This window comes from Micromys minutus (assembly GCF_963924665.1).
Source record: "Micromys minutus genome assembly, chromosome: 17".
Classification (NCBI taxonomy): Eukaryota; Metazoa; Chordata; class Mammalia; order Rodentia; family Muridae; genus Micromys; species Micromys minutus.
In genome coordinates this window covers 39,152,074-39,271,585 of record NC_137952.1, presented here as the reverse complement: position 1 = coordinate 39,271,585, position 119,512 = coordinate 39,152,074, and the positions used below count along the sequence as shown (strand labels likewise).

Here is a 119,512-nt window from a genome sequence, read left to right as displayed (position 1 = left end):
GCTGAGTTTTCACAGTATCATCCCTGCCCCTGCCACAAGCATAAGCTCTTGACAGTTGCCTGAATGTCACATTCTGGTTTGCTCGGTAGGAGGGGAGGAGTGAGTTTTGAGTAGGTGGGCTGCAGCCTCGAAGCTACAGGGAGGTGTTTTCTTTTGTTCATACACAGCCTTCTCCTTCCACACTGCACAGACTGCGCAGATAGAACAAGAGCTTTCCTGAACTCTGCCATTCTCCTAGGCTGTGTGTTTCGGGGTTTATGGATGAAGCCCAGAAAGCTTCTGGCTTCAGCTGTTGCTTTGTTTCCCAACAAAGCCACGTGCGAAGGGGGAGTTCTGCAATTCCAGGAGTCAAGAGACAGTCCTGGCCTGAGACCTGAGGCAGAAGAACCTTCTGGAGGTTTCTTGTAGCCTCTCTCTAGAGGTGTGTACTCATGAACCTTTCTAGGTACCCACTGAATTTCTGGGGTTCAACTTCGCTCGGAAGTACTTTAAGCATTTGGAAGATCTGGGTTCCATCATAAAGAACTTAATTTGGGGTGTTTTTATGCTGACAAGTATGTTAAGTGCATTCTTTCCTCTGCTGCCCTGGGCTCTACTGTTTTGGGCCTAGACAGGGTGCAGTAAACTCCTAGGGTTACTGCACTAGGCTGGGTGTAGTGTACACCCAGTGTGTACACCTTTAATCTCAGAACTCAGAAGGCACACACAGGCAGACCGCCGTGAGTCTGAGGCCAGCCGGGGCTCCATCATTATTTTTCTCAGATGAAAAATATCTGCATGCTAGAGCCTAGACAAATCTTTCAAATCCTGGTCACAATGACCATGTCACCTTGATTACATGTTGCCCATAAGAGCTGTGCTTCCCTGGTTTACCCAGACCAGGCCTTCAGATCGGCCCCTCCTTAGCTTTTCATGGTTGGCTGACAGTTCCAGGAAATGCTTGGAAGAGTTGGTTGCAGACATTATGCGGTTTTGGGTAGCATTTTGCCCATAGTTACACAGCTACACCTTGAAGGAATAAATTGGTATAAGAAGAAAATGCTCAGTGTCACAGTTCTAAAGAGAAGTTTGGTCCTTTTTTTTAAGGGGGGAAGGAGGTTAATATTTGGACACAAATGGTTAGGTGATTTGTCCTTGGTGAAATCTTAATTTGTTTGTCACACACCCCGCATACCATTTGCTGTGCCATCTGCCACGGATGCTGAGCTCTGCGCTGTATTATTTATATGACTTTAAATCTGATTTTTATATGTGTTTGAATGCAGTCCGGTTGTGTCCTATTCTGCCTGCTGACTGTTTAAAGGCGATCGACCATTCTCTCAGCTACGAAGGAAGAGCCACTCTGGCCTGTCATGTGCCTCTGCACACCAAGGTCCCAGCACCTTCTCCAGGCCTTGAGTTCTAAGAGCCTTTCTTAATCTTTGCTTAATCTTAATCTCTTCTCTCCTTGATGGGTCCTATCCTCACCGTGGCCTGTCCTGACCCTTTCCAGATCTTGAGAAACTACCCAAAAAGCAAATAACTGTATATCCAGAGAGAAAGGAAGAGCCAAGGCCCCAGCGTCTGAGAGCTGGATGCTGAGGGCACCTCTTTATTTAATGGTTTAATGTGGTTCATAGGAATCTCTCCATGCAATTCTCACATCAGCCCATAGGGGGCGAAAAGCACTTATAGACTCATTCCACTGAAGAGCCTAAACCACCCTGAGGTTGTAATAGCTGAAAAACTGGTGGAAAAAAGGACCCAAAGCCAAGATTGTCAACCTTCTCCAGCCTTGCTCAGCCTTGAGGCACTAACCACCTCCCACTAAACGAGGCTCGGTGTCCCCCACTCCCAGGTTCAGTGTGACCCAGTGGCTACCATTCCCAGACACCAGCAACATTCCCACATCTGGGTCATACTGGTAGGAAAGTATCACCACCTTGGAAACTGGCTACACCAGAGATAGATGGTGGACCAAAGAAGTCTGGGAGGCAGAAAAATACCTCACTGACGGGTTTTTGTTGTTCTTTTCAATTTGGATTTTGAATACTAAACAGTAAGGAAATAAAGAGTCTTTTTTTTTTTTTTTTTTGAAAGCTAATCCTTTAGTCAGCAGACTTAGAAGACAAGGTGCTATGCAGTAATTATTTCCTGAAGTAATTTTGAAAAATCATTTTAGTTGGTCTGAGGATGTACCTGAGTTGGTAAAGTATATGCCAAGCATTGCATGAAGCATAATTTCAAAGCATAAAACTGTAAACCTAAGAGTCTATGGCAACTTCTCAGGCGCCTTTGCATAGGAAACCCTCTTGCTAAGTAAAGAATAGGATCCTGATAATAGAACCTGAGTCCACAGTCACATGGAACCCAGTCTTTAGTGCCACCAAATCAAAGGGTATAGAAAAAGCTTCCAGGAGTGCCCCCAACATGATCACATGACATGAAAAAGTGGGCCCTAAGGAGGAGGCAGGGCTCTTTGTGAGGGAGCAGAAGACATCTGGAATTCGAGGCACCAAAGCCTGTGTGGTATGATCCAAATAATACATCATCCTGAACGGCCTTGGGGCCTTCCATGGGTTCTGTAACAGGGAAGGCGATATGCTGGCAGCAAGACAGCTAGTTTGAATACAGCACCTAGGTGGATCCCCAGTGGGCCATATGTCTGTTAGGAGAGAGCAAGGACTCTGTTCGTGGCAGCCTGGCATTACGACGGTAAAGTATTCTGGGGACTGGAGGTGGCTGGGGCACTGCGTTGTCACTCACCCTTCTGCCTGTCCTCAAAGAACCAGGACCGGACGACAAGCCAACCTGTAAGAACCACTACTACCTTTTGTTGTGTTTTGTTTGTTTGTAAAACCAGTGTTTCTTTCCCCAAAGATACAAACATCAAATGTCAATTTCCTCATTGCCGTTGAAGGCCAGATGCCAAATAGTAAACCCACACTGATTTCAACTTGAGTCCTTGCTACAAAGTGTAGACCTCAGCCAGCCCATATGTCAGGAACACAAGACCCAAACCAGCATGGAGTCTGCAAGGCTCTGTAAGGCACATGGAAAGAGGCCAGGGACAAACGCCAACCCAAACCTTGTCATCTCCAGCTCCTCTGGCTATGTCATTTACATTCTTTGCTAAAGAGACGGGGCTGCACCACTGTCACAAATGCCCCAGAGGGAGAGATCCTGGGAGGTGAAACAGCTATGCAAAAGTAGGAGGCAGTGAGTGAAACCAGCTGCTACCTCCCCAAAAGGGCAGTTTCAGCCATATTGCTCGCTAGTAGGTCATGGGAGAAAGAGATGGTTTTTTGAGACATGGAGTGGTGCTGACTTTTGCCTGTGCTTCATGACTCCCACAAGCCCTCTCCTCGATCAGGCACGAGCTATAAGCTTCTCCGCACAAATTTAGAAACGAAGTGCTTGCTGGTAAATGTTTAGAAACTCTCTGTCCATGGGGAATGCCAGTGTGCCAAGTCCTCTGATGTAAAGACTCATGCCGCAGCCAGTGTGACAGCTGTGGGCACATGGCTTGGAAAGAGAGGTGGACCTCAGGTGACCCAGCTGAGATAATCCAGCTCCAGCCCACAGTGGAACTGTGCACAGAAGTCACAAAGCTTGTCAAGGTCACAAGCTAGCACGCCGGAAGTGAGGCTTTGAGTCCAGATCTTCTGAACTCTTCAGCACTGCTCTTGATTTTTTTTCAGTGTGAATTCAAAGCTTCTATGGCCAGGAATTCTGTGCTTATTCATGATAGCACCCTTTGTGAGGCACGGAAGTGTAGAGAACAGTTTGGTTTCCCAAACCTCCCCCTCCCTCACTCCCTCTGTCTGTCTTTGTCTCTCTGTCTCTGTCTGTCTCTGTCTCTGTCTGTCTGTCTGTCTGTCTCTCTCTCTCTCTCTCTCTCTCTCTCTCTCTCACACACACACACACACACACACACACAGAAGAGAGAAACAGACAGACAGACAGACAGATGGACAGACAGACAGACAGCCTGTTCACAACCTATAGACCCAAACCTGTGTTGAACTGTATACACAGCCTTCTCCAAATAAGTTTCTCTTCCCCCATTGACCATCAAGTTTGGACAGGTTTATTCAAACGTATTGCCCATTATGGCTGGGTACAGAAGGCAGAGCTCAGTCTGGGTTGGGGTATATGAACAATTATCAAAACAATGTCCCCAAATGAACTTTTAGAGAGAATCCTTCCTTTTTACCACCTTATGCATAAGTTGGAGACATATGACTTACAGCAGATGCATTCAGTAAAGGGGCACACATAACATGCAAAGCCTTACATAATCCAAATCTACTAATTAAAGCAGGGAACTGCTCATGCTATGTCCCTTGGTAACCAACTCCTCCCTGTCTTAAACTCCACAGAAGGAAACTCCAAACAATAGTCAGGGCCTCTGAGTGTCTTCATTCATTGTGGCTGTCAACCTTAACAGTGGATTCATTTCTGCTCTGCCTTCCCTTCCTGATGAACTACATCTGTAAGATGAAATTCCTCCCAAGTAGCTTTTGGTCATTGTGCTGGATAGTTTTATGTCCACAAGCTAGAATCATCTGAGAAGAGGGAACCTCATCTGAGAAAAAGCCTCCATAAGATCAACTGTTGTGGGTGGCGCCATCCCTGGAGTGGTGGTCCTGGGTTCTATAAGAAAGCAGGCTGAGCAAGCCATGAGGAGCAAGCCAGTAAACAGCATCCCTCCATGGTCTCTGCATTACCTCCTGCGTCAGGGTTCCTGCCCTATTTGAGCTCCTGCCCTGACTTCCTTCAGTGATGAACAGTGATGTGGAAGCATAAGCCAAATCAACCCTTTCCTCTCAAGTTGCTTTTGGCATCACAGCAACCACAGCCCTAACTAGGACAGTCATGTTCTTTATCACAGCAATAGTCACCTAAAAACACCTGGCTCAGGCCCCAACAACCAGCCAGTAGGTAAGACCTGAGTTGATTTTTTTTCCCCCGAAGAGGATATTTAGATGAAATTCATAAAATCATGGAATTTCCCCCTCCAATTACTTTATATTAGATTCCAAATGCCACATTTTCTACTAAACAACTCCTCGAATTCTAAGTATCACTATTCTTTTCCAATGGGTCCCTCATTTGCAAGTCTGGGTCAGCAGTGGGCTCAAGGGGGAAAAAAAAGAATATCTCAACCCCAACCACAGATTTGCAACAAACGCTTGGCCCAAGCCTGGCTGTTGCTCCCAAGTGGTTGATGCCAAACCATGCCAGAGAGCGCCACATGACACTCCCTTGGGAACCAAGGCCCACTTGGGGAAGTCGAGTGAGATATTGTCCTGACCTTTTCCTCCCTTTGTAGCTGACTCTGGAAGCCAAGTGCTCATTAGGAGAGCAAATGACCAGCAAAGGTTTGGAAAACAGTTGCTAAATAGCTCCCTCCTTGTAACCTGAAGAACAGAGTGTCACAAGCACAAAATCACTCTGAGGCAGGAAATGAACAGGCGTGTGGTATAAGGTCATTTGCAAGACATACATACCCTGTCTCCTATTTGTAGAGGAGAAAAGAGACTAAAGGTGACACATTTGTACTCTGTGTGATAGTATCTGCAGATACTCTTACACTGCACATCATAGAAAAGATTGGCATGTGACAATTAACACATGCTTAGCACATACCCACTGTTGATGGTACATGTCTTTTGAGCTAACAGCCACCCCTAGTCCAGACGACCCTGGAAGAGTACAAAATGGATACCAGCAGACATTAAATTAACCAGAATCATCATTTTGAGAAGCGCCTGGGTCAAAATGTCAACAGGAGGAGGAGAGATGACTCAGTGGTTAAGAGCACTGACTGATGCTCTTCCAGAGGTTCTGAGTTCAAATCCCAGCAACCACATGGTGGTTCACAGCCATCTGTAATGAGATCTGATGCCCTCTTCTGGTGTGTCTGAAGACAGTCACAGTGGACTTATATATAATAAATAAATACTTTAAAAAAAAAAAAAAGAGAGAGAGAGAGAGAAAGCTAGACATCAAAACTCTCAAGACCTGGGCCAACAACCTGACCAGAGGGGCAAACCTAAGTTTCAGGATGACTGCTTTTATCCTCTTCCTGGTTCCTACATACAATCTGCCTTCTGGTGACGCAATACAAGACAGATCTCTAGATGTTAACCCATCATCTCCTCAGATTGTTAGCTCTCTGAACACAATGCAGCATTAAAGACTCAATTCCTGTCTCTGCTCTTTGGCATCTTCAGGTGACAGGCAGCAGTGAGCATGGGTGTTCTGGTTTCGGTGTTCCCACAGGACACAGCTGGTCAGCTGGCTCAGTGGCGAAGGACCCAAGTCCTCTTCCCAACAACCTACGTCAGATAACTCACAGATGCTTGTAGCTCCAGCCCTAGGACAACCCAGTGCCTCGAATCTGAGCTCATATGTGCATAACCACATACAGGGACACATACGAATACATAATTAGAAATAAAAGTTAATGACTATTTTTTAAATACCACATGGCTTAATATATTTCAGAACCTAACAGACCTAACCGCCAATCATTTCCAGTCTGTAGTAAGGCTCAGCTGTTATAAATCAACCAAATCAATTTTCCCCCCTTGTGGCGCTGGAGATAGTCCTGGGCTTTGCATTGAAGAGCGGAGGTACCCAAGCTGGCCCTAAACTCAAGATTCTTCTGCCTTAGCCTCCTGAATGCCTGAGTAACTGGCATGTGACACCGCATCTGATCGAAATCAATTTCTTTTAATGCATACATATATTTTTTTGCTATCAAAAATTTTTCTCTGTTGAGTCACCGCTTGGGGAAGTTTTCTCCTCTTCCACCTACACCTCCTCCTGTAGGCAATGCGAGCCTGTCGATCAGTACACAAGCCATCCACCACGTACAGTTTGTCCTCCCGAGTCATCCCTGGATCCAACCAGCCACCTATGGTTCCAGATGTGTCACATGGCATCAACTCTCCTCAAAGGCATTAAGATGTTTGCTCTTTATTCAAAGTAGCCACAGACTCAGCTAGAAGTCAGGGTTATTTTACTGAATAAAAATAAGGAGAATGGGTTTCTGGAGACAAGTGACTGCCTCTTCCATGGGCATGTACAATGTGCCAGGGACAAAGTTCACGGACATGTGAAGGACAGGGTTGGAGTTAAGATCAGGATCAAAATTAGAGGGTTAAAAGGGTTAGAGCTATGGTTAGAGTTAGGGTTAGGGTTAGAATTAGGGTTAGGGTTAGAATTAGGGTTAGGGTTAGAGTTAGGGTTAGGGTTAGGGTTAGAGTTAGGGTTAGGGTTAGAGTTAAGAGTTAGGGTTAGAGGGTTAGGGTTAGAGTTAGGGTTAGGAGATTAGAGTTAGAGTTAAAGTTAAGAGTTATGGTTAGAGGCTTAGGGTTAGGGCTAGAGGGTTAGAGTTAGGGTTAAAGTTAAGAGTTAGGGTTACAGGTAGGGTTAGAGTTAGGGTTAGAGGATTATAATTAGGGTTAGAGCTAGTAGTTAGGGTTTGTGTTGGAGGGTTAAAGGGTTAGGCTTAGGGTTAGAGGGTTTGTGTTAGAAAGTTAGAATTAGGGTTAGGGTTATGGCAGAGAAAACACAATAAATAAACACAGGAAATGAAGAAGCTGAGGATTGTTTGTGATAGTAGAGTCAAGGGCACGTTGGGAAAGATTTCTCAGAGGGAAGATTTTGACTCAACCTTGAAGCTCAACAACAGATCGCCAAATAGAGGGAGGGGCAAGGAGTTCAGTCAAGCTTGGCAGATGTCATCAGTGGAGAAAACCAGGCATTTCTCTTCTCCACAATGGCCTGCAGTCAGCTTGGCATGCAGAATCACAAGTGTGGCAGCTGATAGTAGAACACAGGAAGACAGGCCACCATTCAAGGTTCAGGAGCAGCTCAAAGGCTATTGTCATCTAAACTTGGCCAGAGACCTGGCCAGAGGCAGCAGATGGGCAAGAGAACACTAGAAAGCCATCTCAGAGCCAAAAAGAGTTTGCTGCCATGGCCAAGACTATTATCTACATGAAAAAAAATTTTCCTTTACTCTTCCATAACAGAACTTGATTTTTGATGGAGTCAGTGTGTCTGGCCCCAGTGCTGAATGTGAATTACTCTATGCCAATCATGAGAGTCCCATTGCCCAAGCTCTCATTGTCCTTTTCAGATAAGAGTGCACATAGGACCTAGTCCTGGCCAGTGGGGTCTGCCGTATGCTGTGGAGATTTATAGAAACATAAAGTATATTGTATACAGTAAGAAGGGCATGAAAGGGAGAGTCCATGAGCCCCAACATGTGCCTAGGGAGCGACCAGCCATGCTGAATATGTTGTAACTCTAATTTTTCTCAAATTCTATTTTTAATGCTGGTTCTTAAATGTTTTAACCTTTCCTGTAGCCCAACACCCACCAGAGGTAGTGGGACAGAAAGGATACAGAGGAAGCGGACCTGTTTAGAAAGGTTCTTTGGGGGCAACTCCCATCTGTGTTGTCTAGAAATCTGCAGTTCAGTTCACAGGTTGACAGGCAACAGCAGCTGGATCTACTCACAAACACCTCTCGGATACCAGCAGCCAGCTGAGTAGAGTCGGGTTAGCAATAGTGTTGACATGACCTAGCAGACAGACAGACAGCTCCAGTCAGCAGGAGGGGCCAGCAGGAACACCAGAAGTTCTCAGCTGGGTCTCTCTCAGGGAAACAAGGATCAGCGAAGACTTGAGACACGCACGTGTCTCACACAGCTAGCTGTGCCAGCAAGCCAAGCTCTATCACTCCATGGAGTCCTATTACACCTTCCAAATATTGCGTGTCCTCCATGTGCCTTGCCTCAGCATGGCTTTTGTCACAACTTGTGTCTTGTGCATCCAATCAGCCCAACTCCTCAGAAGTAGCAACAAACTGCAGACCAACACCACAAGTGTTTTGGTGCGTTTCTCTCCATAGCATCCCAGCAAATGCAGCTCAACTACACAATGTGAGGAGGACCAATACATGCGTGTCACTAGCAAAGAATTCTTCATCATGTGTTCTTCCACACCTTCTCTCCTGTGTCTGCTTCAGCGAAACGTTTCTTCACGTTTGCCCCAGCAAAACACCATCCAACTGACTTTCCACAGAACCCTTAGGTTTCTACTTCAGGTGAGAGTCTATGAACCCTGCGAACTTTTATACCTGTGTTGCCCAAAACAGTCATGTAAGTCCCCTTTGGAAATCCTCAGCAAGGTTTCATCTACATTAGAATGTCCTCACTGTCAACAAAACAGTATTAGTCCCATGGTGATCCAGTCTTGGGAAATATCCAAGACTAAGGTGAGATTATGATAAAGTAATTTTAGTGATTTTGATTTTAAAAAACCAAAACTCTGTCTGATGACGATGACGATGACAATGATGTGCGTGCGTGTGTGCGTGCGTGTGGGTGTGTGGGTGTGTGTGCCAGCCATAAATTCCTGAAAGAAATTTCAGAACAACAATTATAAATATATGTAAGTCATGAGGATGTGCCCGGGTACATGCCACTAAGCCTAATGACCTGAGTTTGATTCCCAAAAACTGTTCTCTGACTCCCACATACCTGCACAGCATGTTCTCCACTCCCCACTTCACATAAATAAACGTATTAAAAGAATTGAAAACTGGTTTCATTTACCAAAAAAAACTTGCCTATCGAGTACATTTCTGAGGACTAATTTCTGCCATATTTTTTAAAGAGTTTTTATTGCATCCAGAGGGATGTCTTGGTGGTTAAGAGCATTTGACGGTGTTGCAGACCTGAGTTTGGTTCCTGGCACCCACATGTTGATTCACAACCGTCTGTAATTCCAGTTTCAGGAGATCTGACACCCAGTTGTAACCTACATACACACCAGCCATACATATGGCACATATACATACATCAGGTAAAATTCTCATAACACATGTAAATACACACAAAACAAATATTTAAAATGTTAAGATTTTTCATTTTAAAAATGTGTATGTGTATATGTCTTTGTGTGCGTGTGCCACAGTCCAGACTAATGGAGTCAACTCCTCCTCTAGATTGTATTAAGAGAACAAAACCAACTGGCATAGCCAACAACAGGGACTTGGTTAAAGCCACTAAAGCTTGGGCTCTGTTAGAGAGCCAGAACTATCCATAGTAGTTTTCATTTCAAATGGTTTCAAGACTGTCTGCTGTCCCTCCTCTTCTTTTGCACCTAACAGCAAAACTTCCCCTGGGGCTGGGGAGTTGGCTCAGTGGCTTATTAAGGGCACTGGCTGTTTTTCTAAAGGACTTGGGTTTGAGTCCCAGCACCTACATTGTGGCTAATATCCATAGATAAATCCAGTCACAAAAGACCCAACATCCTCGTCTGGCCTCTGAAGACACTAAGTATACATGTGGTGCATAGACATACATGTAGGAAAAACACACATACACATAAAATTTGGAAACTATTTAAAGCTTGTCCCAGTGTTTTCCCTCCCAGGCACTAGGAAGAAGCACTGAGAAAGCTAACACAGATTGTATCCTGTCTTTAGCCCACACCTCCCTTGCTTATGTCCATGTAGCACACCCCTCTTATTCAAATCCTAAGTAGCTCTCCCTTGCCTGTTTGCTTGGAACCCGACTGGCCATGCTTTTCTAGGAAAAACCATTCTCAGTCTCCTAAGCCAAGTTTCCCTGAGTTTTCTGCCAATCCTCTGCCTGCTCCTGCCCAGCTGCCCTGGCTTCCTCTGCTTCACCTTTCCATGCTGGTTTGACCCTGCCTCGTCTTCCTTGTGTACACACATTCCTTGGGTGAGCACAACCCATCAGTTTTCTTTTGGAATCATCTATGTGCTGATGCCTTCCAAAGGCTGCAACTCCCCAGCACTTGGGGGGAATTCCAGAGGAATGTAGTCAATGACTCCTCCGCATGTCCTCTGGAGGCAGAACAACCATCTCCCACTTAACATGGCCCAGAACAGAGCCCACACCTAATCTGTTGCATTTGTAGATTCTTGTCTTGGTTCACCCAACTCTCAGCCAAACACTCAGGAGTCACCTTGACATCTTTTTTCCTCTCATCACATAAATTAATTTCCCATGGCAACTGTAGCAAATTACACAAATTTGGTTGCTTAAAATAACAAGCAATGCTATTCCACTCACAAAAGGGAATGAAACTTAATACATAATATAATGTGGGTGGGTCTTGAAAATATGTTTAATGAAATAACCCAGGAACAAAGGACAAATGTATTTGGTTCTATTTACATGAAGTACTTAAGTAGGCAAATGAAGGAAAAGAAAATACAGATCTTACCAGGAGCTAAGGAGGCGGGCAGAGGGAGCTGTGGTTCAATGGTTCAGTTTGTTGGAATTGATGAAAGTGCTGTAGGTGTTTACTGTGTTGGTTAGTTTTATGGCAGCTGAACACAATATAGAGTTATCTGGGAAGAGGGACTCTTAGCTGAGAGTCCATAATACCTCCATAAGACCTGCTAGTAGACCGGTAGTGCATTGTCTTGAGTAGCAATTGGTGTGAGTAGGCTCAGCTAACTGAGTATGGTACCATTCCTGGGCTGGTGGTGCCATGTTCCCTTTGCTAAATAAGGTAACGTTTAGCCCTTTGGAAATTAAACAATGAACATCTCTGTTATTCATCCTACCACATTTATTTCCAATCTATCAATAAATTGTGTTGCTTCTGATTGCCAAGCGCTTCAAGATTGAATATTTGTCTTCACCCTTGCTATCACTCCTCTTGGGCCAGCAATAGAGCATTTTGCCCGGGACATCTACAACATGTCTTCAGTGGAAAATAATTCAACTTTTTCCTTCAACCACCACAGCAACCTTTGACCTCCGGACACCTGATACATGTCCTCCATCTTACTCACATGATAGCACGGCTGCCTACCTCCCTTCCCATGCACTAGCTACTAGACAAAAAGATCTGCTTCTGTGACTCAGACACAAAAGGATCTTTCCTACCATCCCATGGAACACACTGTCTGTGACCTTGTGTGACAAGCTCTTTCTCCTCCAGGGTTCCAAAGAAGCACTTCCTTCTGATGACTGTTCCCTGTAGGTTGATGTCTATATGCAAGTGAGGGCTGGCACTAGTTAGGTCGAGGTAATACATGATTGGATGGTAGAGAGTGGGACAGGGAGAAAGTTTTGGTAAGGCGGGAGAGAAGAAGAAGAATCAAGATAAAAGGTGAAGATGAACCATCTTCATCTGAGAGGCTCTGAGTAGCCTTAGGTAGATATGATTATTTCCGAGGGTTTCTATGAGTCAATTTGTTTTATCTAGGTGAGCAGTTTCCATCTTTGTCAAATGGTTGTAAACTTATTGTGTGGTTATATTGTGGATTGAGAAATTAACATATAAATCTGTTTGATAAGTTATTGATTGTTGAGTCATGTTTTTACTGGGCTGTGAAGGACAGTGTGTGAAAGCAACAGCTGAATGGCAGAAACAGCTCTGTTACTCATGCAGGGTGAGAACACATGGGTTTGAAGAGTGAGGTGTTTGTGCCAGGCGTGGTAACCACCTGCCTAGGGGACCATGTGGCAGAGTAGCAGCCGGGTCTGCACATGCTATGTGGCCCTAATGGTGCTGGCACTAGCACTGGATAAATGGTTACCCCATTCTTTTTTATTTGCCTCAACAATTCTGACTTTCCTTCCTCGTCCCTTCTGATGACGCCTGCACTGCCAATGGCTACTCCAAATTGGGTAAAGGCTTGAGGATTTGAAAGAAAGACATAACTTGGGTCATTCGTGTTACCAGAATGCTGTTTGCTCAAGACATCAGGTACCAAACCAGTATGCAAATCCCCTAGCTGCCTAGTGGAAGAGAACACACCCTGGGTCGAACCTGTAACCTAGGGCAGCATAAGCAGGAACAAAGGTATGAGTCATTAACTTGTGACTAGGCCAATCTAAAACTCAAAGCAGGATGTGTTGGTTTTATAATGTCTAGGCATACAAGCAGGCAGTTTGGCTACTCCCTGGGGGGGCATCGTTCCCAACACCCTTCATAATGCTCACTGAAATTGGTTAACACAGCAAATAAAAACAAAAAGTTGTTTATTTGCTTACTGTCAGTAGAGAAAGGACTATGTTGGTTCCAGTTTATTTAGAACAGCTGTTGAGTATAAAACAGACATTCTCTGTCTTAAATGAACCTGAAACCATACCCAAGCCCTGCAACTGTCTAAATATCAGATTCATGATAAGTCACTTATGTCTCATACTAGTTATCTGAGTGTTCACTTCAGAGAGAGTTTCTAGAGATCCAGGCTGATGGAGCAGCCACCATCACAAATAGGTAGGAGATAGATAGATGCATAGATACATAGATAGATACAGATACATGCATACATACATACTTACATACATACATACATACATACATACACACATACATACATACATAGGTAGACCAATAGTTATGTAAAAAGGAAGACACCCACTCACTCCAGGATCTCATAGCAACATTGAATATAATTCCTGGATGTGACACATGCCACTTTCTACAATCATTGATGAAGCAAAGTTTGGAAACATGTCCTTACCCAACTATGTAAGTGTTAGAAGGCACCTTCCTACCACACAGTCAGAAGAAAGGGAATATGAGACTTGAAACTGCACCAAAGACTAATACAAAGACTTTCAGAAAACAACCCCATATAACCTTTGCAGAATCTTCTCCCTACATTCCTCTTCCAATCCTTACTCTCTTCCTACTACACTGAATTCCCTTCCCAGCATGCCTATCAGACCTCTAGTCTTTGGCACATACTGGTTCCTCCTCCTCAGAGGCTCTTCAGAGATAACTACATCTCTAATCATCAGTTACTTTTTTAAAAAAATTGATTTAGAGTCTCACTGTGTAACCCAACTTGTCTGAAGCTCACTTTATAGGCCAGGCTGACATTGAACTTTGAGATTCACCTGACTTTGTCTCTGAGCGCTAGGGATGAAGGCATGACACAACCTGTACTTTGTGTGCCTGACTTCTGTCAAATGAAACATCATGGAGATTCGTCTGTGCTTTTGGATGTAGCATTTTTTCTCTTTTGTGACTATGCAGTAGCTTATTGTATGCCTACACTATATTTTATGGATTCATTTTTTTTAATTTAAAAATCTTCTGGGTTGTTTCCAGTTGCAGGCATATATAAATAAAGCTGTTTTTTAACATTTCTTCTCTTGAGTATAAGCTTGGGGTATAATTTCTGGATAATAGGGTACATGTATGATATTATATGACATTCCTATGAACTGTTCATAAGGATTCTTTTTGCTCCATATTCTTGTTTATACTTGGTATTGGTTTTCCATAGCTTTTGCTTTACATTTTTTTCTTCAATTTTTGCCATTGTGATGGTACATAGTACTGTCCCCCTATGGTATAACTGTGTATTTCCATGGTGAGGAATGACTTTAAGGACATACTTACCTGCCCACTGAACAATATGCATTTCCTTATTGTGGGAGCAGATGAAGTCCTGAGAGAATGTCTATTTTGGGATGGCCAAACCATGTCCAGGACCCCAATGTCTAAGACCCATTAATGGCAAAGCCTTCCCCTATCCCAGTGCAAATGTTGATGAGCAACAAACTGACCTTTAGCTGAAACAAGTGTGTGCAGAAACTATCAACTGTAGCATCCTCATCCTCCCGGAACGGTGAAATTGTGTCAGAAATTAGCAAACACATCATCTTCCTCCTCCCAGAGTTCATCCTCATTAGAACACACAGCCCACCCCATCCCAGCTTTTCTGAATGTATGTCCTTCCTTCATTTTCCTGTCGCCTCAGTTAAGCCAGTTCCTAAACCATGTAAGCTACTGCTCCTTATCCAACAAAACACGGTTTAACATACACATTGCACACACAAGTTGCTGTAAAAAAATGGTAACAAGTAATACCCAAGTTTCTTAGGATTACAAATCATTGTTAGGATCGTGTAACCTGAATACTTTTAGTTTGTAAGGATTTTCCTAAATATATTAGAAATCTAAATACACTTAAACCTGATTGTCCATCTCCAAAATATTCCAGATTTAAAAAAAAAAAAACATAACCAATCAGAAATAGAAAGTCACAGAATAATTAATAAATACACATTAAGCAAATTTCAGCTAAACAAGTGTGTTGTTAGCTTTCTGTTACTGCAAAACCCAAAGTAGTCAACCACCCTACAAGGAGGAAAGATTTGTTTTAGCACACAGGTTCAGAGGTTTCAGTCCACGGTAGAGTGCCCATTATTTGGGGTGCAACATGGTGGTAGAAGGTAGTGGGACAACCCTGCTCACTTCCTGGTAGGCAGGAAGCAAAGAAAGATGAAGAACTGGGTCTTAATATCTCCTTCAAGAGCACATTTCTGAGAAGACAGTTTCCTACCAGTGATCCCTACTCTCTTAAAGTTTCCAAATACCTCCCAGCAGTGCCAAGGACGAGAAACCAAGCCTTTTGGGGGCCTTTGAGGCCATTTCATGACCAACGCCAAGCACATGTGTCGTGGACGAGTATCGCCAAATACAGGGATGAGCAAAGAATATGCCGAAAACAGCTCATGGCTCAGCTCGTGATCTGGCAGTGTGCTCACACTTGTGTGTAAGTGGTATCTTCTGCTGGAGCCCAGGCCAAGTCTTTATTCAGCTTTGGGACTTCATTTCATATGTGAGCACCCAACACATGTGCCAGCATGCACACACTGAGTAGCTAATCCAGATGATCTACGCGACAGATGCCATATGTAATACGTAGCCACTGTCCTCGGAAAGGTCAAGCAGCTCTGAAGTGACAATCCACATCCTGTGTCCCTCTGTAAGGCTTTCTGGTGCTTCCCCGGCTGTGGAGAACTCCAGAATCCGTTTGTGAGCACGGCCTATGCCTGCTTCATCTCACCTCCTGCATCTACGTGCAAAAGAAAAGTGACAAATCTGTGCCTGGCTCCTCGGCTCAGTTTGTATCTTTCCAATGACAAATTTCTTTTCTTTTCTTTTTTTTTGACGTGGTGTGCTCTTACAGTCTATAAACATCCCACAAGCCCCTGTGGTAAACATTCCACAGATACCTATGTTGATGCCTTACTGACACCGAGAGGTAAAGCCTGTGTCTCAGCTGTCACCATCTTAAGACCCCTTCCCCACTGGCAGGTCATCGGTGAGACCACACGAATGCCGTGAGCTCTTGAAGCCTTTGTGCCGCATACCACTCCACGAGAGCCGGCCTTTGCGGAGACTTGCCCACCTGGTACCGTGCCCTCCTGGGATCGCCCTCCCATTTCACCAGCCTATCTCAAGTGTCAGAGAAGAATGAAGCTTTTACTCACGCACATTCCATCTCCAGCGACTGCAGAGGGAAGCCTTCTCCAGAGCCAGCTGCCATCTGAAAAGCCAGGCTGATGATGCATTGGCTGGGCAGTCACCTGACCAGCCCCTGTCACCTTATTCCATGTAAACACAGCCAGACAAGACCCCCTTGAAAGATCTCTGGGGCAACTTATATCTAGGGTGTACATATTCTGACAGTCCTAGGGAGGGACAGAACAGAACAGGTCAAAAGTCCTCGAGTTCTTATCCATGCTTACCCTTCAGGAAGTGAGTGACTTAGCGATTCATGTAGGTCAGCCTCCCCACTCCTACACCAGGGCAGGAGAGACCCGAGACTGTGAAGAAATGACCTGGAAGGATTTATGAGGATGAGGTCAGCCTTTTCCTCACTTGCTAGAAACTCACAACTATGTGACATCAGGCAAACCGTCCTCTCTGGAACTCAGTTTTCTCTCTCCGGAATGGGCAGTGTGTCAGGGTAGGACCAGATCAGTGGTCAAGACCTTTCTAAGAGCAAGGATTTTTTTTTTTTTGACCCTGATTTTTACACCTTCCCAGAGAAGAAATGTAATTACTGATTGTTTCCTGGGTGGGTGTGTGGGAGGCATGTATTTTCAGCATTCTAACCATGTGATCTTCCAGGAGAAATGCCCTTCTGGAACCTGGGATTGCTAAATCCTTGATGACCTGCATTTTCTTTAAAGTATTTACTTTATTTATGTGTATATGTGTGCCTAAGTGTTTTTATGTGCTCCCTGTGCATACTGGGACCCATAAAAGGTCAGAAGGAGACACTGAATCCCTAGAGTTATAGGTTTGAGGCATCCTGTGGGTGCTAGAAACCGAACCCAGATATCCTATGGAGGTAAGTGCTCCTAACCACTGAGCAAGCTCTCCAGACCCACAGCGATTCAATCTGCTCTTTCTGCCTCAGTCACCTCCCTCCCCAGTCTCCACTCTCTCTTTCACCATCTCAGCACTAGGGCCCCGCCATGATCCCATCACGCCTTTCTCCATTTGTTTGTCACACATTTTCCCAGGTGCCAGACTCTGCACCCTGGAGCTAGTGAGATGATGTGACTAGCTCTCAGTCTTACACATGGAGGGACTCTACCAATCATCTGTGCCATGCAGCCAGCACCATCCAGGAAAGAACCCGGGATGGGCACTTAATGCAACTTAGAGCCAAGAAGTCTTGATAGGAGCTATACCGGGCACACTCAGCACCACCCATAGCCTGTGGGCTTCATTAGAGTGACTCATTCCATGTCAAAGGAAGCCAGATGTGTCTGGGAGCTGCAGTACTGAGAAAAACCCTGGGACAAGCAGAATACAGAAGCTGGGGGGGGGGGTGAATGCTATACTCCTCAACACTTGATAAATACATCTCCCCAGAGTGTCTCCAGCACAGCTGAGCCTTTCTTTTACACAGCAGTGCCAGCCCTTTACTATCAGACTTCTCTGACCTTTCTTGAGTCACCTTCCCACCCCAATAAACTCCCTGCACTTGAGCCCTTGGTTAAATGTCTCCTTCTGAGGGAAACATTGAGTAAAGGGGCGGTTAAGAGACTCAGTTGATCACAGGGGAGACACTCCAGCAGGGGAATAGTTCAGACAGCACATCAGGGGAAGGATGTGGTAGATATTAGGAAAACACATACTTCATGGTCCCAGGACAATAGAATTTTAGCATCCTCCTATGGTGAAACACGTAGGTCATATTTTCCTGTGCTCCTGAAGTGCTAACAGAGGAGAAAGGACTGCAACAGAAAAGTGCCCAAGTGCCACATAGTGAGTGGTACTTCCTCATTCCTACTCTGCCCAAAAAGCCATCTCATAGACAAGAGGAAATGCCCTACATATTTTAGTGTCTTAAGTGGTATGGATTTATCTAAATAGCTAAGAACGGTTATCTTACAAGGGAATACACTGAACCCACTTAAAGCAACTTAACCGGTTCTGGGTTAGAATACCCAGATGTCTCACCCACCTATCTGCTCAGAGCCCAGTCAACCTTGGGGACCTCAGTTTCCTTAGCATGGGATAATAGGCAGTACCTTGAGAGGACCCAATGGGAGAATGTATGTGAACCTGAGATTTAGCAGCGACAAGTACTTTCACTGTAACATGGTGATGAACAGCAGACTATATACAAAGGCGAGACTAACCCAATGCATAAAAAAGGGATCCTAAAACGAACCCATACACGGACTGACATCAGTTTCCCCAGCATAGGGACCCAACTGGATAGCAGGAGGAATCTATGGAGAAACCCAGAGAACCCTGCTTAAACAGCACATCAGCAATAGATGGGCCAGCTCTACTCAGCACAGACACAGCAGGCAGAGAGCAACAATGGGGAGCTGATTAAGAGGGTCTGAGCTCCAGGAGCGTACTAGGTGATTCTTGCAGGACCAGGAGCTCTCTCTACCTCCTCCCTACTAGGACACAGAGGTGTGTCCCCAACATGGATTCTCAAGGTCTTATTTTATAGACCTTCCAGGTTTATGAACCTTTCCTTCTTGTGGTCTATCTGAACAGGGTATACTTATATTTCAGTGGGTCTGGTCCTTCTCATCTTGTGCCTCCAACTGAACTCAGTACACCCCTGCTGGCTTTAGAGGAGGTAATGGTTTGACCAGGGTGGACAGAGCATATTTACTATTGGGAGAAGTCTAAGGCTTTGATTCTTTGGTATGCAACTCGGGTCGCTCATCCCTCCCACTCTGACCAATCAGTGGTATATTGTTTCTACCACCAGGGCCAGGACTCAGACCTCTTGGCTAGTGGAGAGCACTGAGGGGACATCCCTTAACACGGCTCAGGCAAAGGAGGAATGCTTCTGAACAAGGCCTCAGCTGGCCCAGACTGAAACACTCAGCTTTGAGACACTGCATGAAGTCGACTTCAAAGGAAACCACCAGGGACCTAGTAATCTCATCAGACCAGTTTGCAAGGTTCCTGGGACTTCTCAGAGATGCCCAGATAAGGGCTGGCGGGTGGGGTGGGGGAGTGGGGGTGGGGGCGTACTCTCAGTCTTCCTGGTGGAGTTTGAAGAAGCAGGGAAGTGCCCCAGAGCTCTATGGGAGAACAGCATCATCTGCTCTGAGCAGGTGCTGCAGGCAAAGCCGTGTCACCATGTCCTCTATGGGACCTGCAGGTTTTGATAATTGGGACCTATCATCTCAGTCTCGGGACAGGAATGTCCTCTCTGCATTTTTGGTCTCTATTTATTCTCACCACCTTTCAGAAGCAAACACGATGTTGTCACTGAACTGGTTCTCAGAACAATCACTCTTCTTGGGGACTCTTGGCATGTGTTTTGAACTAGACCCAGCCTGAAGACTTCTCCGCAGGTCTGTGGTCATGAGTTCTGCCAGCCTCTCTGGGGGAAACTACCCTTCCCTCGGGAAAGGCAGATTCTTTCTCTCCGGGTTCATCAGCCTCCACTCATCCCAGGATGACTGGAATCTCCTAGAAGACAGAGTAAGATTCCTGTGAGGTGACCAGCACTGCCTTACTGGGCACCAGGCCTTGGTGCTGGCTTCTTTTCTTCAGCTTGGGAAAAGTAGTCGTAAGGAAAGAAGAGAGTGGGGGAGGTGTGGGGCTGGGGCTGGGGCTGGGGCTGGGGCTGGGGCTGGGGCTGGGGCAGGGGCTGGGGCGGAGAATGCCAGGTCTATGAAAAGAACGGCCTGAGGCGGGAGGCTAAGAAGAGGGATGTAAAACAACAAAAGTGGAGAAGGAGGGGCTTCAGGGCTGAAGTATCTGAAGCTCCTCCTGGATGGAGCTGGAGGAGGGGCGGCCGGGACCCAGGCTTCTTCCCTCTGGCGTTCAGAGCTGACCCCGGAGCAGTCACTGGTTCCTGCTGTATTCAAAAGATTGAGGCCCTAAAGGGGTGCCACATGCCACTGAGACAGCTTCCTGGTAAGTATGGCAGGCCACATGAGCACCTGGCTCCAACTGCCAGCAACTTTCTCACCACTTTAACTCCACCCTGAGAAGGGAGCCCTTTCTGTCCCTAGGAACCTTAATGGTGGCTTGGAGATTGGTGTTCAGCAAGGAGCCAGGGCGGGAATCTTCAGTAACATGGGCTAGCAGGTAGTAACTTCATGACCTGCTTAGAAGCCACGTTGTCATTCCCAAGCCAGCCCGTGGCCACCAGAGCTACTCTCCTGACTATTGCAGAAGCCCAGCTATCAGAGCTGGACAATCCTTCCTGTGGAGGGCTGACACCCAGTGCTGTGGCTTCTGTTGGATCCTATATGGGACCAGGAAATGCTTGATTGGAGGATCCTAAGTCTTGCGATTGTCTAGGGTTCCTACCTTCTTCTGAAGGCAACCCCGAGCTTCCGCTTAAGAAAAGGGACCCCAGAACTTACTTTATGCAAACTAGGAAGAGGCAGGGCCCTTGTATTATGAAGTTAGCCAGGTGAGTGCTTTTAACTGGGAGGTGTTTTACGATTAGAACGAAGTTGCTTAACCCGGGGTGAGGGGAGTGGAGGGTTACAGAGGAACAGAAAACAACCTTCCCTCAAAAACTCATAGAGGGGGGACCCGGAAGCATGAGGGCGGGGGTCCTGGGAGAGTCAGGTCAGGCATGGAAGACAAAGGAAGACTCCTGCTAGAAAAGCAAGGACAAGCCGGTGTGGTGGATCCTGCACCAGAGATGAGGAAAAAGCTAGTCTCCACCTGCTCACTGACAAGCGCGAGGTGGGGGTGGGGATGAGGGTGGGGATGAAGATGCTGGTGTTCCCCCCCACCTCCACCCCCCCCCAGACAAACACACACACAGGAACTTTGTGTTCCTTTGGTCTTTTGTTCCGGGCTTCCTCTGAAATCATGGGCCCTCTGTAGTCTTTCCCTAGAGATTTGACATGCGGCGGACACTGATGCTGCAGCTCCTGCTACAACTGCTGATGGTGCAGAGCCAGAGCCTGGAGGGACTTCCCCAGGACCCTATCCCCCTCTTCCGACTCACTCAGCAGGGAGTCTGGGACCGCTCGGACCGCCGCGCCACCGACTCTCCCTGCGAGGGGCTCCCCATCGCGGGAGCCACCGCCCTGAACCTAGCGAACCGCAGCCTGGAGCGCCTGCCCAGCTGCCTGCCGAGCACGCTGCGCGGCCTCGACGGCAGCCACAACCTGCTGCGCGCCCTTGGCGAGCCTGTGCTCGGCCGCCTACCCCAGCTGCGCGTGCTCACGCTGCACCACAACCGCATCTCCGTGCTGCACTGGGACCCCCGCACACTGGCCGGGCTGCGTGAGCTCGACCTCAGCCACAATCTGCTGGCCGAGCTGCCGCCCTGCGCGGGGCCCTCCGGGAGCAGCCTGCGCTCGCTGGCGCTGGCCGGGAACCCACTGCGGGCGCTGCAGCCACGGACCTTCGCATGCTTCCCAGCACTGCAGTTTCTCAACCTCTCCTGCAGCGAGCTGGACCACATCGCCCAGGAGGCGTTCGCGGGCGTGGATGGTGGGCCGCTGGCAGCGTTGGAGCTCTTGGACCTGAGCGGCACCGGCCTGGAAAGAGGTGAGCGCAGTGTGAAGGCTACACACGTTATCTCTGGGGAGGTTGGAGGTTAGGGTTGCGTCCCTCCAGAGGTGGTCCCAGAAACCAGCCTCGTGTGCCCAAAGTGCCCCACAATCACAGAACTGCTGAGCATCTCCGGATTACATATGAGGAAATTAAGGCACAGAATGGAGGTGTGACTTTACCAAAGTCTCACAGGGCTAGTGCCTAAGGTCCCCAGGTCTAAGTCCAAGCATTCCACAGGCAGAACTCAACATCTTAGCCACGGCATTCTCGCTAGATGAACGCTATGCGATGGCATGGCGAGGTGAAGTTATCATTGTGGCCGAAGGCAGGCAAACTTAGCCTCAAGCATGCTGATTAGAAATTCATTGATATCCCACTTCTTCATTGTTTCTATGGATGTTGGATCCTTTAGACACAACGTAGGAGGGCGGTGCCTTTGATTCAAGAGCATGATTTTATTGTTCTTTAAAGGCACATCATGTGTGGATAACTACTGTTCCTCATCGCCCGCCAGTGTGAGGAAGGGTAGCAGGGGGCTAGAGAGAACAAGAAAATCAGAAAGGGGAGTGTTCTCCATATATTGGGAGATTACAAAACTGAGTTCCTGGCGCTTCTTCCAGCCGCGTGTCTTCTTGTCCTTTCTTATGTTCCTCGAAAGCCTCGAAAGCTCTCCACTCTTGGGAGGCATTGGAGCTAAGTCTGGGCATTCTTTTTTTTTTTTTTTTTTTAAGATTTATTTATTTATTTTATATGAGTACACTGTAGCTCTTCAGACACACCAGAAGAGGGCATCAAATCCCGTTACAGATGGCTGTGAGTCACCATGCGGTTGCTGGGAATTGAACTCTGGAAGAACAGTCAGTTCTCTTAACTGCTGAGCCATCTCTCCAGGTCCCAAGTTTGGGTATTTTGTATGTGGAGTTTAATCAGCAGGCTTGGAGATAATATCCTGGGTACAGACACAACACCCTTTGGGCTGCGGGTTGTCTGTTGCTTCTCTATGGTCTTAACCAACTTGGGATGTTGGAAGGCTTAGGTATAGCCGAGAAAGCCATTTCAGCTAGCTGCTCTACCAGTGACCTCACCCTGTCACTCCTTTCTTTATTGTTGGTTCTGGTCCCCTGGGGTTCTGTTCCTTGCTGTAATGGATAATTCCTTTTGACTTCAGTTGAGTCTGGGTGGATCAGAAACCTGCCAAAGCTCAAATCCCTCTACCTGAGAAAGATGCGCAGGCTGAAGACACTGGAGGGAGACATTTTCAAGATGACTCCCAACCTGCAGCAGCTGGATTGTCAAGACTCCCCAGCACTCACTTCTGTCCACACAGAGATCTTCCAAGACACACCCTACCTACGGGTCCTTCAGTTCCAGAAGTAAGTGATTCCAAGCCCAGCTTTTATCACAGGACTGATTTTGCCCGTTAAACTATATTGAATTGTATACGACACAGGCCTTTCTCCACTGGAACCCCCTCTTTTCCCCAGATGATGCTTCCTCAGTTTATCCCAGGGTAAGAGTGCAGTTCTGAGGGAAGGAGAGGGGGTAGGAAGGTTTACAATCCAGTGGGTCCTTTTATTCTAGTAGCAGCCTCTGGCTTGACTTCTCAGAGTAGTAGGATGCTGAATATGACCCCAGGCCACCTCCTGTCAGTGGGGCCTACCTCTGGGACTTGTCATTGGACATAGAAGCATCCTCTTTTCTCCCTTGCATTTTGGCATGGATGTGAATTAGAGGAGCTTCCAAGGGACTGTCCAGTCTTGTCACTCCTCATTGAGCTTATAGGTGGGTAAGGGGCTGATAAACCCCATCTCTCAGTCTTCACTAGTCTCGAACAGTGTGTGGAGAAACTCTCTTTGGGATCTGGGTCCCTCAGCCAGCCCCTTACTCAATGCTCTCAGCCTTTATGGTTTCTGTTGAATCTAAGCCTAAAACAGTTCTGTGTGAAATAGCCAGTATTCAACAGTCTGTTCTGGGTCACTGACCGTTTGTAAAGACTAAAAGTAGCAGCACCAAACCTTAGTTCTACTGTGAGGTCTATGTTCCCTGACGCACTTGGGTCTCCTGCTTTTCAGGGGTGGAAGGCCTGCCTCCCAGAGTCCAGTGAGAAGGCCTCCCAGAGGCACTAAAGGGCTTACCATATTGTGGATAAGGGTGGTGTCATGGCTAGCAATCCCAGAGAAGCCTAGAAATGGGTCTTCTTAGCTCTCTTTTACCCCATGTGGGTGCCCGAAGATGGAACTATGTTTCCTTAGGTTTAAACAGTTGTTCTTCAGCCAGGAACCAGATACAGAGCTCCCGTGGTGGAAGGGAAAACACTTTGTGGCTCTGACCCCCTTCGAGCCTGATAAAAATACAAAGAGTCAAAGGAGAAGGAATTAAGCATCGGAAAATGATACAAATGTGAAACAGAAATGTAACAGTGGTGCTCTCTCTGGGGCTTTTCACATGGGAGTGGCAAATGGAGTCAGGTTCTGGGCTATAGTGGGTGTCCGCAGAATTGGTAAAGGTGGGACTAGAGCAGAGGACCTGGGCTCCGATCTCTCGTGCTGCAGACATGGTGGTGCGCACATGCAACACCGGCAGAGGGATGCAGAGGCAGATCCCTGGAATTTGCTGACTGGCCAGCCTCGGCTAAATGGCAAGTTTCAGGTACAGTGCAGAGACCTTACTTCAAAAAATAAGGTGGAAGGTGATTGAGGAGAACATACTGTTGTCAGCCTCTGACCTCCACAGGCACATGCATGGATACACGTTCCCACATATACATCAACATGCCTATCTCCCCCACCCCCACATTCCTTTTTAAAATACATCTAAAGCCACGTTCAGTGGTGTGTGCCTTTAATCCCAGCAGAGGCAGAGATATCTTTGTGAGTTCAAGCTCAGCCTGGTCTTTTACATAGCAACTTCAGGCCAGCCAGGACCACATAGTAAGAGCCTGTCTCAAGATAGATAGATAGACAGACAGACAGACAGATAGACAGGCAGGGAGACAGATAGACAGGCAGGGAGACAGACAGACAGACACTGAGCTACGTAATTTAGAGTTCCAAATGGCAGCTCATATCAGTTAGCCGATGGAGATGGCCATGGTTTGAATTGCTCTAGAAACGCTCAAGGATGCTGCTGCCATCTGCCATCTCCTTTGCTCTTCATGTTCAGTCAGTGCTGTTCCACAAGGGCTAACAGTAAACAGGCTGGGCCCTGACAGCAGACAGGCTGCGGGGCACTTCACTGCAGAGGAAAGAGGACCGTGGCCATCTTTACAAATAGTCCACCATAGCCACCGACAGCAGGCCCACTTCAGGTTCTCTCCTTTGTCTTCCAGGGAGTCCAACAGAATCTTTGTTCTCGACTCTCTCTCTCTCTGCTCACTGGCTCTCATGGCTTAGCCAAGTGGTATTTTCATTAAGAGTTTTGGATTGAGGGTGTGTATAGCTCAGTGGTAATATGCTTACCTAGTGTGTGAGGCTCTGGGTTCAATCCCCGGCACTGGTATTTAACATTTAGAATCTGCTATCTACTCTTTGTGTAGATATTTGTGCTTACTCATACATTCATCATCACAGACCCTTGATGAAAAGCACTTGGCATGGGATATTTTCTTTATAGCATATAAAATAATAATGACAGAGTTTGGTTGGCGATATAGGGCACCTAAGCTCAAGTTGGGATCAAAGTACTATCACATACATAAAATACATAAATAACGATTTTTTAAAAAAGATTTAATTATTTGTTTTTATGTCGGTGTACCACAGAAGCCAGAAGATGTGAGATTCTCTGGAGCTGGAGTTACAGATGGTTGTGAGCCACCGTGTAGGTGCTGAGAACTGAGCCCAGGTCCTGTAGAAAAGCAGCCAGTGCTCTTAGCCACAGAGCCACCTCTCCAGCTCTCGTGGGAACATTGTGAACCCAATGGTTCAAATTGAACCCAAAAGCGTGACTTTGGTGACTTGTGTGTGTGACTTAACTGACTTGTGTGCACATCTATGTGTCATTTCAGCTGCAACTTGAGTTCCTTTGGTCCCTGGACTGTGAATTCCTCCCGGGTCTTGTCTGTCAGCCTCTTTGGCAACCCTCTTGTTTGCAGCTGTGAGCTGGCTTGGCTTCTCGTGGATTCAAACAAAACTGTCTTACACAGGTAACATATTTACCAAGTAGATGGCTGTGAGGTGGGCATCAACCCTCTAGAGCTGGAGCTGGCCTAGTTTGTGTCTTGACCATCCAACCGTACGAGCACTCACCCCAGTGTAGTCATTTTGGGGGGATGGAGACTCTGCTTCTATTGCAGCTAGCCAGAGAGGGCAAAGAACATGGGGAAATGGACTTAGCAGATTTTCAAAGGAAAGGGTTGCCAGATGATGCTCACCATTTCCACTCATTCATTGGCCAACACTTTATGGGCAGGCCACACTTAACTGCAGAGGAGGCTGGGAAATGTAGTCTGTACGCCCTGTGGGCAAAGCAAGAACAGTTGTACCAGTTTTCCATTTTGCAGACAAGGGAATGGAGTCAAAACAAATGAAGCACTTGATATATCAACTAGTGTAGCTGTTGAATGTTGGAGGAAGTATTCATCTCTGTCTACATCTGTGCTCTTAACCACGAGGCCTTTTGCTCACCTAAGAGAGAGCCTAGCTCGTGGCTATTCAGCCTAAGTCTGGCATGATTACAGAATTTGCTCCTGGCAGGAAACACATTCTCGTGATATCTTGTGGCTCAGAAGAGCCTTTCTCTAAGACACACCAGGGGGACCATACCCAAGCAGGCATGAGAAGATGGGTCCTGAGGACATAAGGCCTATCACCCATCGTGAGCGCTCCTAGACCACCCCCACCAGCTAATTGCTCCATTTTGGAGTCAACCGTCCTCAAAAGTCCAGCTGAGGTGTGGGGTTTCTCACTTCCATTCTCTACTTTGATTCCAGTTGCTATCACTAAATCCCTTAACGGAAAGGGGCTCACCATGACATCAAAAAAAAAAAAAAAAAAAAAGAAAGAAAAAAAAGAAAGATGTTGAGAATACAGGCTAAAGCCAGAAAGTCTGGCTTTATTCCACTTCCTACTGTAGATAGGACTGTGCTCTACCATTTGCTAGCTATGGTATCTCTGGCAGTTAACACCTCCTTCCTATTTCCTTCTCTGACCAGAAGGGATGACAGGACTTCCTTTAAAACTTTTCCCAGGTCAATAAAATGGTGTTTCTAGGTGATGTCTGGTAGAGATATGTTGGCAGAGAAGACACTCCACACTGAGGATTCCAAGTATCTCCTAATGGTTGGTTTCCCTTACAGGGCAGCAGATACCATGTGTGAGCCTGCTTTAGGATCCAACGGCCCCTTCTCAGGCCCTCTCTCCCTCCCCGACCTGTCTAATGTGTGCAGGTCAGACCAAAGCACTACCCTCCTGGCTTCAAACCCACCCCATTTCGATCACTCCATTTCTGCACCACGGACACAAGGGCCTTCCATTGGACAGAGCATGGTCCAGTCTGCTCAGCCTGGAGGAAGCCAACAAAATATCACCAAAGTCCCCTCCGTCACCATTGCTTCACCCTCACAAGGATCACAGATGTTTAGAGAGTCTTCAGAGGAAACTGCCCAGTACACCGTTAACTCTGAGTTAGTTTACAGTCCTTCCAGGGCTCTGCCTGGCACTGCCCATGTCCTCATCTCATCTGCCTCTACCTCATTAATCAGCAAATACCTTGAACCTTTGCCTACTTCACCGAATCCCAGGAGCATATTTCAGACCAACCAGAGGACACCAGCCACCCTGAAGGCTCTCGGCACAGACCCTCCGCAGGATGAGATCCCAGTTTTGCTGTTGGACGATGAGAGCGAGGAGGAGGAGGAGACTCAGAAGCAGATGGTCTCGCCTCACCAGGCCATCTCCTGTGATTACCATCCCTGTAAGCATCTGCAGACCCCATGCGCAGAGCTGCAGAGGCGCTTCAGATGCCGCTGCCCTGGTCTCAGTGGGCAGAATACTATCCCAGACCCTCCTAAGCTGCAGGGGGTGTCAGAAATGACTGACACATCAGCGCTCATCCACTGGTGTGCCCCCAACTCAGTGGTGCTCTGGTATCAGATCCACTACTCGGCAGAAGGAGGGTCTGGGAACCAGTCAATAGTGGACATCTATGCTACCGCCAGACAGCACCCCCTGTACAAGTTGTCACCAGGCACCACCTACCATGTGTGTGTACTGGCAGCTAACAGGGCCGGCCTGAGCCAGCCACAGACCTCAGGCTGGAGGAGGTCATGTGCCACCTTCACAACCAAGCTCAGCTCAGTGGTCATCTTCTGGGGACTGAGTACCACCAGCGGTCTGTTACTGGTAAGCACCCTTGTGCTGTCAGTGTGTCTCTGGAGGCATTGCTGGAAGCCACAGAGGCAGTTCTATGACACACACTTGGTGGCCTTCAAAAACCCAGCCAGGGCTGAGGAAGTAACTCAGTGGTAATGACTTCCTGGCCTTGGGTTTATCCCCAACATTCAAATCAGACACATCTGAGGCCTTGAGTTTATTTCCAGCAATCAGATTAAACAAACCAGCCTTTGACTACTGCCCAGGTTCTGGAACTTCAATTACCCCAGCGTCTCACTGAAAACACATCTGTGTGCAGAAATGTTAAGATGCCTAAAGACAACATGAGCTCCAAATTCTCAGGCTCACACAGAACTACACTGCCTCCTCCCCGTGAAGAAATGAGTGTCCCATCTTATCCTTCGCCCAGCGAGTGGCTTCTTGCCGTCTTTATTGACCAGAAGGTTCACATGAAATCAGAGAATGTGATTCACTCCTTGTCTTGGGGCAGCCCCTCTTGAGGAAGCAGAATCAGCACCAAAATACAAATAGCACCAGGGCAATCCTCAACACGTCACCCTTCCTCCTGTCATTGTCCTGATGTCCTGATGTCAGTCTTACTGGTTCCTGTCATTCTGTGACATCCTTCAGGGTTGTCAGCACTCGGTATATCCTCAGTACCAAGTGGGATACTGCACGGAATAAGATGGGATAAGACAAAGAAAGCAATTGTAACAAGCACTCCAGCTTCTTTTGGAAATGCCATCTTACTAAAAGTTGTTTCTTTGTGGCCTGATTTTAGCACAATGAGTTCTGTGGCTAAGGGAAGAGCTATTGTTGGTTTTCTAAAGCTGTCTGGATTATTACTTGCATTTTAGGGTGTGTCAAAACACGTATTTCCAGCTTTACAGTTAAAATTGGCCTTCTGGTAACATTTGTGAGACACAGGGAAAGGCTATTTGCTTCCAGGGCTTTCTGTATTCCATTCAACAGACAAAAATAATATGACCTTCATTGCTTAGACAGGCCTTCCTGTCTGTGCCACCCATGCTGGCCTCAAACTTGGACCCTTCTGCCTGCCTTTTCAGATGCATTTGAAGAGCAGGCACAATTGAACTCACACCAGCGCCGATTTCTATTGTAAGGAAAAGCTGTTTGAATCCATCTCTCATCTTCAGAACAGGCTGTAGCACTAACTCCATGCTGCAGACAGCAGGCACATCCAAGCTGGGCCTCAGTATGAATCCCACATTTCTAAGTAGGAAAGTATCAAAGCATGTGTTCAACACTCTAAACTGTATCTTTAGTCTTAACAAATATATGCCCAAGAGAATTTGAAAGACACCTCTAGATCCTGCTTAAAAAAGCCAAAATGTGAACTAGTGTGAAGTCCTAAAACATGTAATTAAATGGCTGCAGTGTTTTTTAGCCTACTCTCAAGAATGAGTCTTCTGTGGAGAAAATAAATTTGCCAATTTGTACACATAAATATATACTCTAATGTTCTCATTTAAATACAATTCCAGTATGCTTAATGGACAGAATGTATTTTGTAACAATTTAATATAGAAAATCCTGAGGGCATTTGGATTGTAAGAATAGATACGGAAAAAGTGTGTCGGCCAGAGCTGCATCGAAAACCCTCATACTAAAGGTTAACAGTACCCACAATAAGCAAATATAATAAAGCAAACACCCGATCTCCTCCATAAGCACGCTGGCACCTTTGTATCTGACATTTCTATGAGCTCACCATCCTAGATGCTGCAGCAGAGGCATGGCCAGCTTTGCCCCATCCTTCTCTTGCCCCTGTGACTCAGTGGTAGGGTTTAGTGTGCTCCAAGCCCAGGGTGGCTACATTACTTTTCTACTGCCGTGACAAGACACTGTGACCGAAGCAACTTGCTCAGGTTACTGGGGTCCCAGAGGGTGAGAAGCTGGCAGCAGGTAGGAACCAGCAGTTGGGGCTGAAAGATGATAGTTCAAATCTTGAATCACAAGCAAAAGCAGAGGCTCTTGGCAAACCTGGAATGGCATGTGACCTTGAAACCTCAGAGCTCATCCCCAGTGACACACTTTTCTCCTAAACCAAATATTCAAACACCTGAGACTGGGGGGATTCTCATCCAAACCACCACAGTGGCTAAGCGGATGCTCTGGGATGAGAAGCCAGGACCAGCAACAGCTGCACAATGCAATAAAGCCTGAGTGAGTTTCCAACTTCCTTTTTAACACAGTTCAATAAAATGACTAGTTTTACTGTATAGCTCCACTTATTGGGGGAATGATTTTGTGCAGTGTACTTGAATGCTGATTTCTGTACCCAGAGATCATCTGGGTGCAGTCCAGAGTTTTGGTATTGTCACCATTACAAATCATTTCCTGACTCAGTACTTTCTAAGACATTGTTCTCCTTTACCTCTAATTGGTTAAAGAGCTCATCAGCCTATAGCTGGGGAAGAGAGTTAAGGCTATACTTCCAATCCCAGTGAGGAGGTCCTAGGTGGAGAGTGTTGAGTGACCATGTGGGAGTTACCATGAAAACACAGGTGAGGAGGAGCAGCCAGGGAGACTAGGCAGGTTCAAAGCAAGGGTGGGCACAGAAAAGCCCTGAACCTTTATATCTACATTATACTTAGGTCAAGCTAAGGACAACCAAAGGCCTCTAGTATGTGGAAGAGCTCCCAGATCCTGACCCTACCTGACCCCATTACTCTAAACACACAAGGGTAGAGCAGGTCTTTAAGGTCAGATGGTCTGGAACCAGTAAGTTTTACAATGTAAGGGGAAAAGCTGCATCTAAGTGCACTTCATAGATTGGGAAACCTATGCAGTCACATAAACACACACCACAGAACAACCCAAGTGGAAGGCACATTTTTTTTTCTGGCTCTTTTATTTATTTTTTTATTATGTTAACAATAGAAGATTCCCCAAAGTTTAAAAAAAAAACTTTGAAAAATAGAAAGTTTCATACTATTTACATGACATATGAGTACAGGTTCCAGTATCATACAAACATCTCATTAGAAACAATGAGAAGGCATGATGTAATTCTCTGCCGTTCAGATGCAAAGCCTAATACACCTGTTCTCCCTTTTGATGTCTGTGTTACGTTATCCTGATAACTACCTGGTACCTGAGAGGCTGGAAGACTACTGGTGAACTTCAGTGCCTTCTGCTTTGTTCGTTCTTTTTTATTTTCAGAACTTACGCCACCCCCGGCTAGGTCTATTCTCACTTTTCAAATGATCAAGTAGTAATCACACAAACTGTTAATGTGTTTATAGATGTAAAATTCAAGCATTCAAATGTATAGCCATGCTGTGTATGGTATGTACTGAATCCAGGAAATTCCCTCCTGCTTTCCTTTGTTTCCATGTTACCAACTGTTTTTCAAAAACATTAAAAAAAAAAAAAAAAACTAGAATAATTCATCTCACAAATTAATCAAAAACCTAAGATTAAAAATTCTACATTATATTTTTATTTGTATTTAAAAATACACTGGAAATTCTGTATAGGCCCATGATTGAGCTTATTTTTGACGTATATTTCTTCGCTTTTGAAGACATGGTTTGTCTGACAAGACCTTCCGCAAGCTGAACACCAAGATCGGGAAGTCCTGTAGCTTTCGCTGGCGCTGCTGCCGATGACGCAAGTCGCTTCCTTGCTGCTGGATCTGGGTGCCTCTCATTTGCCCTTGATCACCTGAACAGTTTTCCGACCATAGTGATAGTAACTGTACGCTGACGCAGCTGTAGTGAGTGCTGTACAACACCTAGAAAGGAGAGAAATGGAGTCAGCTGTCAAACCCAAAAGCACCACCAGCAGAAGCCATGACGTGCACATGTAGAGGTGAGCTAAGAAAAGAGCACTCACTGTGTGAAGTTGTCCAACTACAAAAGCTAAGCTCACGGCTCCCTTCAAGGCCTCATTTAAACTGGTAATGCCAAATAAAAGCCATCTATTGCCGAGGCCTAAAGACTAGTAGAACGACAACCGTCCTTCCTACACACAGCCCTAGGTGTCTGATGTTCTCATTTTTCTCCAACAAAAATATAGACACGACTGTAAAAAGCTGGAGAGGGATGCTCAAACCAGACAGTTCCTACTGAACACTGCTCGGTGCCTTCCTTACCTAAAGCCATACAATACCCTGAAGCGAAAACAGGAGACCAGGTTATATCTGGATGCAGTTTATTTGAGAGAAAGAGATCCTCCATTGATAACCCAAAATACAAACAGGAAAAAAGTCTTTATTTTATGTAAGAAAATACAGTTTAGGCTGTATCATTTAGTATCATTTACTCTGATTAACCAAGCAACTCTGTTCAGAGCTCTAAAGAGAGTTTTAATTATAATTAAATGTTTACCAACTATCACTAAATGTCAACATGGCAGCCTATTTAAAGCACTTGAAAGTTTCAGTTTGACACATTTCAAGATATTTACAACTGAAAAATTAGCACACAGACAAATTTCAAAGTGCTGGCACAGGGTGTCCGCCCACTGCGCCCCTCTACTAGGCTGGATCTGCTGGACATCCAGCTCACCCACCATTATGGCACAAGTGAAACTTCCTTCCTGCATGTATCCCTCTCCTTGCTTTCTCTTCCTCTAAAACTCTTAACCCATCAGCAGTCCTTCTCATCCCTCTAAGTTGTGGCCACTAACTTCTGTGCTCCACGCCTTACAGAAAGACTCGAATGACAGTGCACATTGGTGAGTCGTGTCAATCACTACCTACTGTAAAACGATGCTCTAATGAGTGTCGAGAGATGCACTAATGTATGAATATACAAAACCAGGAACTTAGGGAGCCAACTCATTACTATATCCACTTAGCAGAATGATAAGTTCTCTCTTAGGGCCTATGCCTTAGCCAGTCAATGGTTTGGGGGTCCTGTTAATGGAACCTGGCTTTAGGTCCATTTTGTGGAGCAGGTTTTAGATATAATCAGAAAGTGGTTCATTACTTCCATAGCATTTATGCCACTAATGCAAACGTGGGTACATCTTCCACTTGCTACTGTAGCTCTCAGGGTTTACAGCTGGGTAATAACTGTTGCTTATGAGAGACTATGGAATATACAATGCAAATAAAAGAGCTAGAACACTGCCTCCCTGCAAGGCTTAGGGATTAACATGCAAGAAGCAGAGGAAAACTAGAAAAGCCAAAGGTAGTGGGCATTTGCCACAAGACAGTATCTATTGGACACGACAAAGACATCGCACACATGAAATTATATCATGGCTGAATGTACGCATCCACAAGCCAGTTAAAAACTGCATGGATACTGTACGGACTCGCTACCCATGCTTCAGTGTACCTGTGTACACAGTCAGGAAAAGGAGTGGAGGAGAGAATAGGAAGGGAGGGAGAGATGGTGGCCACAGCTTGTCTACCCCATGTTCATTACACACTACAAGAGTAAAGTCTTTCCAGACTTATCACAATAAGCCACTGTATCAGTAAGGATAATTCTAAATTTAACTTACCATAGTATCTGAAGATAAATGCTGTCAGCATAATTGAAAACTGGAGCTGCCAAAGAAGCTGCCACCAAAATTAACTGGACTGCTGTATTTACCTTAAAAATAAAGACATTATAAATCAACAGTACCAAATGGACCTCATTTTAAGCTTTTGAGGCAAAGCATTCTGGATATTGAATAGCATTATCCAGGCCAAAGTTGTCATTCCCAGGTGAGAGTAAGTACCAGATCAGAGTACTAACTGACCCATCTGCCCACTCAGGTACCCTTCATTTATAACAAGGGCAATGACCACCCCTTGAATCCCATAGCAGCTCAGTGATGCTATACAATTCTGTCCTGTCCCTTAGCTGTCCTCACGCAGCTGTCAACAGGGACACTGAAGCGGCTTCTCCTTGGGTGAGAGGACACAGTAAACACTAGAGTGAAGCCTAGAAGCAGACTTTCAAGGCCACTTGACTCACTCACTGCCTGCGAGAAAACTGAAATTCATTTATTGCAGTGAAATCTTCTAGGGAAACAAGCACTGTTTACCCTCAACAGCACAAAACAACCAGTCAAAGATGACACTCTCTGAAACAACCTAAGCACGAGGGCAGTTGAGGAAGGTGTGCAGAGACACTCCCTGGTCCTGTAATTTATTCTCCAGTCACATGACAGTGACCACACTTGGACTTTAAATAAATAACGTGTTTTCAGAACGAGTGCTTGCTGGTGCATTTGTCCCAGCACTTCAAGTGACTTTCTATAGAGTGCTACATCCAAACTGCTACACTTGACACACAGTCACATGAAGCCAAAAGCTCCCTCTACAGTGGTAATATTCTGTGCCAGGGAGCCAAATACAAAAACAATGGTCCCTCTGTCTCAAAGATGCCTAATCTGTTACACCTCTGTTAAAGAAATGGGATTGAAGGGTGGCTTCTGTGAACTTATTAGGGCATTAAAACCTTTATGTGCAAAGACTGATGTACATTTATGATCCTGAAAAAGACTTAGCAAAACACAACAGCCAACTTAGACTGTCTATCAGTGACTGCAACTGTCTATTCCCTTTTCATCTAACACTTAAAAACAGAAGAGTTAGAGCTAGATATGGCTCAGCAGGGTAGAGACAGGAAATCCCTGAGGCCCAATGAGGAGACTTTGTCTTTAATAATTGTGGAAATTGAGAGGAAGACTACCAATATCAGCCTACACACACACACACACACACACACACACACACACACTACTATACAACACACAGGCATCTGCAATTAAAATGAATGAATGAATGAAAGATAGGAAAAGTACAAGAAACTTCATAATTTTGCATCTCAATCAAAGAGTACTTACATCTCACATCTGACCCACCCTATGATCTTATTCAAGGTATAATTCTTAAGACCATTAACAAACACACTGTACATACTAACAATGTAAAAAAATTCAGAAGACAGACATGACCCATTTTCTATCCCCTCTAATCAAATTAAATTTATCTCATTCTCAGTTGGTGAGATGGCTCAGCAACTTTGCTGTGGGCCAAACATAATGACCTGAGCTCAATTCCCAGGATCTCCCAAGGTGGAAAGAGGGAACTGACCCCCCACAAAATGTCTCTGCCCTCTACCCATGTGCAGGGACACACGGATAGCAAACTTTTAAGAATGTTTTCATTCTAAGCAGCTCGTGACTGAGCTCTATTCATTTCATTATACTAAAAGTTCATAAAGGACTGACTTCTTTAAAAGGTGGCTATGCGTCTCTTACCTTGCTGATGAATGTTGGTTTTAATCTAGCAGTGGCATAGCAAGGATTGAAGTACTTAGCTAGTGTTCGCTGGCAAAAGAAAAAGCAAGTTGCAATTCATCATTCAGGTTTCTAACAAAAGTTACTAGTGCTTACCCTATGCCTAGACCCAAATATATACCTATCTTGCTGCTTATTGGGTAAAATGAGCACTGTTTACACACTTTGTTATGTTATAATGAGACTATTAAAAATAAAATTCTTCAAAATGTAAATTTGACAAGTGCTACAAAGTTGTAAACAGTCACTCCCACACAATTTGCTTTATTACATAGTCACTAAAGAAATTTATATTACTCTCTTTTAGAGGTTAAAAAGCAAAAGAAATAAAATATATCTCTATTTTTCCTGAGAACCAAAAAGGTAATGCTATACTTATGTGCTCAGACATTTACAGAGCCAATGAACAGTACGTAAGCAAGCTATTCCATTCTTCTATTACTGATTTTAAAAACGATTTCTAGACTATCCATGGTGAATAAGTGAAGCATTAGACAGCTTGGAGACAGGAAACAGCTCAACAGTCTGCCCAGCTGCCCTGGGCTTCATATAACATCATTTAAGAGTTGGACTTAAAATAGGAATTAGGCTTTTTTTGTTGTTTGTGTTTGACTAGGCTCTCACTGTAGCCTCATGACCCCTAGAGCAGCCCCAGACTCAGTGATCCGCCTGCTTCTGCCTCTGGAATGCTGAGATTAAACGCATGTGTCAGCACACCCAGCTGACACATCTAGTTTTTAAAATGGACTATTCATGTGTTCAAATTGCAGGGCATTTTTTTTTTCTAATTCCTGGTAAATAAATTAAAAAATAACTGCCATAAACTACTCTCCTACAGTGAAACTGCATTCAGTAATTATATTAGAAGCAATGCTAAAGGAATGTTCTGAAACTTACCGGTGTTGGCAGAGTTCGGTATCTGACATAAAACACAGCAGCAATCAACATTACATCTCTTGAAATTATCATGTAAGTGAGTGGGACTGAAAACCAAATATAAAATAATTTTAATGAGCTTAAAAATTACTAATAGATATTATGACTGCAGTAAAGACTCATTCAGCCTCACACTGTTCAATGTTTTCTTTAAGTAAGATTTTGTAGTAAATATTTACTAATGATTCAGGCCCCTACAGTGAAGCCCTTCCTTCCTGTAATCAGAATGAGCTGCAGACTCTGGCTGTGATTGAAAATATATATATATATATGCCTCTAGAATTCTAATCTGCTCACCCCATGTTCTCTCATGTGTCTGTCTATAAATTGCAAGTCTATATGTAATAGTGTGAGCTATACCCAGCCTTCCCACACCCGACTCTTCTCAGCTTTATGTTTCTGAAAAAAGACCTCATGCTCACAAAAGCAACAATAAGTGGTTAAAGGGACATGTCAGAGAAGCTGAAATATCCTAGAAGTCTCAGGATTTGTCTCTGAATTTTAGCCTAGAATAGAGACCACAGTTTCCTGAAATAAAAAAATATTCCACTCTTGCTGACCTAGTTCCGACCTAGACATCTGTTCTTATTCTCCCTGCCCAACCTGTCAATCACTTTTATCACAGGCTGAGTCTCCCTTATCCAAAATGCTTGGACAAGAGACACTCCAGATTTCAGTTTCTTGAGTTCTGGAATATTTGCATATTGTCAACTGGGCATCACCAATCCCTAAACAATCCGAACCCCCAAACTGTTTGTCATTGGTTATAGTCAACTCATATTCCTCAGATTTCCCAGCATGGTCCCAGAGCCATAGCCATCAGGAGGGTATTTTAGACAGGAGGTCAGAGAACATACTTACTTTAGAGCCTTGCTGTACCATACAAAGTTACAAGCACAATCTTTTTCAAAATAAATGTAATGGGAAAAATCTGAATTCAAATCACAAATATTCCTTTCATGGTATTTTCAAACAGCTCAGAGGTAATCCAAGCCTGTGTTTAGGGGCCCTCTCCAGTTCTGATATTCTACTGGCTCTGCACCTGCAACTGCAGATCAAACTTAGTTTTCCTTAGCTTCATCCTCTATTACAGTTCTGTTTCGAAGAGAAAATGTGTCAGGCAGAGCATGTGCCAGGCTACTATAAATCATGTAAGCCATGATTTATAGATGTATTTTTAAAAATCATTAAACAAACGTTTCTACAGTAAACACTGGCTGATAAACTAGCAACAATCACAATTTAAAATGCAGCCAACCTCTGCAAATCAAAACCTGTGACTGTCAGGAGCTGTGCAGGGATAGAGGATGGAGCGCAGACTTGAGCAGTCAATCCAGCACTGGTCCTGGCAGTGTCTTTGAGTCATTTTACTACATGCAACTATCTGGTGAATCACGTCCAAATAAAATACTCCATTTGTCACAAGTAATTTCAACTTATGTGCTGTCACTAGCATGATTCAAAAAATAACAAGACAAAATTAGAATTGTGGAAATGTGGGGGGTGGGGTTGAGTAAACAAAACACAAAGAAGGAAACTTCAGCCTAATCTCTTTGTAACTGAAGCAGACCAAAGATTTTAACAAAACTGAAAATTAGTTACTGAGCTTATACATAGAGCGTTACAACATAGCACTGCAGAATATTCATTCACCGAAGCACATGTTTGTCAAATCTGACTGCGCACAGGCTGGAAGACTAAAGTCACAAAGCATAGTCTCTGACAACACAGTTAAGCTTGAAATCATTAACAAAAGACACCTCCAAGGCTTTGTGCACACTAGGGTTCTGACCCTCAGTCACATTCCCAACCTAAGAAATAATTATTAACCAGATAGACAAAACACGTCATGAAATCAAGAAGATATTCCACATGGACAATGACAAGAGCACTAACACACAATAGGGGATGCTGATACAGAAGCAGGAAATGCAGTGCAAACCAACTTCAGAGAAGCTAGACAGCCACCAACAAGGGCCCATCTTAAAAGGCTGTGCTGTCAAAGAGGTGGCTCTTCAGAATGGAAAAATTTGGTAAATGCAAATAAACACTCAATTTTGATGTCTTAAAATTCAATTTGGTAATCTTTTTATTGAGTGTATACTAGAATCACTTTGTGCAAGCCTGTGTGGTGGGGGCCCATTGCACGGCAGGTCAGAGACCTGCTCTGTGACTTTTCTCTTTCCACCATGTGCGTCCAGGACTGAACCCAGGTCTTCAGGCTTGAAGGCGCCTTTACCCAATAAGTCATCTCACCAGCCCAGCACAATGACATTAACACAGTGGGGTAAATAAGCTATTATTAAAAATTTAATCTATTATTTTTTGATAAAGTTACTAATGTTTCACTACATGTGATTTCTTTTGAAGAACTGGTATATGAAAAAAGAGACAAGGAAAACCCAGAGAAGGAAAGTGGGGAGAGTGACAGCTAAAGAAGCAAACAATCCATGACTCTTCAAACCAAACCAATCAGGACAAAGACAGAAGGAAGTAGACTCACAGCGAAATCAGGGCGTCACTACACACTATGTCTTATGGTAGCAACAGAAACTTGCTACAAATGAGAAACTTCTTAATAATATAAATAAAATGGATGAGTATCTAGGAAAAAGGAATCACAACTTGCAAAATATACACAGAATAAATTATTAAACTGTAACATTTACCTTAATGTTAACTGTAACTTAACATTAATTGTAATAATTACTCTGTAACAAAAAAAAAAATAATCACATTTCAAAACTCTCTTTGATAGCTTCAACAAATTCTATCAAACATCAAAATACAAAAACTGTAATGTCACATGAACACCATACAAGAACAGAAAAAAAAGTCATTCACCTGTCTGATGAGGTTTCTAGAAACAGGGACCCAGAGAGGATGGCTATCACCAAGAAAAACCATAGCCCATTCTGGTGGTGGGAATACAATCAACATAGAAATCTGTAGGAGCTTCCTTAAGAGACAGAACAGAACGACCCTGTAACCCAGCCAGGCCACTCTTGCCCACAGCAGGACTCTGGTCAGCATACAGAGACATGTATGTTTACTGCTGCACTATTCACAAAAGCCAGGAAACAGAACCAGTCGAGATGCTCATGAATGAATAAACAAAAATTGTATGCAGTTAATCGAAAAAGAAATTTATGACATTTGCAGCAACATATTAGGCCAAAAACATGGATTTTTTTCTTTTATCAAACTTAAATTTAAGGCTTTACATATGCAATGCATGTTTAGGCATGTGTATGGGTATTTACAGTTTTTTATGTCATAAAGCAGGTAATAGCATGCATGTGTGACAGGAAGCAGAGGGAAGGCTAACCTGAAAATGAAAAGGTTCACGGGCAGCAACGGAATGGGAATGACTGAGAACAATGTGTAACGAAGCCACCATGATGAAACCCATTCTGTCATAACTTAAAATGTTAATTTAAAAACCAACAGACTTTGCTTGGAGATTTAGCTCAGTGTCAGAACATACCTAGCAAGTATAAGGCTGCTGGTGAGGCAAAAATCACAAAGAATACCTCCACACACAAAAAATATACCAGGCTAATCTCATGAATCAAATGAGAAAACTCAACAAAATACAATCCATCCAAATCCACCAGTACCTCCAGAATGAATCCTGGCCCAGCTAGATTTCCACCAGGAACCACAGATTGTTTTAACCCTAAAAAAATAGCAACACAACTCACCTCATTAACAGCAGCTTGATGGGGGGAGGGGGCGTTAGACCAATAATATGCCAAGAAAGAGTTCTCAGTGTTCTATCATAATAGACACTTGGCAGAAATTTCCAAGAAAAAATATTAAACTTGAAAAGAGGATCCCTATGACTCGATCCCTACAGGAATCACCCCACAAAGTAGCTGTGAGCCTTGTCTGAGCTGGGGTGAGTCAGCTTCCTCTTGCTCAGCATGAGAAACACAGGGCAGTAAAGAAGTCAGATAGACAAAAGAAAGTCATTAACTACTGACAAGGCAGACGAATTTAACAGAGGGAGAACATTGACCTAGACACGCTAACATTAGAAAAGAGCTGACCATCAATATATCAACTAACACACAACAGAGCTTAAAGCTTCCACTGGTGAGAACATTAAGAACTATCAAATACTTGAGAATAAATCTATCAAAACTATTATTATTGTCTTGGAGAAAATAATAAGACATCATTACACTGTTTACCAGATGCCAATAATGGACCAGTTTCTGTTCTCAAATCCCACTTCTAACTCTTGGGAGGGATGAGGAAGAAAAACTGTTTGAGAAATACATTCAGCCTACACACAAAACGAAGAACCAAAGAAGCATGTACAATGAATCCTCAGAGCAAGAGACTATGAAGTTTCAGAGTATTCAGATAATGCATTATATATGGATATGATTTAAAACCACACAATAATGTACATTTTTACAGAAATCTTCATAGTATCAGAGTTCCCATCATGAATAAACTGTACTTAATAAAGATAACCATGGGGGCTGGAGAGATGGCTCAGAAGTTAAGAACCCTGGCTGCTCTTCCAGAGAACCTGTGCTTGATTTCAAGACCCACTTGGCAATTTACAACTGTCTCTATCGCTAACTCTTCTAGAAGAGGGGATGTGATAACCCCTTCTATCTTCCATGAGCACCAAGCGGGCACAGACATACATGCAAAGCACTCACACATACCATATATATTAAATAAAAAGTGGGAAGAAATCTGTGACTTACAAAGATTTTAAGTTACTTTCAAATATCTAGGCGCTAAAACACAAAAATTTTAGAGTATTATGAATCAGCACTATGGACTACTATCCCAATTAATTTTAAACAAAGTTATCCAGTAACAAGGACACAAATTCTGTAATAAACAGCGATAAGCAAAACAGCTGATTTAAAATTGAGGAAACAGTTTAAAGTTGAAAATCTATTTTGGAAGAAAAGGCCTAAGCTCACTACCATTGATCTTCCTTGTAATTTAAAGGACAGGACAGCGTTCTTACCTGGAATAAGATCTGCATAGGTCAAGCTAATATATAAGATGCTGATAAGAACTTTATCAGCAAGTGGATCAAGAGCACTTCCCAAAGCTGATTTTTGATTGGCCCAGTTTCGAGCAATAAATCCATCCAACTGAAAATAGAAGTGTTTTTTAAATAAACGTCATAATTCAAACAGAATAGATGATTTGAAGCTTTAAAGATACCAGAAAAACAACTGTACTTTCAGAAAATGTCAGTAAGGTCTCATTTATTATCCCAAACATTCTTACTCCTTCTGTTTTTAAAACAGCAATTAGTCTGAAATGAATCTCACATTTATACCGTTGTTCTTCTCCTTCACGGTGTCCTACTGACTTCTCACTGTTTTTACAACATACCCATGTGGGATGAACCCAAACATAAATATAGAAATAAAGAGTCCCCACAGAACCCACACAAAGCGGACTGACAGAGGGACTGGGAAACTACTCTCTGAGCCAAAGTGGATACCTTTCAGGACTACTTTTTAATTGTGACACTCAGCTTTCACATCCCTATCTGTTTTACTACAGTATCTGACTCCTGTAGGTTCTTTATTTCAGTGTGTGTGTGTGTGTGTGTGTGTGTGTGTGTGTGTGTGTGTGTGTAAGCCATCCAAATGTGTGTGGTGTCCACAGAGGCCAGAGGAGACCATGAGAGCCTCTGGACTGGAGCAGCTACAGGAAGCTGACAGCTGTCTGCTGTGGGTACTGAATTCAATCTCGGGTCTGCTGAGCTGGTTCAGGTCCTGGCAGAACCATCTTTCCTATCTAACAGTGTAAGATTATTTCTCACTTTAAAAATTTATTGGGTTCAAAGGATTAGTTCAATGAAGAGTGCTGAGTACCTAGCTTCTATGAGGCTCCGGGTTTGATCCTGCACATCGCACACGCACACACAATTTTAGTACCACTATTAAGTCAATGTTCTGGCTGTGGTTGTATTACCTATAATTGAGTAAAAAACATTCCTCTGTACCTATCCTAGTTAAAATGCTAATACTTAAATATTTTTTGTTCATTTGTTTGTTTTGCTTCTCTAGAGTTTTTCTGTGTAGTCCTGCCTGTCCTAGAATTTGTTCCATAGATACAGTTTGGCCTTGAACTCAGTGCTCACCACTGCCTGGCTTTTTTCTCTTTTCTTTCTTTCCTTCCTTCCCCCCTCCCTCCCTTTCTTTTCTTGAAATAGGATCTTACTACTATGTAGACCAGGCTGGCCTTTGAACTCACAGAAATTCTCCTGTTTTTGTCCCCCAAGAGCTGGAATTAAAAGCCTCACCATCATGCCTGGCAAATTCTTTTTTTAATTACTTATTTTGATTAAAAATAATATTTTAAAGCACAGATTACACTTGGTTGACAAGCTTTTTACTAAATCAACAACCTAGTTTGATAAAGGGCCAGACTTAGGTCATTGGGACCAAAGTACCAAAACTAGGTACCGCCTAGTTACATGGCACAGACAAAAATGTCCTGTTTAGCCAAGGCATTGATGTATGGTACTCATTCTGTTTAACTTTATACCTCAACAAATGTCTGACATTCCTACGAAAACAATAAAAACTAACTTGTTTGCAGTTAGGCATGATACCTTTTAAAGACAGTAAGTCCTCCTTGTTACAAGTATTTTACTAGGTTCAAGGACACAAGCGTACAGGAAATTGGTCTAGGCCTGAGAATGATTCCTAGCCAAGAACAGCAAAAGAAAACCCATCTGCAACAACACAAACACAACAGCAGAGAGAACAACCTGGTTCAAGGCCTGGCTTTGCATTTCCTGCGGGCATTGACCTTGAGCAAGGCAGATTACCTGGCCTCCCTCTGTTTAAAACAGATACCGTTCACCTACACAAGCCTTGCCTGCCTTCAGCAAGTATGATTAATACTAGTTCAATCTCTTAGCAAGTCCTCAGAAAGGCAATTACTACTCCATTCACAATGAGAACCATCTATTGGCTTTCTTCCTCTTCCCTTCCCCTCGCCTTCTAGGGTTTTTTGTTTGTCAGGTTCTTTGAGACAGGTTCTCTTACTCTGCAGCCCAGAACCCACTATGTTCAACACTCACAACTGTCAGCCTGCCTTTGACGTTAGGATTTCCGGGCTGCAGCACCATGCTCAGCTATTTTCTTAAGTGAATTAGACAGACAACTGCAGTGAGGAGCTGTGGTTTGTTCCTCACAGCCCGCTCTCGCTATCACCTCCCGCATTCACTGCTCCTCTAACTCGCATTGCTCCTTTGCAAATACGTACAAGTCCTTCACTGCACCTCACTCCTCCCACAACACCACTGCCATGCACCCAGGCCCACACGCAAATGGATAAACAGTGCTCAAGAAAAATACATAAATGGGTCAATCTCACAAATTTATGACCATAAACCAGGCACACTCAATTCCTGTCCACCCTACATCTATCTTTTCATACCATGCTTAAGGTCACCCATGACCTACATCATTCCTACTGAATGTTCTCGTGCTAGCCCATGGCCACATTTAATTCTCGCCTAGAAGAAAACAGTAAAAGACAACCAGTCCTCCCCCATGTTGCACCTAACACACGGCCCAGCGCACCCATCCTGTCTGGCCCACTTGACTCCCATCCCTACGGTTTGTTTCCCTCCTTCCTTCCATCTCCTTTGCACCATAAGTCTTTTATCACTTGGCTAATGCAAAATATTTCCCAGTCTATCTTTAAAACACCATTCCTTGGCCCTCTTTTTCTATTCTCCTACAGAGCAAGATTTCCTTAAAAGCAGGCCAGTCATTACCAATCCTCATTTGCTTCTCAGCTTAGGCCAATCTTTCTCAGGCCTCTAGAAAGTTCTCCTGCAGATAGATCACCCAGGTACTATCAACTGACCTCTCACAATAGCAGCACTCTGGTCACCATCTCCGGGACACCACCCTGCCCAAGCTTCCCTTTCTTTCCTACTGCCTACCTGTCCCTCACTTCACCTCACCTCTCTTGGGTACCGCCAGTTCCCCATCCCATGCCCTCCGCTCTGCATTACCATCTGAGATCGAGCAACAGGCATTAGAAGCTTGGGGTGTTTCCCATCCCCAGTGTGCTCCTTCCATGTACCCTGGAAAACCGTCTCACTCCCATCCCCCTGTCCAGTACATCAGCATGAGTACTTAGCTTACTCCTCACCCAATCAGATCCTGCCATTCCAGTTTAAAGCTGGTGAGTGAGAAAAGAATCAAAATCTCACAGGAAAACTGCAGTACGGTGCCAGTTAGTTCTGGTTTCCATACGCATGTCATACTTGTTAACCGGCTCTTCATTCAATGAGGCCATTTCATGTGCCAGTTGATTCCCTACCCCACAAACCCCTCATAAACTAGCAAATTTAAAAAGTGAACCCAATATCTGAAAACAAAAAACGTACAACCTAAAACATTTTGATCAGTCTAAAATTCTAGGACAGTCTTTCAGCCCACACCAATAACAAGTGGAGACCTTCAGTGGAAAAGTAGGCACTGAAGAAGCAGGGAGAAGGGGTGACAAAGAAAAGCTAACATGTGCCGGGAAAGGACAAGAGCTCATGTGAAAGGCTGTACCTGGTGCACACTTAGAAGCGCCGTAAGACAATGCCAATGCTCACCTACGTCCCTTCAAAACCTTCAGTTCATTCTACACTGAGCATATGCTACTGCTACTAGGCAAGTATTGTCTCCATGGGACACAAAGGAAACGCAGACAGTTTAAAGTGCCACACAGCCTTTACTTGTGGAAAATGAATTTTCTAGTATCATCAAACAAACACTGAGAAAAAATGTTAAAAAACCAAAAAACAAAACAACAAAAAAAAACAAACAAACAAAAACCCCAAAAAACAAAAGAATCCAATGGGGCTGAAGTGTCTCCTACCCAGGCGCTCCCTGTAAGATACTGTTTCCAGTTCCACATGCTCACACTGCCCAGATCTCTAGGTTTTCCTCTGTCCTCTTCACCTCTCCCAATTGTGTATGTAGGCTTGGACTTTTAGGAATCATTTCAAATAGTTTGTAAAAAGATAGATAACAGCCACAGATGACAGAAATGGTCAGTCAGCAAAGGTAATAGCCTCCTATCATAAAATTACTTCTCCCAATTCTGTTTTGATCTCACACTTTCCAACTGACAAGACTGATATGAAAAAGCTCCTCTCCTGTGCACATGCTGAGGAAGTAGAAGAAAGCATGTTCCATGTCGTTTCACACCAAGGCCTTCGCTGCACAGCAGTCATAGGTGAGCAGCAGAGCGACAGCGGCCATACTGGCCCGCAGCAGCTCACAGGGCACCTGGTCCCCTGGGGCCGTCCACAGCGAGCGCTCAGCCAGGAGCATTTCTAAAGAAGTTTCTTTTTTGAAGTTATAACTCCAAAGGTAAAGATTATCTTTTCCTAGGGCTCTATGACCTCTACACTCTCCCTTAAATCTTCTAGAAGCAGTTCCACATGGATGCTGAAGACACGTCCTCACAGAGTCCTAGATCATACTTATGCCGAGGACATCCTTCCAGAAAAAGTGAAGGCTAGGCTACAGCGGGAGTTACAGACAGTGTGGGATTTCAAAGGGAGCAAAAAGCAAATATATTCATAACTTACCAAATCCGTTAGCCCGGCTAAAGCAAAGACACCTAGTGCAACATTAAAATCTTCTTCAAGAATCAGATAGCCCAACACCGGGGCCAGGCCAATTCTCGTCATTGACAACAAATTTGGGATTGTCCATGGATTTTCATACTGAAAGACAAAGACAACACAATTTGAATAAAATACTATAATTCAGACTTTTGAATATATACTTTATTAACTGAAGGGTAAGAAGATAAACTTTAATACTTGTAAGCACATTTATATACATATACACATACACAGAGAAAATTTTAACATAAAAAATGAACATGCTTTATTCATCATATAAACTAGCTTTTAATAATTTCATTAAAGCAAAAGATCTGAAAGATCTTCTAAGTAGCCAAATAGACTACAATTTTGTCAGAAAAAAAAGAAACCCACAAATGATCAATTCTAGGTACTCTCATCAAAAGCTGTTAAATCCAAGATAGAGATACATGGAAATGGGGAGTTATACAAATCTGTCCAAAGCAGCTATGGAGATGTTCAGACGACTCCTCCCTCAAGTAAAAACCTGAGGGCATTCACAGCTCCCGATCGGGACTTTTGATTCCTTGAAACTTCATAAGGAGCAAAGCTGTCAGACACTGGCACCACCAAAAAGCCTCCTTGGCCACCATGCTGAAGGACAACACTTCTGAGGAAATTCATGAGTGTACTCCAACTTTTAAACTCTTCAGCCTAGCAAAGCTGAAATACCCTGTGTGTGCCACATACATGGTACAGAAACAAGAAAATGTCTTTCCCTAGAGCCTGAACTATTTTCTCCATTAGTCAAGACAGCTGATCCCACCCCCTTGAACACCAGTCTTCAAAGAACCAGTCTAACATCCCTTTAAATCAGTAACCAACTTGCTTAAAACTTAACCTTTTTAGGGAAAAAAAAGGACCAGGTTGGTGAGCTCACTGGGTCTGGGTTTCTGCTGACCACCTCAGTTCCCAGACCACATGTGGAAAGTGAAGACAACCCAGGGAAGCTGCCGAGATCATTGTGTGTGTTCGGTAGCAAGTGTGTGTGCTGAACCAAAGGGAAAAAGTGGCAATGCTCATTTCCCAAGATTCTCTTTTAAAATCTCATGAGAAAAGGCATTTTATAATAAGAACCCAACAGAAGGTATATATATAGGTGTAGAGGGATAATACATGGTTGTTAGAATCAGGTGGTGAATACTGTCATTGAAAATTCTACAAGGACAGTGGCCAAATCAGAAGTAATACAACTCTCTACTCTGGAATCTTCTATTCAAGTAGGACCAAACTGTATAGTTGAATGAAAACATGTTCATTTACACCCAGGTTCAAAGGTTAGAATATTCCTGAAATTTAGAGAAAGTGTCAAGCCGCTGAGACAGCTCGGGGGATTTGCCCTGACCCCTGTGTGTGTGAGGAAAAGAGTTCGGCTATTAACCACACTGTGGGACAAAGTCAAACGCTGATCCAGTACCACAGCGACTCAGGCTGGGAAGAGAAAGGTAGTTAGCTCAGGGTTGTACTAGAAAGTAAAAGCCGTGGACTGTGGTTGTACACACCTTTAATACCTGCCCTCAGGGGGCAGAGGCAGGTGGATCTGAGTCAGAGGCCAGCCTGGTTTATAGAGAGAGTTTGAGGACAGCCAGGGATACACACAGAAACCCTGTCTCAAAACTAAAACAGGCAAGCAAAAGAATGAGCTCCAGTTAGCCTAACATACCCATGGAGCAAGACTAAAGGGAAGGCTGCAGGCAGCCTCAACACTTCCCTTGGTAAAGACACAACACAACTACAGCTGGCTATTGGGCAGTGAGCACATCTGTGCCCTACATAAAATGTTCACCGGTGTGGTCATGGTGGTGGCAGGCCTTTGATCTCAGCACTAGGGAGGCTGGGGCAGGTGGGTGAGTTCGAGGCCAGCCAATCAAGTTCCAGGACAGCTAGGGCTGTTAACACAGAGAAGAGCTGTCTCGAAAAACAAAACTACAAGAAGTTCATTAATATCTAGTTATTACATTTGTACATTTGTAAAAGTCGACAAAGCTTTATCTCAAATTACCCAACCAGATAACCTGTGGCATACTCGGCCAACTGTGCTGGGAAGGGCTTCAGCCAGGTTGAGGGCAACTTCAAAGCATCCAGCTTTCGAGCTCCAAGAGTTTTAAAGCTATTCCTGAAGTTGTGACCCCTGCCGGGGTGTGGCCACCTCAGCCCATGCTGTGTAACTGATAAAAGCAGAGCAGTACCGTGGCCTCTGCAGACCTAACAATTGAAGATGTAATAATTGCACGGGCTTGCTAACATGACATCAAAAGCTGTGCCACACTCGTGCCCTGGTGTCATCTGCCAGGGGATTTATCATATCAGGTAAAGTGGGCAGATACCGCTGTTACGTCAAGAACAGTCAACTTTTCTACAACACAAAGTTGAAAGATCTTCTCGTTACAACCTAAGCCAAATAATTATCCTCCGTGCCACTGTGTAAGATTACAAAAGACCAAAGGATGATGTAAATCTGCACAAACGAACAGAAGGGCCGTTCTGATGATTCCGCCGAACTTAACCTATACACAGAAGATTCACTTCAAAACATTAATAGATGTTTAACTAGACGAGCGATATTTGTTTTTACCAATGCAACGTGCAAACATACCTCCCAGCAACGGGTGTGGACAGAAGGGGATTACAGTGGGTTCTAACTTGGCGGGGAGGAGGGGGGCTGAAGTTCACAGGGGATCGAACGTCCTGGCTGCTCGTAACTTCCCAGAACACGGGGTGAGTGTCGCGACAGAGCGCCGAGCCCGTCACCCGCGTCCCGGCCGACCCTCGTACTTACCGAGTTGGTGGCGCTCGCCGGGACCCACCGGGTGCTGGGGGGCTGCGCGGCGGCACCTCCTCCGGCGGCAGGCTCCGGGGCTGCCTTCCCCACGCCCGAGCAGTGGGTCCGCGGGCTGACGCCCGGCAGCCGCAAGGCGAACGCGGTCGGACGAAGCCGCCAGCGCTCGGCCAGGCAGCCCAGGCAGCAGGCCGCCGGCGGCAGCAGGGCCCTGCGGGAGCCGCCCCTGCCGAGCCGCGCCCCCGGAGGCCGGACGGCCGCGCGAAGGGGCCCCCATGCCCCGCGTGCCACGCGCCAAGCCAGCATGGCCTCGCGGCCTCCTCGGAGTCCGAGAGTCGAGAACTCAGAAGCCCCTGGCACCGGCCGCCAGCTTCTCTAGAGAAATCGAACGGTTTCGAGGCTGCACGGACAGCTCCATACTAATTTCCACACACTGGCACTTTCCGCTTATACAGGTGGCCTGAACCGCCAAGGAAGGCGGCTTTCACGACGTTTTCACGACACCCAGCCGCTCGGCTCACCGGCGCCCCCGGGCGGCAGCGGCGGGCACGTGCCGCCAGCGCTGCTGGTGCCTGCAGGCTAAGAATGACTGGTAGGGAAGACCCATGAGCGGGTGCCACGTGGCCACAGGAAGCCAAGTGGCCCGCTGGTGTGCGTGGCCGTTTTACCACGGAGGAGATTTAAAGCTTTAGTTTTGGCATCAGAGTAGTAAGTAGCTACTCTGCTTTTTGAACACTAAATGCATATGAATAGGTTCAAAGTAGCAAATAATAGCAGTCACTAATTGTTTACTTGGGAAAGTGCTTACTGGATACAGTGCCATTATTTATCCTCTCAGCAACTCTGACATACGTTCTGTATTTGCCTTTACTTTTACAGGTATAGAAACCCGTGTGCAGAAGAAACTTGCTTATTCTAAGAAGTCTGAACTAGTAACAAATCAGATCACTGTTCTAACAATGAGCCTGTTATTATAAATTACACAATACTGGTGCATTGTCTTCCTAACCTTACAAACAGCCTTACAGATGTCCCTACCATTTGTTATATCGTTGAGCTTGAACCCAGGGCCTTCCCAGGTTGGGCCAAGACCATACCAGTGGAAGAACACCACGTGGCAATGTCTTGCAGTCTTTCCATTACCCTTGAGCCCAATCTTTGGTGGTATATAACCACCTGAAAGTTGTTCGTAAAGCCCAAATTACATTTGAGGATTAAAGACTTAAGAAGCATTTTATCAAGATCATTTGTATTTTTGTTTTTTGAGAGAGGATCTTTTGTGTGGCCCTGACTGGCCTGGACCTTGCTTTGTAGACCACGTTGGGCCTGCACTCTGAGATCTGCCTAATTGCCTCCCAAGTGCTGGGAGGCCCAGCTGTCTTTAATTTCTTGTACACATATTTAAAGACTGCTACTAAGAGAAAATCTGGAGAAATGGTTCCGTGGTTAAAAGCCCTGGGTGCTCTTCCAGAGGACCCAGATTAGATTTCTAGTACTCACATGGTGGTTCCCAGCCTAACTCCAGTTCCAAGGACTTTTAAATCCTCTTCGGTCCTTCCGGCACAGGGAGGGACCCAGGCACACATGGTGCACAGATACAGATTCAGGCAAAACATTAAAAAATAATGAAATCTTTAAAAATCCATACATGCTAAAAATTCCATATAAATTACAGTTTTTGAGTGGTAACACGTTTTTAATCCCAGCATTTGGGAGGCCAAGGTAAATGGATCTCTATGACTTTGAGTCCAACCTGGTCTACAGAGAGAGTTCCAGGACAGCCAGAAGCAACACGGAGAACCCTGTCTGCAAAAACAAACAAACAAACAAACAAATAAAAATTTTAAAAATCTATATACATTAAAAGAAAATGTAAAAATGTTATGCTAGCAATGTGAGACACTTTTTTAAGATTTTTAAATTACCATTAGAACTATTCATGTATTTCTCAGACATAGGCACAAACTTTGGAACGTCCTGGTGGGAAATGGGCAATAGGAAGGAAAAGCAGAACCCAAACCCTTATTGGAGAGATGCCGGTAGGCAGTAAGCAAATGAAACACAAATGGGGCTTAGGCTGGAGAGTTTGTAATTTCTTTGGAGTTAAAAATGCTGGCTGTCAGGAAGAAAACAGCTTTAGCTGTCGTTTTAGTCCTGTGACAGCAGATACCAAATCAAACAAAATGTGGCTCTTTTGGCAGAGTTCTTATCTAGCATACACAAAACCCTGGGTGCAAATCCCAGCACCAGGTGTGTAAGTCTAGAACTCTGGAGGTGGAGGGCTTGGCTGAATAGGAAGTTAAAGCCAGCCTAGGATTTTAATAAAAAGCGGGGAGGGGGTAGAAAGGAAGAGAAACAAGAGGAAAAAACAAAACAAAAACAAACCTAGGCAGTGGTAGAAAGAAAAAGAAGAAAAAGAATCCAGACGGTGGTGGTGCACACCTCTAATTCCTGCACATAGAAGCCAGAGGCAGGAGGGTTTATGTGAATTCAAGGCCAGTCTGGCCTCCACAGTGAGATCTTGTTCCAAAAGAAAAGGAAAGAAGAAAAATCCAGGAAGTGAAGGTATACACCTTTAATCCCAGCTCTGCAGATAGATCTCTGTAAATCCCAGGCCAGCCAGGGCTACGTAGAGATCTTGTTTCAAAAACAAAGCCAGTTTCTGTACATAATTAGGGTTCCATCCCCTTGTTTACAGTCTTAGCCTTTAATAGAGTGACCTAATAGGCCCATCTTTCTCTCATCACGGACTAATGGGACAGAGAGGTCAACTGATGGAGCTGTTTGAAGCTAATCTGACCAACTGACTTTGATCATATTTACAATAACAGCTTCCATTTCCTTCCTTCAAGTCAGGCTTTAATATTTCTATGGTGTATTGTCCCACATTTCATTTTCATTCTGGATTTATTATCAGTCACATAGTCATTGTAAAATATTAGTGTTTATTTTGGTTACTCAGTGCACACTGCTTTTTGTATGTGTGTAGGTGTCGGGGCGCAGGCTGTTGCTGAATGACTTCACCAGTGCAGGCTGGCCAGCGAGCTTCAGGGCTCTCGGCTACCCACACCCAGCATTAGGAGTAAAATGAAGCATCCTTGGCTTTTTATAAGACAATCTGAGTTTAGGTCCTCAGACTTCACCAACTGAGCCATCTCCCCAACTCAGTTTTTGAGTATTTTGGTTTTTTAGCTTTTCATCTACTGGTTTCCTGGAAGTCAAGTAATTTCCAATCAGTGGCTCTTAAATGCTAAAGTGTTTGTGGGCTATATATACAAAGAATGCTTTGGCTAGAGGTCCAGTTCCATTTGAAGACTCACAAAAATATGGTGCATTCTGATTTAATTGGTCCCGCCTCCTTGAAGCAGACCACAGGAAACTCCGCAGCATGCAATCCAGCCTTTCAAACCCGTGTTTCTCTATGTGCTTTCACTTTAGAACTTGGCAGCATGAGGCCCCACGAAGACTGCTTCTCGCTGCTGCTCTGCTGCAGGTGAGCCTCTGCCAGGTACCGCAATGGCATCCATGAGGCACAGAGGCAGGAATGCCTTAAACACTCTGGCAGTAGGCTTGCTTTATTTTACAAACTACTCCTGGAACATTTTTTTTTTAAATCTTCAGTATTTGTACAATTCCGTAAACAACACTTGTTGCAGTAAATATTAAAGATGGCTTAATTCTTTATCAGCCCCCTCGGTCTCACTCCGCAAATGCTGCTGTACTGCAGAGCCGAGCGCACGGACTGTCACTCAGTCCGAAAGCTGTACTCTCCACGAGGTTCCCTTCCCAGGCTGTTCACTCTGCCCGCCTGCCCTGCTGCTTCTGTCCCAGGTGGATACTACGCCCCATTGTGTCCTTTGCACTACTGCCCAACACAACCATTACTCTAAAGCCAGACAGATTCTCATGGTAGGTTTATATATTAAATTCTCAATCCACAAATCCCCTACACAATAAGATGAAATCCAGTGCCCTTCTGTAAGAGATAAAAAGACCTATAGAAACCCTTAAGAATATTTATACCTACCTATCGAAAATCACAGCCATCAGGATCTAGGTCTGCTTTCTCTAGCTTCATCTTGATTTCTCCCCCAATCTCTGCTCCTCTTCCATTTTCCTACCTTTTATCTACCTGTCCCTCCACTGTCCAACCCTAACATCAATCTAGAAATACTTCTCAGAAAAAATTTTAATTAAGCCAATAAATTTCTGCTACTTTCAAATGAGAAGCCAAGTCAGACCCACTGCCTATAACCATAAAGTTAAAAACAATTGAAAGGCTGGAGAGATGGCTCAGAGGTCAAGGGTACTGTCTGCTCTTCCAGAGGTCCTGAGTTCAATTCCCAGCAACCACATGGTGGCTCACAGCCATCTGTAATGGGATCTGATGCCCTCTTCTGGCCTGCAGGCATACAGGCACACAGAATGCTGTATACATAAATAAATGAATCTTTTAAAACAAGATATTTAAAAACAAATAAAGAGTTTTTGTGACTGTAACAATTCGTGAGATTCAAAGTTTAATGTTTTATATATAAATAGTGCTTATGTTACTCAGATAAAATAATGGAAATCATTTACTCTTCTTATTCCTCTGGCAAATTATGGATACACCTTTTTCTGTTATAGGAGTTATGTCATTTTCCTGAACTTTTATTTTCAGCTTTGTAATTAAGATGATTCTGAAATATTTTAAACCACAGGAGGCCCTGACGTGGTAAAGTCTTTCACATAGTTTGAAGTTGATAAATCTTTGGGCCTTTTTTCAAAAGATAACCCTGGTCGTTCAGTGATCCAATGAAGTTTTCAAAATCAGCAATCTAAAAGCAAACATTAAGAGTCAGTGCATTCAGTAATATGCCAGATAAGACTTTCACATCAATCTCCAAGCTGACATATACCCAACAAGCTTCCCAGGCAAACAAACAAAACTGTGCGCTTCGTAGAGTACTTGATTAAATAAAGAAACCTTTGTCTTAAGTAAAAGCTCAACTTAGATTAGCTCTTAAAATTGCATGCTCTTACATCTAAACTACCTGCCACATTTAAAGTACAATTACACCGGTTTCCACTAGACCTCCAGAGCAGGAGCAGCACGGATCATGTTGATTCACCACACGAGAAACCAGAGCCATCACCGTGAGTAGCCACAGGACTCTCCAGAATAGACAGAGCCCAAGTCCCTCGACCGAAATGCCAAAACCTTTGAGAAGAGGTAACAAAATCTTAAAACTAAAAGGCAATTTTGTTCTCAGGAATGGATATGCTTGCCTTTACTCCTAGCACTTAGGAGACAGGCAGACAGATCTCTAGTTCAAGGCCGGCCTGGTCTGCAGAGTTCAGGACAGCCAGGGCTGTACATAGAGAAAATGGTAGAAAACAAAACAAAACAGAAAAACAGCAGTTTTGTTGTATGACTAAGAGCCCTCTGACACTGACTTCAGTTTTAGGTCATCATACCTGAATGTTTAGTTCTTTAGCAATCTGACGAAGTTGATGAAATTGAAATATGTTGTTATAAGTTCTTTCAGCAATGCTGTTGAGAGCAGAAATAAATCTTTTTGCTGTTGACCTGTTGCTCATCCCAGAGCCATGCTGGGATCGCTCAAAGTCCAGGTTTCCAAATTCATCTGAGTAAGTTCCTAGCATGCTTAAAGATGGAGAAGAAAGGATTACCCAACTATCTCATGTGGTACGGCTATAGAAATTTTTTGGGGCTGTATTTCCAATTCATAATAGAAGCCTGGGAGTAGCTACGAGACCTAGCTACTTTGAAATTCATTATTATATAGATTGACATAAAAGTATTCTGTACACAATTACTGATTTTTTTAAAGAACAAAACCACAACCAAAAACTTTTGCCAAGAGTAGCAGTAAATGCCTGTGATCTCAGCACTCAGGAGCTAATGCATAAGAACCCCCTGAGTTTAGAGACAGCCTGAAATACATTAACCAGTACCAGGCCAGCGAGGAATATGGGAGGGATCCAATCTCAAAACACCAAAACAAATCTGTAAACATGAAATGCAAAAAAATGTAGAGCTGAAAAGCAGTATTATAATACCATTCTGAACACAGTATTTTAGGCTTTCCTAGATAAAGACCTGCTAATATTTCCTACCACAGCATCTGCAAAGAAAAGATGTTCAAAAGTCAGGGGGGCTGGAGAAATGGCTCCTGGTTTAGATCACAGACTGCTCTTGCAGAGGACTGGGGTTTAAGAGCACCGAGTGGCAGCACAAGGCACCTCCAACTCCATTCTCTATTCTGGCCTCTTGAGGGCACTGTGCAGCTGCACAAAGTTATGTGCAGGAGAAATACTCACCCAGAGAAATCTTAAAACAAACACTCTTGAAAGGAACCCAGCTCATGCTGACTTGCAGAGGTGACAGTCAGACACTAACCTCACTTCTGTTCTATTTTTACAGAATCACCGAGAACAGGAAATAGGCATTTAACAGTGAGTTTTGACTCGAGTCTGCAACACCCATCACAGCTCTACAGATCTACTGTAATCCAGCTCAACTGCTGATTCCCAGCTGTACAATGGGACATAAAATCCCATAGGCAGTTTAACAGGCAAAGTGTTTCTCAGGAATTAGCAAATATGTATTGGTCACCCATTAGGACATGCAGGGCAGTGAAGAGAACAGATTTTAGCCCTGTCCTTAAGATCTTGATAGTACTAGCCCTGTCCTTAAGGAGTCCTTAAGTATGACCTTGATAGCCATGATCTGTACCTTACATAGATGAGAAACTGTAAGACAGAAATGTGACATATAAAGGAAGACAGGAGCACATGACAGAAGAGGGAGTTACCCATCTCCTGTACAGTGCACATCATTCACTACCTCCACGCTTAGTCCACCTGAACTATGCAATAAATTCATGTTCCTTTATTGCTGGAAATGCTCTGAGTTACTGACAGATGGTGACCATATTTATTTACCACTGGCATCCTCCCAGCCACCCTATGCCTGGGGAATTATAATTATTCCATTTTACAGATGAAGACTTGCTTTGGCAAGTAAGGATGGATGACTTCCAAATGTTACACCACTAATGACTGACACCTGGGATTTTAATCCATGCTATGTGGAGAGCTTTTGGGGCTGCTTGGTAGGAATTTGACATTGGGCCCCGACAGGGAAGTAAGCTCAGGCAGGAATCTGATTTTAGGCTAGAACAAAGAAGTAGGCTTCAGGCAAGGAATGTGACTTTGGGTTAGGACGGGGAATCTTTGCCATTCGGATAAGCCCCTAGAAACTGATCACAGGACTGTTTATTGTTTCGCTCATTCTTTGACTATTTGTGTTTATTGTCTGGCTTGTTCCCTTAATCTAGAACTGACCTTATTACTTAAATGTAATTAAAATAGTATAAAAGCAGACTAGCAAAAAATAAACCTGCCTCAGCCTCAGAACCAGCTGGGGTCATGCTACAATGTTGTCTAATTGTCTTTTTTTTTTTTTTTAACCTCACTCCTGAGCTGGAGAACCTGTTGACTGACTAAACTGACTTGGTCAATGCTACCTTGCTTCCATTTGAAAAAAAAAATTGTAAAATATCTGACATACTTCCCAAAGTGGAAAATCTCAGGAGGTAGCTCTATTCTTTCTACAATTATTTTCAAGTTTGTAAGCATTAGTTAGTAAACATAAACTATTTACGAAATAAAAACATTTACTTTTCAAAAAAAGTACAAGTATGTACTATGCTAACCCGGATGAACTATGTCATGGTTTAGATTTTTGCTGCTCAGGCTTCTGCTTCCCAGTTACAAATGTAATTTTACAGGTATAACACATTAACCATGGTTTCAATGAGGCAGAAGAGATAGGAACTGCAAAAAGGCAAACATTTTTGAGTAATGAAGGACATTTAATACCATGTGCCAGTCAGGATTCTGGCCCTAGAAGACACTGTTAAAGGAGCTGAGGTCCTTGTTCTCATAGACTGAGAAAGCTGTGTTTATCTGGTAACTTTAACAGATCTGAATGTGGTGTGTTTAGCTGGCTCTCCATCTCTGAAAATGCCAGATAATCCTCGCCACTTAGAATAAAACTATACTCTTTGCTTGTTGCTGACATACTGAATTAAAGAGAAAATTCTCCTGCAGACTTCCTATAAAGGCAGGAAACAAGCTGCAGGTGTTGCTCAAGCCTTTGGGGGCAGCAGGGAGCCCTTCTACCCACAAGTGTGCCGGACCAGGGGGAGCATAAGCAGAGTGAGGTGATGTCTCCCTACTGGAAAAGGGAGAAAATGATCGTCAGCTGCACCCCCTACTGATTAGGGGGACAGCAATGACTGCTGGACCTGAAACTTCTCAGTTTGTGGTCTGAGTCAGAGGAGGCTCTGTGCAGTCTCACTTTCACAGGGCCAAATCTGGCACAGACAGTAGTGTCCACTAACATGCACTACACTAGCACGGCAGAACACTGTAACTGTGTGTACAGTGCCCCAACACAAGTACAGAAGTCGGAGAGCAACTCTGTGGAGTTAGTTCTCTCCTTCCACATTTACTTTGTTTCTAGGAATCAAATCATGTGATTTGTATGCCAGGTACTTTTACTGCACTGAGCCACCTTGTAACCCCTGTGGTAAAACCTGCCACAGCAGCCTCATGCTGGACTGTAAAACCCTTGTTCTTCAACTGTATAAAACTGTTATTCAGGAGCAGAGAGGAACTAGCACAGAGCCCTGAGTCTGACATGAAGCAAATTCATATCTATGCATCCGCCTTTGAAGAAACAGACATTACCTAACGAAAACACCAAACGGAAGAAAGGACAGAGAGAAAGAGAGGAGAGAGAGAAAAAGGAGAAGGGGAGGGAAGGAAGGAGTAAGGATTGGGGAGGTAAGAAAGAAAAAGAGAAAGGGAAAATACAGATTCCTACAAAAATTAAGTAAGGACAACAAGATGGCTGAGCAGGTAAAGAAAGGTCTTTGTCAAGACTGACATTAGTTCAATCCCTGGGACCCACAGAGGAAGGAAAGAACTGACCTGCAGAAGTTGTCCTCAGATGACCACACGTGTAGACGCACTAACCCCCATGTAGAAACATTAGTGCCAATCTTACCTATGCTTCATAACTTCAATTATATCTTCAGCATCTTCTTTAGTTGCTTCCTCTCTCAATTCTAACCTCGCTCGTGCCTGGGAAAGAAAACAGCTGTTTTAAATAAAAGACAAGCACTTCACCATCTGTGCAGATGCTTGGACCAAGGACTAGGCACTGACTATGATTAAAACACATTGTATGCAAGCAGGCAGTTCTCAAGGAATAAAAAAAGTTTTTAAAAGTTAGAAAAATGTACAAATGGCTTAAAGTATAGCCAAAATTTGTTTTTACCTACGAATATTTTTTGAGTGCTCATTTCAGGAGGTTTGGTTATGAAAATGTGTTTTCCCTTGCCTTTTACTATCAGGAAATCAGTTAATATGAACTGAAATAACAAAGGACTCAACCATATCTTAGGATCAAAAGGCCCTTAACGTCCGACACAGCTAACCTGGTGCTCAGAGCACTGTGCCAAACAATACTGCTCTTAGAAAGGCTGCCTACGCCTACAGATCTGTCACATAAGCAAACAGTCCAGACACGAGGCAGATTCCACGTTCCCATATGCTCAAACTGGAAGCCCAGGATTCTAGGTAACCTCACCACTTTTCAGACACTTTAGAAATCTACAGTGCCATTAAAAAAAAAAAAAAAAAAAGTTGCTTGGTTTAACTAGAAAGAAATCTGTAGCTTCGATATGTTACAAAAGTGACTAAATCTTCTAAAATACTTTTATTCATCCACTTTTGGTGTCTCCTAGAAGGATGATAGTGAAGAAAACCGATCAAAGGAGAAATCATAATGTCATACAAACACACACCCCCTAAACCTCCCTTACAGTGCTGGAGACTGAACTTAGGGCCTTGCACACACTGAGCGAGCACTCAAGACCACCAAAGTACATCACATCTTTTTCTCTTTTTCTGTGAGACAGGTCTCACACAAAGTCAGCATCCTTAGTAACTGAGCTTATAGGTTTGTATCATCAGGCTGAGCTTCTCCCCTCTTCCTCCAGCCACAAAAAGCATGAATGCAGAAAATGCAGACCTCTGTCAGACGGATCAAAGATTCCAGCTGCCGAGTGGTGATGGGTGAGCTGCCCATGCGCTGGCTCTGCTTGCGGAGCTCCAGGTAGAAATCCTGAAGTGCCTGAGCAGCTTCTGTGGATAACTTTGGGTGGACATACTGCCGTGCATAACCAATGTACTTCCTCAACAGCTGATGTGGGATCGGATCTATCTTTTCTCCAGGAGCCACCTAAGGTAGGATGAAAAATAATGGCTTCAAATAAACCAAGCACTGTGGTTGTAGCTCTGATCACCTTAGATCAGTGCTTCTCAACCTTACTAATGCCATGACCCTTTAACACAGTTCTTTATGTTGGAGTGACCCCTTTCCCCATAAATTTATTTTACTGTTACTTCATAACTCTAAGTTTGCTATTGTTAGACACTGTAATGTAAATATCTGAAATGCAGGCTATCTAATATGTGACTCCCAAAGGAGATGCAACCCCTTAGATAATTCCTAGGTATGCTGTAAACGTCTAGGCACAAGAAGAAAGGCAAATTTGGAGGGGCGGGGGGATGCTAAATGCTGAGGTTTAAATCCAGAGTGGTGTATGTGATAAACACATTACTAAGACATGCTTGTAGCCCCATCACACACTGAACTTGCACACTTAAGTAGAATGAAACTATTTAAGAAAGATGTATACCTTTAGTCTTTCTGATAACGGCCTCTCAGAAAGCACTTCAAGTACAGAAGTATTGGAGTCCTGACTGAGCACACGAGAGACTGTGGCACTGCTAACCACGCTCTGCTTCCCAGCTCTTATAGCGATCACATGTTCGGAAAGCAAGTGGTCCTGCTGCTCATTTGGCGTATCCAACAAGATAAAGACCAAATCGAATCTGGACAATAGCGCACTCCCCATCCTGGAAAGCAGGAAAAAAGCAATATCTGGAATTAGCATTTTAAACAGTTTCCGATTTTTGATGGTTATAAACAATGCAATACACTTCATAAAAGCAATGGAGGGGGAGGAGGGCGGGACTGGGGGGTAAGGGGATAACATCTGAAATGTAAATACAGAGAATATCCAATAAAAAAAGAATCTCAGTGCATTTCAAGTGTATTTAAGCATACATATATATAAAGATTGACTTATTTAAAATCAATGCAATACACTCTACAAGCGTGTCTATAGAGGTGCTGACTACAGTGAGGGTTTCCTAAGCAAGGGGCTGGAACACACAGAATGCACACAATACAAGGTGGTATTCCACACACTGAGCATGTGTAGATTCTTTCCCACGCCCTTAAACACCGACAACTGATCTAAAACCTCAGCCAGCTCCATGTAGGCTATTAGGGCCCCCTCACTGTCTTCAGGACTTAAGCACATTTCTGTGCATTACTGGAGACCTCTGACTTCTGAGAGCCATCCACCGATGCGCTCGATTATCCTTTCCACTGACTCACATACACATTTGAAGAGACTTACTTTAAATTCTCAGACACTGTTCTGGCTTTGTTGTAGTGTCCCCCGACTGGATTAGCGGCAGCAACAATGGAAGTCCTTGCAGGGAGGCTGCAGACCACACCGGCCTTAGCAAGGCTAATGCTCTGCTGCTCCATGGCTTCTAACAAGGCTTGATGCTGATTCCCCATTTTATCAAATTCATCTATTCCACAAATGCCTAAAACACAGTAGAAAAGCAGACAAAAACCACATTTCTCTGGTCAGGTTCCAATTTTGTAAGAAGTTACCATATTACGATTCTTTCCATTTGATTCCAAAATTTAAAATAATCAAATGTCAACGAGAACTTACACAAAGATATCCAAGCCTTAAATGAATTAAAACTTAGCCAGTTAGGTAAGATACAAACACCTAAGAAGTGTATTCCCCAAACGTCTAGGTAGTGGGAAAGGCAGATGGACCTCTTGAGTTTGAGGCCAGCTAGCACTCCACAAAAACCCTGCCCCCAGAGGGAAAAAGAAAAGAAAGGAGGGTTGTGTGGCAGCTTTCTCAAGGTGCTCCTTGAGCTGACCTCAGGCAGCTGCATGTGTGCACCATGATGTGGGTGGACGAGCACACACTGCCCTCACTCAGAACACTCAAACACAGCTCAGCTACAGGAGGCACCGAGACACACGTGGGGACAACATACAGAGCCACCGCTATGGCCACCAAATCCTTGCCAGCTAAGCACACAGGAGAAATAACTGCTCATTAGCTTGTTTACATTTCAAGACCTATAGGTCTATCACACCCTTGAGGCTAATCCTAGCGCTCGCTCGGAGACCCCAGTTACCCACAGAGCTGTTTCCTTTGTCACCTCTGCAGCTGTACTCCTTCCGCTGCAGTCACTGGAGTCACTGAAAGCCTTTCCTCCAGATCTACCTCTCATTTGGCAGGATCAGTTTTGTGTATTGATCAATTTTGTTTGTGTAGCCCTGGCTGTCCTGGACCAGCTCTGTAGAGCAGACCACGTGCTGGGATTAAAGGCTGACACCACCGCCGGGCAATCCATGTTTTATCTAGTAGCCTCATCTCATTTTATTTCATGAAATTCGTGTACTCATTAAACATTTCATGGACAATTCTCATTTTTTGCTTAGATTTCAGTTTTGCTCAGACAGGAAACTTCAACTGCGTTTTTTTAAAGATTTATTTTTATTTTGTGTGTATGAGTGTTTTGCCTGTATGTATATTTATGGATGATGTGTGACTAGTGGGTACCGAGTCTCAGACCTCCTGGGCCTGCAGTTAAGAGATAGTTTACGTTACCATGTGGGTGCTGGGAATTGAACTTGAGTCATTTGAAAGACCAGTGTTCTTAACTGCTAAGCCATCTCTTCAGCACCTGACCCATGGTCATAAGGCACAAACGTCAAACAACTACAACAATCCTCAACTCTTTTGCCTGTCTGAATACAAATATAAAATTTAACACAAACTTTTTCTGGTCATTGCAACAGATGCTAAAGGAAAATATTATTTTTTAAATTAATCCTATTTATTTTACTTTGTATGCATAGAACTGGAGTTGCAAACAGTTGTGAGCTGCTATGTGGATGCTGGGAACTGAACCCAGGAAGAGCTGAGCCATCTCTCCAGCCTCTGAAAATACTATTTTTTTAAGCTTTATATTTTTCCCTCATAGTCTTTGTAAAGATTCTAGCAAGACCCTGTTGTTTGTTTCTAGAATTCAGTCTGCTGATCTTTCCTTTGTATCTTCATTATACTTGTAAAATCCCTTCCTACTTAACAGTGCTGCTTAACCTTGTAATGTTTAGTTTGTTTTATATGTGAGACATGGTGCTGACTTAACATTTCACATCTTAAATTCCATTAGCTGCTTGTATAAGTAAACCCTCTAACCACCTCCAAGTTCCAATGACTGGCCGTTTGACAGTAAGTTTCCTTACCCTTATTGCCTCTACCTGACATCTTAGCAGAAGCACTGCTGCTTCTGGTAAACACCAGATGGAAGTTGGGTCAGTGGATGTTTGCTGATTACTATTTGCACACCAGTGCTATGTTTTAGGCATGCACAACAGCACCAAAAAGTAACATTTTCTTGCCTCTGTGAAGCTTACATGACATGTGGCCCACAAGAGTCAGACTATTGAAAACTCGGCGATACCTGCTGTGAAAAGAAAAGTAGCCAAGTAAAGGAAAACAGACTCTGTTCTGCCATAGGCGGCTGAGATGAAGTTAAATACAGTGGACCTATTTCAAGTCGCAGCTCCAAACTCATGGGGCAATCCTTCCAGAACAAAGGACAGCACCCATCTTCTTTCCTGTTTCAAGATAACTAGAACTATTTTGAGCTAAGTCGCACTAATGCTCTCAATGAGCACTTACTGTACACATACCACTGGGCAGTAGGGACGGGAGTCCACAGGGTAGTCCAATCTGACTCCATACAGACTTACCATAACGGTCACAAGTTAACAGGGTTATGAGGTTGGACCTGTAGAAGCTATCCATATTTTATCTGATTATTTGATTTTGACATATTTGTTATAAGATTCTGAAAGTTAACAGAAGTTTCAACTGTATAGTAGAAATAAAAATGACAGTACTGTATTTTCAATTATTATTTGACACTCATTGTCAATTCACTGGTTGGGACAGTGCTGTTGAGATGACTCTCAAACTAAAGGTAAATTCATTGAAGTGAAGGGATTGATCCAGAGGTGATGGCATGTGCCTTTAATTCCAGCACTTAGGTGGTAGAGGCAGGAGGATGCTTCCTGAGGCAATCTGACTATACAGCAAGACAATGGTTTCAAGAAGAAAAGGTGGTAAGTCCCAGAATCACTATTAGCCCCTTTGGTCTCTCACCTTGGTCACCAAGTACCAGGGCACCAGCTTCCAAAGCAAAATCTCCTGAGGAACTGTCTTTTGAAAGAGTTACAGTCAGACCAGAGCTGGTGGTGGTATTTCCACAAACATAGACTCCACGTGGTGCAACGTTGCATACTGCCTATTTAAAACAAAGGTTTAAAAATCATTCGGAGTGGGAAAGAAAGCTTGGGGGATAAAGTCTTTGCCGTGCAGCATGAGAACCCGAGTTTGGATCCCCAGCCCTTGTAAAAGCTGGCACAGCAGTGTAGCATTTGTAAGTTCATAATCCCAGCACTTCAGGACTGGAAACAGGCAGATCCTGAGGACTTGCTGGCCAGACGGTTTGCCGTAAACAGTAAGTTCCAAAGTTTAGTGAGAGGTCCCCTCTCACACAATAAGGTGCAGAGTTGGAGGAAGAGATCTGACATCATGACTGCCTCCATACAGTCACACACACACACACACACACACACACACACACACACACAGCAATAAAGAAGAATCACTGACCATCACAGTCAAAGGCTCAATCCCTGAACCTACATCCCATTTCTTTTGCTAAGTCTTTTTAAGTTTTGATGTGTATTTTTGTGTGTGTGTATCACAAATGTGCTGATGCCCATAAAAGCCAGAAGAGGGCACTGGATCTCCTGGAGCTAGAATTACAGTGATTCTGAGCCACCTGACTTGGGTACTGGGAACTAAATTCGGGACCTCTAGGAGAACAGCCAATGCTCTTAACTGCTGAGCCACTTTTATTCCCTGAGACAGGGTCTCCTCAAACTCATTATGTAGTACAGAGGATGACCTTGAGGTGCTGGTTTTACAGGAGGATACCACCATAGCAGTCATTCTGTGTGTGTGCCAGGCAAGCATTCTACCCACTGAGCCATGAAATCTGCCCTGTCAGTCTCTTCTGAGGATCCTGACAATGCTGATACTGGGGTGGTTTCCTAAGTGGTCAAAAGAAAGTAGGAATGTAAATGCTAAGTGGTGTGTGTGTGTGTGTGTGTGTGTGTGTGTGTGTGTGTGTGTGTAGTCAGTGGCTGTCTCCCTCTCTCACTCTCCACTTCACTGCTGTGAGACAACTGCTCACTGACCCATAGCTTTCCCCCTGTCAGCCTGGCTGGGCTCCTAGGTTCTTGAGCTGACGCAGCAGCACTGGGGTCACGGCCTGTGCAGCCGTGCCAGCTATTCACATGGCGCTGCTCGCACCCACCAATCCCCAGCCTAACCCAGACTTTTAAAAGCGTTCTTTCCTCTGCCATCGTGTGTGCTACGCCTGACACAACCTCTTGCCGTGTCGTCCCTCAAGACTTTCAGAATCAAGTGATTCCTGGCCAAGAAACAAAAGCAAAATCGTCCTATTCCTCAGTGGATTCGGATGAAAACTGGTAACAAAATCAGGTACAACTCTAAGAGAAGACACTGGAGGAGAAGGAAGCTGAGGAGTCACACAGGGCAGGACTGAGGGCTTACGCTGATCTGTGGTCATCGATCAGTCCTACCAGATGGATTTTAACATTTTAACCTGAAGACTTGTCTGTGTCTAAATTAGGATGTTTGTCCAGTAATAAAATTATGAACCTTCAAAAAAAAAGACTCTTAAAAGCATCATTCTATGTTTAAAACAAAATTAACAATGTCATTTCTTGGTATTAAAATTTTTCTCAGGACCAGTAAGTATATTCTGGAACCATTTACTTACCAAGCGAAACTTCCAAATTAAAAAAGAAAAAAAAAGTGCCAAAATAAAGATGTTTCACATTGAAAATAAGACGTATAAATAAAATATTAGACTATGTACAATCAGTTACTGTGAAAGTGAAAGCAGGCTTCCACATGTATAACACTAATTCAAAAGTTATACACGCACAGAAGAAAGGTTAACAACTCAGAACCCCAGGTGCACCTTTTCCTGCACTATCTAGCTAACCATTTCCTCTTTAAAAATATATTTATTCATTTATTTCTGTGAGTGTTTTGCATGCATGTATTAAGTTCAGCACATGTGTGCGGTGCCCATGGAGGCCAGAAGAGGGCATCAAATCCACAGAAACTAGAAACATGGATAGTTGTGATCTGCTATGTGGATGCCAGAACCTCATCCAAGTTCTTAAACGAGTCATCTCTCCAGCCTCTGCTTTCACATTTATTATAAACTTTGTCTCACAACTAGGCAACCCTGCCTCAGATATCAGGCTGTTCCAGGGGCTCAGAACAGATAAAGCAGGCTTTTCTGGACAAAGACACCCAAACATGGATGCAATGTTTTAAAGGAAATAAATGACTGGTTTAATGTTCAGCCAAGGGGAATAAAGAAGACACATGGGAAGGAAGGATGGGGTGATGCTAATGTAACGGGAATATTACAGCAATCCCGTCTGCACATCAGGACCACCTTTGGGGAACTACATATACACAATTACTAGCTTCAGGCTGCCTGTACCATTTTCATAGTTTCAAACATAACTGCGAGACACAACCAGAGTGCTCAACTGCTGGATGACGATTTATCAGCTGCAGGACTGACTGCAACTCAACAAAGCGCCAGGGAGTCCTTAAGAAGGACACTGCATCAAACCTACTAGGTATACTCTGAGAAAACCACAAGCTTTCCAACAAATAGCACCTTCTAGGGCCATTATGAACCTAAGAGGGAAACAGCAGCAGGTCCTGGCTGGCAGAGACAGAACCTTCTTCGGTGGCTAAAGACTGGTCAGAGAAGCTGCTTTGCTTTGGATTCAGAGAAACAGTGGAGATGTATTACCGATGGATCCTATACCTCTCTACTCTGAGGAGCTGTAAGAAGCCTATGTACTTGTATGGACAGAACTTATGGCCCATCTTTACTTCCTTCACTATCGGTCACTGTTGTACTCACAGCACAATAGACTAGCATTACTAGGTGTGACAATGGGAAAATTGTGTTCCATCATAGTTAATACCTCCACAGACCAAGATGCCTATGTAGTCTATGTGGCAGGAGGCTAACTTGATGTGAAAATATGGCCAGATACGTAGTATGTATTATTCACAGACACCAGTACCTCTATATCCCTAGACAAACTAGATCCTCTACAACCCAAACATGTCATGCTTTGAGAAATGTCAATTATATAAGCAAAAGGCAAAATACCAAATAACTGATTTTCTACCTGCAGCATCTGACTCTTCCCCAAGCCTGGATCTCCAACAATCAGGACATGTGGGTCTCCTCGAATGGGAATCCTGTTTTTGTCATCTGCGTACTTCTGGCTACCACCAAAGAGCGCTAACGTCAGGCCTGCTTTAACGAGCTCAAGAGTGGAAGGAGAACAGAAAGAGAAATGTAAAGATGACCAGCATGAGACACTCCTCATGTCTACAGCACTGGTTAAAGGAGATTATCCCCTCTACAGTGCTGATAGAGCCCAAGACTTAGTGCCTAATTAGTCAGGTGCTCAGCCCGGAACTACACCACCAGTCAGGAAACTTTTTAACATAACCGAATTTTACTGTCTTACAATAAAGTTGAGAACCAAAGCTAAGCGTGTCTGCAATCCCAACACTCGAGATACAGACACAGGAAGATTATGGGGTTCAATGTTATCTGAGCAAACAAAGGAAAAACTAGTCTTAAAAAGAAAACAAAAAAGCTTGTCTAGAAACAACCTGCTACAACCCAAATAATTAAAAACAAAGACTGGAAGTATTTAAATCAATGGGATCTTAGAAATTGCTAAAAACAACTTTGTAAAACAACACTCCACTGCCAAGTGACAAACACCAAACACCTACGGGTGCTTACTTAGTGTCTAGTCACTGTGAAAGGCATCCACTCCCTCCCAGTAACTGTCGACAGTCTCAGGGATATTATTTACCTTCCTCATAAACTTACAAATCTGTGGTCCTCAACCTTCCTAATGCTGTGATCTTTAATCCAGTTGCTCATGCTGCTGTGTCCCCACCAAAAAATGATTTCAGTGTACAGCACTTCACAACTGTAATTTTACTACTGTTGTGAATTGTAACCCACAGGTTAAAACTGCTGTTATAGAGAATGATGATTCTTATTAAAATATTAACGACCGGTAAGAATCACTAAAGTATCAATATTGACAATAATGTACTTTTTGAATGAAACTGAAGTAATATACTTACTTCATGACCAAAAATGACAGGACAAAGTGAGCTGAAAAACAGAAACAACTTTTAAATTCTAACTTAAACTATATAGGTTCATTGGAAGAACTACTTTATATCCTTTTAGTATCAAAGAGAAGGCAAAGTTTTATCTCCTCAACCCCATCATTTTTATTTTTAAAGTAAACTTTTTAAAGTCTTATTTAATCTAAAATGGGAAGAATGCCTTAAAAGCCTTTCCAAGGAGTGTGTGCAAACCGCCTTGAAGTAACTCAGTACACAGCGGACCGACTGAACCGCACTTAGAGTGCACTATCGTCAGGTCCTCTGCACTCTCAGTTGTGTGTTCTGTTTGAACAGACATCTTGAGAGCTGTGTAGTGAAGTGCTGACCGGAGAACACTGACACATGAACTCGGCACAAATACTTATATTCAGAGGTGGTGTAAAATGTCATTCCTTCTCAGTTCAATTCCGGAGTCACATTAAGAATGTGAATGTAGAGAAATAAATCTCCAAGGGCTGGGGAGATGGCTCAGCCTGCAGCGCACGAGCCGTGAACGCACAGGGACCTCAGACTCCCAGCACCCATGTGAAAAGCCAGGTACAGTGGTCAGGTATGTGGTGAACTGTAATTGTAGCACAGGGAAGGGGAGACAGAAGGATCCCTGGCGCTCGCTGCCCAGCCCCTAGTCAACCTGTGCTCCAGCTTCACTGAGAGACAGACTCACACCAAAGGGCTGCTAAAAGGCGATTTTACGTACAACCGGTAAGGACACAGGTGTCATGGCTGCTCCTTGGGCACCTGCTCAGACGACAGACAATCCCTACGTAGCTTACATACGCTGACTCTCACACATCACAGCACTAGCTGTCACAGAGCAAGTCAGGATGCCTGTCTGGAGGGGAAGTCTTGAGAGTTTAAGAACAAGAACTCAAGTAACTCAAAACTTTCCTCAGTTGGCAAACTGATATACTTCATGCAGGAAGACAAAGTCTCAATTCTGGAGCCCAAAGCCTTGGAAAAAGGGACCAATTTCTTGACAGACGCATCTCAAGCCTCCTTTCTTTATCACTCCTAAAATTCAGTCTCCTGATTTTCCTCATTGTTTCATAATTAACCCCAAACCGTCAGGATGCCAAAGCATTCTATATTATGACAAACCTGTGAGAGGCGGTCTTCATTTACACTAGGAACCTAACCCTTGTTCTAAAAGGCGTTAGAATAAATACCTGTGTATGGTATAAATTGCCATGTGCATAGTTTTGTTGCTGCGACTCACTGTCGCCAGCTAGAAACTCCTGTAAACTCACTGAAGGTGGTTCTGTTCTATACAGCTTTACTCATGGACACCAGATGTCATATAACAGAATTTCATATAATGTGTTAAGAATTACTCTTTTTTTTAATTTAACCATTCATAAATACAAACCTTCACAGGTCTAAAACAAAAGACAGCAAGCTGGGTTTGGCTTATGGACTTGTCTGCCAACCATCTGTCTAGATTTTCTGACTGGTAACAAGGGCAAGCTGACATGCATATCCCTAACAAAGCTCCAGGCAACTCAGCACGTACTTGACAATGAGCTTAAGCAGGTTCTCTTCAGCCTGGATCTCTTGGATGGCGTACAGGTCTTTAAGGGAGAACTCCATCAGGGTCCCATGCTTGCGACCATCCTCTGTACTCTGTGCCTTTTGTCCTTTGCTGTTGCTAACAGAGTTTGCTTCAATGTACAAAAGGAACATGCACTTATCATTCTTATTTCGAGAACCTGTAAATTCAAAAAGAACCTGTAAATTGACGAGGCCTCGAGACTAAGCTCAAACTGTGACTATCCTTCTACCTCAGCTCCTGGGAGCGGAATTCCAAGCATGAGCCACCAAACACTTCATCATACATAAGGAACAAGGAATTTCCTAAATTATTTGAGATGCAGAAGTATCTTACACAGAGAAGCTAACACATCACTGTTGAGAGACAGCTGTTGAGAAAGCTAGAACATACCTTCTTCAGTATTTGAGACTTTGACAATTCCAGTGACAGTCACTGTATCTCCTGGGACACAACTATCTACGAGATCATGAACAAGTTCACACTCTATCGTCCGAGGGATCCGACCAGCTTCTCTCTGTGCATCAGACATCAGCTCCTGGATTCTAAGGCACCCCAAAGGCTTCAGTTAGAATATATCTTACATATAGTTGTCTCTTCAACTCAGGATCTGTATAATGCTGTTCTGAATGAAGGCAGATTGGTTTTTAAGTTCAATTAATATTAATAATATATTAATTATACTAATGAATATAATATTAATATAACAATATTTTTAAAAATGTTTCCAACTCATAATGGCAGAACAAATGTGTGTTCATTCGCCCAGCACCTCTCAAAACTCACTCTGAAAACATCAAATAGGAAAGTAGTGGCAGGGAAAGCAAAATGAAGCCCACAATGCACAGACAAAATTCACAAGCAATTTCCTTAATGACTAAGATGCACACATATTTTACACAGAGAAAAAAGCTAACACATCACTATTGAAAGACAGCCGTTGAGAAAGGACATAGAGAAGGGCAACCCAGGTTCTCGGCAGTCTCAAGAGGCTCTCAAAACTGGGTGGGGGTGCAGGAGGATGGGGATGGGATGGCTGGCAGCAGTGGATAGTACAGAAATAAGTATTTAGAATGTCTTTGGAGTGGGCAGTTCGGTAGGGAAAGAATAAAATCTACCATCAGGCAGTGGGAGTACTGTCCTTTAGAAATGGACAAATCCCCTCTGAGAGAAGAGCTAAAATGTCCACCAGGCTATCTCAACTCCAGAATAGAGCTGCCTCATTCCAGCATTTGAGAAGCCCAAACCAATTCAAGAACAATCAGTATAACCAGAACTCACTGTCTTGCTCAGGAAGGCCTGCGGAGGAGAACCTCCAACTCACAGAGACGATCCTACCTCTCCAAACTTCTCACCCCATGTTTGAAACGGCAATAATTTAAGCAAAGAAAATAAAAAACAGAAAATCTGTCAGCATGTCATAAAAAATACAATAAAGTAAAAAGTGTCCCAAGACTAGAACAGAGGGAGGAAAAGCATGAAATGAGCAAACGAAAGTCACCACAGTGAGTCAGGTAGTGTGCGTCTCACCATGGTGAGTTGGAAGTGCGCATCTCTGACCCCGGTGCTCAGCGGCTAGGGAAGAGTGGTGCACGGTTACACAAGGCTACAGTCACTATCTCAATAAACAACAAAGCACACAACTCTAGAAGTGACAGAACAAAAAGCCACTTTAACTTAGAAAGCATGCAGAAAAATGAAAGGCGAAGGCAAACCGAAGGCAATGGGTAATCTAGGGGATACGTCTGTCTGGAAGGCCAAAGAGAAAACAGCAGACAGTATACAGACATCTCAAGACAGCTCCGGGACTGAGAGTGTAGAGACCATGAGGATAACTGAATATTTCCTCACCACTTCATGACTGCACAATTAAAGACATTATAAGGTAGGGGCAGAAGCGTCCAGCACCTTAAAATGAACGAGTGTCAAGAATATCATTGGGCCTCTCACCAAGAGCAGGAAAAATTACACAGACCCAACTCGAGAACTCTAAGTCTTCTTTTTATTATTATTATTAAAGAATGGCTTATGACATATGATCAAGAAAACCTAGAACTACTGGATAAAAAAATATATAAATGATGGGGCTGGAGAGAGGCCTCAATGGTTAAAAGCACTCACTGCTCTACCAGAGGACCCAAGTTTGGATCCCAGCACTCCTGAGCTGCCTGTAACTACAGCTCCAGGGGGTCCGATGCTGTTCTTCTGCCCTTAAATTCCCCTCTTCTGACCTCCATGGGCACTGACTCAGCATACATTCACATAGACATCTACACACAAATAAACCTTCTTTTAAAAAATACAAAAATAGGGCTGGAGAGATGGCTCAGTGGTTAAGAGCACTGACTGCTCTTCCAGAGGTCCTGAGTTCAAATCCCAGCAATCACATGGTGGCTCACAACCATCTGTAATGAGATCTGATGCCCTCTTCTGGTGTGTCTGAAGACAGCTACAGTGTACTCATATATAATAAATAAATAAATCTTTTAAAAAAATACAAAAATGCCTGACTTTTAAAACAAATAAATCAAACAAGCCAACAATAAATGGTATAACATGCTGAACAGAAAACAAAGGCATGTTATCAAATAGCCCACTTCCACAGGGTCCTTTATCTAAAAGGACCACTCTTATCACAGTCCGTCATGGAATGTGCAACGAGTCACATTATTTAGATAGAAGATGAGCCCCTTCTCAGCAGCAATGGGAGGTAATAAGGATCCAGTTGTCAGTTTCAAAGAAGCAATTACCAGTTTAAAGCAGACCCATCAGTAATCACTGCCATCATAGAGGTACTCGGCAGAGTGAGAGCGTCTCCTTTAAGTCTGAGTGCTTACTTGATCAGCTGCCAGTCCATTGTCACTGTGAGAGGAGAGCTGCGCAGCGGGGCAAATGACCTCCCTCGACACGCAGGCACAGGACACTGCAACAGACGTCACTTACACTCAGCTTCTGGGGAGCCATGATCACACCAAGAAAACTCAGTCATAATCTCGCCCACTCCTTGCTGTCCTTGGTCCTCTGAAGCTGAGCCCTCTCTCCCTCTGAATTTCCTTTGCTGTGAGTAGCCAAAGCTCCACACTATGAGTACATATCATGTACTCAATGCTTGCTGTCCCAGGCAGCCTCCCAGTTCTTGGCTCCTTGACTGTACCACCACCTCCAGGCCATATGCTTTGACCCAATCTCCCACTTTTGAAAAGCCTTTAACGAAGGATCTTCACTAACCCTCAGTTCTCCTCTGGCCCCTTATGTGTTTGAATGCTTGGCCAGAGAGTGGCACAATTAGGAGGTACAGCCTTGTTGGAAGAAGTTTGTCACTGTGGAGGTGGGCTTTGAGGTCTCCAATGCTCAAGATATGCCCAGTGTGGCTCCAGCTTCCTTCTGCTACGTATAGATCAAGATGCAGAACTCCTAGCAGCTTCTCTAGCACCATGTCTGCCTGCATGGAAGCTCTGAAACTGTAAGTTAGTCCAAACTAAATGTTCTCAATTTATCAGAGTTGCCATGGCTGTGGTGTCTTTTCACAGCAATAAACCTTAACTAAGACGCACACACCCTTGTACTGTTTGTGTGGTACAGTCACGTGAGCTTTGTCACTTTGTGTGTGTGTGTGCGTGTGTGTGCGTGTGTGCGTGTGTGTGTGTGTGTTTGAAAAGCCAAAAACAACCCCTAAAAAAGGCAGGATACCTCACTCAACCAGATCTGTTTTGTAATGGCAACTCCATAGAGACACAAAGGAAGAATCACCCAGGTAAGGGTTCTCTAGCCTTCTAAGCCAGCCAATCACAAAACATAATGAAGTCTGGTGGTTTTTAGCTCTATGTGTATGGCCATTTGCTCTGTAACAACTCTGTTCAAAAGCACTGGTAAAGTTTTCTGTAAACTGACATGCCTTTTTAGTAAAGAAGACAGAAAGATACAGTCAACTAAAGAACATAATACCTTTGTAGGAAGATTGTATTTTCCATCTGGAAGAGGAAAACTCTGAATCTCTCCACATGCAGCACATTGAAAAGCCATTTTGGTGCAAAGAGGCTTTATGTTACTGACTCGAACCACAGTTCCCCTTATAGAGATGTATTTTCCATAGCAAGTTGCTCGGATGTTCTTAAGGTGTGTTAAGGGTTCATAGTTGTACACTCTAAAAATAAAAAAAGAATATATCTCCCCATAAACTTACAATGTACAGAGAGTTATATTTCTACAAGTTCCTTTTAGGCACAGGTATAGAATTCATCCCTCTGTATACCAGAAACCTCACCGATTAAATTTTATTAAAAATGAAAAAGGTTAAATCCCGTATCTTGCTGTCTAGGAAAGAGGTAGGAGAACTTCTCTTTAAAGAAAGGAAGTGTGGTGGTGGATACTTGGGAGTAATAGGCAGGCAGATCTCTGAGGTTGAGGCCAGGTTGGTCTACAGAGCAAGTGCCAAGACAGCCAGTTCTACAGAGAAACTTAGTCTCAAAAACCAAAAATAAAAAGAATATTCCAAAAGGAAAAAGTTATGGGTTTCTAATTTTTGAACTCAGAAATTCACCTGTCTGTGCTTCATAGGTGCTGAGACTAAGGGTGTGCACTGTTACAAAATATCTTCTATAAATTTTGAAGGAGAAAAATGAAACTCAAAAGTATTTAAAAAACTGAATATACTACAAAGATAAACTGGAGAATATTTATTCTCTGTGTCAATGTAAATCTAAGAATTTAACAAAGTACACCTCACGAATTATTACATCTACATAGCAGTCTTGACAAGTTCAAAACCAATCATCACAAGTTTTCAGGTCAGGAAGTCAGAAAAATGAGTATGAAATGTTGATTGTATGATGTCTTTGAATAATCCCCAGCAGACCGATTCGATGATGGCATCAAATCAGCAAAAACATTGGTTTCCTTGTAAATATAAACTGATGTTCTCAATCTGGCTTTGTTCTGTTGTTGGCATTTACTGTTCTCTGTGTGCATCAGGGCATGCATGTGGAGGTCAGAGGACAACTTGGAGGAGCTGGCTCTCGTCCCACTATATGGGTTCTGGAGACTGAGCCCAGGTCATCAGGCTCAATGGCAGCTCCTCTCATCCACGGAGCTATCGCAGAAACCCAAGGTTCTTGTTCTTGAACACTTCCTACTACTCTAAATAATGTGAGCAAAAAAGAATACACTGAATATAGTTCACAAAGGAAGAGATACAAATGATCAAAAGATACTTAGAAAGATTTTGATGTCATTAGACAAAAGGGAAAGCAAGTTAAAACTGTACTGAGATTTCATCTCAGTCAGAATGACTGTCTGTCAGGATTCCTTATATACTGCTGATGGGTATGTGAACGGTCATCAATAGAGATCCCAATTATCAAAGGACTCAGCTATAGCACTACTGAGTATACCTGACGGAATCTGAGTGTGCACACCAGTAACTTGTACACTTCTATTTGTTGCATACTATTCACAACAGCCAAGACAAGGAATGAGCCTAGGGGTCTGTAACAGGTAAGGGACATAATAGAACTTTATTAAATTGCACATAAGAATAAAATTATCACACTCACATGAAAATGTATAGAACCGGATATCATTTCATTAAGCAAAATATGTGAGACAGAAATATACACACTGCATGCTTGCTCACATATATGAAATTTAGATTCATAGACACACAAAGGACATGAACGCAGAAAATCTTGAGCTGGGGAGCAAGTCTCAAGTGAAATAAAAGAGAAAAAACAAGAGAGGGTAATGGAATCTCTGTGCTAAGAAGAGATGCGGGGACTGTTTGAGGGGAGGAAGGGCTCCACCCAAACAATGAGAGGGAAATAAGAAAAGCCAGTGGGGATGTGAGAAAAATGAAAACAAAGTAATATTTTATATACATATAGAGATTTCACAATAAACCCACTTGTATGTACAATAATCAAAAGGTTATTGAGAAAAAAAATAGCAAAACATTTCTCACCTTGCGTAAATATGCGGCACATTTACCATTGTTTCTCCACCGTTAGACAATCCCTCTTGAGCCTGTAATTCAGCTGCATGCCTTTCAAGGTCCTTAGTTAACACCTTAGTCGAAAATTGAAAATATTCTCTTTAAACAAAATTCTCATAGAACCCAAAGTTTATGTACAACCCAGAAAGAAAGGAATAGTACCCTGATAGTCATCTAAAAGACTGATATTTGATTATGACTATTTATTTTGCACATTGTTTTACTTGGGATTTTCTTATACCTGTACCAGAAAACTTCAGCATCCCCACTTACTTACTACTTTTGTCCCAAATAAACTTTGCAGTAAAAAAACCTTACAGTCAGTGCTGGGGAGATGGCTCAGCAGCTAAGAACACTTGCTGCTCTTGTAAAGAACCAAGGACCAGTTCCCAGCATGATGACTCAAAAGCCATCCCTCAGTCTGGTTCTAGAGGAACTAATGCCCTTTTCTAACCTCTTTGAGCACTAGTCACACACAACATATTACATACACATGAGCGAAACACTCACACACATAAAATAACAGCCCTCTAAGCCATTACACACAGGGTTTCACTAAAAAAAATTCTGTAAGGTGTATCTCAGCCTGAGTCAGAGCAGGAAGGACGGAAAGGAATAGTGCATGTTAGAGTAGAGAGATGGTGTGGTTGCTAACGAGAGAAATAATGGACTGGATAAGTCTTTAGACAAGAAGCAAGAGCATCAGTGCAGGGTTTCTAGCAGTACACATAACTGTGTTATCATGTTTGCTGCACCTGGATAGCCTGACTTCCCTGCCGTGTCCAGATTCTACACAGCCCTTTAAGACCTATCAGAGGCCCACATCTTCCTCTGGCCTTCTCCATTTTGCCCCAGTCTCTGAAGCAGCCAAGATACCCTGGGATCTGCTTCCCTTCATCCTGAAGCACTTATGTGGGAGCTTTCACACACTGTGTCCTCTGTCCCTGAGAACAACTGATACATGCACAGAACATACTTTCCCTTCCAGTTTACATGAGATTCTCGGGGAAATAGTGATTTTCCCAATGCCAAAGAAACTACACCTGAGGTAAGTCCTTTTGCTCCAAGTTCCTAACTCCATGCCTGTTTTATATTTCCTATGAAATCAGATGCATCCTCAAAAAGGAAGGATACTTCCGTATCTGTAATGAAACTAATCCAGGTAAATTGTACATAGACTGAACTTGCTACCTCTTAAGGGAAGACTGCAATCCTTAAATTCTAACCAACACCTGTTAGCAAAGGCTAAGCACCTTTCAATAAGTACGAGCACTATGACTCTCCTTTTAAAACCGTGGCCAAATCTACCTGGTGTATCGCCAGGCCCATACACGCCAGTGTCTTCTCAGGGGTGTCTCTTAGCGCGCTTTCTATATCTGGTATCAAGCTTGTTATCTCATCGTCTTTTGTCAGTTCTTTAAAATCCACCAAAATGCTTCCCTTCCTTTCTATTTCATCCTACAAAAGATTAAAATCAACACGTAACAATTTTGAGTCAATCACCATCAGCACACATGTCAGGACGCATGTAACAGGCACACAGTAATAATTCTAGGTTTTATTACATGCTGCAATGTTGTGGGGATGTTTACGCACACAGCTAACAAACTTTTGGAGCTGGTGTTGAACACACCTCGCCAACCACAATGTTCATGCTCCTCAAATACTCTGTCCAGTTAGCTGTCACAGAAAGGCGGGCTGCACTTACCTTATCATAGAAGTCGATATGCCTGGTGAAAAATTTCTCAAATGCTTGAACCTTCTCAGCAAAAGGTGAGCTATTACTGTAAACTAATCCAACAAATTTAGCATTAGCACCAAGAATCACAGATGGAAGCATTTTATGTTGCTGAGACAAATCCCCAGAAATCCCATAAATTTTCCTTCTGACTTACTGCATATTGTGACTGCATTTGGATAAATACTAGTATGAACACTTGAGATTCTAAAAAACAAAGCAAAACAAAAACCTAATGTCTGAATAACCTAAAATATATATAAAAGTGCAAATATCTGAGAAACTCTGAGTCTTAGACTCCTCAAAGGGTGTAATATCTTATCCAATTATAAGAAATGTAGAGTCATATGCATTAAGGAAGCTAAAGACAATCACTATCTTTGTAGAGTAAATTCTACTAAGTCATTTATTTCCAAAAATCTGGAGACAGGCCAAAGCTTAACTGTAATCTCGAAATTATAAGATAATTTTTAATACTTTTACAAAGTTGTATACTATCTTTAAACTTCTCTCCCATAGAAATAGTCTAATATGTATCTGAAAAAAGGGACCTTCTATGAACACACCTATCAAATTAATAGGGAATGAAAGGACTTCATTCAGAGTGAACACTGAGTCTGTCAGAAGACAGGATCACAGACTACAAGCACTACAGAATACTGGAGACGGAAAACCCACAGCAACAAGTAAAAAGCAAGAACAAAACCACCTCTCCTAAGAGATAAGATCAACATGTAGATACCGTAAGAAGACGAAAAACCAACATCTCCACACTTTACAAACACCCAGTACCATCTAATTCTTGGTAAGAAGCCTATCACTCCATTTCCTGCTGTCTGATGGCTGTCTTTGCCCAAGTTCCTATCCAGTTGTTAGGTTCAGCCAATTGGAGAAACTGGAAGGTGGCAAGAAACTACTCTTGTTTTCATTCTTTTTTATTTCGTTTTAAGTGTGTGCACATGCGCACGCGCGCACACACACACACACACACACACACACACACACGCATAAGGTGGGGGGAGTATGAATATGCCATGCAGATAGGTATCTGCAGAGGTCAAAAAGGGTTTCAGAGTGAGCTCCCTTGTGGGACCAAGCTCAGGCTCTCTAGAACAGCAAGCATGCTTAACTTCTGAGCCATTTCTCCAGCCCCTTGTTCCAAGGCATCTCTGCTACTGCACAGGTTAGCCATCCTCAGTTACTGGGGTCAATCAGCTTCATAGGATGCCTTTTAAAGTGGTAAAGCACAGCTCTGGGAGGCACCCGGCACTGAAAGCGACGCCACTACTGTGCCTCCACCTTTGAGCTTCCAACTCCTGGTAACCTTGGCCTTTCTCTATTGGCTTTCCCTCAGTCACAGAACTCGGACTGCTGTGCTGAGTCTTCCATATACATATCCAATCCTCTGTATTACATCTTGTGAAACAGTCACCCATTCCTGTTTTCGTGATACATTATGTAGTAATAAGGTTCCAAACAAATGTTTGGAAGAGCGAAAGGCATATAGCAGAAAGTCAAGAGAACCATGGAAACATGACTTGTAATATCTCTTTAACGCTACCTTCAGAGAAGTAAAGCTTCCAGCCCTTATATGGTATAAACTGATCCAGGGTTGACTGCTGACGCAAAGGTTGGGAGGCTTGTTCTGAAAAAGAGAATATCATGTTAGTAAAAAAAAAACATTGGTCCCCCCCCCCAACCAGTTTCTCCTTTTACAAGAACTATAAATATTAACTGTCCTGCTATCTACTAGGCATGATTAGTAGGCACATGGCACTTATATTAGTTGATTTTTTTTTCTCTTTCATTTTACATTGTGTTGTCTGTGCCCACTTGTGGGCCCACACATGCACATGTGGAGACAGTTCTCTCCTTCCACTATGTGGGTTCCAGGGACCTGAGAGTCCTCAGGCTTGGCAGCGGACCCCCTTGCCGACTCAGCCATCTACTGGTCCTAAAATTCTTTCTTTCCTGAGAGGAAACAAATTGAGCCCTGACTGCACTTACCAGAAGCATGCTTTCCTGCAGCTTTACTCAGGTCAGCTCTCTGGTCTCTTTCTCTCCACCTTCCCAAGTTCCCACCACCTCTTCCTCGTTTCCAGCTCTGGAATCTTCCTCGTCCAAAACCCCTGCCTCTATATGCACCACTCATGTCTTCTGAGAGGCACCAGCACTCCTAAACACGTATTAACACTGTAAAAAGGGGGAAATTACTGTACCCCATTTAAGACTACCACTTAAGCTTGCAACGTTCCGTGCTACAGTATAAACCTTATGTGTTGTGTACTTAATTCTTTTAAACTCCATCTCGATTAAGGGACATCATAGACGTTTATTCAGCACCAGTTTTCAACAAACCATCAAGAGAGAAATCAAGCGAACTTGAACCTGTTTGCAGTGTGAGACTACTATTTAGCAGTATTGGCTGAACATAATCCTCGCCAAAATGATACAAGGGAAACATCATAGCTTCGCTGTAGTATTTTCTGTTGGCAAGCTGTCCGAAAACTGTTCCTAAAGAAAATAATCCCACTTAAAAATTCCTATCCAACAGATACAAGCTACTGATAGATTCATACACTGTGGTTCAATTCATTAGGAGAGCCTGTTCTAAGATTAAGAGGATTTATTTACTAAGAGGTCCACAAGTGTGCGCACTAATAAAAATTAAGGTTGCTTGTGATAGCCCTTTGGACACGTCTTCAGGATGGGACATTCCATCGCAACACTACGTTCCACATCGATCCAACAGGATAACACACTGAGAAGGGTGACAATTCCAACTTCTACACAGGAAAGCAGCCTGAGAAAAGCCACCCGCAATCCCTGACTTCATTCACGCCGCGTCTTTTTCGAGTCCTACTTTCAGGAGTCCCCGAGCCTCCCAGCCCGCCCCAGAGCCGTAAGCGATACGCACACCCACGCAGGGTTACACGGACATTCTGCCTCCGGAGTTGCCCGGTGCCCGCGTCACTGCGCACCGGAACGCGAGACGCAGGGCGGGGAAGGCCGAGCACAACACAAGGTAGACTCCGACTTCCCTCCAAGTTCTTTTTTTGGCGCGTCTATGACGCGCTTCTGCTTAAGGAAGTCACGCGACTGAGGGGGGGGCGGAACGAACTGTAACCAATCAAAGAGTTCAAATAGACGGAAGTCGCCAGGCTCCCGGAAGCCGTCCGGAGGTCGGGACCGGAAAGCGGAAGCGGCGTGCAGCACGTGGGGGCGGTGCCGGCGGAGGCTCTGGTCCCTTCTGCTTGTGCCGGGCTCCTAGCGGCTGGAGCAAGAACGGAGGTTGAATTGAAGACTGCCTGGCGTCCATGGAGGAGTCAGCCGCGGAGCAGCCGAGCCCACAGCCCCCGCATCTCGGGAACCACTGCATCCATGACGGCGATTTCGTGGTGCTGAAGCGAGAAGATGTGTTTAAAGCAGTGCAAGTCCAGCGGAGAAAGTGAGTCTGGTGACTGACTGGCCTTGGGCAGCGCGCACCACCACCCAGATAATCACTCCCTTCTGTGTCCCATTCTTGGCTCTTTGAATCCCGCTCCTCAGTCTTTATTGCTACTGTCACAGAGAGGCCTTCCCACTGGGATCCTTTCTACCTTCTGCGCCAGATTCTCTTCCCGGGAATTCCATTCTTGATACTCCCACGCCGGAGGGTGCTTTACCGAAGGTTCTTGGAGGTCCTTTCTGTTCTTACAGAACTTATTCAACCTTTCACATTCAGATCTCTTCATTATGCCTCACACCTCCCAGCTCCTCACTTTTTCCATAAATTCAACTTCCTCCGTAAGCGAGAAGGGAGATGAAACAGAAAGATGTCTTACACCTAGTACGGCTTGCAGGTAGGCAGTCTTCTCTGGACCCCAGTGGAAAAACATCAGTCTACTATAAGAGAACTTTCTACAGTGTAAATGTTGAGCTGAAGGCCAGTGTGCATTAGTGCTTGCTGATGGTCAGTTGAAGCAAACACTTCTCTGCCTCCCAAATGGTGGAGTTACAGGTCTGCTACATAACACTCAGATTGCTTCATGTTCAACTATTTGAGTGTCCTTTTTATAACATGCTTTATTAGATCATCTTTTCTATTACCAATGAGAAATACCGTACCTTTAGTTCTAAAAAGCACTTTTTTGTTTGTTACTTGGTTCGTTTGGCTACACAGAGAAATCCTGACTCAAAAAGTACTCTCTAGAAGTTATTTGGAAGCTCTTTTTACTACCCCTGTTCTTAGGAAAGCCATGACAGTACTTTTTGTTGTGTTTTGAAAATAACCTGCTGAATCCGGCTGCATCCCAAGGCAGACTCCCTATCACCACAGCAGCCTCCCTATCACCACAGCAGCTGTGGCTCTCTGCAACTCTGACTTCTTCCCAGGAAGCATGCAGCTCATTATTTATCAGATTGCCTCCCATAGTTTCCTGCCTGCGCTTTCGGGCAGTCAGTCTGAGTGTGTGCACATGCACACACACACACTTTTGCACATAAGATAATCTGGCAGAAGCATAAGTCAACCCAGCTTCAGTGTTTCATTAACACCAGCATGATTAAAGGAGGAAGATAAAAGGGTACAAATAGATGCTAGTTCCTGGGAACCCAGCAAAGAGTAAGAATTGGGAGTCAGAAGCACCTCTGGAGGCCATGAAACTTCATTCATGTGGTTCAAGTGACATTTGATGGGTGAGGGGAGATTACCCACGTAAGCATGAGGTGTGTTGGTACATATCTATAACCCAGCATTCCTACAGCAGGATGGAGGAGAGACAGGAGAATCTCAAAGTTAGAGGCCACTAGCCTGACATGGCAACAGTGAACAAGAGAGAACTTGTCTCGAAGAAAGATGGAGGGTGAGAGCCGGCACCAGAGTTCCATGGGCACACTGTGGTACCCAAGCACACACAGGATAAAAGTAGTTACGATTTTCTAAGGGATATGATATACAAAGATATGGTGGGATCTAGAACGGAAAAGGAGAATGAGGTGGTGCACAAACAATTCACCAGGACAGGACGGGTCCCAGAGTTCAGAACTCTGTACATGTAAGCTAGGCCCTGACGCTTCCTTAGGCACCAAGCTTTTCTTTGTGTCAACCGTGCCATGCGATAGAAAATACCTGCAGACCTGTGTGAATACTGTAGCTTTAGCTCCTCACAGAAACATGTACACAGCTGTTGTGTGTTATATGACATCCATTTTCTGGGGAGTCATCACACACACATACCTTCACCTCAGAAATGGAACCTACAGCAGACTAAAGTACCGACTGCAGCAGATGGTGAACCAATGAGGTTTCCCCTAACGGAAGTATGGGGAAGGGGCTATTTACAAGGTAGCTGCACTAGAAAGCCCATTCAACATGGGTAACTACTCCCAGAAACCTACAACCCTGAAGCTGTCTAGTAGCTCCTAAGCTGAATTTCTCTCAGCAGCTTGACTGATGATTGTCAGTTCTACACACACACACACACACACACACACACACACACACACGCTCGCATGCACACGGCACACGGCACACGGCACCCAGCAACTGTTAACTTCCAGGTTTTTGTTCTCCAGACATATGACCTTTTGTTTGTCCCCTGAGGCTGGTGAGTGTCTTCTTCCTTCCTAGAGGAAATATTTCAATTTGGAGGGAGTGTTGTAATCCAGAGGAGCATCCTAGAACACTGTAGCTAAAGTCAATCTGGCCTGGAATTTGGCATCTTTCCACCTCTGCCTTCTGCGTGTTGGGAGTAGTGTGTCCCACTACACCAGGTAACTGATTCCCAACAGTATGTTTTCTTGAGCCTTAGCTGTCGTGAAAGGAAAGCATTTCTGTCCTGTGCTTCTTTGAAGTTGCTATAAGGGACAGATCTCAGGTAGGACTTGAATGCCCAGCCCTGGGCAGTACTTTAGTGCTCCGTTCATTTCCGATGTGTAGATTATCAGTAATGTTTACTCTGATACGGATTGTTTGGATTTGCTACTTACCTAATAGGATAGCCACTTAGACAGAGACCAGGGAGTTTTAAAAGTTGTTGTCATCAGTGATTATTTTGCTGGGGATTTTCTAGTGGGAGTTGCATGGGGCATTATGATGCACAGTTATGGCCTGGGAATCTTGTCAGTCTTACCTTTGTTGGGATCTGCAGAATCTGAATTTAAGCATCCTGGGTAAGATGCAAAATGCAGTCAGACCTGTGTCCTGCAGAAGGCTTGTCTTTTCTCTTCTAGTCAGTGTTTCCCTAGCTCCTTTATTAGAGTGTATGTCTGTCCCCGCCCTGCCTCTCTCGGGTTCATTTGTCAGAAGTGATGCTGCCAACTGTTTATCACGAGCACTCTTGAAATGAGCTAGAATTAGCACACTTCTCATAGCAGGAATGCAAAAGGAATCCGTTGATTGGTTGCCTTTTCTTCCTCAGAAAAGTAACTTTTGAAAAGCAGTGGTTCTACCTGGATAACGCCATTGGCCATAGTTACGGGTCAACGTTTGAAGTGAGCAGTGGAGGAAGCCTTCAGCTCAGGAAGAAGCTAGAAGAGCCCACATCAGGTACACCACTGGGATGAGATGGGCGCTCTCTAGTTACAGACTAGTTGGCAGACGTCCGTTTAATTTGGATACTTTCGGGAGACTTAGCTAAAATAAGGGGTGGTCCTGAGGAGCTAGGGCCAGACTTGAGCTGAGTGTGAGTAGGAACTCTGGATAAGATTGCAGGTGCAGGCATGGAAGTAGAGCCCTCACCCAATAGGTGAGGCACCAGGTGCATCTGCAGCACTCTCTAAACTGGACAAGTCATTGAAGTACTCTAGAGACGATGTCAGGGGATCAGAATTCAAGTTAATTATTTAGCGACTGTGAGGCCAAACTGTGCTAAGTGAGACCTTATCTCAAAAAGACTCTTTCAGGATGCCAGACAAGGTAGTCCAATAGTCATGAGTACTTGTTGCTCTTTTAGAAGATCCAGGTTCAGTTCTGAACACCCTGACGATGGCTCATAGCCATCTAAAACTTCAGTTCCAGGGATTGAGGCCCTTTCTGAATTCAGGCACCGGGCATGCATTTGGCACACATGCATTCATATAGGCAAAACACTCAAACACAAAAAATTAAATGTGAAATTTTTTTTTTTTTTGAGAAAGGGTTTCTACATAGCCTCGAACTTCCAGTGTGTACCATGCTGGCCTCTAACTCACAGAGATCCTACTGTTAGGTTAAAGGTCTGTGCTACTATGCCCAGCTCTTTAAAAAAAAAAAAGGTTTTAAAGGAAACATTCCAAAATAATTTCAAATCAGGGTAAGCAAGATGGCTCAGTGAGTAAAGGTACCTGTCACCAAGTCTGATGACTGAACTCATTTTGATCTCCGAAACATGAGGGGAAAAAGAACTATGTCCTCTGACCTTACATGCACCATGTCATTCACAAGTCCTTACACATACACAAACACATGTAAAATTAAGTAATTAAAATGTAACCTTTAATAAAGTTTCATATCAAGAATTATCACAGAGCAATTTCTTTCCTTAGAGACCAAAGAAGCGGGCACCGATAATCGAAATATAGTTGATGATGGAAAGTCCCAGAAACTTACTCAGGATGATATAAAAGCTCTGAAAGACAAGGGCATTAAAGGAGAGGTAAAAATGGGTTATTTCTCTTCCTTTGTGTGTAACAAACCCATCTATAATGTCGTTTATATGTAACAAACTCGTCTATAATCTCAATTTTGAGGTAAAATAAAATGGCGGTTAAAGTGTGGAATGCATCAGGATTTTGTTTCTTAGAGCAGGGATGATAGACCGAGTGGCCACACTGAAAGGCCTGGCGGAAGGGGACCTAACAGGGCCTTTCTGTCATCTGTAGTCTCTCTTTCTTGGCAACCTCTCTTCCCTTAGCTTGGTTTAAAGGAAGTTTGTTCACAAGGCCCTGGGTTTCATGCCCGACACCAGGGGGGAAAAGTCTAAATGGGGTTGTAATGTTTTTGTTTCAAATCCCAAGTAGAGCGTTAGACATGCAGAGTTGATCCACTCGGACTTCTGCGGAAGAGGGGATGGAAGTCAGCCCTCAGCTGAGTGCCAGGGTAAGTAGGGGAAGCTTCAGGAAATCTGCTTGCTCCTTTTCTTCTAGGAAATAGTTCAGCAGCTAATTGAAAATAGTACAACATTTCGAGACAAGACCGAATTTGCCCAAGATAAATATATTAAAAAGAAGAAGAAAAAGTAAGTCGCACTGCATGAAATGGTTGGAAAATGTGTATATTTTCTATTTACTAAGAATGAGATGTTCTCGGTCATTTTATCTCAGATTGCTGTTCTGCTCTTAATTCCTCAGATACGAAGCCATCGTTACTATTTTGAAGCCATCTACCCGTATTCTTTCAATTATGTATTATGCAAGAGAACCTGGAAAAATTAAGTACGCTTTGTTTCCTTTCAAAATATAATTGGGGGAAATGTCTTTAAGAGAGTCATGATTTTAAGTAAAATGAAAAGCTTGCTCACCTGCATAAAGTGTCCTCCTTCCTCATAAATTGTAAGTCCTTTTACTGTTGCCTCAAGCAAACAATAATCTTATCGACATAATTCTTAAAAAGCAACTAGAAAAGCTGTTATTAAATGTCAGGCTTTTCTTAGCTAAAAGTGAGCAAATCTTCCTTTTTTTTTTTTTTTTTTTTTTATTTCTTAGCCACATGAGATACGATACGCTAGCCCAGATGTTGACGTTGGGAAATATCCGTGCTGGGAATAAAATGATTGTCATGGAAACTTGTTCGGGCTTGGTGCTAGGTGCCATGATGGAACGAATGGGAGGTAAGATGTAAGCTCCCGCGGTGTGAGAAGTCCAGGGATCAAAAGTTAGAGAACCAGATTGAGTTTCTTTAAGAATAAGGAAGTTACCTCAGTAGATAGACTGCTGTGGTCCATTTCTCCACACTAAAGCTGTGTTGGTCTGCGACGTTGGCCTTTCCTGCTTTGGTGTCTGTGCGGATGATTCTGGAACTGCAGTTGGCTAATGATTTTAGTAAAACAGCTGGTGTGTACTGTGTGTCAGGAACTGACAGGATGAGTGGGGAGGCTTCTCAGGAGGAATTCTCTCTTGGAATTCACAAGCTGACCTGTCTGATTTCCGTGACTCTGTAGAAGATAAGAGCTTGCATCCACCCTATCTGGGGATGAACAAGGAAAGAGCAAATAGGCCCAAAACATGTGACCTCTGAACAAGATCACTGGGTCTTCCATGGTGTCCAGAGGAGATAAGCTTTTTTAAGGCTCTCTTTGCTCTGGAAATATACTCTCTCTGTACGGAATGAGATACTCATCACCTCAGTGACCACTACCCCTACCCCCCATGGACTTTGGCACTATCCACCCCTTAGACCTGGGAGAAGAATCCCGTGAGGACTTAGGCTTGAAGTCTAGATTCCCTGCACTGTACAGATGTTCGTTTGTTTGTTTTGTCTGTTCAGGCTTTGGCTCCATTATTCAGCTCTACCCTGGAGATGGACCCGTTCGGGCAGCAACAGCTTGTTTTGGATTTCCCAAATCCTTCCTCAGTGGTCTTCATGAATTCCCCCTCAACAAAGTAAACAGTCTCCTCAATGGAACATTTTCTGCTGAAATGCTATCCTCAGAGCCTAAAGACAGCACTCCAGTTGAAGGAAGTAATGCTGAGCTGGAGGAGAAAGAGATTGCTGAACAAGCAGATGGGGAGAACATTGCAGATGGCCCAGAAAGCAACACAGAACAGAGGCCAATGGAAACCGTTCCCGGGAACCCAGAGAATAAGGAGCCTAGAGAAAAAGGAAGCAAAAGAGATTATGTAAGTATGTCAGGAGTCACTGTTCTTGTAATAGCTTCAGAGCCTCGGTGAGTTTTCAGTCGTGAGGTTTGGGTTGACTCTGAATCCTTAGGTCCCCAGATGCTAACTTTCAGAAACACTTGGGGAAATGGGTGTTTGTACATGGCCCTGTGACTTAGTCTTTGAGCTGGAGCTCTGGGCGGCTCTAGTGGCTACTTCACAGTGTTCGGGTGGCATGAGGGTTGCCACTAGAGAGCAAACTTTATCCTGTGCCCTCCCCTTCCATACAGACCAGCCCTCCTGTTGTCTGCTGGGCACCACTGCTCCGCCCTGGTAGACCAGGGCGTTTTTGTAAGGCTGGTTCAGTGCGTCAGTACATTGGTTTCTTGCTGTCGTTAAAGATTCAGGAAAAACAAAGGCGACAAGAAGAGCAGAGGAAAAGACACATGGAGGCCGCTGCTCTGCTGGGAGAAAGGAATGCAGATGGGTATGTTGATCAAAGGATGCAGGGTGCAGGGTGCTGCTGCGTTCTGCTCTGAGCACAGGAGCCCTTTCCACTGTCTGCCCTGATTCTCGTGGGGATGAGAACACTCAGCTGTTCAGCCCATTTTGGGTTACTTTTGGGGGGAGGTAGGGGGGTTGTTTTGTTTTAAGAAAGGTTGAGTCTGGGCCAGAAAGATGGTTCAGCATTTTAGAGCATACACTGCTCTTGCAAAGGATCAGTGTTACCAGCACCCTGTCCAGTGACTCAACTACCTGTAATTCCAATTTTGGGGAGATCTAACACCTATGGCCTCCTTAGAAACCTAGACACACACACACACACACACACACACACACACATATACATGCAGGCATATACATCCGTAACTTTTTTAAAAAGTTAATTCATCAAAGCTTTTATTTTAAAGTACTTGGTTGGTTGGTTTTAAAGAAAGTCCAAGTCTGGCAGAGAGGTAGTTGAAGAAATCTCAGCCTTCAGTAATGACTATCTGATAAGACTGTCCTCCTAGGTGCAGGGGTCGGGAGGCATTAAAATGGCTATAACACCAGCCAACAAAAAGCTAATGAAAAACCTGTCAGAGGCTAGAGAGGTACTTTTACAGAGAACTGCTGTTTACCCAGCTCACAACTGTCTATAATGCTAGTTTCAGGGGAATACACACACACACACACACCACACAATAATAATAATAGTAGTAGTAGTAGTAGTAGTAGTAGTACTGATAATGATACATCTTTAAAGTAAAAGAGCACCTGTCAGTGGGAGGTGGATTTGCGGTGTTTGTTGAATTTGCTTCCAGATGATCTAAAAGATACAAGAATATCCTACACTACATAGAGTATTCAGGCAGCACAGACACTCATAACCCTGTTTCTTAGAAATGAATAGCTCATGGTTTCATTCTGCTTTGCATTTCTATCATGTTGTGTAGTGCCCCGTACTTCTGTAGCTCACACTGGCCGACGACTCCCTGTATAGTTCCAGCTAACCTGGAACTCAAGGCAATCCTCCTGTCTCAGCCTGATATTAGGGTTTTAGTTATGTGCAATCATGCCTAAACCCCATGATTTAAAATGTGATTATTTTAAATACATTTAAAACCCGTGCTCCTCTTGGAGGGTGTAGAGTAATAAATGTTCTGTTTTCCTTGCAGTTTGATTGTGGCCAGTCGTTTTCACCCCACGCCCCTGCTGCTGTCTCTGCTGGACTTTGTAGCCCCGTCACGGCCGTTTGTGGTCTATTGTCAGTACAAAGAGGTAATGCTGAGGTGAAATGGACAAACTTCCTACATATGAATTTTGATCTTCGTGCTGTAGCTTGGGATATATCTAACAGGACTCTGAATCTGCCCTCAGCCTTTGTTGGAATGCTACACAAAACTTCGGGAGAGGGGAGGAGTCATTAACCTGCGGCTGTCCGAAACCTGGCTCAGAAATTACCAGGTAAGCATTCTCACTGCCAGGCCCTAGAGTTGGTCTCTGGGGACGCTGGCTTCTTGCAGCAGTGCTGTGCGTTGTTAAATAGAGCCACTGTTTTACACCGGCAGTGGTGGAAATGTCTGCCCGCCACTCAGAAAAAAATATCCTGGCTACCTGGCTTCCTGGCCTGCTTTTCATATCAGAGCGCACGTCTGTAACTCTACTTCAGAGGTATTTAAAATGCAAATAACTAGTTATACTACCCTCAAGACCTTGCCGTCTGTAGAGGTGGTCACTGGGAATGAAGTGACCTGAAGTGACCGTGTCCTCTGCTGACACATCTTCCCAGGCAGTTTCAAGATTGACTGGTGGGGTGTGTTCCAGAACTCAGACTGAGGTGTGTTCATTCTCTCCTCGTCTACCCTCTCTGGCAGGGTTAGATATCAGATCTCAGCTATGCTGGGCAAATACTGTGCCACTGAGCCACAACCTCAGACCTGTGCCAGTTCATTAGAGCAAAGGGGCCTTTTAAAAGTGAGAAAGGAAATGGGATTAGCGAGGTGAATGCTTGCAAAAGAGAACAGCCTACAGCAATCCTTGAAGAATTCTCAGGCAGGCCAGTGAGAAGCCTCGAGTAAAGGCCACTGCGCTGTCAGCTCCTGTTTGATCGCCTGCGTATGATCCCTGCAGTAGATCCCAAAGTCACAGCAGCTGGAGGGGCTTTGCTGCCTGAGTGCTTCACAGCCAGTTGCTTTGAGATCGGAGGGGCCACTTGTGAGTTACCTTGTGCCCCATCCTGCTACCTGGAGCCTCTTCCCACCACAGTAGTCCGTCATGGTCGTGACACTGCCTTTTTCTGTGGCAGAGGAGATAGGTGAACAGAGCCCTCGATGGGATTAGCAGGCAGCAGGGAAGCAGCCCTCCAGTGTTGCTTCTCCATACACCCCAAGTCCCATTGCTGGCCATTGAGCTTCCTGAAATCAGAAGGAAGACAGCAGTGCATAGGCCGGAGTGCTGCAGGAAGCGTTCACACGCACCTCTCACACAAACAAGCATTCAGTTTAAGAGAAATGGAGCTTCACACGTTTTATTGAATCTGTTTTTTTCTGTCTTGGTTAGGTTCTGCCAGATCGAAGTCATCCGAAATTGTTGATGAGCGGAGGTGGAGGGTACCTTCTGTCAGGATTCACTGTTGTCTCGGACAGCCTTCGAGTAGACCCCAGTCTCAAGTCCTCTGCAGGTGCTTTAGACCCACACAAGGCTGAGGAGCCAGCCGCTAAGAAACAGAAATGCATGGACTCTGTCTCTTAACTCTTAGGAGATTACTGTTTGTTCCAAGGCATTCTGCAGCTAGTAATTAAACTTTAAGTGTCATCACTAAAAATGTTTTCCCGTCCTAAGAGTGTGTGCGCACCTGTTCCTGGGAAGAAGTGAGCCCTTCATTTGCCTCTGGTACAGAAGGATTAGTCAGGGCTGCAACTCTGATGGGTGGGAATGGATTGGCACAGCAGCTCCGTATCACATCAGATCAGTTCTTAAAGGATCTGCCAGTGCAATGTCTACACCTTGAGAATGTTGATGTGTAAGTCTTCGTTTATATTTTAAGCAAAGATGAACACAACCTAGCTAAAACTTGGTGAACAATGAAAGGAAATTCCTCTCATCCATTCTCTTCTGCCTAAGCAATATGGATGTGTGAGCCTATGAGATTTACAGTACCAAAAAATGTCTGCCCTGTGCCCTGCAATGGAAGAAGCTTTTTTAGATACTAGATTTTGTTATTTTAATAGTCAGTGGCCAAAGGAAAATCCGGGTATCTATTTTCCCGCCTCTCCCCTTTGGGGTGCATAGGAAGGTTTGGTGGGTGCTCCTCTGCGGTGAAAGCTTCTCTGTTCTGAAGTATTAGCACTTCCGTGTACTAGTACACAATTGGTCGTTTCCCTCTCAGACACAGACACAATCATGTATCGGTATTGGTAAAAACACATGCACATGGATGTATCTGTGTGTCATCGTGGACAGAGAGAATGAACTGTGGTAACGACTTGTGCAGGACAGAACAGCGCTCGGTGTGTTGTCAAGTGTTTCAAGTGCCTTCTGGGGATTTCCCACACTGGTCTGTAAAGGTTGCTGGCGTGAGGCGGGTGTCCTCTATCTGCTCTGAAAGAAGTATAATCAAATTCCTTTTCCATCTCCACTGTATGAAATAAAATGTCTAGTGTGATTGAAGACCTGTCCCCTTGAGAGTCTTAAGTGTTGTTCACTAGGACACTTGCAGAGTTCCTGTCATCATAGAAGCCTGGACAGCGTGGAGCATCTTGGGAAGAAATAATTGCTTTCCTAATAGCTTGTGCTGTTCTGATAAAGGCTGCAGTGGTTACCAACTTTAGTTTTTATTTCTTTTTTGCTAAGCAACTGCTTTTAAAGAATAAAATTTTCTTGTGAGCCATAAGTCATTAATGATATGATGCTGCATTTATTACATGGAGCTGACTGACACGTGTCCGTGTGGTAGAGCACACTGGAATGTGCCACGTTCAAGTCACGTTTAAGAAGGTAAGATTGCACAGATGAGACTGTCCAGTAGGGCTGGTCACTGTTAAAAGTGCTCAACTGGTGTCCAGTACTTAGTCCATTCTCTGAATGATTTAGTCTGCCCTCCAAGGTTGGGATCTAAGGTTTGAGCTATTGGCAGATCACTAGCAGATGACTCAAAAAGGAGAAAAGAGAGGAGGGGAGATTGGAGGGAGTGAGCTCAGGCTAGTCATAGTATGAACCCATGAAAATACAGTATTTGCATGTTATTAGAAAGTATTGGTTGTAAAAACTGTAACGACACAAATGCTAGAGAGGCCATCCTAGGGCGGGAGAGATGGCTCGGCGGTCAAGAGCACGGACTGCTCTTCCAGAGGGCTGCAGCACTCAGGCCCTTCACTGTGATGTGTGGGTGCGGTACCAGGAAGGAGTGGACCTAGCAGCTACAGGATAATATTCCTTTTTACCTGAAGAAAATAAAAGATCACATAGGCCAGCCAAATGGGTGAAGTGCTTGCACCTAAGCCTGGTAATTTGAGTTCTCCTTGGACTTAACTCTGAGCACAGGTCAGATTGTAAGCCTGGACAGCTCCTTAACAAGGAACAAACTGTTAACTATCCTGTTAACATTTATAAGGTATTCACAGCTTTATCTTTGTTTCATTAGAACAAGTATTTTAACCAAGTGTGTGTATCCAGTGTGTCAGTGATGGCATATGCATGTCATGGCGCACATGTAAAGAAAGGTTAAAGGACAGCTCCCAGGAGACCGTTCTTCCTCTGTGTGGAGTAGTCAGTCTTGTCCAGCAAGTACTTCTATCCCCCGACCCATCTTCCCAGCCCTGAAGCAACTTTTTTAAAAAAGGAAAAAAAGAATCACAGCAAGTACTAGGGCAATGGCTCAGTGGATAAAATGATTGTCACTGATGCTTAAGAGTTCCAGAGCCAAAGTAAAGCAGTAATCCCAGCATTCCAATGGTAAAGTGGGAAGCAGAGCCTGGAATCCAGAAGCTCAAGGCCCGACTAGGAGCAGCATCTGAGGTTGTCCTCTGACTGTCTCATACATGTCGGCCATAGCACGTGCATACCCACACACACATACACACAAAACCAACCTGAAAAATCACAGATCCTGCCTTAGAGTTTCTATTGCTGTGATTAAATGCTACAGCCAAAGCAAGATGGGGAGGAAAGGGTTTCTTCGACTTACCCCCATAACACTGCTAATCATTGAAGGAAGTCAGGACAGAAGCTCATGAACACAAAAACCTGGAGGTAGGAGTGATGGAGAGGCCATAGACAGGGTGCTGCTTACTGCCGGTCTCATGACTTGCTCAGTTCACTTATAGAACCCAGGACCACCACTCATAATGGGCTGGACTCTCCCCCATCAGTCACTAATTAAGAAAACGCCCCGCAGGCTTGTATACATCCATCTGTGTCCTTGTCCTAAATCACCTGGTTTATCATGGATTACTGTGGTGCATCTTTGAATAAAGTCAGAATCAACAGACACTCCATTTTTGCCTGCAGTCACATTGTCTAGGTCTCCAGTGTATCTCTTGATCTCTGGAAAGGTGTCTGTTGATGGTGGTATGGTTTGTTTCTTTGGCATATTGATTATTAATACGGCTGAGACAAAATACCTGGTCAGAGCAATTTAACGGTGTATTTTAGCTTGTCGTTTATGGGGGAGGCAAATATGGCAGGGAGGGAGTGGAGACAAGGGAGAGGCTACTGAAGAAGGCAGCAACAAATGGTGCTGTCACTTTTTACCAAGTACAGGATCCAGCCCCGGGAATCTTGCCACCCATGTTTAGGGTGGGTCTTTCTACTGCAACCTAATCTAGAAAATCCCTCACACAGACTCACCCAGAGGCCTGTCTCTTTAGTTATTGTAGATCCCCTGTTGTTGACCATATCCATAACAAGTCTACTGTCTCACCTGATGAACTTTAGCACTTTTTATTTGGGAGTTTTCTGTTGTGGGTGTTTTGCTGTTGTTTGTTTGCTTGTTGTTTGCTTTCGTGTGTGGAGTTGTTGTTTGGTTTTTGATGCAGATCTCACTATGTTGCTCCAGTTGGCCTGGAACTCATAGAGATCCTCCTGCCTCTGCCTTCCAAGCCCTGGAATTAAAGGAGAGCACTACCATGCCCAGCAAACAGCACTTTCTAAAATGCTTCGGGGTGTGTGTGTGTATGTGTGTGTGTGTGTGTGTGCACGTGTATGTGTGCACTGAAGCACACATAATCAGAGGTTAGTTCTAGGGAGTTGGTTCTCTCCTCCTACCTAGTGGGATCTTGGAATCAAACTCAGAATAACATGCCTGTGTGTGATCATCTGTTTGCTGAGCCATCTCACTGGGCTTCCAACTTATCACTTTTAAGTTAACAACCTTGTCCCCATGGGTTTCTGGCCATCTCATAATATAAAAATCCATTTGGTCCAACTTCCAAAGTCTTTTACATTTCTAGAACTTTAATTTTACATTACTTACTGCATGTGTTTGTGTGTGTTTCTGTGCAGGCCTGAGTGTTTCTGTCCATGTGTAGGTGGAGGACAGTTGGAGGAGTTTGTTCTCTCCTTCCACCATGCAAATCGTGAGAACCGAACTCAGGTCATCAGGCTTGAGATCAAGAGCCTTTACCTGATGAACTTTCTGGCTCTCCAAAACTGAGACTCAAGGGAATCTCTAAGCTTTTATAAAACTAATGCATATGCCTTTAACCCCAGCACTCCCAGTCAGAGGCAGGTAGATCTGAGTTCAAGGCCAGCCTGGTCTGTATTGTGAGTTTCAGATCCAGGTCAGCTTGTCTCAAAACAAAATCAAAATCAAAATACAAAAAAAAAAAAAAAAAAAAAAAAAAAAAAAAAAAAAAACTCTAAAACAAGATCCATAATTTTAATACAATGACACAGAGTAAAATATCCCTGTTAGAAAGAGAGTACACTGAGTGAACACCAAATTCACCAAGTCCTGCTCTGGATCTTTTAAATGTTAAAATGTTTTGTGTTGCAGTGTTGATATTAACAGGAGATGTTAGAGATTTCCTGGATGGTAGACTTGAAGCTATAAGCTGAAATAAACCATTTCCTCCCCAAGTTGCTTTTGGTCATGGTGTTTTATCACAATAGAAACCCTAACTAAGGTAGAGGGTGAAGTGGTTCCTCGGTCCTTTTTTGTCCCCTGTGTGACACACAGTAAAACGTGCTTATATATAATATGGAAGCCCACAAGTCTAATGTGGTCACTCCTTGCTTTTCACGGTGTGATTTGAATTAGATACACATGTGCATACCTGGTCCTCATCGATACTGTTTGGGAAGGGGCAGGAGGTGTAGCCTTGCCGGGGAGTGTCACTGGAGGTCAAGCCTTCAGCCATCCCCGGCTTGCCCTCACTGTTCGATTTTTGTGGTTTCAGCTCCCCTTTCCCATGCTCCCGCACAGTGGTGACGACGGGCTTGTGTACCAAACCGCAAGCCCAGATAACCTTCCCTTCGGTCTTAGTTAGTGTTACCATTGCTGTGACAAATGCCATGATCAAAAAGCACTCAGGGAGAAGGTTTATTCTGTTCACGCTTTCTACATTGTTGTCCATCACTGACGGAACTCAGGACCGGAGCTCAAAAGAGGGCATGATCCTGGAGGCAGGAGCTGATACAAAGACCATGGAGAGGTGCCACTCACTGGCTTGCTCAGTCTTGCTTAGTCTGATTTCGTATAGAACCCAAGACCACCAGCTCAGAGATGGTAACACCCACAATGGGTTGGGCTCTCTACCATTAATCTTTAATTGAGAAAATGCCTTACAGCCAGATCTTGTGAAGGCATTTTCTCAACTGAGGCTCCTACCTCTCTGGCGACTACAGCGTGTGTCAAGTTGATACACAAGTCCAGCCAGTACACCTTTTTAAAGTCACCTTGATCATGGCGTTTTTTTCACAGCAATAAAAAAGTAACTAATGCAATCTGCCACCTAAAAATGGCTCTTATATTTGTAAATAGTTAGAAAAAGAAAGTAAAACACACACACACACTCAAATTTGATGAATTAATTTCTGTTTAGTTTTACTTGACTTACAGTGCTTTGTTGAGAAAGCCCTGGAAAAATCTAACATAACAAGAAGGAAATGGTTTCAGCACCACTCTCTTTCTCTTAAATCTTTCTGCAGCTATGGCCTGCACTTACTATTTTATATTTGTATGTGTCTATATATGTATTGTATGTGTGTATGTGGGTATAATTGTTGTTATGTGACAGACTTTTCTTGGGGAGACACCACACACACACACACACACACACACACACCTGTGTATACTTATTCATTCCCCCACCCCCAAAGAACTCATGACAAACAAAAGTAACTATAGCACCACTGTCATTAGTAAAAGTATCTTTTTAAGCTCCATTGTAACCTATAGGACCACTGTCATGTAGGTCTATGTTGATGGCAATATTGTTAAGCACCTAAGAGCTGTATATGTTCATGGTAGAAACAGATAATCTTGAAAGAGCCTGTGAATGGAACCTAGTTGGGAAATGCAATTAAGTTTAGATGAGGTCCTCAGGGCACATTCACACCCACAGTTGGATATAGGTATTGGCTGGTAAGCCAGTCATCCAGGATACCACCCTGTAACACCTTTTAAGTCTTGTGGGACATGTCTGTAATTCAGATATTCTGGAGGCAAGAGGATAGTGAGTTTAAAACCCAGTCTGGGATACACAGTAAGGCTATTAAAAGGGGGACATATAGGCTCAGCAGTTAAGAACACACCGCTCTTCCAGAGGACCCAAGTTCAATCCCAGCATCTGTCTAGTGCTGCTCCAGTGGAACTGGCCTCTTCCAGCCTCCTTGGGCAACTGCATTCATATACATACATACGTACATGCTCAAACTCAAACAGATATGCATAATAAAAACAAAATAAATGTTTCTTTAAAGGAAAATACACAGGGCTGGAGAGATGGCTCAGTGGTTAAGAGCACGGACTGCTCTTCTAGAGGACCTGAGTTTAATTCCCAGTCAACCACATGGTGGCTCACGACCATCTAATGGGATCTGATGCCCTCTTCTGGTGTGTCTGCAGACAGAGACGGTGTACTCATATACATAAAATATAATAAATCTTTTTTAAAACAAGAAAATATGCACAGAGAGATCAAGAGAGAAAAAGAGAAACAAATACAGAGACAGACAGAGGCAGAGAGAACACAGTCACATCAAATGACCCTGAGCCAGCATTTTTCTTTTGTCACAATTTATCTCATCTGAGTCCATAACCCCAGTCTTTCAGGGACCATACCACTTACATTAAGGATAGGTTTTTCCCTCTCAGATAATTTTCTGAAAACATTAACAGATCACCTGTAGGTATGCCAGAAACTTCTAGTGTGGTGGTTTGAATGTGTTTGGTCAGGGAGTGGCACTGTTAAGAGGTGTGGCCTTGTTAGAGGAAGTGTGTCACTGTGGGGTTGGGCCTAGAGACATTCCTACTACATGGAAGATAGTAGTCTACTTGTAGCTTCCTATGGATAAAGATGTAGAAAGAAGTCTCAGCTCCTCTAACACCATGCCTGCCTGGACGCTGCCCACGCTCTTCTCTTGATGATAATGGACTGAACCTCTGAACCTATAAACAGCCCCCAATTAAATGTCCCATTATTAGGGTTGCCTTGGTCATGGTATCTTTTCACAGCAATGAAACCTTAACTAAGACACCTAGTCATATCAAAATTAGTCAGTAGACAGCCAGGACCAAGCAGCTCAGTCTGAGTGCTCAGCATCTCCAGAGTCCTTACACTAGGCTGTATTAGGCATGTCTGATCTATAACAAATTATTTTTTACATATGAGCCATGACTGTGGATCATTTCTTAGGTCATAAACCACCAGGAGTAAATTCTAACATTAGAATGTGAGGATAAATAGCTGTATGGGATTACCTCCAAGTTTACCAGTAAGTGGGAAAGGATGCATTATCAAGCAGGTGGCTGCTGGGACATTCCGGAAAGCAGTATAGAATGTGCCACAGAATGACAAACTCAGAGGAGGTGAGAGTTGACCTGTCGTCTTATGCTTTAAATTTTTTGCGCAGAAAAAGATACACTGATGTCTCAACACCCAGGACCTCAAGGTGGAATGTTATTTGGACAGAGGGTTATTACGGATGCAATTGCTTAAGATGAGGTCATACTGGAGTCAGAGAGACCTTCAGTATATGATGGCTGTTGTCCTTCTCAGCAATAGTGCCATGTTGGGAGATAGAAAGTTGCAAGGAGAAGGTGTCATGTGGAGGAAGAGGGAGCAGAGTTCGGTGTCACCCTGTCATCACCTATACTGTTACCTATACCACAGCCAAGACATGTCAGGGGCCACCAGAGCTAAAGAGGCAAGAAGGAGCCTTCTCTGTAGATACTCTGCAGAAGCATGACCCTGCCAAGACCATGTGACTCATGACTGGCAGGACAGTGGTGGAAGGAAGGTGGCCTTTAGTACTCATAACGTCTGTGTATAATCGGCCCTTTCATGAAGCTAGTCCTGATCCCACATCCAGGAAGAAAGACTCCAGGAAAGGGACAGTGAGAGGCCCTCTAGAAATGTGAGGACGTGGTTATAACTGTTCACTGAAACTTTATTGCATAGGGACCAAGTCAACACAGCAATAAAGTTTCCGCTTGCTCAGTGTTCATTTAGAAAGAATCTGGATAAATTAGTACAGCATTTCTCAACTTAGCAAAAGGGGAGAGTCATAAAGATCACCCACGACCCTCAGACATTTTCCCCACCTTCCAGAAAACACATTTTCATCCTAACGGAAAACAATTAAAAGTAACCTTAGTGGAAGGTGCTGTTGGTAAGAAACGAGATGATCAGTCATTGAGGAAGAAGGGGATTGTCTGGTTGTCATGGAACAAGAAGCTATAGGATGATAATAGCAGTGGTTGACATTACCTACCTCGTTGATTTCCGGGAAGCAGAAATCACATAACAAGAGTTTCATATAAACTCTTGTTAGAAATGCCTTGTGGGAAAGAAACCTTTATTTTATCGAACCTGAGAACTAGAACTTGCCATCAGCTACATAGCTGGTCAGAATTAACAGAATCAGAGCTCTGTCTTCATATAAGGTAGAAATCAAGTATGTACCGAGGAAGGTACCAGAGATGCTGCACCAGATGTCTGTATTCCCAATCCAGAGAACTTTTCATCACCAAGGCTTTCCTTTCAGTCCATCCCTCAACAGTCCTTTGTATTTCTCTTGAGTTGGGCTTGGCTAGCCTTGATCTCTGAGGCTATTCTCTTGCCTCAGTCTCACAAGTCTATACACACGGGGTACTGCAGACAGCTAGTGAGGGCATTTGGCTACATTTCTGTTCTGTACTGTCCCCCTCAATGACCTTTGCCAGTCTTTTTCTGTCCTGGTTATGGAACCCAGAGCTTCATACGTGCTAGACAAGCCCTCTACAGTGAGCTGTCTTCTTTCTATTTCTTCTACTTTGCAGAATTGTAAAAGTAATATTTTGGGCTGGTAAAACAGCTTAGTGAGTAAGACACTGGCTACCAAGCCAGTCAACCTGATTTTTTAATCTCAGAAAACCAACTCATGAAGGTTGTCCTCTGAACCCCTCAACACACAATGAATAAATACAAATTTAAGTCTCTGTTAGCCATGTTTTATTCTCAGTCTCTTTCTTTATATCCTGCAGTGTTCACTTCAGAAACTTCGATTTTTTTTTTTCTGTTAAAGACCAACAAACTCTAATTTCATCTTTGAGAATATACTTAGAAGAATGGATTTCAAAACCACACTCTTCCTAACCAACCCAAAGAAAGCTAAGAACCAAGAAGGACTTTGTTTCGGGTACATCTTTTATTGTGTTTCAAAGACAGTAGCACGGTCATTGTCACAGGCATATGAAACATCTATTTTGCAGGAAGCATATGCTACAAGTCACGCTAGTCGCATAGCATTAGCATTCTGGCAAAGATTAATGATAGCTCCAACTGCATCAAACATTTAATAAATAGTAAATTCTGTCTTCTGCCTTTGGGCGAACCAGTGGTGTCTTTCAGTGGACAGCTCGCCTCTCTGAAACTGTCAGCCTCGCTGGCTGAACTTTTTCGCTATCTTCTGCAGTTCCAGATCCATGGCTGCCAAGTTCTCCAGTTCCTTTTTCTGGGAAACAGAAAAGCGAAACACGGATGTCAAGTCCTGCTACTCCCGTTCAGGGAGCTCTAAGGAGAAAGGGGAAGCTCAGGTAGAGGCTACCTGAGTCAGCCAACATGGTGTGTGTGTGGGGGGGGTGTCTTCTCAGGTAACCCAAGCAACTGCCTAGGAATAAGGATTCCTGGCTCCCATATAAAATTGCTGACTGAGAAACTCCGGGGGGATCAGAAATCCATATGACTCTGACGTGCTCTCAGGCTTGAGAGACACCACCTGACACGATCAAATTAGGTCAAGGTGCTGCTTGGGAGGTCAGCATGAGCAGGTGCCCAAGCACCGAGATAAACTACGCACCCAGGCAGCACGGTGGTCACGAGACAAACTCTGGGGATAGAGCCCAGACACGGTTGTTTTCCCAGATCTCTAAACACCATAAAAGAGACAGGAGGGCAGGGATATGCACCCTGCCTGAATGGTGGCTGTTAAATCAACCCTGTTCTGTGACTGGGGAACTCACCTTCTCACAGTGAAATTTCCCATCCGTCTCCCCATCATCAGATGCTAATAACATCAACCTTGGTCGACATAGTCTGATTCTAAGCAAAAGCCTCAAACCGTACCTCTTCCTCCGTCAGAGCTCTCTGGTCAGCCCTGTCCTTTTCATCTTCTGCCTCCTGGTGAGGCCCCATCTGCTCGTCTGAGTCGTAGAAGTCGGGGAATTCGGCTGCCTTCTTCCTGTAGTGAAGGAGCTGGTCCAGCTCAGCCACTCCATCGTATTGCTTTTTCAAGTCCAAGTGAGGGGCCCCAGCAAAGCTTCTCTTCTCGTATCCCCAATTCACATCCTCCGAGACGGGCCTTTTCTCCCACCAGTCATAGTTGTACTCCGGGAAGAAATTCCTCTCAGTCAAGGTCACCCCGTTTCCATCGTCACCGTCGTCCTCAGGAAAACTGTCGTCTGGGTTGCCTTTCTTCTCAAAGTCACTATTCTTCCACCGGAGAGGGTCAAAGTACGGGTTGAACAGCGCCCCTAACCTCTTCCTCTTTTCGGTGGTGGGATAGGACTCGTATTGTCTGTCTGGGAACCTCCCTTCCTCCCTGCTTTCTTCTGGTTCTAGCTGCTCTTCCTGCGGCCACCATCTTCCTTGGTCCCCTTCCTCGCCATAGCTGGGGTAGTTTCTCTCCTGTTCTTGCCATTTGCTTTGTGGGTACCTTTTTGCCATATCTACTGGGCTTTCACGAACAGAGTAGTGCCCTTCATCCAGGAGCCTTTTTTCTTCTCTTGTGTCAAGAGCAGAATAGGCTGCTGGCTCCCGCCCCCTGCCTCTGTGTTGGCGTCCCTTTGCCCCCTCGAAGCTCGTCTCTTCCTCAGTTTCCTCACTGTGTCTGTTTGCTGTGCTTTCCAGTCCAGACTCGGGGTGGTTTCTCCAGTGCTCCGTTTCCTGGCTTTTCTCACTCCGAGGCCTTGGGGCTCTGACCTCTTCGCTTCCTCTGCCCCGGTACTGTAGTCCCCGAAGGCCCCGGGGAGCCTGGAAGCCCGGATAGCTTCTCAGTTCTTCCCCATATTCAGGTTCTTCCTCTGAAGCCCTGTAGTGAGCTGGATGGTGGCCCCTCTTTTCCCCTAAACTGGCCGTGGTCACATCTGCCTCCTCGGACTCCTCAGGAGCGTGTCTCCTGTCCTCGGATAGAGGATGCCCTTCGTAAGACTTGCTGGACCGGCTCCTCCCGTGGTGGTGTCTGGGCTTGCGTTTGGTTACTTCAGAGGCTGCGCCTTCCTCGCCTTCCTCAGATTCTTCCTGGCTGTGGTCTTGGTCGGTCAGCTCCTGGGGTTTCTCCTGCCTCCTTGCCTCCTCTCTGCTCTCCTGGCTGCTTTGCTCCCTGCTATGTGTCTTCTCCTCCAGCTCCATAGGGTGTGCATCCGCTCTGGATGCGGACTCCTCTTCTTTCTTAGCGGAAGCCTCGCTTCTTGTGTTGGAGAAGATGTTCTGTTTCTCTCCAGATTCTTCGGTGTGTTTCTTCTCCTCACCAGCATCTTCCCTAGGCTCCCCCTTTGGATAAATCTTGCCTTCTTCTTCCTCCCTCTCGTTTCCCCTCCTCTCTCCAGAATGGTGTATCTTTGCTTCTTTGGACACTTGTTGGTTGGAGGGATGGAGGCTCTCCTGATCATCCACTTTCTCTCGGCTGCGTCCTCCTGTCCACGCCTCATCGTCGACCTTCGGCTGGCCTTGAGAGTCTTCTACTGGAGCTCCTGTTTCCTCTGTGCTGGAGGCCCAGCGGGCTACTGAGGCATCAGCTGAGTCTCTTAGCAACCGTACTTCAAACTTCTTGTTCTCATTTTCACCTTTCTCTTCACCTTTGACCTCTTTTCCGCCTATAATGAAAACATGGGAGTACAACTGTAAAAACGCTTGAGGTTCAAGTACCAGCCTCAGTGGTCGCTATGGATTCCGAGGACCCTGGAAAAAGAGGTAGACCATAGAGGATGCATGGAGGTCTTTGAAAAGCTGATGCTGTGGAAACTCTTCGGCTGTGTTTAAATCTAATGAACTCTCTACGTGTTTAAAAGTTTTACTAATACCTGCCCGGCACCTCTGTTTGTAACTGTCAATGGTCAAGCTGAAACCCATATGTAACTTTAGGAAAGACTGGAATTTAGAACCAGAAGAACTCTTACATTTCATCGGTTCAGCCTCCTTGTTTTGTAGCTATAAAAGATGCGAAGACCCAGAGTAATATTGTTCAGGGCTGCTTTTTCCACATTTGAGTAAGGTGGAAAGGTTAGCATTGCATCAACGAATGGCTCTAGCTATAATTTAATTAAAAATAAATAAATAAGTAGCCAAAATAGGGAATATTAAGATTTAAAGGAGGATTCAAAATTTAATTATTTATCAGACTTTGTTAGGCAGTCAAGTGTGTGGACCCAGCAGGAAATGACAGCTTAGCCATGCTCAGTCGTGGGCTGCGCCCTTCATCCTACAGTGAACTGTGAACAGCACAGTGGTTTCACATCATCGCGTCGGGCAGTGATGACGTAACCACGTTTCTGTAAGTACTCTTAATGGTGCGTGTGAAGAACAAGATGCCCACTGATGCCCTTTCTCGGAATCACTAAATAATGCTTGGCTGCAACTTGTGATGAGAACGGAAAGGCTCTCTCTCTCTCTTCTCTCGGACCTGCCCAGGGCGCATGTTCTTCCATGCTGGGCTGCCTCTGTTTCCCGAGTCAGCAGACGATGATGTAACTGGCACTCGCTGCTCTCTCCGCCCTTTCCCAAGGTCAGTACGTGCTTTACTGCATCCTCCCCCGAGATGCCCTATGAAAAGAGTTGTGGCAACCACACTGTCTTTGTTGTTAGTTGCAAGGGCTTAGCTTTCAACCTCTCTCACCAAGTTTAGGTAAAGACCAGAAGCCAAGGCCACCAAGCACTAAGGGTCAACATCAACACGGCCCCCTGTGGGAGCTGTTAGCTCATTGTGGCTGTGGAGCATTTGAGATGTAGCTTGAGCAAACTGAGACCTGATAGACACACCAGATACCAAAGACTTTATATATATATATATAAATAAATAAATAAATAAATAAATAAATAAATAAATAAATAAATGTTAAAATAACATTTTTGATAGATTGTGTAATATTAAATATATTGAGTGGATAAAATACATTAGATAAAGTGAGATATACTATTGATGTTAATCTCAATTGTATATTTTTTTAATGTTTTAAATATGTCCACTAGAAAATTCGAAGTTTTATTTGTAGTTCATACTATCTTTCTTTTGAACATCACTGGTGGGGCTGTTTGTTTGTTTTTAGACAGGTTTATTATAAGTTAGTGGGGGGGATGAACCTAAGAGAAAGAAAAAAGGAACAGACCTTCTGACTCATTTTGAACTGATAGTCAAAAGGACAAGGTTTATCTAATTTGTAAAATAGTCAAGAAATCATAGCTGGTTTGTACCTCTCTCTTAAAACACAGCTTCATACGATAATAATGTTCCCACGTTTACCAGGCTGCAGGAATGTCTTTGGGCTTCCATATGCAGGCATTTGAGTACCTGTTCATCTGTCACAGTCCCTACAGCATGTAAGAGCCCATGATGAAGCCAGGGATCATGAGTTCTATGCCAGCTTGGGCTACAAGGTGGATTTAAGACTAGCCTGAGTAACAAACCAGGATCTTGTCTGAAAAACCAAACCAAAACGAAACCCATGGCATTGCATGAAAGTGCTGGGGCAAGGCTAACTACTCAGTACAAGGAAGCAGGAAGGCTTTCGATGGTGCCCTTGACTCTTTGTGCCCTTTCCAAACTCCTATAATGAAATGATAATGGCTGCTATGACAGTCTGGGGAGGTAAGGCCTTGGAAGGTTCTTGGGCCCTGAGTGGAGGCCTCATAACGAAGGCAAGGTCCTAAGAGAGGAGCACATGAAAGTCACAGCCACACTTCACACAGGAGGGCACAGTGAGAAGATGGCCAGACAGCCAAGACTCCGGACCTCACCTTACCTTGATTGTGTGCCCTAGCTACTACAGCTCCGAGAATTTAATGTACATTGTTTAAGCCTGTGTGACTACGGTACAGTCTGTAGCGCTCTCAGCCGATTCCGCCAGGCAGAGGCTGATGTCATTCTCAGAGTTTGCAGAGAGACAGCAGAGGCCACGTGCTCCTCTTCCTACCTGATTTAAGGTGTGAGGTGTCTGAAGTGTGAAGAACAGAAGTATATATATATATATATATTTTTTTTTTTTTCTGTGTCAAATGTGGACTGCCTGTAGCAGCTGGAGCTGAGCACTTCCTCCTAAATTTAGCTCTAAGCCCAGCAGGTGAGACCAAGGCGAGGCAGGCTGACTGCCTTTGAAGTCTTAGTCAATCTGTAACCCTGAAGTGTGACACTCATTCTTGCTTCCAGGTTAAATGGGGAGCGTATCCTGTTGCAAAGTTGATCAGATCAACAACCTTGGCCAATTCTGGCCAGAAAAATCTTGTATCTGGTAAGAAACTGGACTTCTCTAAGTATCTTTAAGCACCCTCTCTCAAAAGAAACACTCAAACCAAACCAAACCAAACCAAACCCAAAAACCTACAATTCATCCCTTCTCCCCAAATGCTGTTTGCTCACTGAGTATAGGAGAATGGGAGATGAGGCTCTCAGTGGAACACAGGCTAGGTAGAGTGTTCCCTCTACTCGGCTCGGCATGCAAGTCTGTCTACCTATCAGGTTAGGAGAAAGAAGAACAGGGCCAAGAGAGAGAAAACTGGAACAGTACAAGACCAGTGTGGCCCAGAACTGAGTTCCCATTGATCTACGCTTCAGAGGCAAAGTCTAATTATCAGATGTCACTTTAAACAATCAAAATTTTAAGCAGGGTGTGGTGGTGTATACCTTTAATCCCAGCACTTGGGAGACAGAGGCAGGTGGATCTCTCTGAGTTCAGAGCCAACTTCCTATTTACCTAGTGAGTTCCAGGCTGGCCAGGGCTTCATAGTAAGACATGGTGAGATCATGCCTCAAAAATAAATATGTAAGTAAATAAAAGGAAAGAAAGATGATAGATAGATAGATAGATAGATAGATAGATAGATAGATAGATAGATAGACAGACAGGTAATTAACTTGATATTTAACTGAGTGGTAAAATGCTTGTATAGCTTTAGAGAAATGCTTAAAAGCTGAGCTTATTCCTTACCACCACCAAACAAAAACAAATAAAAACTTAAAGTCTTAACTTCTCTTGAAAGTTTGCAAGGTCTGAATAACAAACTCTGGTAACAGAGTGTGTAGTTCCTCCCCAGAGGATGAGGGTCAACGAGTACAAGCTCCCGAGAAAGCCTTCCTCTCCTCTCTGCTGCTGCTGCTGCACTGAGACCAGGTCTACATTACACTGCTGACCCCAAGAATGGGCCCACACTATGCCGCTTCTCTCCGGCTCTTCGTCTTGTTTGCTCCTTCATAGTTTTGAGTCTCGCCTGAGTAAAACTTGAAACTGCGGCCCTACAGGAACACTCCCGTCTTCCAGGCCATTTCTGTCTCTGCCTATGCAGTGCCCTTGTGAGAGTTCTGAGTCTGTTATTTCGATCTCTGGAGCAGGATCAACAGACAGATCCCGGGGAACAGTTGGCAAGCTGGAATTACCTGAGGGCTAAGCACCTGATTTTGGAGAGAAACAGAGTAAGGAATTCGGTAACTTTCCTCTGAGCAAACCTTAAATGACTGGTTACCTTATATGACAGGCTCTTCCCTTTTGTCCCCATCCGATAAATGAAGTCAGGGAAAGGGTGACAGCAAAATGGAGAAGTAGCATTTGCTTCCTGTGAAGAATTAGAAGCCCCTACCTATTGGAGCAGAAGATAAATTTGAGAAAGACAGAAGCATCTTGTCCTGAGTGGGAAGCATCTGTTGTCTGTTTAATTGGGCTCCTTGTGTCTTAGACCACCCCCATATCTGCCACAATTCTGAGGCAGATTGAGTTAACCCAGGTCACTCTGCCAATTGTCCATGGTTTATGCATGGACCCCATGTGTCACAACCACAAGAGACTTTGCCTTGTAATGAGAGGTCTTAAAGGTGAAAAGAAAACACCCACGGCACCCAGCTTGTCTAAAAACTGCAAAGCAGTGAAAGGTGTTCACAAGAGCAGGATCTGTTTGAATTGGCTTGCTTTCCTAAATGACAAGGACTGTATAGTTTTGTAAAAACTGATAACAGCAGATACTGCTTACGTCACTGTTTAAACTACTCTGCTAGCCTCAGAGCAGTTCTGCAAACTTGCTCTCCTCTCTCCTCCCAACAAGTCCTCAGTCACCTCCTTATCTACCCCCAAACAGGCACTTCCCACACCTCTCTCCACCCAAATGAAGACTGGTTTAGTTTTGTGTTTTTAATGAAATTAAGGGACTAAAGAGCTAATGGATAGCCAGCCCAAAGACCACACAGTCAACCTCATTCCCTTTTCTGGAAAAAAAAAAAAGAATCCTAAAGAAAAAAGGGATCTCCCCCCCCCCCCCGGCCCCAACAGACAGCTACAAAGGGACCAGAAATCATATCACTGTCTCCCTAGGTACCAGAGTAGTCAACACTGTCACATTATACCACAAAGATTTGTTTGCAGGTGGAGGCTGGAAAAAATGGATTCACTGTAGGCACACAGATCTTTCTGAAGTATGGAGCACTTACTGTTCTTCAGGACTTGCCGGCACTCCGGAGTGATCGTTGGAACACTGGACTTGGATAGGGCATTTGAGAGGACTTCAATAATGCAGCGAGTCACCTATGAGAAAACATAAAAGCAGGCTGGAAAGTCAGTGTTGCAGAAACACAGCTTGGCCAGGGGCTCCTGTCACTAGAGGCTTGAGCGTGTGACTAGAACTGATGTAAGATGCTCAGGGCAGGGACACAGACTTCCAGGACCATGAGCAAGCCTCCCAGGGCACGACACAATAGAATGAAAGAAGGCAATGGGTGGTGATAACCAAAAGAAGGGAAATAGAGACCCACTTCTAAGCAGGTTAGAGGGAAATGGCTTCTGTCCTCAGGAAGACTACCCACCCCCAGGATGGATGTGTATGCTTTCTACAGGAGGGTCATCACCTGTCCACCTCTAAGGAACGAAACTTTGGCTTTATGAGACATGAGGGAGGGGGTGGGACAGTCTGGGGTGTACATGCAAACCAAGACTCGAGACCAACATTTCGACCTACCATTTCTTCATTGTGATCCCTGTTATCCACTGGAGCTGAGCTGACAGCTTTGAGGGAGAAAATAGAAAATGTCTTGAGTTGGTTTTGGTTTTGGTGTTGGTTTTGGTTTTGGAGGTTGAATGAACCAAACTTGTCAAATCACCTGCTTTTCTTGAAAGGAATGCAGGGTGAGTACTTACAGAGCCCATGGTTGGCATGGCAACAACGATCATTTCCTAGTTGCTCTTACACATGCATGCACATGAACATACATATGCACATACATGAAATACACTGCTGTTTCCCCCCCCAGAAATGCCTTGGACTTATTTGGAAATAAATGCTGCCTTGCAGCCGATAGAAATCAAATCCAGACCACAAATGAGGGGGCTTCTTAGGTTGTGGCAATTTACTAAGTATTGTGCTGACTACACAGCTGTCTTGTATTTGTGAAAAGTGTGTTAAGCTGTGTGCTCACTCAACACAGTTGTCTACATTCTGTGTAACAGTAGTTTTTTTAATTGAAGTAGAATCAGGTGCTCTCTGCGATCTTTTCCCTCTGTCTACACCGAGTGGCTACAGATCTGTGGCTCTCTCTCTACTACTCCTGTTCCCAAGAAAATCTTCTTCTATAACGATCAGGGGTGGTGGTGCACACCATTAATCACACACTCAGAAGGCAGAGGCAAAGGTGTGAGTGAACTAGAGGCCAGCTTGGTCTACCTGACTTCCAGGACTGCATAGAGAGACCCCGTCTCAAAAGCAATGTTAAAAATATCATCAACAACAACAATAACAAAAAAACCCCAAACACTCAAAACACAAAAACAACAACAACAACAAAATCCTCAACAATAACAACCACTAAAACCATGGATATTAGATCATTACTCACACAAGACCTTTGCTTAAATGATCTGCATTCAATGTTACGTTTCTCTGCATTGCATACTGCTGTATAAACACTTTAGTATCAAGTTCTCCATTGTGAAGGTTAGGATATCCAAACTGGCATTTAACAGCTGGTGTATGACAGTGTGTTTCAAAGGAGAAAATTAATGCTCAAGATTTTGTGAGACTCTGTCTGCCTTAAATCAGCATTTGGGGGTGTCTTTGTTGTTCAGAAAATACTCTGGGTAAGCAGCATTTGCCTGTGCCATGTCTTCCTTCTCCCCATGAATGCTGCTTTACCTTTCGCTTTCCCTTTGTTTAATCCTTTCTTCTAGAGAAGCTCAAAGCCTTTACAAACGCTCCATCTCTACAAGCAATCATTATGCTGAGAAAAAAAAAAAAAAACTTAAGAAGGAGAAATTTCCTTGGTCCCCAAAATAGAAGACCTAACTGGGGCAAGAGCAAAATTCTGGAACATCAAACACTAAAGCTACTCAAATGCAGTTTATTTATAACCAGCACCCTAACCTTTCTTCTACACCAAGCCTGTTCAAATACCTACTCGCCACACCTAATCCACTGCCAATCAACCCAAAGGGGAAAAAAATATGTGAGACTTGGACTATATCTTAGGGGTTGAGCACTTTCCTAAAATATGTAAGGTCTTAAGTTTTACCACTTGGACCAAATGAAAGGGGAGGTGGATGGAACATTTCTCATTTGCTTACTTTACTAAACATCTTCCTCAATTGTTTTCGGGATCCCACTGTTATCTGTTTTATTATAAGGTCAGTTAAAAAAACGTTTGTAATGTGCCTAATAAGCTATGAATACTCAGGTTCTTCCTCAAATGCAGGTCAGACAAAACCTGACTGGCCAACTTTTGCACTCGGGGTTCTTATGCCTGGCTTTGGGGGTTCTGTTGTTTTTGTTTTTTGTTTTTTTTTTTTTTTTTGTTTTGTTTTTTTTTTTTTTTTCCTTTTCTTTGGCGCTGCAGACTAAGCCCAGGTTCTCACACATGGCAGGCAATCACTCATTGACTGAGCCCCAGCCTAGGGCCAGTCTTTCATGTTCCAATGACTGCTATTTTGAAAACACGCTCACTTTGGCCGTTCTCTTTTCTCAGCTCAAATCTGTGAAGTTCTCTGGAAAGAATAACGGTGGAAGAATTGCTCCCCAAATAACTGAGAAATCACCCTTTCCAAGTTCAACTTTCCAGATCTTCTGTAGCAATGCAGACCCACACCTATAGTTCTGTCTGCTGATTTCCCCCCAATATAAAGTGGGTGCTTTAACTACCCAGACTGCTAAACTATTAACCCTTGTCAGAGTTGATGGGCAAGGGATGTCTCATTGTCCTAGACAATTAACAGTTTACAACTTACTATAGAACATCCCTGTTTCCCCAAGGGAGACTCCTCAGACTCTTCTTAATAGAAAGGAACTAGGGTTTGCTTATGGGGGTGCATTGTGTGCCTTGGTGAGACTGCTAAGTGACATGCATTTCTTCCAATGGAGTCTGGGAGAGCAAAGAAACAACTAAAGACATATTGGGTACCCTAAACTGGTTTAACTTATTTCTGTAGCAAATAACAAATACATTTAATGCTTATGGAAAAGTAAAATAATCAAATGATTTAAAAAGTTATCAAATAAAGATCTGAGAATAACTTCTGAAGCATCAGCACTCATAAGACTCTGTGATTTATGTGGAAATCGCAGCTGCAAAAATAGGTTGAGCATGTTCTTCCGCTAGCAAACTGTGGGCACCCCCAAATTCTACCAAACTTGCAAGTCAAACAGGATCTGCATAGCAAAAAAAAAATGCATCTTTCATGTAATATGAGATGGGTACTCTGTTGTTGGTTTATTCATATTCGTTTTTAAGATGCACAGTACTTACCACAGACAGCTGTGGATCTCCTTCTAAGAAGTTGAAAATGGTAGAAAAATGAAGTAGGTGACTTCCTGGGGTATCAACCATGATTTTGCTAAATAACAAACTACTGGAAGTCCCTTGTTGCCAGATTTGGGGAGGAGGAACTGGGGAGGTGATTGCTAAGACACATGGTATGTTTCTGGGTGATGAGCGTGTCTAAAATTTGGTAGTGGAGATGGTTATAGTCTGTGGGTAGCTGATACGACACTGAGTGACACTTTGAAGCGGTAGGCTGCATGGTGTGTGAATAATAGCCTAAAATATAAGAGCGCATCATATCTCCATCTTTGTTACCGTTAGGTATGAGCTTTTATTAGAATATCCCTTCATAAGAGGTATGACATGTTTGACCACCACCAAAATGTTTAATTAAAGAGTTAAATGATATACAAAAATGTTACTGTTTTGTAATCTAGAACACAATGTATGGTAGCATTGTGTCCTATTCAGCAATATCTTTTTGAATATTTCAGACCTGAAAGACACTAAGTTGTTCAGTTTGTTTTCTTTTATCAAATTAAGAATATGTATTAGTTATTCATAAGAATGATTTTTTAAATTGAGAACATTGTGAATGCAATAAATTACCATTGCCTTTCATTTTGTCAAATATTGGATGAGAGATTCCTGTCAGTTAAAGGCATATATATATATATATATATATATATATATATATATATATATATATATATATATATTTCATAGAGAGAGAGATGTATATCTCAATTCTAGTTAGAAATCTCAGTCTTGGAACAAAGCACTTTTCTGAGGCCATTCAAAGAGACAAAGAGCTGCTAGCTTAATTTGGTGTTGTACTTACTTTTCAGTATCCCAACACAAACACACCCTTCAAGCCATCGGAGATCACTGAGTAGTAGTAGTTTAATACCCAGCACCACAATCTTGCATACACAATCGTCAAATATTAACTACTTCTGTTCTCATTCTTCAACATTGACTGAAACAGTATTTTACTACTCCGGAGATACTTTCATGGTTATAAAACAGTCTTATTATTTTTATTTCTAGAGCCCAAAAGGAAATATCTAGCACGGCTTCCATTTATAGATTTAAAAATGATCGGCTTAAACGTGAATTGCCTGTCCTTAGAAACATAAATACAAAGTGTAAGTATGTTAACCCTGTAAACAGACACGCACACGAAGACCTGCGCACACATATATGACATGCTGAGGAAAATGCCTTACATGAGCTTTGATCTAGTTCTAACTCAGCGCCTTTAAAATAATAGAGGAAACTCTGCAGGGGCTAACGGCATGCATTCCCACCCCGCTGTGGTCACGGGGCTGTCAAAAGTCACAGGGAGAATCAGACTACAAAGGCTGTAGAGAGCCTGACACCTCTGCAGAGAACACAGAATGCGGCTTCGCTTCCAAGGGCCGCGCAGCCTCTGCGGGGTAGGCAGGGAAAAGCTGCACAGCTCTTGCTTCCCCAACTTAAAGCCAGGCAAGGCAAAGGGATTCCGGGAAGAGGCGAGGCGAGATCTGGGGTGAAACCCGCTGCCGCCAGCTCTGGGAGCTGTCCGAGGTGCTGAAAGCCCACTCACCGGCCAGAGCTGCTGCGCACAGGAGGCCGAGGAGCATGGCCCGCTGCATGGTGCCGCTCGCCAGCTAGCGACGTGTAGGAGGAGCTCGGCGGGTGCAGGCTCCTTCGAGCAGCTGTGGCGCGGTGGGCGCAGGCCTGGCTCTTATGAAGGGCAGGCGGGGGTGCAGCGCCCGGGGGCGAGCGGCGGGCGGGGGCGCCCCTCACTCAGCCCTGACGTCACGGAGCAGCCCCGAGGCGGCGCCAGCGGGCGGAACCTCAGCCACCGCGCGTGGCCTTGCGCACGGTCCCAGCAGGCACAGGAAGGGATGCGGGGACGCCAGGTGCTGTCGATCTCAGGCAAGGAGGGGCAAGGGTCCAGCTCGTACTGCCGCGCCTGCGCTCCAGCTCCTCGGCGCACACCTCTGAGCCTGCAGATGCCAGTTTGAGGCTGTGGGATATTCGTGATTCTGAAGGGGTCGGCTTTGTGTTTCTTCTACCAAGCTGAGGAAGGTCCTTTCTTGGAATAATACACAGGCGGCTCTTAGACCTTTACAAGAGGGTAATGGCTGTAAACCTAAGTGTGCACCCAGGAATGGGTAACCTGCTCTTGGTTCAGATGTTTGGTCTGTGTATCTGTCTTCCCATCTATGGCTGTTTTCTATTAATGGGACCTCTTACCCCACATACTTATTCAGATGGACTTAAAAAATCAGACAGGCCAAAAGGATGCACTGCAAAATTATCTCTCTCTTTTAACCTCAATTTCCAAGTTCGGTTTCCTCTGTAACCACTTTCTGTGGCTTAGGCTCAATTTAGTTTGGAACATATACAACTTGTGCAATTCCTTTTCCTCTTCCCATTCCTCCTCCCTCCGTCCTCATCTCCCTCTACCCTTCCCTCCCCTCCTCCCTTCCCTTCCTCTCCCTCTCTCTCTTTCTCTTGCTTACCAGCTCTAATGATAGACATTTATTTAGGCCGTCACCTTTGACCTTTAGTTGCTCCTTTACAACAGGAGGCATAGCTTTGGGCTTAAAAACCTGTTTATCTTTGCTTGCCTTTAAATAGATTTTAAATTATGTGTGCCACGGAGATTATCACATCTTTCAGCTTATTTTTGACGTGGATTCAGTTAGCCTAAGAAGAAACTGGGAAAAGGCATCAGGCAAGCGCCATGCCCAGAAGAGGCACAATCTGCTCTGATCACAGAGTCTGAGGACCAGTGAAACTTGACGTGAGATCTTTTTGGTCAGGTGATGAAGTTTCCAGTTCCTTTCCTTGGAAAGAGTGAGGCTCAGGTTCTCTTGGCACATGCTGAGCTCATAGATGGATGTGTCTCCCTGGAAGATTATTCAACCCAAACTGCAGTCTCAAAATATATGTATATTTAAATCTTTTATTTATGTTTTTCTGCATTGCTGGAGAGAGCGCAGAGCCACAGGCATGCCGGGAAATCACTTCACTACTCTCTGTATCATCAACCCCAATCTTGAAAGTGATAGTTCTGAGACAACCGGTAAGATCTGAAAAGGCACATAGATTACATTTCTCTCTGGGAACCGCACACAGAAACACATGCAGGCAAAACACCCATCTACATGAAAGTAAACAAATCTTTTCAAGTCTTTTTAGAAGAAAAAAGTAAAACATGAAAATGAAAAAAAAAGCCTATTGGCAGAGAAGGATTGGAAACTCTTGCCCTCCTGGGCTGCATATAGCAAGCAGAGAATGTGTGAGAAAAAACACAGCATGTTACATTACAGAGGTCGGGGATTTGAAAACGACTTGTGAAGAGTCACAAGCCTTGTGGCCCAGTACTTTTTGACCAGCTCCTTAGTCCACTACCCTATTTTCATTTTCAGGAGCGACTCCTTTACAAACGTATTTAATTATGAATTAATTGAGATAGGGTCTCACTGTGTAGACCAGGCTGTCTTGGATTCACAGATATCCACCTGCCTCTGCCTCCAAAGTTCTAGTTCTGCTTTTAGCCATGTATCGGACTTCAGTGGGTCACCTCGTGTTTGCTCCCCCAACCCCCACCACTGTGCCTATGACTGGGTTGGCATGTCTTTGCTGACTTCAGGAAGAGCTCCTTGGATAGTCAAAAAAGTCAGAGTGCATATTGAGGTTTCTGGTCTCAAACTTTGTGGGAGAGCACAAGGAAAAGAGAAAAAAGGGAATCACTTTCATATCTTAAAATTTTTAATTATATATCTATATCATCTATATTAGCTTTTGGTTTTTTGAGACAGGATTTCACTGTTGTAGCCCTAGGTGCCCCAGAAAACTCCTTCCCTCCCTCCCTCCCTCCCTCTCTCTCTCTCTCTCTCCATCCTCTCCTCCACCTTCCCCCACCCCTCCCCCTCTCTGTGTAGACCAGGCTAGCTACAAACTCACAGAGATTCTTCTGCCTTTACCTCCTGAGTGGTGGAATTAAAGGTGTGTGTGCCACCACCACCACCTGTCTAAGTTTTTTTTTTTAATTAAAGACAGGGTTTTATTGTGTAGCCCTGACTAGCCCGAGACTATGTAAACCACGGTAACCTAAAGCCCACAGAGATCCTCCTGCCTCTGCCTCCTGAGCACCAGTATTAAAGATGTGCACCACTATGCCTGGCTAAGTGTCCTTGCTGACCTTGGTGACCTTGGTGAAGGAAAGTTCTTTTCTTTCTTGCCAGTTAGTTGAGGGCAAGATACAGCCCTGGCCAAGAGAATTGTCCACATTCACTCTTAGATTTCTCTGTGCTGGGGCAGAGGATGCTGGGAGTGGACTGCCAAGGTATACATTGTTGTTTCAGAAGGAAAACAAAGGGATGAACACTGTGGTGGTTTGCATATGCTTGGCCCAGGGAGTGGCAATATTTGGAAATGTGGCCTTGTTGGAGTAGGTGTGTCACTGCGAGTTGTGGGGTTTAATGCCCTAGTCCTAGCTGCCCAGAAGCCAGTATTCTGATAACAGCCTTCAGATGAAGATGTAGAACTCTCAGCTTCTTCTGCACCTGGATGCTGCCATGTTCCTGCCTTGATGATAATGGACTGAATCTCTGAACTGTAAGCCAGCCTCAATTAAATGTTGCCTTTTATAAGAGTTGCCTTGGCCATGGTGTCTGTTCACAGCAGAAAACTAAGACAAACACTAAAGGAAACTATGGCTTAGACTTTGAGGAAGGGATATAAACACAGCTTTTAATGATACCATGGCCCAGCTATCCTGAGAATTCTGTTTTGAGATGGACCTTTCCTAAACCCCTATCATTTCACCTTGAAAAATAAACCAGAGTTTGTATGTGTGTGGAAGTGTCTCTAGAGATGACCGGGCCCTGATGCTCCGTTTCAGGTCTGTTTGCTCACTGACCCAGGATGCACTCTCTCTGTACTGCGTCATGTATCTGATGGTAAAAATAAAGGCCATCTCACGTCTTTCCTTAAGCTGCCGGCCATTCTCAGTCCTCTATACTCCAATAGGATGTTTTCAATCCATTGTCAGTGTTCACTTAAAAAACTCTGCTGGGACTTTAACAGGAATGACATCATACCTATGTATTGATATAGGAGCAGCTGGCATCTTGACAATATGGGAAAGGCTTAGCTGTTTGATCGCAGATAATATTCAGACATAATTATATCTCTGATAGCACAACAATATACCAAGGAAAGAAGTCACGGGGAACAGTATTTCCCAGGAATTCTTTCAAAGAACTAAGGAAGAACAAACACAGTTCCAGGGGCTAGGATTTAAGGGGGAAAACAAATCATGATTTTACCCATGACTTCTGAAAGGACTAGCCTGAAAATGAAACCAACAAAGGGAATTTGATACTGAAAATAATACACGGGGATTAGCAATACAGAGAGAACAGGGAATGGAGCTGAGAAAGCCCAGAGGTTGGCAACTGCAGGTAACTGCTACCTCCCTGGGGATGGAAGGGTGTATCTGCCCTGCAGCCCAGAAACAGAGGCCACTTAAGAAGGCACGATCTGGGACAGGCTTCTGGGCAGCAGCTGGCAGCAGGAGAAGTTGTCACTGCCAGAGATGTAATGACTTCCTTTCAAAGAGGGGGAAGGGAAGAAATACTCAGCTTTTTCTTTCCAAGGCTCGTGGCTCTCAGCAACTGAAGCTACCTGTAAACCAAGGGAAGTCAGGAAAATTATTTACAAGGGCCAGTCTCCCCAGCAAGACAGATCAGATCAGAGAGAAAAAAAATGGAACACAAACAGACAAACAGCAAACACACCAAACCACCTTGGAGTCTGGGCACTAACTTCAGGGTTTTGTTTCCCAATTTGCTAATCCAATTCATAATCCAATCTGTATGACCTGGTGCCTGCGTGTGGCTTTGGTAAACACTGCTCAGGCACAGTGTGAGTGGCACAAGGCTGGGGATTGAGAGTGAGAACCTGGCCTGCTGGGGGGATGGTGCATCCATGGAAACTGTTGCCTTGCAGGTACAGTTTCCTGTGTTGGTGGCCACCAGATGACCACTGTTTATCTCTTGTGACTTTGACTTCACCTAGATTCCCACGGCCCCTAGAATTCCAACCACGTCCACAAGTAACTTTTCCTGACTAGGTTTGATTCTAGAATACTTACTATATCCAGTTTTATTGTCAGGTCAGATTCCTGATGCTTTCCCCCTCCAAATAATTAAGAAAGAACAAGCCAATTTCAGTCTCAAGAAATAAGTATTTTAGTTTTTAATAAAAAATCCACCAAACTGTGGATGACGTAACACCATACAACTTTCATGTGGATATATATTAATAGAAAGGACATTTCCCCCAGAAAAACTAGGAGGTTAAAGTCATACACTGTGCAGCACAGCAGGGAGTGTTCCACAACTGAACTTTGCACATAATGGGATATGTCAGACAATTCACTTATTCTTTAACGCAGTTGATAGAAAGCAAGACACCGACAGCAGGCATGGGGTGGGGGCTGGTGAGGTGACGCAGTGGGTAAAGCCCTTTGCCAGCCTGCATCCAATCTCAAGGACCCACTTGCTGGGAAGGGAGAACAAGCTCCCATTAGGTTGTCCTCTGGTGTGGATCATGTCCCTACCCTAGCTGCCAAATAAATAAATGGGCAGAGAAGAGGAAGAAGAGGGGAGGGAGAAGACAGGAGTGGAGGGATAGCTGTTCTTTGAGTTTGATAAGTGTGGCAAGACCTTCATGCTTTTGATAAATTCCCACTTGATGTTACCAGCCATGCAGTTCAAAACAGTGGTGAGTCTGTAGAATGAGGATGTTTCTGTCCTTTGTGTCTCTCTCCTCCCGTGACTATACACGGATTGGCTTGGTATACTTTTTTATATATGCTACAATAAGGCTTTACAATTAATAAGTCTCAATGCTTAATTAGCTCTCTAATATCCCTTTACAGATGAGGGAAACAAGGTTAAAATCAAAGACACAAAATATCCTATCCCCTGTTACACTGCAGTAAGAGGCGGGACTAAGATTTCTTTCTTTTTGTAAAATTAATTTTAAGAATTTTCATTCTAAAAATGTAGCATATTAACTGGGTTAACTGGTGTGGTCACACATACCCACCCATGTCACTATCATCTAGATCCAGAACATTCCCAGAACTCAGAAAGCCTCCCAGTCCCTTTCGAGCAACACCCCAAACCAACGATACTCCTCTTCCAATAGCTAACACGATAGATTACTTTAGTCTGCTTCAAAATTTTGCACAGATGGCAATATACAGCCTGCGCTCTTCTGAGTCTGAACACTGACAATCAGTGTTGTGTTGACGTATCAGTTGAATCATCCCATGTTTCTGTGTATACCATTATTCATGCTCTTTAATTCCATAATATAGTATCGAGCCATTTATACAGTCTGCTGTTTGTGGGTATTAGGGTTGTTACCAGCTTAGATATGCCACAAGTAAACTTTGTATGTAAATGCTTGAATGTGAATTGGTCACATGCTACTAGCTTTCTGAAATGAGTCTACCAGGAACTGGGGTTTACATGGGGTCTATATCACATGATTCGGACTCTGCAGAGTCGGTTGATGGCCATCTTAGTTCCTTGACACACTGAGGAAAAATCACGTGCCCCTTACTTCCTGGATTTGTGTAAAACTAAGACAGACGTTAGTCTTGCTCGCTCCGTGGTATTGCTCTCTTGTCTCTACAAGACAGGAAGATAATGAACCTCACGGAAGGACAGGTCTTCCACTCAAAGCATACTCGGTTTTCTTAACTTTGGTACTTTTTTCCCTAGAAACTCTGGCTGGAAAGACCAGGTCAGTGTGGCCAAGTGGGAGGACACTTCTGTGGGTTGATGTTAAGGTGATACATGATTGGACAGTAGAGAGGTAGGTGGAGAAAAGGCTAGGAAAACAGAAGAGGAGGAGATTCAGGGGAGAAGGAATCAAGATGGAGCTCTAGAAGGGTGTCTGGATCCAGGTGGACTAATTGGCATTAGGTAGATATGAATATTTTAAGAGATTCTATATGTCTTTTATTTCATATAGAAGGGCAATTTGTATCTTTGTCCACTGGATATAATCTTATTATGTAGAGGGTTTGGGGACTGAGAATTTAATATATAAACCTGCATAAAAGCTACTGGGTTTTAGAGTCATGTTTGTGCCGGGCAATGGAGAGATGGAACCACCAGGGCAGTGGTACCCACATCTTTTTTTTTTATTTACTACAACACACTTCAGTTTTTTTTTGTTTTTTTTTTTTACTTCAAGCTTCAAAGACTTTACACATCTGCACCTGTGTGGAAATTTGCGTTAAGATAAATCTAGTAGTTCATTGTGGTTAATGAGAAGAAGCCTGGGACATTGCCTAGTGATGAAAAGGGGACAGTTGGCAGAACTTGAGATAAGAATGGGTCCTGCTTCCTCAGTGCACCCCGAAAGTTCAGCAACATGCTGAGTGTGCTACACAGGGTTCAAAAATGCTCACATGTTGCATAAAGCAGATCGGTGCACAGCAAAGCAGCGAACAGTCAGGCGACAGGATTAATGCAGATTGGGTGGCCTTGAGCTTCTTCCTGGGCACAAAGCAGAAGGGAGCCGGTGGTAACCGTAGTTCCATTTACTCTACAGTACGGGATGAGAGAGGTCGAGATTAAGGGCTGGGATGCACTAGGAGTTCAAGTGCAGCTTGGGCAATTTTGAATGAGACCTTGACTCAGACTAAAAAGTAAACAAAGATCTGGGGTATATTTCAATGGTTGAGCACTTGCCTAGCATGTGTCAGGCCCTAAATTCAATCCCCAATCAGATTAAAGAGAAATCTGACTGGGTTTCTAACAGGACAACACGTCTGTGGCACATACTCCTCTAACACGCACACTCCACTGCTCCTCTGCTGCTGAGCAGTGGAGGCTGAGGCCTTTGTTCTGTTCTCTTCGGGGAATCTGTCCATCTGGAGTATCACGTCCTCCGACCCTGGTGCCTGGGTACCACAGCCTCTTTACTCCATTCCTATGAAGACACGCTGGATAAACCAGTCTTCCTAAGGAGTTTTCACATCCCACACTCTAAAACCACCATTTAAATGTGTGGCATCTCCAGTACCTAACAGAATGGATTGGATGAGACCAACTCTAAGCCTTGCCACTTGTAGGCTAATTAGGGGCCATTAGGGAGAATGCCCCAGCAGTCCTGCCCTGATGGTTTTGGAGTCTTCTTTTCCCTCTGCCTGCTGAATTCTGTTGGCTAGTCTCTGCTCTCTTCCCAAGGAGCCATGAAATATAAGTTGGCTCTGCCCTGTGGGCATGAGACTTGATGATTTTGCTCTGGGAGATGGCTCCCTGCTTCTGGTGCTGAAATTAAAATTATTTTTGGAGACTGTAAAGTGCAGCAAATCCAGGCAGCTCTCCCGTAACAAAACTGCATTCTGTAGATTTAATGTCCAGGGAAAACTTCACATGGGAGAAATTCAGCTTTATACACCTATGAATATTTTATTTCCCAATAATTCACAATGGCCCTTAAGGAGCCATTACTGTTAAGTAAATGTGCATAACCTAAGTTCTGTAATGGTATAATTGCCCATGTTTTTGTTCTGGGTAACAAATACGCTGATGCAATTTTTACTAAAGGATCACACCACACCACACCCCTGTCTGCCCCTACCTTTCTTTTCTTTCTTTCACCTTTCCACATAACACTTAAAAGAAATAACTCTTTTATATTGCATTATAAACATGATACCACCTAGAACAGCACATCATTAATGCATGTAGTCATCTCAACACAATCTCTTTGACCTTTAGAAGACACACTATCTTATGAAGCACGAAAAACATCACTGAATTTGGCCTTTCCTCCATTCCAGAAGCACAGCAGAAGCAAAATTCACAGAATTCACAGGACAAAAGAAACTTTGT

At 44.0% G+C, this 119,512-nt stretch overlaps 5 protein-coding genes across 7 annotated transcripts; 2 read left to right on the top strand and 3 right to left on the bottom strand.

Moving 5' to 3' along the window:
• Nucleotides 1-21,160: 21,160 nt before the first annotated feature.
• LRRN4 (leucine rich repeat neuronal 4) lies at nt 21,161-28,285 on the top strand (the record flags this gene model as incomplete). The annotated part of the gene is made up of 4 exons (XM_080930922.1): nt 21,161-21,812; nt 22,987-23,191; nt 25,825-25,962; nt 27,115-28,285. The coding sequence occupies 4 exons, from the start codon at nt 21,161-21,163 to the stop codon at nt 28,283-28,285; spliced, it is 2,166 nt and encodes a 721-aa protein (XP_080787048.1).
• Nucleotides 28,286-31,021: 2,736 nt separating this feature from the next.
• On the bottom strand, nt 31,022-49,255 carry CRLS1 (cardiolipin synthase 1). Its single transcript, XM_080931430.1, has 7 exons — nt 48,802-49,255; nt 45,963-46,100; nt 41,358-41,487; nt 36,320-36,405; nt 35,384-35,452; nt 33,632-33,723; nt 31,022-31,910 (listed from the first exon to the last, which is right to left on the bottom strand). Exons 1-7 carry the CDS (start codon nt 49,105-49,107, stop codon nt 31,823-31,825), a joined length of 909 nt encoding a protein of 302 aa, XP_080787556.1. The 5' UTR covers nt 49,108-49,255; the 3' UTR covers nt 31,022-31,822.
• A 4,105-nt stretch (nt 49,256-53,360) lies between these two features.
• On the bottom strand, nt 53,361-79,741 carry MCM8 (minichromosome maintenance 8 homologous recombination repair factor). 3 transcript variants are annotated; one of them, XR_013975387.1, is made up of 20 exons: nt 79,606-79,741; nt 78,696-78,864; nt 78,250-78,333; nt 76,659-76,741; nt 76,259-76,408; nt 74,921-75,024; nt 72,910-73,108; nt 71,802-71,887; nt 69,358-69,509; nt 68,929-69,124; nt 67,371-67,401; nt 66,386-66,526; nt 63,225-63,366; nt 60,372-60,567; nt 59,583-59,802; nt 58,913-59,122; nt 57,884-57,960; nt 54,262-54,451; nt 53,879-54,004; nt 53,569-53,621 (listed from the first exon to the last, which is right to left on the bottom strand). XR_013975387.1 is itself a non-coding variant. In XM_080931277.1 (19 exons), the coding sequence occupies exons 2-19, from the start codon at nt 78,838-78,840 to the stop codon at nt 53,936-53,938; spliced, it is 2,475 nt and encodes an 824-aa protein (XP_080787403.1). In that variant the 5' UTR covers nt 78,841-78,864; nt 79,606-79,741; the 3' UTR covers nt 53,361-53,935. The 3 variants fall into 3 exon arrangements, 2 of the variants coding, with proteins under 2 accessions (XP_080787403.1, XP_080787402.1); XM_080931277.1 differs by having other exon boundaries at nt 53,361-54,004; XM_080931276.1 differs by lacking the exon at nt 53,879-54,004 and having other exon boundaries at nt 53,361-53,621.
• Nucleotides 79,742-79,955: 214 nt separating this feature from the next.
• On the top strand, nt 79,956-90,694 carry TRMT6 (tRNA methyltransferase 6 non-catalytic subunit). The gene is made up of 11 exons (XM_080931311.1): nt 79,956-80,136; nt 83,090-83,217; nt 84,195-84,304; nt 84,795-84,886; nt 84,999-85,082; nt 85,353-85,477; nt 86,134-86,486; nt 86,867-86,952; nt 88,124-88,226; nt 88,326-88,412; nt 89,508-90,694. The coding sequence occupies exons 1-11, from the start codon at nt 80,006-80,008 to the stop codon at nt 89,697-89,699; spliced, it is 1,491 nt and encodes a 496-aa protein (XP_080787437.1). The 5' UTR covers nt 79,956-80,005; the 3' UTR covers nt 89,700-90,694.
• An 8,332-nt stretch (nt 90,695-99,026) lies between these two features.
• CHGB (chromogranin B) lies at nt 99,027-111,223 on the bottom strand (the record flags this gene model as incomplete). Its single annotated transcript, XM_080931781.1, has 5 exons — nt 99,027-99,104; nt 99,716-101,463; nt 106,275-106,368; nt 106,799-106,845; nt 111,175-111,223. 5 exons carry the CDS (start codon nt 111,221-111,223, stop codon nt 99,027-99,029), a joined length of 2,016 nt encoding a protein of 671 aa, XP_080787907.1.
• Between the last annotated feature and the right edge of the window lie 8,289 nt (nt 111,224-119,512).

Bases quoted from the DNA above. Each gene is read 5' to 3' on its own strand.
- CRLS1 (XM_080931430.1), bottom strand. From the start codon at position 49,107: ATGCTGGCTTGGCGCGTGGCACGCGGGGCATGGGGGCCCCTTCGCGCG. The intron at 35,453-36,319 runs GTAAGTTTCAGA...TTCTTTTGCCAG, and splicing joins ACCGAACTCTGCCAACACCG to CGAACACTAGCTAAGTACTT. The intron at 33,724-35,383 runs GTAAGAGACGCA...TTTATTTTTAAG, and splicing joins AACCAACATTCATCAGCAAG to GTAAATACAGCAGTCCAGTT.
- MCM8 (XM_080931276.1), bottom strand. From the start codon at position 78,840: ATGAGTGGTGCATATAGAGGCAGGGGTTTTGGACGAGGAAGATTCCAG. The intron at 69,125-69,357 runs GTATGTTCTAGC...TTGAATTTACAG, and splicing joins AGTCTCAAATACTGAAGAAG to GTTCTCGAAATAAGAATGAT. The intron at 53,622-54,261 runs GTATGATGACCT...GTTTGCTTTTAG, and splicing joins CTAAAGAACTAAACATTCAG to ATTGCTGATTTTGAAAACTT.
- TRMT6 (XM_080931311.1), top strand. From the start codon at position 80,006: ATGGAGGAGTCAGCCGCGGAGCAGCCGAGCCCACAGCCCCCGCATCTC. The intron at 86,487-86,866 runs GTAAGTATGTCA...CTGTCGTTAAAG, and splicing joins AAGGAAGCAAAAGAGATTAT to ATTCAGGAAAAACAAAGGCG. The intron at 88,227-88,325 runs GTAATGCTGAGG...ATCTGCCCTCAG, and splicing joins TCTATTGTCAGTACAAAGAG to CCTTTGTTGGAATGCTACAC.